This window comes from Lynx rufus, unplaced genomic scaffold, assembly GCF_022079265.1.
Source record: "Lynx rufus isolate CCGP_SWC_20201006 ecotype Redwood Valley unplaced genomic scaffold, mLynRuf1.p SCAF_15, whole genome shotgun sequence".
Classification (NCBI taxonomy): Eukaryota; Metazoa; Chordata; class Mammalia; order Carnivora; family Felidae; genus Lynx; species Lynx rufus.
Window position 1 is genome coordinate 31,970,764 of NW_025814829.1, and position 144,179 is coordinate 32,114,942.

At 47.4% G+C, this 144,179-nt stretch overlaps 1 protein-coding gene and 1 long non-coding RNA gene across 9 annotated transcripts; both read right to left on the minus strand.

Annotated features, from left to right (window-relative positions):
• Positions 1–25,384: 25,384 nt before the first annotated feature.
• On the minus strand, positions 25,385–54,818 carry LOC124510098 (uncharacterized). Of its 8 annotated transcripts, XR_006961621.1 has the most exons (7): positions 54,604–54,818; positions 35,422–35,494; positions 34,025–34,380; positions 31,122–31,508; positions 29,030–29,092; positions 26,478–27,405; positions 26,038–26,225 (listed from the first exon to the last, which is right to left on the minus strand). It is a non-coding gene; the product is annotated as an uncharacterized LOC124510098 (long non-coding RNA). The 8 variants fall into 8 exon arrangements; XR_006961619.1 differs by having other exon boundaries at positions 25,385–26,225; positions 26,478–29,092; XR_006961620.1 differs by having other exon boundaries at positions 25,385–26,225; positions 29,030–31,508.
• Positions 54,819–63,715: 8,897 nt separating this feature from the next.
• On the minus strand, positions 63,716–71,475 carry SLC30A1 (solute carrier family 30 member 1). Its single transcript, XM_047076800.1, has 2 exons — positions 70,240–71,475; positions 63,716–68,584 (listed from the first exon to the last, which is right to left on the minus strand). The coding sequence occupies exons 1-2, from the start codon at positions 70,847–70,849 to the stop codon at positions 67,683–67,685; spliced, it is 1,512 nt and encodes a 503-aa protein (XP_046932756.1). The 5' UTR covers positions 70,850–71,475; the 3' UTR covers positions 63,716–67,682.
• Positions 71,476–144,179: the final 72,704 nt, after the last annotated feature.

Below are 144,179 nucleotides of genomic sequence, written 5' to 3' on the forward strand. Positions count from 1 at the left end.
GCAAGGAGCCCAAGCCCCAGCACATGCTAACTGCATGTTTGTCATACATGTGATTTAAAGATGATAGCTAGAGCGGCACCTGGGTGGCTCAGTCAGTTGAGTGTCCGATTCTTGGTTGCAGCTCAGGTCATGATCTGAGCTGGTCATGGGATGAAGCCCTGCATCAGCCTCTGTGCTGACAGTGCAGAGCCTGCTTGGGATTCTCTCTCTCTTTCTCTACTCCTCCCCCACTTATGTATGCTCTCTTTCTCTCTCTTAAAAACAAATAAACATTTAAGAAAAAAGATTATTATTAGAGCACCCTGAGCCTGATGCCTGTGCTAAGCAAATGTCACAGACCTGTCCCTGGGCTTTCTGGAACCCGAAAGAGCCCCAAGAGATGAATTGTCACAGGCTCAAGGACACACAGGCACCAGGCACAAGCCAGGCAGGAATGGACTGTGAGGAGCTCAGGTGCACATGCCAGGGAAGGTGGGTAAAGCCGGCGGGCCTCTGGAGGGCGGTCTGGGAGCCTGGCCATTCTACTCCCAGATCCAGGCAGGGTCGGCCTAAGAAAGCCAGAGAACCCCTTCCTCTCAACCTGGAAATGTTTTTGGGAGGAGGCCAGGTCATGGAAAATCAATGGGAAGAGGGGGCCTGCCCTGTGGCATTGCATTCGAGAGAACAAAACCTGACGGGGAACAAGCAGATGTGGGCCCTGGGGGTAGGCACCGCGTGAGACTATGGGGGAGGGGTGCCCTGGGGCCTGGGAGAAGGTATGACTGTGCAGGATGAGACAGATTGTCCCATGTGGGCCTGAACATCGCATGTGGATCTTACTGGATTCTGAAGTCCGTTCCCAAGGAAGGACATCAGTGAGTCCGGAGCAATGGTGGCAGCCCGGTGATTAGCTCCCTGCCTGACCACCAGGAGGCTGCAGGGACTGGGTGTGGAGAACAAGGGATGGGGGATTGTCTGGGAGCTCTGACTTCGATGGATGGTGGTGAGACATGACACCCACGGGGAAGCCAGGCTCAGCTCTAGTTGTGTGGATGTGGAAGAGACAGAGATGGGGTGATTGTCGAAGATACAGATCTGGGAGGTTGTCAGGGGCTGGGACCACAAGAGGAGAGCGCCTGGGACGGACCCCCGGGCCCCAGAGGAGGAGGCTGGGAAAGCGCCAGGAGGCCTGGCAACATGTCCTGCCTAAACTCCTACAAAGGAACACAGGGAAACTAATATAAGCATCCCTTGGCCATGTGTCTCCATACTGTTCTGACACCATCCCAGGGCCCTGGCAAAACCCTGGGCTGTATTAAATAGTATGTGAGCATTTAGAAAAGGGAGTGGAGTGGCGCCTGGGTGGCTCAGTCGGTTCAGTGTCCCACTGCGTCTCAGGTCATGATCTCTCATTTCGTAGGTTCGAGCCCGGCGTCGGGTTCTGTGCTGACAACTCAGAGCCTGGAGCCAGCTTCAGATTCTGTGTCTCCCTCTTATTCTCTGCCCCTTCCCACTCGTGCTCTGTCTGTCTCTCTCTCTCTCAAAAATAAATAAACTTAAAGAAATAAGTTTAGAAAAAGGAGTGGAGATCAAGCAGAGTTGGCAGATATTTATTGACAACAGGTCCGGAGAAGCACCCCAGAGAGACGGGGGAAAGGTGGTCAGGGATAGCAGCAACGATGCCTCCAGTGCCCCCAGCGCATCCCCCTGCCCCTCTTCTGCTCTGAGCACAGCTCTGGAGTCCAGTTCTGTTTGAAGTCAGATGTTCCTTTAACTGACAACATCCTAGCTCGAGCTCACAACCGCCTGAGACCGAGGAGGCCCCCTGGGCCCACATACAAGTGAGTCCCCAAACAGGGGGCATTTAGTGTCACTGGGGACAATCTTCAACCTACAGGGGGTTGGAGCTGGCAGATAAATGCTCCAGACTCCCGTCCATCAGGTTGACAGTTCTTGGAAGGCATGACGTTACAATTCCCAAGGGGTCCCCAGGGATCATACCTTGCTGCCCTCGGCAGTGACCTTGCTAACACACCCTAGGCTGGTTTCCTTACTTGCTGTCTCACTCTCTTGTGCCCTCACTCCTGCCTCCTCCATTACCTCCCAAGCCCCAGGATCTGCACCCATGTCCTGGGCTCTGCTTCTAGAAGAGACAGAAGGGAAAAGTCAAGAATGTAGGGGTCGTTTGTGACATTAAATGCCACCAAGAGGTCCAGTAGCATGATGCGCAGGAAACACCATTAGCAACAGGGAGGTGGTGCAGGTCATTGTGGGGACACTGCTGTTGGAGCACAGGGGCAGGACCAGTACCCCTACGGCAGCCACCCCAGCATGTAGACACTTCTTGTCTCTGCAACCCTGAACACTGGGCTCAGCCTCAGTCTCTGGAAATACTTATTCCCTAAACCAGAGTTGACTGAAGGGTTTATGGACAAGCTGAATGGTGGGGGGTGGGGGGTATTACACCCTGCACCGCAAACCCTGTCAACCCCCTTTTGGACACTGACTCTTCTCGGCCAGCACCAACCAGGTCCCTTTTCTGATGCCTGGGGCCCTCTGCCCTGCTGCTTCCTGGACACCTGTCCTCCACATAAGCGGGCTGTCTCTCTTGCCACCACCTCCCTGAGGGCTGGGCTCGCCCATTCGGTGACACTGAGCAGTGAGCCACAGAGAGAGGCTTCAGGTCTGAGTGACCCTGTCCTCCGTGGGGTTCCCACATCAGCAGAGTGTCTCCTCCTCCAGTGGCTTTGTACAGAGAAGACCTGCCAAGGACAACAGAGAGGCTGATCTAGTACAATCTTTCCCCGTAAGTCAGAGCCGATGCCTTACTGTCACACACGGAGGCCCGAGAACAATTCTCTCTGGAAGTCTTTCCCTCAAGGTCTTTTACGATAGACTCATAAATGGCTAGAGCTTACACGAGCCCTCCGGGAACTCCAAGTGTATTGTTTCATTTACCACATCCGGCCTTCACTGCGCGTCCTGGCCCCCATTCATCTCCCCAACAAAGCTTCGCTGAGCAGGTACTTTGTGCCAGCCCCAGGCTCAGTGCTGAGGGTGAAGGTGGAGAAGGCAGGCTCATCTGTGCCCTCGGGAGCTTCCAGCCAGAGAAGGGGAGCAAGGCTGTGTGCCGCTGGGCTGATGGCCTGCAGAGATCCAAGGACACCCCCAGAGAGTAGCCCCTGGCTCTCCAGCTCCCACTCCCTCTCCCACACCGTACTGTCTTGCCCCCGGATTGCTCAACTGAGGGTCCCAAAGCAGCAGGGGCTTAGATGCCCTTTACTCCCACACCTGCTGAGATGAGTTCAGAAAGGTCAAGCAACTTGCTCTCACAGCACAGTGAGTGGGTAACAAAGTCAGGATGATAATCTCTGATCATTTTCTCCAAAACTCCCCTGCCCATTGCTGCCTTTGTGGCATCCACAAATCAGATGGGCATGTACGCCCTAAGCCTTGGTCGTGAGCACCAAACACATCTCATTTTCTCTGTGTTACAAGTATTTTATCTGGAGCGATAAGGAAGTACTGTGTGTGTGTGTGTGTGTGTGTGTGTGTGTGTGTTGTGTAGAATTCCATGTTACTTGCTCTTCTCATAATCCTGGAAGGCTGCTTGGAAAAGGTGCTTCAGCAGTCTTCCACATAGATAGATGTACTTGGTGAGCTGATTAACGAGGGACCCCAGGGACAAGGAGGGGTGGGGGATTGAATCTGAAATCCAGGGCTGGTGAAGAAGTCAGGATGTCAGCTGAGGCTGAGCCCTGTGCTGTGCAAGACCCTGTGCTGGCTGCTAGAAATTGCCCGAAGGTGGCAGCAGGCTCCCCAGAGTTCCTTTCACCTGTGCCCTTGGTTCTCAGAAGATAAAGCAAAAGCTTAATTTAACTTCCTCCTGCCAAACAACCAGTCAGGAAAGAAGAGCAGAGCCATCCAATCAACCACAGACAGGCAACAACACAGAGAGGCTACAAGCCGGTGTTGAGGCCCCAACATGCTTCTCGCTGGGGCAAGGGGCCTCTTTGACTCCTGGGTGGAAGCTGGGTGCCTTGTGCCAGCTGCCTGGGATCTCTGGAAACCTCCTGGGGAGGAAATTGGGAACAGGAATTGAAAAGCCAAGATTCCGAAGCTTGTTCTGACACATACTGGAAGCAATCTAGCTGTCTACCAATGGAGCGGCTACTTACAAATTACGCTGCATCAACCTCCCAGACTTTATCCCGCCGTAAGATGATCATTATGCCAAAATTCGCCTAGAAACAGCAGGGCCCACCGTGGTGGGTGTACTTGTGGATAAAGGCGGGGATAAAGGCCAATTTATTGCACCCAAGAACCCCCTGGTGTTGTGCTGGAATTAATTTAGTAGCCTAGATGAAGAATATGACTTCATATGTGCAGGGAATCTTTCCAAGGTGTTCGAATAATGGTTACGTTGCCCTTTAAAACCAGGGTATAGGGGCACCTGAGTGGTTTAGTAGGTTGAGCATCCGACTTTGGCTCAGGTCATGATCTTGAGGTCCGTGAGTTCGAGCCCTGGCGTCGGGCTCTGGGCTGACAGCTCAGAGCCTGGAGCCTGCTTCAGATTCTGTGTTTCCCTCTTTCTCTCTCCTACCCCACTCATGCTCTGTCTCTCTCTTTTCAAAAATAAATAAACGTTAAAAAAAAATTTAAAAACCTAGAGTATAATATTTTTAAAAAAAAGGACTCTTGAAGGAAAAAAGAAGTTTATTCATTTATTTTCTAGCCAATAGCTTTTCAGTTTCCATTAAGTTCACACTATTTTCTTGACGTATGTGAAACCCAGAGGGAACTGTAGGGCTTCTTTTGAGCTTGCCCATTTCCTCAAAGGGTAAGAGAATTCAGACTCTCTGCCTGTCCTGGTTTTCTTAACAGGCTAAAAACCAACACGCACCTAATAGTTAAATCTGTCAACACAAAAGAGTCCCTTTGGATCTAAAGTTGGAAAAGATCTCTCAGGGAATGTGTAATAATAAACTATTTGGTGCACACTGTACTGGGCGGAAAGTTGTGTAAGACTGTGATTATGGGGCTTGATCAATCTACTTTAGGACTTCACTAAAGAAGGATTAACCACAGAAACCCAACCTCATAGTTCCTTGGAGAGGCATCATGCCCACCAGGGAAAGTAAATTGCAACCATGTTGCATTTGCATAGTGGCCTGTCCATTTGCAGTCAAATGCTCTACCTCTGAGCTGTACCGCTCCCCCACCCCCCCACCAGGCCAGTCTATTTGTAAAACCCTTTGACTTCCTTTGTTTCATTTTCTTAACAAATAACCATCCTCCTCCTCCAGAGCCCAGGGAGGAGGGCAAGGCAGGTTCTTGAGTGTTGGGGCTGTGGAGAATCCTAGCGCTCATTCTCTGAGTTCAGGAAGCCTCAGAAAACATTTGCTTTCTGGTGTCTGGGATGAGTTACCCAGAACCATCCTTGTCCTCGTGGGAGCTTGGCATAGAGGCAGATGGCCTTACGGATGAGGAGGGGCGCTCTTCAAAGACTTACGTCTCTCTAGTTTCAAACCTAGACTCAATACTTGTTTGCTGTGTGATCCTAGCTTTGTGTCCCAACTTTTCTGAGCCTCAGCCATAACTTGGGGGCAATAATACCTTCCTTGGAGAGTCGTAAGGATTAGAGGAGAGGCACCGCTGAGATTAGCCACCTCAATAAGCCAGCAGCTAGTTCCAGGTTTGGGGACCCCGAGTCAGTTTCTCTGTGTTACTGCACTGGCACATTCAGAGGCAGAGCCCATGGCCCCAAACTCCTTTGCTCTCTCTAACAAAAGACACCTCAATAAAGCAGATCTTCCCTCTGTGAGAGGCAGCAGGGCGGTGAACTGGCTCTCCCGGCTGTGAAGAGGGGCCCGGCCAGGGTCTCCTCTTGTCTTGCTAGGAATCATCACCTCTCAGACCAAACCCTGAGGTTCCTGACAGAGTATCCACAGAGAGAGTCTGCTCCCTGGCTGGAGAGATGCTGTTTTCATGGCCCAGGCTGGGCACTCTGTGAGAATGGGGGCAGAGGACGCTGAGACTCACCTCAGGGTTCTCCTGAAACTTGGGGAAACCATCACTCCGGCCCTTGTTCGCTTGTGCAAGCCCAAGTGTCAAGGCCGCATTGGGTAAGACTGGCAGCCATACCTCAGATGCCGTTGGGCACCTTCTCTCCAGTTCTCTCCCTCCTTATCTTCTCATAGTGGCTGCTTCGCACACAGGAGAAAGGGCCTACTCTACCATAGCCAGGCCTCTTCAAGGCCGCTGACACATCAGCCAATCTAAGTCCCACAGCCGCCCCGCGACGGCATTCTTAGTGTCTTCCTGTGCCAGTGATAAGCTGAGGCTCAGGCAGTAATTGTTGAAAGTTTCAGAGTTAAACTGGCGTCCAGTCCCTTTGCATTACACCAGAGGTCGGAGCTGTCACTTGTGGTTCTGGTGATGGCTGCACAGGGTCAGAGGCCCCCTCAGGCTGACGAAACAGGGAAGGAACCTGCTTCTTATGGAGCCTGGACCATGGCTTTTGAGAAATGGAGCCAATGCTAGGCACACCCTTCTCACTCCCATGCACCCTGGCCTAGAGCCCTGCTGTTCACCTATAGGTGCTGTACCTCCTATCCCATATTCCTCCTCAGTCCTCGTTCGCTGGGGCAAACTCCACTACCCCCAGCTCCCTTGTCTGATGGGTGGCGGCAGAGCAGGGTCAACGGCAGTGCTCAGAATTCCCTGCTGGCCCCTGAGACTTCTACCTGTTGATGCAGAAGTCAGGCACCACACCTAAGGGGCTACTTAGAGAGGCTGCTCAGAAAACCCAGCTGCACTCCTCCTGCCCTACCCTTAGTCCCCAGGGCCACCTGAGCCGGTAACCATGGCAACAGGAGTCACCTGCCCTCATTACCTGGCATCATCCTGAACTCAAACATCTCTCTCTCACCAGCCAAATAGACACTGAGGCAGCCAAGCGTTAGGCTCCAGCTGGGAGGCCGGGTTATTCTACCCATCACGTGCAATGCCACTCTGTCCCCAAGGGTTTACTGAGGCCTCATTGCATGAGTGCCCTAGAATAGCTTCCTCCACTTCTTCTAGGGTCCTGAAATTTGGTGGTAATAATTTGTTTGTTTATGATTCACCGTCTTTCCAGGGGTGACTGGGTGGCTCAGTCGGTTAAGCATCCCACTCTTGATCTCAGCTCAGGTCTTGATCTCAGGGTTGTGAGTTCAAGCCGTGCATTATTGCACTTGTGCTGGGCATAAAGCCTACATAAAAAAAAAGTAAAGTCTAATCTGCCTTCTTTCAGAAACTGCCTGATGCACAGAAGCATTCAGAACGTTGGTTAATAAAATTATCTACTTACATATATTTACATACATGCAACACACGATCGAATTAAATTTTTTAAAAATGGATGCTAAGGCCTGGACTGTGATCTTGAAATGCCATTTATCCCCAAAACTAATGAGGGTTTCTTGGAGAAGAGGCTGATTCCAGGTCCAGGCAGGGAAAGTACAAGACAAACCTGGAACTTTTTACGTTGCAAAGCAAGGGAACCATCGCAGACTGCTAGGGTCTACAGATCTGAGGGCAATGCCAAGTCAATGCTGGTTTGAGGAAGGACCCAGCCTTGTTGAGGGGGTGCATGTGGCCAGAGGTTCAGTGATTCACCGGTGATCACAGAGCTAGAAAGTGAATCCAAACCCAGTGTTCTTTCCACCACTCCACACCGCGGCTCACCACACAGGGGCCTGGGAACCATGTTTTGGGAGCAACCTTGAGAACATGAGCACTGTGTTGGGCTGCCTGAGTTCAAGTCGAGCCCTACCACTTGCTAGCTAGATGGTTTTGTGAAAATGATGTAATCTCTCTGTGCCTTAGTGTCCTTGTCATTGTCCCTCACAGCACCTATTTCATAGGGCTGTGTGAGGATTAAACAAAAGAAAATAGAGAAAACAGGTAACTCAGGATCTAGAACATGGGGAGTGCTCAATGAAAGTTGAGCTTTTATTAGCAGGCTGTATGCTGCATTGAGCATGGCTTTCCCTGGGTCCCTGAATGGGGATACTGGGTGGGGAGAGAAATAGGGGTGTTGAGAGAAGGAAAAAGAGAGGATGGAATCGTCAGAACCAGCTGCATTCAACTGTTTGGAGCTTGTCACGAAGGGAATAAAACAGCACCGGCCACGACGCACCCTTACCGCATAGTGCTCTGCTGCTGCAAACACATTGTCAGACGCCGTCTCGTTCTGGCCTCTTAAAAGCCCTGTCCGGTTGCCAAAGAGGAAATGGAAGCTCTGAGAACGTAGGTCCTGCCCAGGTTAGGTAGCAAGATGGGGACTGCAGGTTAGTGACAGGCTGACCACCTGCAGAGGAGCAAGACCTCAGAGGCAGCGGGGCCTGCAGGATGACCTATATCAGTGCTTCTCAATCATGAGTGTGCAGCAAAATCCCCTGGAGGGTCCGTTAGAAACACAGATGGCTGGGTCCACCCCCAGAGTTTCTGATCCCAGAAGTCAGATCCGGAGTTGGTCCAGCCCAATGCCCTCTAACTGTGAGCAGCAGCGACATCTCGTGGCGAGGAGGGGGACGAACCTTGGGTTCCCCGCGAACCTCCGTGCAGGCTGTGCCCAGGGGTCCAGGATGATGCTGGATCAGGGCAGCACCTCCCACATAGAATGGAATCGGCCCAGTCTTGTCTCGGAGCGCGCAGGCGCCTGCGTGCCTCATTTTACCCTAGGGATTGGGAAACCTAATCTTACCTCTCGGAACTTTCAGCTTCATTTCAGAAGGTTTTATCCTCATTTCTGTGAATGGGTTCCTTCCCTGGTCTTTCCACCCCCGCAAAGGCAAGGCCTGCGAACCACTAGCTTAAGGTCTCAGCCACAGATGGGATGGCTCCAGGGTCGGGAGAGGGATTTCTGGGACGGAGCGCCTCACTTAACAATTGCTTTCAGCCCAAAGGAGCATTTTATAATGTAGCTTGACATGAATCCTTGGCAGGATTTTCTGACTGATTAAGGTTGTAGTGATGGCTCCTGAGCAGGTGCTGACCCTTATTTCCTCTACTCCTGTAGTTCCTCACTTGGTAGACTGGGGTGTAGACGCGAGTTGGGCAGGTGTGGGGACAGAAAGCGACAGTGGGCCTGGGTCTACAAGACCTTTGGTTTGCCTCTGAGCTGTGACACCTTGGGCACCTCACCCCAGCATTCTGAACTTGTTCATCCAGCAAATGGGGAAGACGAAATCAGCCATTTAGAGGAAGCGCCCTGCGGGGGGCACGGGGAGGCGGGAGCTGGATGGACAATTGGTAAGAGGAAGCCGCCGTATGGCGCCCCGAGGGGGGCTGGCCGGGAGGAGGGCGCCGAGGAGGGGGCGGTGTGCGAGGAGCAGGAGAGGAAAGAACTTAACGGTTCCATTCCACCTCCTCCGGAGTTCCCTCCACCCCCACCCCAGCCGCGTGCCCGTGACCTCATCCCGCCCGGGCCTCCGCCTCCCGCGGTAAAACGCTTCCGAGTGCGCTTCCGAGGCTCTCACCCCATCTGAGTCCCGTGGAACTTTCGCATCTAGCTGGGAGAAAAAAATTAATAACTTCCAGGTTAACGGGGACGGCTGGGGCTCGGAGGGAGCAGGGTGCTTGCCCCCAGTCCGGATGGCCCCGGGGGTGGGGGGGTGGGGGGAAAGGAGCGCAGGCCGCCCTCCGCAGGTGTGCGGTCACCCTGCGCTGTGCTCGGCCTCGGCCAGCTCCCTGCAGCGCTGACCTCCCCGGGGAGGAGGGCCTCCCCGGCTCACCGCGCGCTCGGCCAGCCAGCCTCCTTTGCTCGTCCCGGCAACGCGCCCCCTGGCCCTTCGCACTGGCCCTGCGGCTCCCAGACGGCAGGGGCGCCCGCCCGGACAGCCCCGGGGGCGTGACCTTGAGTGGGGGAGGTGGTGCCTTCCCACGAAGCCTGAACTCTCTCGCAGCGATGACTGGGTGGGCTGAGCCCTATCCCCCAACACCCCACCCCTACGCTGGACAGGCCCAGTTTCAAAAAGGGGCCTGTGAAGTTATTCAGGGAGCCAAGGTCAGCCTCTTGCCCAGCCCTGTCCAGTGGAACTTTCTGCAGTTATGGAAATGTCCAGTATCTGCGCTGTCCAACCCAGGAGCCGCTGAGCGCTCCAGGTGCTCTGAATGTGCAACCGGGGAATTTTTTGTTTCATTTTTATGGATTTGAATTTAAATACCCACATGTGGCTAGTAGCTCCTTTATCAGCCACCACCCCCCCAATTGTCCTGGAAAAGATCAGACAAGTTAGTGGACAATGAGAAGCATGTAGTTCACATCATTACCCCTCCTCCACCAGATTCAGGGCCTCCTGGCAAAGAAACTGGCACACAAGAACTGGTAGTAGGTTTTGGAGGGGCAGAGGAGCCCCAGCACCTGGAGATGGTCTTCTGTGACATCCACTCCCGAGGTTAAAGTCTTCTTGGGCCCCAGAAGAGTTCCCCCATTCTGCTGTGGGGGCCATAGGGCCACCAGTGGAGATGCAAAAGTGTTCTAGCGTTTCCCACCTCCAAGTCCCAGGAAATCCTACTTTCTCTGATTCCCCCATAGATTTGAAGTCAAGGAGGTCACTTAACATTTTAATCTGGCGCTGCCTGCCAGCAGGTCAAAGATCACTGCCATGTCCATCCAGGTTTCGCTTTAACTGCAGTGGAGGCTCTGATGGGACTGTGCTGGGCAAGCTGATCCTGGGTGCTGTCCCTGCATCGAGTGGTGTGGGGTGAAGGGGGAGAGGAGCTGAGAATGCTGTGGACCCAGGGAGGAGACCTTAACAGGAAGCAGAGAGAGCAGCCCAGACTGTCCCCACAGCCCAGAGCCATTGGGGTGCAAATCAGTCCACAGGGTCCCTGTGCCTTCTCCTGTCAGGCTCTCTGCCCAAGGAGTGGCTGAGAGGGTGCAGGGGGTGACAGGGACAGGCAGTGGGCAGTAGTGCAGTTGTGGGTGCTGAGAGAACACGATTCTGACCCCAGTTGGCCACTGCATACCTATGTGTGGCATATAATTTCTCTGTGCCTCAGTTTCCCCAGCTGTAGATGGCACTCATGGTAACTGTCTGGGCTGCCTTAAAGGGTTGCTGTGGGGTTCAAATCAGATAACAGGTGTTCATTCATTCATTAAATGTTTATTAAGCACTTGCCTGGAACAGGACAATCCGTCTTCTCAGTGGCAGCAGAAAGATCAAGAAGGACCCCTGTGGGAGTGCCTGCCGGTCTTAAACACCAAACACTGGCAATTAATTGCTCAGACGGGCTTGGCACCAGCCTCTCCTGACCTGTGTGAGAGGAGGCCAGCTCAGGGGAGGAGTAGGAGGAGGAGGAAGAATAACACAGGAGGGAGCAGAGAGGAGTGTGCTACAGGGTGGGGGACACAGAAAGAGGGGTGAGGCAGAGGAGGCTGGCTCACCCGGAGGGCCTCATCAGGGCCCTGGAGCTCACCGGCGAGCTGTGACTTCAGACAGTGCCAGGCCCAGTCTCCCGTGGAAGCTGCCGGGAATTGGTGAGCAGGGTATGACTTGGTAGCCCCAAGTCTGCCCGGCCAGCTCAAGGGCCTTGGCACGGTCTTAGGGACTCGCCTCCATCTGCTCTTGCTTCCTCACCCCCACCTCTCTGTTAACTTTCTCCTGTGCCTGCCTTTCCAGGCCTCAGTGATGAGTATTTGGAAATGGTGAAGCTTGCAGAAGGCTCCCCTATGTGGCACCTGCAGGAATCAATCTCATTCCTCATTTGGGGCCCAGGAAAAATGACCTTTGGATCTTTCCCTCCAGCAGAGGTTCTGCCAAGAGAGCCTGTACCAGCCTTGCCTGATGGTACCTTCCAGGCAGATGTGGGGCTGGGCCAGGGTGAGAAGGCAGGGTTCTCTTATCAGGGGCAGGCGCTGTGCCCGGGGCTCCTGGGTGTCCTGGGTAGTGAACCAGGCTGTGTGGCCAAAAGGGGCTGGGACCACGAGGGCAGAAATAATAGAAAGGACAAGGCAAGCAAAGACGGTGTGGGGCAGACCTAGTCCCTGGCACAGAGGTGGCTAGCACACAGTGTCTCTGCCCCAAAGTACAGACTCGATCTTGTCTTGTTACTTTCCTCTCGTCCGGCCAGGAACTTCCCAAACACGTAAATCATGTTTCCTCTTCATCTTACACCCTCAACGTGTTGCATAAGAGGTTTATCCCTGAGAGCTCAATCTGCACTTACAGAGCACCTGCCAGCCCGTGGGCCCTGCTTGCTGGGAGGGAAGCAGGGCACCAGCTACTCCCGGCCATCCTGAGTGGCCCGCTTAGCCAGTCTGGGCCCCAGTCCTACCGGTTATCAAGCTCGGCCTCCTGGGCATACAGTGTTTGGAGAAGCTCAAGGGCAATTTTCCATGCAACTTGGCAAGCATTGCTCTCCACCTCCTCATCAGTTTCTGGGACGTGCATAGACTCAGAATTTCTCTCTCTGGTTGTTCAGAAGAGACTGTTGGCACAGATGGAAGTAGATGCAAGTAGATGGAAGTTCAGCAGCTGGTGTGGGACCTAGCGAGGTCCTGCTGCCCGACCCTCCTCATGTCTCCTCCCCAGATGGTTCCAGCTGGAGGTCAGCCAGTCAGTGCTACGGGTCAAGCACGTACCGTGGGCAGAGCTGGGTGCTCAGGGTGTGCTAGTTGCTTTTTGTTTTGCTTGTCCATCATCCCTTCTCCCTTATTCTGGCAAAGGTGTTCCAGTTCTGAAGCACCCACCTGTAGCCTATAAGATTCCTGCAGGTCCCATCACCAGAAGCTATTGCCTGGCCAGTAAGAGGTTTCACCCCACCCCCACTCTGGCCACAGCTCTTGGCGCAGGGATCAGCATCAAGACTTTTCCTGGGGGAGAACAGTCTCTTCTGGTACAACATAGGAGTCTGGGACTACAGGTGGCATCTTGCCACCATGGGAGGAGAGCCAGGGCAAAGAACAGAGAAAGACCAATCCCTTGAGCTCTGAGAGCCATCATGCCTGGAATTGTCCAGCTATGGAAGCATCTACATTTCTTTTCTTTTCTTTTTTTTTTTTTTTGCCTAAATTAATTTGAGTTGGTTTTCCATCACTTGAAACTAAGAGTGCTGGACGAAATGGGGAGAGGGTGGGGCAGGGGAAGTGAAATGGTTTCTGCTTTCAGAAAGGTCCCAGGCTGAGGGGAAATATGGTTTCCATTCTTGGGTATCTGAACACATGACCTTCCATTTTTTAAACCAGTGTGTGTGTGTGTGTGTGTCAATACATTCAGAAAAGTGCTTATACTTTTTATTTCTTTACCAAGTAATAATACTTAATGGAAAAAAAAAAGAAAGGAAGGAAGGTCACTTGTATCCTACTATTTGCTGTTACTCATTTTCAATGCATTTAAAAATGGCAGTAGGGTCATATTTTACATGTCACTTGAGCCTGTTTTTCTTCACACTTACCAGAACATGGTGATCTTCTTTAGGAAAATACAAAAGAAACTACTAGGATGTAAGTTTCACGGCACAACCAAATTCATGTGTACCTCACTGTCGAACCCCCCCATCCTGTTTCAGAAAGAGGCACAGGAGGCCATCTGTGGACAAAAAGTGGTGATTTTTCTTCATCGTGTCATCTTTGGAGAAAGTCTGAAAAAATGGAGCATTCATTAATTCACTTGTTCAGTGAGCAAATATTTAGGTGCCTCCCATGTGCAAGGCACTGAACAATGTGCTTGAGTTACGACTAGACACGGTCTTTCCTTTCATGGAGCTTATGGAATAGTGAGGAGAAGTCATTCATCAAATACTCACCAAGCTAATGTAAAACATGAGCTGTGACAATTGCTACATGAACGTGACCTAGGAGGGTTCTGACCCACTCAGGAAGGTCTTCCTGACAAAATGGAGTTTGGGCTGGAAATCTCAAGGATGAAAAGGCATTACCCAGGCCAAGGGAGGGAGGAGAGCATTTGATGCAGAGGAACAAGAAAGTACTGTTCCTGCAGAGGAACAGGAAAGCTGGAGAGGCTATGGCGTGGGACTGTGGGAAGTCAGTGTAGCTAGTGTGGAGGAAGGAGGAGCATGTGTCATATGACATGCGAGCGGGTGGCAGAGCCAAGCAGGAGCCAGACGATGTAGGGCTCTGGAAGTCATGTTAATAAATTGTGGCTTTATCTTAAAGATGAAAGGAAGCCACTGAAGTTCCCCCAAGCTAGTGTGTGTGTGCGTGACACATCTAGATCTGTGCTCTGTGAGGGTCATGTGACGGCCTTGTGAGGGATGGTCTAGAATGGGCTCGGGAGCCCTTAGCAGGTAGATGGCTATTGCGGTGGTTAAGATGTGAAAGGTCAGGGTAGCTTACATTAGGGTAACGATGTAGGAAGTAGAGAAAAGGAGAGGGTGGTTAAAGAAGTATTTGGGAGATAAAATCAGCAGAACTCGGTAACCAATTGGATACAGAAGGTGTGAGAAAGAGAGTGTGTGTGGGTTTCTTTCTGGCTTGCTCAACTGGGTAGGTGGAGCCACCAGTCATGGAGCCAGGAACCAGAATGAGAAGATTAAGTGTTCACTCTTAGACACACTGAGCTGGAGGAACCTTTAAGACATTCAGAAAGAGATGTCAAGTAGGCAGTTGGCTGTTTCAGTTAGGAGCTCGGAGATAATATGTGTGAGTCATTTGCAAACTGTGTGCACCGACCCATGAAACAACCAGCTGGTGTGGGTTCTGGTCCCAGCTTCATTGATCAAATCACTGCCTGCCCCTGGGACTCTGTCCTCAGTGTTTTATGGGGCATGGACCAAAGCTCTGTCCAGCTATAAGATTCTCTGAATCTGTGAGCATATGAGGATGAAGCATTGCCCAAACATCCCAGAATCCTCCCTGTCCACCCCCCCCCCCAACAAAACCAGAGAAAGAAGCATCCCAATTTTGGGAGTGTTCCCAGCTCTGTTAGACTGGCCGTTGGGAAGTTCTTGTTGTGACCTTGGCTGCCTCTTCCCTGGTCAGATCGAAGACCGTCCTGAGCACCCTAGATTCCTATTCTTGAGTGGGAAACTGAGGCCCCTCACCATTGTTTGAATGCAAGAGTGAACTGCATAAGCTACTGGTACACAGTCAGGCAGATTCTCTGATGAAGGTTAAGGTCAAAGGTGTGAACTGTGGAACAAGGATGTTTTTCTTGCCACAGACCCTCCAGGGTACTTGCCTCAAGGTTTTCCTCTCCTTCCTTGCCCCCAGACTGGTATCTCCTGAACTCTCTGCTCTCTGCACTCTTTCCAGAAATGTGTTACTGGGCTTCCATGCTGTGTTTGCTTATTTCACAAATGACCCAGTTCCTGATGATGTCCCAGGTTCCGCTGACCTTCCTTGGCCATGGAAACAGTATCTTCCTGGAACAGTGTGCCACCCAACTGTCTCTCCTGGATCCTGACCAAGAGCTAAGAACCATTCATTCAGGGCTCACTATTAATGTCTATTATGTGTGTAGACACTGGAGATACAAAATGAACAAAGCCCAATCCTGGCCTTGGAGAAACCTTCCCTCCAATGGTTTTGAAGTATGATCTGGACTATTTCCCCTTAAACTCATTACCAGCCTCCTCACCATAGGAAATCCTCTTTTCTTCTCCCTCACTCAGCTTTTGAGTTTGTCCCAAAGATCACTGATACCAGTGGTGAACATTTACTGAGGGCTTATTGTGTATGTCTTGATGTCAAGCACTTCACATTCGTCATCCCGTCATCCCGTTTAATCCTGGAAAACAACCTGTGAAGTACGCTCTGGCCCTTCCACTTTACTCGTGATGGCGTGAAAGAGACAAAGTCACTTGCCTGATTTCAAATAGCCCAGCTTTACGCCCAGGTGTAGTCTGACTTGAAAATGCCAGGCTTTCGTTACTCCGCCGGCTTTGTCGGGATGACTGAGCGTTTCTCACCTGAAGACTTGGTGTTAGCCACAAAGTGCCAGTGTGATTCCACCGTAGGCCCCTAGAATGTGGGAGAGAACCTCATTGTATCTCAGCCCTCATCCCCAAACATCTAGAACAGGGCCCTGCAAATATTTGTTGAATCAATTTGAATTAACGAAACACTTTGAAAAGCCTTTCCCCCACACCATCATCCAGCACAGCTTTTTTTTTCTTAAGTTTATTTATTTATTTTGAGAGACACAGAGAGAGAACCAGCGGGGGAGAGGCAGAGAGAAAGGAAGACAGAGGATGCAAAGCAGGCTCGGTGCTGACAGCACAGAGCCCCACACGGGGCTCAAACTCACGAACCGTGAGATAATGACCTGAGCTGAAGTCAGACGCTTAACCGACTGAGCCACCCAGGTGTCCCTCTCCCAACACAGCTTTGACAAGCGCCAGCCTCCGTGTGTGCAATACATTGGTAACATCAGGAGAGCAAATCTCTAGCTGTGGGGTTCAGGGAGCTCTCCAGGCTAAAGACCCAAAGCAGTGGTTTATGAAGCCATTGATAAATGGGTAGGTACTTGCATTTCTCAGATAGGTTTGAATTTCTTCTTTTTACCCAAGGAAACTAGTTCGGTGCCCACACTGTCATTTGCCAGTCACCCGTATTAAAAGTGAAAGGCTTGCAGCAAACAATGAAGCAACTCTTTGAGAAGAAAAGAGTAAATCGAGGGGCGCCTGGGTGGCTCATTCAGTTAAATGTCTGACTTGGCTCAGGTCATGATCTCGCAGTTCATGAGTTCGAGCCCTGCGTTGGACTCTGTGCTGACAGCTCAGAGCCTGGAGCCTGCTTCTGATTCTGTGTGTCTCTCTCTCTGCCCCTCCCCTGCTCACACTCTGTTTCTGTCTCTCAAAAATAAATAAATTTTTTTTTTTAAAAAGAGTAAATCGAAGCAAAGTTCATTACTTTCTAAATTTGCTTTTCTGTTGAGAGCTCTTGGTGTTGGCATATGTCTGTTTTCAGAGACTCCCCAGCCCTTCAGGCCAAAGCCACCTTCCCCTGTCCACACCTCCCTGTGGACCCTCCAGGCCCCTCCAGCCATATCAACCACATCAGACTCTCCCTGGCCTTTGTCCTTAGGGTTTTGTCCTTAGGGTTCCCTCAATGGAATTGAATGTCCTTTCCTTTTTTCCTTGCCTAGGTAAGTTATATTCATCCTTAAAATTCAGGAAATCTTTAGTGGCCCCACCCAGACCCCACCACCACCACCCATGTGTCTCTGTTCAGTATTCCCTATAACACCAGTCCCATAACATACCAGTTTTTCTTGTCTTTACCCCACATTCTACCCACCCAGACACCCTAGCCTCTCCAGCAACCCCAGTCTAGAGCCCGGCCCATGCTAGGTAGCATGAAATAGTATTGTGGTCGATTGCTTTCCTGCTGTGTGCCAGGCTCCTAATCCACATGGTTTCCAAGCCTTGCAACAACCTTGCAGGGTAGGTTTGATGACTCCTACTTCAAAGAAAAGGGAGGGGTGTCTGGGTGGCTCAGATGGTCGAGCATCTCTGACTCTTGACTTCGGCTCAGGTCATGATCTGACAGTTTGTGAGTTTGAGCCCCGTGTAGGGCTCTGCGCTGACAGTTTGTAGCCTGCTTGGGACTCTCTCCTTCTCCCCCTCTCTCTGCCCCTCTCCCAATTTCTCTGTCTAAAATAAATAAACATTAAAACATTTTTGAGAAAAAAATAAAAAAAAGAAAAGGGAGCTGGAGCTCAGAGGAGTTCAGTAACTCGTCAAAGGACACACGTTTGGAGCTGGACGTGAGCTCAGGACTTTAGGACTGAAAAGCCTGTGTCCCTTTCCTGCAAGCTCCCGGCTTCAAGTCACCCCCCAAATCTCTGTCATCTCCAACTCTAAACTCTGTAACTCAAAATAAAATTTGCTTCTCAGCTGTATGGCCTTAGATGAGTCGCTTCACCCCACTTGGTCTCAGTTTTGTCAGGTGTAAAATGGAAGAGGGGTGGGTCACGTGAGCCCCGAGGTGCACAATAGCAGAGCGGTGTCCTGATCGCGCCAGTGAGGACAAGATGGAACTTCACCTGAAGTCAAACAACACCGGAGCGCAACCTAGCTAGAGTCTGCTGGTGTTTCCTAAACTGGGCATGCACAGAGCCTCTGTGAGTGTGGACGGATCCCACACATGCCTTCCAGCCTCTGTGAGCGTGCACATAACCTGGGCATGTTCCAGCCCATGCGTGTGCAAAGAGCGCCTGGGTCCGCCAAACCTGCGGGCATGCCAGGCAGCGAGGTTGTTTCTTTTGTGGAATAAATTGTCTCCTGCCTCTTCTAGGCCGGCCTCCCCTCAGGAGAGATGAACTGAAGCCGTTCCCCGGGAGCTGAGTCAACAGCCAGGAGAGGCTCTCCCCAGATGTGGCTTGACCATCCTGCTTTCTGGGGCCGGAGGAGGCCTCACCAGGGCGCCAAGCCTTCCCCAGCCCTAAGTGCTTTCTCCTGCTGCCCTCCAGCTGCCCTGCTGCCCCCTGTCTGCTCCTCAGCGGGCGGAGACTTGTTTCCAGGAGCTTAGATGCTCCCCCTCCCCACCCCCGAATGGAGTGGGCCTGTCGGCAGCAGTTGCACAGGCCGGGATTATCAGTGAGAAAAGTGCTCTGGAAAGGCTAACAGGGCTACAGGGTGCTAATCGTATGTTCATGATTTAAAAATCAAATAGCTGGCAAGAGAGTGAGCAAAGAAAACTGAGAGCCAGAAAGGAAAAAGTACAAAGAGGTAGGATCTTCACAGCCCAGGGTGGGGATGAATTCCTCCCAGGTTACCTAGAGTCCTGCCCCAGGGCCCTCCGGAACTAACCACCCTGGACCAGTCAGAAGCCAGCTAGGGCTCAGGCACCCCAGGTCCACCCAAAAGCCTGCCCAGGACCCCTGTTCTTGTTTGATCCTGGGCCCAGCCAGCCACTGTGAAGGCACAAGGAAGGGACTCAGGGCCCACTCCCTGCTGGTCCCTCCCTCCTGCCTGGAACCCCCAGGAGTGAATACAGAGGTGGTCTAGGGAGGAGGCTGGAGCAGGGCAGGCTGGTGGGTGTGCAGGACCACAGGGAAAGAAAGGCGTTTGATGTCAAAGCCGGCTTTGCTGCAGGAAACAAAACTTCATAAGGATTGGGGAGGAGACGCCTCATCTGGCTTCCTTCCTTTGGGGCCCTGGTCTAGGAACAAGCCTGGAGCCAGAAAGCTCCTCATCCTGAGACACCCTGCATCCCTGCACCCGGCTTCTCCTAGTAGGGACGCTCCCCTTCTCCCACACACCGTCTCCTAACCCTGGCTTCCCCACCATGGGGGTCCCATCTTCTGCTCAGACTCAGGGCTCCTGACATGGTCCCCACCCCTGCAACCCCTGCCCAGACAGGGATGTGGCCCAGGGGGACCGCAGTCCACTTCTCCCCGTCCAGGGCTTGCAGACCCCAGCACCTCAGAGAAGGAGGGAGGAGAGAGAATGGGGCCCCTGGGAACCTCCCTGTGCTGTGCTCTAGACAGTCCATGAAGAGCATGCAAATGCCCGGCAAAAATAGCATGCAAATCAGTACATCTCCCACCTATTCATCCTCTGTCCCTCCACCCCCACCCCAGGGTCCCACGATCCTTCAGGCCCTGAAGTGGAAGGTTACTTACTCTCCTCACCCAACAGCCTCAGCAACCTTTCTACTGCTTGCTCTCCCCTCACCCCTCCCCTCACCCTCCCTCATCCTCGCCACTCCCCTCCCAGTGCACTGCCTGACATCTGGTAGTTTGTCAAACAAGATGTTTGCTACTTTGGCTGCAGCATCTTCAGGAGGGACTTCTCTGTGGGCTCAGACCCTAAAACAGTGATGGGGACAATGGAAGAGGACAGGCCTGGCCCGGGAATCCATCCCAAGCCTTAGACCCCTTGGCACTTTGCCAGAAAGCCCAAAGACTGTCCAGACAGGAAGGGGTAAGAGTGTTCTCTGCTTCCGGTGGGATGGCCTGGCTGAACCCCTGTTACTATGATCACGACTGCCATTGCGATATTATCATTAAGGTAGGGGCCCCTGGAGCCCAGAGAGTGGGATTCCTGATAAAGAAGCCGAGTGGCATTTAATTGTGACGATCATTTCACAATGGATACACATATCAAAACATCATGTTGTACACCTTAATTATTTACGATTTTTATTTGTCGAAAAACAAAACACAAAACAAAACAGGAAGCAAAAGCCAAGTGGGTATCAGCCTTGAGCTGATAGTCAGCCAAATTTAGAACTTAGCATATGGAGAATTAAATGGAAAGCAATTGCTGAAAGCTACCTACACTGGCTCTTTTAGTGAGCTGCCGTGGGTCCTGCGCCCACAGGGAGCTATCTCAGGCTGCCTTGGAGGGACAGATATGGAGCTCTGCGCCCCGGTTCTCCAAGTGCCTGGCTGCGTGCCTCTGCCCCCATACTTGGTCCACGCCTGACCCCAGCGGTACGTGCTCAGCCAGGCCCTGCCTCGTCCCCAGCCCTTTCCTCGTCCCCAGCCCCTTCCCTGAACTGGAAGGAAGGCCCCCGTACCTACTGCCTTCCCATGCTTGGCCCTGACTCAAGCCAGGCTTGAGACAGCAGCGGGGCAGGGAGGAAGCTTGGCCCACCCGTTAGCCTGACTCGGCCTGGGACAGGAAATGCTTCAGCCAGTTTCAAAGGCTCTGTAGCCAAGGGAAGGAAGCCACTTGAGGTGGGTCCCCAGGACAGACCAAGGCTTTCTAGAAGGTGGAATAAATAAGAATGCCAGGCTTGGAGCCTTGGGGAAAAGGTTGCATGCCCTGTGCCTGGCTAGGCTACAAAGTTCACAGTGACCAGTGAGCAGGACTCAGATCTGCCCCCTAAATGCAGTGCTTATAGAGGACTGAACCTGTGGCTTCCACACCAGCCGCACCTTCTTCATGGCCTGGCCTCCAGGGGTGGGAGACAAGTGGGCCTTAGTGGCCCTCCCCCTGGCATGTCATTCCTACGGCAACAAATAGATGCCCAAACACCAAGTGATGAAATTCTCTCTTCCTTGCAAAGACTTTTGCAACTTAGCTTGGCGTCCACCCCTCCAATTCACATCTAACTCTGGTCCATTCGCTGACCGCCAAGTCCCTTTATCTGTTTGTTCTCAGGAAAGAGAATTCTGAGTCAAAAAGGTGTCTGGATAAAGTCAGGCAGATGGTCTCCCCAGCCCCACACTGGCAGCCTCCTGGATCAGCCCAGGCAGGGGCTCCCTGGGAAACCAACTTCCTCCCCACACCTGACTTCTCCTCGCCCCTTGAGAAGGAGCCCCTGGCGAGCACCCACCCTGTGCCTTTTGCCAACGTTGTATGTGCCTCCTCTGTTAAATCAGCAGACCAGCCAGGAAGCTAAGGCCTGAAAGCTCCAGTATCGCTCTCAAGGCCTCAATGCTGTTAGTAAAGGACAGAACCAGGACAGGAATCCAGGTTTGACTGACTCCTTAGGGACCTTTTACTTCATTCTCCCAAGTGCTCTTAAGTCATAGTGGCAGAAGTGAGCCACCAAGTGAGGACTACCTGACTTATTCTTTCTTTTTGTTTTTTTGTTTTTTTTTTTTTTTGACTCTGGACACTTTATGGGCAACACCATGCCACACTGACTCAGTGGCGACAAGAGGGTCAGTGTCCCTGGAAGGCACCTCTTGAAGTTAATTGGGACAAGCCCATCTTCTGTTCAGCCCTCTACATAATCCTTCCAGGTCTAGTCACTGCTTCCTCTCACAGGAGTCGAAGGTTTTTAGTCCTTCAGCCTCTTCAATGGGGCAACAGACATCAGGGAATATCTTGCCCACCTCTCCCTTCTCCCTGGGACCAGAGTGCTTGACCCATTTCCTTGATGCAGCTATTAAATTCTTGTAGAAGGGAGGAAGTAGGGAGCTGAGTGGAAAATTGGGAAAGAGGGAACAAGACTGCAGACAACCTACTGTGGTAGGTGGATCTCCAGCCATAAATTTATTCCAGAATAAATAGAACCACTCACCTTTTATTTGTAGGCAGATTGGAGATGTCGCCACTAACAGATGTCACCTGGACACCAGCACAATCCACTGGGGCATCACACAGCAGCTCTCAGAACACGTGGACTGTCTCATGGGCTAACTACGGAGAAACCCTACCCAACAGATCCCCACCCAGCCCACTGGCCACCCCCAGCCTCCCACCCCCAGACTCCCTGGCTCCACAAGGAAGCCTTGATTCCCCTAAGGTTCTGGTGAGAGCTTCCCCAGAACATGGAGATCCTGGCTCTAAAATCCTACCCAATCTTTTAGTCCTGTCTTGTGGGAAATGGCCAGGATAGTTAGACGGGAAGAAGGATCCCATTCCTGACCTTAAAAACCCTCCAATCTCTCACATACTGCTGGTGGAAGTATAAATTGGTACAACCTGGAAAACTTGCTGACAAACACACTACAGTTAAACATAAGCCTAGCAGTGCCACCCCTTGTATATAAGCAATAGAGATTAGTGGTTATGCTCACCAAAAACATGCACAGAAATGTCCGTTATATTCTATTTGTAACAGTTCCAAACTGGAAGCAACCCAGATGCCCATCAATAGGAGAACGGATAAATGAACGGGTTATATAATCAATATGTATATAATTTTATATATTTGTTTTATATTACCTACATATATGATTTCTATATATTACATTTGCTATGCAGCATTACATATGCCATACAGCAGTTAAAAAGAGGAAACCACTACATATAGCATCAAGCGCGAACCTCACAGACATTCTGTTGAGCAAAAGAAGCCAGACTCTAACCATATGATTCCATTTCTGTGAAGGTCAGGAATAGGCAAAGTGAAATATAGCAGTAACCTCTTCCCGGGAGCAGGGTGTTTTCTGGGAGAGTGCATGAGGAAGTTCTGGGGTGCTGGAAATGTTCTCTACACGTATCCAGGTTGAGGTTCCCCACGTGTATATATACATCACGTATTTCAAAATCCATCTGGCTGTATACTCAAGCTTTGCCAACTTCATTAGGTAAGTTACACTCACCACCTACCCTTCCTGCTCCCTGCCAAAAAAGAAGGCAACAAAAATTTTAGATGATATTGTTTTGGTTTATTTGGTTTGTGTTTTGTTTCTGATTAATTTCACCGCTGGGAAAAATTAGTGGGCAGGCTCAAGTCTCACTTAAGTCCATCGTATTATAGGTAAATACTATTTCATTGTATATGGCCAGGGAGAGAACAGCTGTTCCCCGTGTCTTAGCTAGGTCCGAGACTGGTTTCCTGTGAGCATGTGAGTGTGTGTGTGTGTGTGTGTGTGTGTCTGCATGTGCATGTGTGTGTCGTATGATGTTCAGTTAGATGATGATCTGCCAGGGGTCAGAGATTGTGTGTGTCAAATTCCCCTTAACACCCGCACCACCCACAGAGATTGATTTCAACAAAATTTATTGTATGTCTACTAGGTGCCATACGCTATGCTGGGGACTGGGGATATAGCAAAGAACAGGAAAAAAAAGTGCCTAGTTTTGGTGATACCAATCAAGATTGGTCGACAGTGGTTATAGGGTGGAGGAAAGATCGTTTTCAGATTCTTTCCAACTTCCTTTGGGATCTGGGGCAGGCCTCACATCCTCCAGCATTTTGCCTTTTCCGATAAAGAACTCCAAGTTGCTCCTCTGCAGGCTGGAAAGAGGGGTGGGGTGTGAGCCAACAGGTCAGAGTACCACAGTTATGCCACCAGTCAAAGCCTGCAAATGACTAATATGGTTTTAGCTAATATGAAGGACCCCCCAGAGCAGTCAGGGACAATCACTAAAGTGTCAGGTCATTAGGAAGGGCAAGCACAGACACACTTTTGTTCCTGGTCCTGCCGCCTCCTCTCTGGGACACTGTGGACAGGTCACTTAATCCTCTGAGCCTTTTTTCTCATTGGTAAAATAGGATGGTCATGTCTACCTCAAAGGGCTATTTGTACGGGTAAAATAAGCTAGATCAGCGCTTCCGTGGCACACAGTCATCGGGAAATATGTAGTAGCTATTGAAATTAATTGGAGAGACAGAATATACACATCCAAACTGAAAACGTTCACTCACCTCCCACTCGAATCTAAAGTATGCCTGTTCCCACTCCTCAGCCTTGCACACAGCTCTTCAAACTCCTACACCCTCTGCCAAATCAGGAAACTTCCCACCTTCAAAACCAGAGACATGCCATCTTCAGCAAGGCTTCCCAAACTCACTTGTTCCTCCGTGGCAAATACCCCTGCTTCAGACCTCATATCTCTGCTGCCAGGAAAGCTGTTCTCATGATTGAACTCCCTTGTTTTTCCATCAGACAAGGAGATGCTTGTGGGCAGGGGCTGTGTCCCCTGATCAGATTAGAGTTCTGACACCAGCCACTATGGAGTCCTTGACTCATGGCCTGCAGAAGCCACACCTGATTCCACCTCAAGGTCTTAGCACGTGCCCCGGCCAGGACCTGGGATGCTTGCTGCTCTGCTCCTTTCTCTCCCTTCTCTCAGCAAGTTGCCAAATGAACTCTTAGATACCCTCCAGGACTCCGCTTAAACACCACTTCCTTCAGGAAACCCTCCTTGACTCCTGGACTGAAATTCCTTATTTTACCCTCTCAAGGCATCCAGTAATTCTCCTTCAGAGCACTGACAGCCAAGAATAATTACATACCAGCAAGACTCCTTTAAATGTTGCAAGTTCAATGAGAACAGGGACATTGTTTTCCCTAGTATAGTCTCAGCACTTACTTAGTTCAGTGTTTGGTGGGTGCATAACAGAAGTGCAATAAACACTCTTTGAATGAATGAGTGAATGAATGAATGAGTGAGTGAGTGAATGAATAAATATAGCCTCTCCTCACCATTCCCAGGTCTTAGCACGCATCTGTCCATACAACACCCTCAGGTGCCAAGGAAAAGGACAGATATAAGGACCGTCATCTGCTTCTAGCTGAGGTATATTTATTTCTTCCTGGGAACTTGTTACCTTTTTTCCCAGTTGAGCCGAGTCTTCAGGTTTTCTGGACAACACTCCCCACCCCCACCCCGTACACACCCTGTGCCACCAACACTGAAGAACACACACATTCCTTAGTCAGAAGAAAAGCTTCCAAAGGGTTTTCCCCAACAGGGGAACGGGGCAGCAGGCTCATACCACGGCAGCGACCACGGGCTAAATATACCCTGCTTTGCATCCTGTGTGCTTGAAAGCACACCTGGTAGGCACGCATCACAGGCTTGGAAGCGTACCTCACCCGTTCACCTGCTCCAGCTCCAAGAAGCTGCCCCCATAGCCCCCACAGCCCCCACTGCTCCCACAGCCCCACTGAAAGAACCTGGCTGGATCCTCTGGTCTACCCCCGCCCCACTTCACCCCCACTACCACCCCCCCACCCCCACCCCTGCCCTACCACCCCCACCCACCCATACCCCCACCACACCTCACTCCACCCCACCCCACGCCAATATTTTGCCTTTGCCCAGTTCTGACATGTGGTTAGACAGGTGCCCACCAAAGCCTTGGGCAGCAGCCAGAATCCCTGGGGCTCTATAGTGCGGATCCCCACCCCAGGGGGCGGGGGCCAGGAAAGCACTGACGCAGGTGGCCTGCAGTCTGGTTACTGTCTGTTCTTCCTGTTGCAACAAATCACTGTATTTCTCTGAGCCTGTTTCCTCAGTGGTAAAATGGGGGTGGGGAGTGACCATACCTGTGCGTCCCCCCCCCCAGGCTTATAGTACAAACCAACCCCAGCTGGGAGAATGGAGAGAAGGCCCTGCAATGGGCTGGCCACCGTACAGAACATTGAGGAAACAAACATGAAGGAGATTGGCCCCTGCCCTCGAAGGGGCCACGTCAGCAGTAAACAAACATTCACATTCCAGCGTGACAGAGGAGTGGGAGGGGTGCCACCAATGGGCCACACAAGAGGAGCAGATGCCAGGGTGATGGACACCTGTGGAGCGTGCAAAAGATCCTCCACCAGGAACTCAGGCCAACCAGATCATAACTCTTGCCCTCTGGCTGTGTGACCTTGGGCAAGTTACTTAGCCTCTCTGTGCCTGCTCTGTGCCTCATAGAGGTGATATGAGGACGAGGATACGTAAATGAACTTTTGTAAATGAACTTACGTAAAGTACTTAGAACAGTTCCAGGGGCAAAGTAGGCACAAAATAAATGTTAGCTGTTATTCTTATTATCTTTAATTCATTCAACCAATATGTACAAGGCTCTGTTTCAGGCACAGGGAACATGTCAGTAAACAGAACAGACTGGAAAAATCTGCTCTCGTGGAGCTTACATTCTGGGAGGGGAGGGAGACCTATTTATTTATTTTTTTTTTTTTTAAATTTTTTTTTTTCAACGTTTATTTTATTTTTGGGACAGAGAGAGACAGAGCATGAACGGGGGAGGGGCAGAGAGAGAGGGAGACACAGAATCGGAAACAGGCTCCAGGCTCTGAGCCATCAGCCCAGAGCCCGACGCGGGGCTCGAACTCACGGACCGCGAGATCGTGACCTGGCTGAAGTCGGACGCTCAACCGACTGCGCCACCCAGGCGCCCCAAGGGAGACCTATTTAATACACAGTAAAACCTTGGCTTTCGAGTAACTTGGTCTGCGAATGTTCTGCAAGACAAACACACATTTCTAATAAATTTTAACTTGATAAACAAGTGATGTCTTGCCATATGAGTAGTATGCGATCACAACAATGATTCTTGAAATTTCCTTTGATATATAAGTGCTTTGGATTACAAGCATGTTTCTGGAGTGACTTATGCTTGCAAACCAATATTTTACTGTATTTGATGAGGGTGCTTTGGAAAAGAAGGAAGGAGAGAAGGGGAATAGAGTTCCAAGCCATGGGGGAGGGTTTCCATTTTAAGCATGGTGGTCAGGGAAGGGCTCACTGGGAAGGGGACATCCACCGGAAGAACCAGGGTACAAGCAGAGTAGCATCAGGGGCCGTCTCCTCTGGTCCTATGAATACATCTTTAGTTGCAAAAGAGAAATGACCAGGAATGTGAGGATTAAATTAGAAACTACAAAACGCCAGGCATACACTGAGCCCAGAATAAATGTCAGCTCCTCCCTTTCCCTTTTGTCCCCAACGACTCCTCTCCAGTCATCAGGGAATTTGAGCTCTCCCAACCAGAGCATGCTTCCTTCTCGAGCCTCTCTCGGCGCCCTTGCCGGGGTCCTTGCAGGCAGGGTGGTCTCAGGTCCCAGGAGCGTGCAGTGGGCTGTGGAGTGTTCTGAAGAAGACTGAGAACCTGAGCCTGGAGGCCGGAGGGCAGCTATCAGCCCCGCAGCCTTCTAGCGGTGGGACCTCGGCCAGGGACAACAATCACAACTGTCACTTATGCCAGGCACTTATTCATTTTATCCTTCCATCAGCCCTGGGGGGCGGACAGGAAAAGTGACCCTTGGGGAGGTTCACCGGGCAAGAAGCAGAGAATCTAGGGCCAGATCCTAGCTGTGGCACTCCAATGTCCCAGCTCTCAGATTTACCAGAAAGAAAGATGAAATCAAAACCAGAACAGTGGATTAAATTTGAGCTTCAGATAATCAAGAAATCGTTTTTTAGTATAAGTCTGTCCCAAATATTGAACCGGACATACTTATAGTAAATTATCACATTGTTCGTGTGAAATTCAAATATAACTGGGTGGCCTGTGTTTTCCCCAGGCTTTCAGCGGATCTATCACATAGGTCTCCCAACATCGGAAGTCACTGCCTCCTGGGGACTTGGAAAGTCTAGAGGATTTAGACGTAAAGGCACCAACCGAGGAGGCCAGCAAAGGTCCTGGCACGCCCCTTGTTTGAAGTGAGCTCTCACTTGAAGGTGGGTTGAGGCTCACCCCATACAGCCAGTAAGCAGGCAGAGGGGCCCCTGTTCTAGCTCCTGAGCTTTAGGAGGCCCGGACATGACTCTTCAATGGCCAAAAAAGACTACAGGGCCAAGAAGTACCCACCCAGAGCCTGTGTCCCCCAGCCGCGCTCTAGCACGAGGACCCCGAAAGTCACTGCCCAATGGGCCCTGAGCCAGCTTGCAGGGCTTGTGAGGATTTCTACCCTGGGCCTTTTGAGGGCCGACCTCATGGCTGGTGGGACACCCCTGATTAGGACTGCCCGATAAAATACAGGGAGCCTAGTTACATTTGAATTTCAGACACACAAGGAATACTGTTTTAATGCAAGTATGTCCCAAACTTGACAACCTTTCCCTGGGCCCAAGGACGCCCATTGCTGTTTGGCGATGTGTCAGTGTGCGGGTGGGGCTGTCTACATAGGCACTGGTGATACTGGTGGCCCCCCAAGATACAGGATGGAACCAGAAATGGGAAGAAAAGGTGGGTGGGCCACCGTCTGGGAACACATTTGTTCTCCTACGCTGAGCCCTGCAAATACCAGCACCTCCCACTTCTCTCTGCTGTCCCCACCCACCTCTGAGCTACCAGCCCTGCCTTCCCCAAAGGGACTGCTCTTGAGTGGGGCACCAGGGAGCTGGCTGGCTCGTCCTCGGTCCAGCCCCCCAGCCTTGGACACCAGCCCCGCAGCCCCTCCGTCCCTACCCTCAAGCCTCTATCTGCCACTATCTCTGCGGCCTCCCCAGTCCTCCCAAGGTTTGCTCTCCCCACAAGGCCCCGAGGGCGTCAGTTGAAGAGATGGGTTGGAGAGATTGGGTAATGGGTGTTCTGGTCTAGACAAGTCTGACCCAGCCAGCCCCACAGGAGGAAGGTCAGAGACTGGCCAGTGGGGAGAGCAGCGGGTCTGGGAGGTGGGGTTGAGGGCTGCTGGGAATTCAGATGCCCTCCTTGACCCATTCTAGAACCCTGCGGAAAATGCTGTTCTCTCCCCTGGAGGAACTTCTCCTCAGGACTGAGGTGAAGAGTGAGGACAATGAACTTCTGCCCCCTGGGCCCCAGGCTGCAGAAAGGCCTCTGCTCTGGACGCCTCCCATATCTGTATCTCGTTCGTACCTCAGTCCTAACACCGAGTATGTGTAGAATGCTTGCATCAGTGCCCGGGACGTGCTAGTGCTCAGCACGCTACTGCTTCTATCATCATCATCACTACTTAAGAATGATACATGACGACATTTTTACGCTCATCTTACTCACTGCATGGTGAATTCCGAAGGACTGGGCAGGCCTGTGTTTCGTTCATTTTAGTGGTCCCGGCGCCTGGCACAGACAAATATGTGTTCAGTAAATGTTAGTCTAGTGAAAACAATGGATAGCGTTTAATTGTTCCCGTTGGCATGTCCCTGACTTTCCCCCAGTGTCTCCGTGCTACGTGCACACAGACCACAATAAACCGTCCCTGGCTTCTATTTTTGCCGTGCCTCCTTTTCACAAGGCCTCAAACCTCTCCAACTCTTCACACCCCCATTGCCTGTCCCCACTCCTAGATGCTTCCACCAGGGTTTTCGCCTCCCCAGTGCTCCCCACTGGGCGCCACCAGCCACTCTGCCAACGGCTTGGAGCGGAGGTGTCAGGGGCCCTGGACTGGGGCGACGGTGGATGGGGTCAGAGTCTTTGAGGGAACATCTTTCGGTTTTATTTGCAGTCCTCTTTCTAGTGCTTGGAGAGTATCAGGCTGGGCTGTCTGTCCCCTCCCCTGATGGGCTGCGGGTCACTTCTCCCCCTAACGTCGGGAGTGCGGTTTCCCACCTCCTTCCCGGGGCGAGTCCTCCTCAGCGGCTGCAGGGACTGGGGAGCGAAACTTCTGTAGGACAGCCCCCCAGCCAGACACGTCTAACCCTGTCTCAGGCCCGTGAGGGACCCTGCTACGGCTAGTCCGAGGAGTCACAGGCACACACACTCAGCCTCACCCCACACACTCACCATCACATACACACCCTCCTGCACACTCTCATACACTCACGACCTCACCCCTCCTGATCGCCTCTACTGTCAGCAGCTCCACAGATAAGCTACAATGTGACCAACCCACAAAACACACGCTGCTGTCGTAAACCCCGTTTAGTATTTAGGAGCCCCAGTTAGCCGGGGACGCGATGTTTTAAAAATCTCTATTTTCATTTTTTTTCAAAATTAGCACTTTTTCAGAATCCCTCTACATCCCCTTCTTCTAGACCTCTGCATCCCTTCTGCTCCCTCTCTCTCGGCCCAGAACTTCTTGCTTGTTGCACCCCATCAACACCCCTAAAGATCCAGAGCTAGGGAGGCCCAGCCCCGCGGAGGGCAGGCTGGGGAGGGACAGAAAGCCTCTGCATGACCCCTGCCTTCTCCGGATACTTTGCTGGGCTTGTGAGCCCGGGGGCCCCAGGGGAGGGCATCAGAGGGCCTCGTGCTCAGGGGCAGGGCTGAGGACACCCTCTGTTCTGGGCATCTGGGCGGCTTGCCGTCTGGCCTCAGCCACCCACACATGCAGTGATCTCTCAGTCCCGGGCTCAGCCTGGGTGCTGCTGGGGGCCTGCACTCTGCCTCCCTCCTTGTCTCTCCTCTCCAGCCCTCTTCCGCTTTCTCCTCATCCCTGCCCAAGCCCCTGCGGGTCCCATTTTGCTCCCCCACCCCACTCCTTCTCTCCCCTGCACCTGTTTCTTCCTCTTTCTCCCTCTCCATCTTGTTGGCTCCTCTGAGTCACTTGCTTCCACACCATCCTCTCCTTAACTGATAGCCGGTGGCCCCTCATCCTCTCCTTAACTGATAGCCGGTGGCCCCTCGCTGTCCCCTTAAGTGCAGGGCCTTTCAGGAATCCCCTTCTGAGAGCTCTGATCAGGCCTCAGGGGACCCGAGGGGCAGGTGGGGGAGGGGTGGATAGCAAAAATAGCTCCTTATCTGAGCCTGAGGGAGGCCAGAGCAGGGGAGGAGCTGAAAGGTTTCCAAGCCCAGTGGAGAGGACAGAGGACCAAGAAACCGGCACCTGTGATAGTGTCTGTGCCTGAAGTGTCTGCAGGGTGCCCCTGGTCTTCCCATGCCAGGATGTGCCACTGGACCTGGCCTCATTGCTCCTACTGTGGGGTTTTGAGAACTGGTGACAGGCACAAAGACACTGAGGCAGGTCTTACAACATCAGGACTGGGGTTGCTTATGCCATTCCCAGTGGCTGCATGCCCGAGGGGAGCTGGGTGCAGTGCTGTGCTGAGGGCCCCCATCAGTTCCTGCTCTGTACCTCCGGGACACCCTTCCCTTCACGTGGACATCTTTTCCCTTCCGCCCACCCAAATCTCCACATCCCAGGGCCTACCCTCTGTGAAGTCCAAGACCGTGGGAAACCCTCCCTTGGCCTTTCTGTCTCTTAATTCCAGCCTGTGCCCAGCGGGCGCTATTTGTTGCCCGTTGTTCCGCGGGGGTCCTCCCGACTGCCGCTCTGCTGCCCGATGACAAGGGCAATGCCTTAGACATTTTTTTCTGAGACACAAATAAGCAGCAGCAGCATTATGGTCATTATGAGTTTATTTCTCTTATCATCATCGTATGGTTGAATTCTCCTCCAGAAAGAAACTCCCTTTGATAAAAGCTTTCAAAATGCCCTTTGCTTCCAGGACACGATTTCATTTCATCTTCACTGCACCCCTCAGGAGTGGACATTGTAGCTCCCATTGAATAGGGGAGGGGAAGGGAGCTCAGGGCCCTGCAAAGACAGCAAGACTGGATTCAGCGCCACCCTGTACAACTGGACCTTCCCTCCTCCCGAAAGCTCTCTCTTCACTTGGCCTCAAGGACACCAGCCTTCCTGGCTCTCCTCTTGCCTTCCTGGTTGCTCCTTCTCTTCTCCTGGGCTTCTCAGAGTCCCCAAGGCCCAGCCCTTTTCCTTTTCTCTGTCCGCACTTATACTCTTCATGACCTCATTCAGGCTCATGGCCACTGTCTAAAGGACGACACCTCCAACACAGTTCTAGTCCAGACCTTTCTCTTGCCTACCTGCCTACCCGACATGCCCAGCTGGAGTGACAGACATCTCAGATGAAGTAGATCTGAGGCTACTCCAGTTCTCCCCAGGCCTGTCTGGAACCTGCACCATGGGGCACATGGGTGGCTCAGTCCGTAAAGCATCAGACTTTGGCTCAGGTCACAATCTCATGGCTTGTGAGTTTGAGCCCCACATGGAGCTCTATGCTGACAGCTGAGAGCCCAGAGCCTGCTTGGGATTCTGTGTCTCCCTCTATCTCTGCCCCTCTCCCACCTGTGCTTTCTCTCTCTCTCAAAAATAAATAAACATTAAAAAAAAGAAGGAAGAAAGAAAGGAAGAAAGAAAGAAAGAAAGAAAGAAAGAAGAAAGAAAGAAAGAAAAAAAACCTGCTCCATTCTGTCCTTCCCGGTTTCAGCCCCTGGAAACTGCAACTTCTCTTGTCAAATACCCGGAGGCTTTCTTTGCTTCCTCTCTTTCTTTCCATCCCCAAATCCAATCTGCAGGCGATCCCACTGGCTCTTCCCTCATCTATACCCAAAATCAACCTCTTCCCCCACCACCACGGTATCTCCCTTGCTCCAAGTTGCCCTCCCCTGTGACCTTCGGGTCCCACCAGGCCCTAGTTGGTCTCTGTTTCCACCTTCTACCTGCCCAGCAGTGGGAGTGTCCTTTACACATAGAAGTCAGATCGCATCACGTCTGTGCTCAGAGCTAGCCTCCATTCTCTGCTCTGGACCCTGCCAATCCCCATCTCTTTCTGCCTCCCTGCCCCACCCCCTTCTCTCTAGCTCTTGCTCTCAAACACAAAAGCCTGCACTTTCCTGCCTCTGCACTTTGACCTGGCTGTTCCCTCTGCCTGGAATACTCTTCCTCTGGAACTACATGGATAACTCCTTCACTTGCCCTGACCACCGTGTTAGGATTGCAGCCAGAAATCAACCTCAGCCCCAGTCACACACACTACTGGTCCCCGTTTTTCTGCTTCACTTAATCGTTATTTCACTGTCTTTAAGATCTAATTTACTTATCTCTTACAGTGATTATGGACTGTCTCCCCATTCCCCACGAGAAGCAACCCGAGGGCAGAGGCGTCAATCTTTTTGGTTTGCTGCTGTATCTCAAGTACCAATAGTGGCGCCTGGCACATAGTAGGCACTCAATAAATATTCCATGACTTAATGAACAGATTATCCCTTTCTCCTCTTTTGCTTGTCTGTGTGCTAGAACTTCTTGAGGCTCCAGCTAAGAAGCTGGCCAGGTGGACATGTTCTATTTTCTTAGCCCAGTAACTTAGGAACAAGGCAGGGGAGGCCTTAGAAAGCCAGGAAGCTGCTAGGACAAGTTTGGCTGGTCCATCAAACAACAACAACTGCTTGGGTTGGGCTGAGCCCAGCCATGACCTGTGCATATGGCGCCTCCCTCATCGCCCTCCCATTCCAAACCCAAGGGGCCCAGCTGAGCCCCGTGTCACCTAGCCTGCAATGTGCCCCACCTACCGCCCTGACCTGTTTTCTCTCATTCACTCCTCCTCACAGCTTCTCCAAACCCCTCCCTGCGGGGGGTTCCACTCCCACATGGACCAAAAGATGCTTGCATGGATCTGGACGCCCTCAGCACTGGGTGCAAGCAACTTAAATACTGCCGCCCCCCACACGTACACCCCCAGGGTGGTTTATACCACAGGAGCTGCTATGGAGGCAGGCTACTTCCATTCAAATGCAAGCGCCACTGCTAACCAGCTTTGTGAGTGTGGACAAGTCTACTGTGCTCCCCAAACCTTAATTTCCTCATCTGTAAAGTAGGACCTGTGGCTGCCTTTGAGGGTTGCTGTCAGAGAATCTATTCACAGAGAATCTAGTGCTGCACCTGGGGCCCAGTGGGTGCTGAATCATGGTTACTGCTCCATGAACTCCCACTTCTTGAGGGCCCACCGTGTGCCAAGCACTGTTAAAGGTGCAGGCGGCCGTCCCGTGCGTGGTGGGGGGGGGAGGGGACAGCGTCCTTCTTAATGGACGGGCGTTGAGATGAAGTGTTGCCGCCCGGAATTGCTACTGGAATTCTGCCTTGGATTGCAAGCAGATAGAAGACACGGTGCGTGTGACTTGGGTCAGGGTGGGGGTGGGGGGTGCCCCAGAAACTGTCCTAACTTCTTGCTGTCTGAGAAAGGAGCAACGTTTATCGGGGAAAAATATCCACTGGTGTTGCAAAAAGACTTGAGGCTCATCTGCAAAACTCACGGAGGGCGAAAGGGTTTGGGGTCAGGCAAGTCTGGCTCAAAGCCCAGTTCCGCAGAAAAAAGGCTGGAAGGATATTCTCTTCTCTGCGTAGGGCTCACTTTCTCTCTCCAGGTCTTTTGTGAGCATGCCGCTGGCAGTGATGTCAAAACAGGCTACCACCACTGCGTCCTCAGCGTCTCTGACATCAGTGGGCAGTGTGGGAGGACGGCGGGTCACCGGCGACCAGCTGCTTATTGAGGCCATCTTCTCCAGAGGTGACATTGTGCTGTATCTGTGCTGGCTGGCACCACACCCCGCACCTCTGTTACACTGCAAAACTTCTGCCTTCCCGGCTGGCTGAGCCAGGTGAGCTGCCCCTGAAAAGAAAGAAAGGAAGGAAAGAAGGAACAAAGAAAGAGAGACCCTTTTTTCTTTCTTCTTTCTTTCTTTCTTTCTTTCTTTCTTTCTTTCTATATATTTTTGAGAGAGAGAGACAGACGGACAGACAGAGCATGAGCAGGGGAGGGGCAGAGAGAGAGAGAGAGGGAGACACAGAATCTGAAGGAGGCTCCAGGCTCTGAGCTGTCAGCACAGAGCCTGATGCGGGGCTCACACTCACTAGCTATGAGATCATGACCTGAGCCGAAGTCAGATGCTTCACCGACTGAGCCACCCAGGAGCCCCACAAATGTCTTTAAAATGAACAAAAGAATGGAAAACAGAGTAGTTGCTGCTGCTGCTGCTATGAACCTCTAGGCAAATTTAGGGAAGCCAAGCTGCCCTTCTGCACCCCTGCTTGGTTTCCAAAACCCTGCTCCTCCCTCTCTCCATTCCCAGGCTCTGCATTTACATCACATATTTAAATATTCACAGTTTGGGGGGCACCTGGGTGGTTCAGTCGGTTGAGCATCTGACTTGGGCTCAGGTCATGATCTTGCAGTTTGTGAGTTCGAGCCCTGCTTGGGGATCTGTGCTCACAGCTCAGAGCCTGGAGCTTGCTTCGGATTCTGTGTCTCCCTCTCTCTGCCCCTTCCCTGCTCATGCTCTGTCTCTCTCTGTCTCTCAAAGATGAATAAACGTTAAAAAAATTTTTTTTAAATATTCACAGTTTTGCCTGAAATAGATGAGAATCATGAAGCTTGCAATGTTTCCCAAGGATTACCAAAATCTCTTAATCCCCTTCTTTCCTGTAATATCCTGTAGGGAAACTGATTTTAACAAATGCATTTTTAAATTGCTCAAACGTTTTCAAACACATGGCTCTAGAGTATCAGGAACAGCTTCCATATTGAGGCATCAATGGTAGTCTTAGTTTGCACCAAATTGTGTGTGCGTGTGTGTGTGTGTGTGTGTGTGTGTGTGTGTGTGTACGTGTCCCCAGGGACCTGTCCCCAGGTGTTTGGCCCCCTGAGCCTCACCTGTAACACCCGCATGACATTCCTCCAGGAGGAATCCACTGAGCACCTTCTATGGCAAGACCTTCTCCAAGCCCTGGACACAGAGGGAGCAAAACAAAGGAGATTTAACCTGTTGTGTGAGAGAAGCCAGACAACTAGTTATGTACCTCAGATCGTTTTCAGCATTTAGAAGAAAAACGAAGCAAAGGAAGAGCACGGTGACCTACCTGCCCCTTGAGCTGCTGTGTGGATCGTACCACGTGTCGGGCCCACGTAGGAGCCTGGTTTCCTTGTCTCGCTCCGTCATCTCCTACAGCACCCCGACCAAGGGGTGGGAACGTCCCACCCACACTCCACATTATGAGGTATTTTTATTTTTTCTCTTTATCAGCAGAAACTCAGGATAGGAATGGCAGTGGGCATGGTGGTGGGCGTGTGAGATACTTTTCTATTTCTTCTCTTTACTGAGCCTACTACGTTCCAGGCAGTTGGCCTGCACAGCCTTTTTAAAATTGGAAACTTTTACATAAACACCCTGAGTTCTGGATCCTCTTGAAAAACTGGGACTCTAGCAGCACTGGGCATGCCTTCCCTTGGGGCAACAAGTAGCCAGTGCCAAGAGGTGGCTAGTTACTTTCGACAGCGTGAACGTTCTCTGGCTCACTAGCCCTTAAAGTCTCTTACACACGGCCAGCTTTGCTCGCCTGACTTATGTGCTCATCATAATGAATACATACAAACTAAGGGAAGAATACTGACAGAAACATATCAGGTTCTGACATTCCTCCCATGGAGAAGAGTCTATGTCCCTCCCCTTGAATTCGGGTGACTCGTGCTTGCTTCAGCCAACAGAGTCCAGTGGAAGTACCGATATGTCAGAGGCTAGAACATAAAAGCCCTTCCGCTCTGTTCACTGGAACTCTGTCTTCCAGAGTCCCAAACTACCATGTAAGAAGTCCAATTGCCCTGGGGCCACCATACTGTAAGGATGTCCAACCCACATACTTCCAAGCCACGTGAAGAGGCCATATATGGGGACTCCAGTTGGCAGTCCCAACTGAGCCCAGCCTTTGAGCCATCCCAGTCCGGGCACCAAACATGTGAGTTAAGATGTGTCCAACATGTGAGTTAAGATGTTTCCAGATGATTCCAGCCCTCAACCAGCCACCTGTTCATGTCTTCCACCCTGAGGCCTCAGACATGTGGACAAGAGACAATTCATCCTCACTGTGCCCTTTCCAAATTCCTGACCATAGTAAAACGATTGTTGTTTATATATTTTGGGGTGGTTTATGATGCAGCAATAGGTAATTGGAACAATGTCCATTAGGAAGGATCAACTGAGCCCAGAGCTGAAGGTAAGTAGGTAAAGAGAGGGGCACTGGAGCAGAACATTTTGAATAGGGGTTTGGGGAAGACAGCAGGTACAAAAGCTCTCTGGTGGGAGGAATCTGGTATATTAAAAAACAATAAAGAAAGCAAGCAAGCAGAAACCCCTCTAGGTATTTCCAGCACTAACTATTTAATACAGGAAGTTAAATGTTTAAAAACAACAAAACGCTAGGGCTGAAAGACAAGTCAGAGAAGCTGCCATAGAATTCAAATTTAATACCAGCTTTCAAGATTCAGGAAGTTTCAAGAAACACAGGAAACCTTCCACAGTGATCTGACTCTATTAGGAAGGCAGGTGATGTGACAGAAAGCACCTACAGGCGGCTACAAATCTTCTATCTATGAACCCAAAGCTCATGTAATTGTCCACTACTGCCCTGCTAGAGACACAGTAATATTTCTGCTTCTCTTCTACTTCCAAGTCTATCATAAGTGCCTCTCATTTGTGGAAACAAACCTAGAAGCTTATTGGCTGAGGATTCTGGGAAATGTGGTTTCTGGGCTTCTGGCTCCAGCAGCACTGGGGAGAGCGCAGAGGGGAAGGGGGACTGAGGTCAATGGGCGATCCAGCACACAAGGCACGACTGACCTCTCCTTCATCTCCTTCATCACTTCTGGTCATCTTGTCTTCCATTTCACTTCAGCTGCTCACCCTGTGATCATGCCCCATAATCTCAATGTCGTGTCTCCTGTCTTCCCAATTCACTCCCTCTGGAACCTGAATTCCAATAATTCTTCTATCTCCTGAGACTTACCCATCCTTCTTTTTCCCTCCATCTCCCCAGTGCCCCTCTCACCCCGATTAGATGATCTAGTCAATCACTGTAGACACTCATTTTAATACCCTCAACTCCCTGCCCCCTCTTCCTTCACTGTATTCTTCTAGAAAAATGCCAGCTTTGGCTAAATCTAGCTCTCCACCTACTTAACACCTGTACCACAACAGCTAAACGTGTCTAGAAAACATCAACGATGGTAACTGACCTTACTGTAAATTCACAGCCAACTGAGGTCAGGTGGACACTTAGGGCTCCCCAGGAATCCTACCTAATTTCTCTTGTTCATTCGCCCTCCCACTCTCTAAGAAGACTTGCCAGAGAACTTTCATATGCTCCCACCACATCTGCCAACTTAAGTCTGTATCCAGATATTACACTTTCCCCCTGTTACTCTGGACACTGTTAGTGCTCCTTGCTGAAGCCAAACCCTCTCCTTAGAAACTAGAGCCCATCCTGTCATCTACCCAAGGACCTTATTCCAACAGTGTCTCTCTCCTTCATCATCACATTTTCACCCTCTATCATGTCACTCCCATTAGCCTACGGACATAATGCTATTTCCCTTATCTTTCAAAAAGTCTTCGGGGTGCCTGGGTGGCTCAGTTGGTTGATTCCAGCTCAGGTCATGATCTCACGGTTAGCAAGTTTGAGCCTCACGTCGGGCTCTGTGCTGACAGCACCGAGCCTGCTTGAGATTCTCTCCCTCTCTCTGCCCCTCCCTGGCTTTGTCTCTCTCTCTCTCTCCTCTCTCAAAATAAATAAATAAATAAATAAATAAATAAATAAAACCTTAAAAACAAAATAGTCCTCTCCTAATTCCATGTCCCATACCAGCTACTGACCCCATTTCTTTACTTCTTTACAGCAAAACTCTTCAAAAGATGTACCTGTACTCAGTGTCTTCAATTCCTATCCTCCATTCTCTCTTGACCCCACTTCCATCAGTCTTTTCCTCTTCTCCACAGAACACATCACCTCAAGGTGACCAATTACTGGCCAACACATTGATTCTCATTGAACTTGAACTGGGTATGAATTGAACATACCCAATTCCCATCTCACTTGGCCCCTCTGGACTTTTTAACTGAGCTGGTCACATGTTCCTTGAAACATTCATTTTCTTTCCCTGGCATCCAGGACCCCACCCTCTCCTGGCTTTTCCTCCTACCTCACTGGCTGCTCCTTCTCTGTGTCCTTTGCTGACTCTTTTTCATCTTCCTGACCCCAAATCATTGAAGTGCCCCAGGGCTCTGTCCTTGGACTGCTTGGTCGTCTTAAGAGCCCATTGAGGTGGGTGGTCCCGAATTTAAATAAGGACAATTCTCAGCCATGCTCATGGTTTTAAACACCTTCTATAGCCGATGACTCTTAAATACACATTTCCAGCTAGATCTGTTTCCTGAATTCCATTCTTGAACATCCAAATGCCTATTTGATACCTTCTGTGGGATGTTTAATATTTATCTCAAATTTAACACGTCCAACACCAAACTCCTGCTCTTACCTGCAAAGCCTGCTCTCCTATAGTCTTCTCATCTCTGTACGTGGTCAATCCATCTTTCCAGTTGTTTGGGCCAAAAGCTTGGAGTCATCTCTGACTCCTCAGTTCCCGTCACACCCAGTCCTGAAAGCCCTGCCAAGCATCTAGATTCTGGCCACCACTCAGCACCTCCACCACAGGGACTGTGTTCAAGCCTCCCTCATCCCTCTTCTGGATTCTGACAAGAGCTTCCTAACTGGTCTCCCCAATCTTGTCCCTTCCCTCCTTCATTTTATTGTCAAAAAAGCAGGCGGGGATCCATTTAAAACCTAAGTCAAAGTCATGCCATTTCTCAGCTCAAAACCTGCCATCTCACTCAGAATAAGAACCAAAGTGCAAATGCCTGGGTTCTTCTTTGATCCCGTCTTCTATCCCCTTCTGTTGCAGCCACACTGTCCTCCTTGTTCTTGAGCATGGAAAGCATGCTCCCACCTCCGGGCCTTTGTATGTGCTGGTCTCTGCCTGGCATGTGCTTGCCTCATATGTCTGGCTTGCCTTCTTTTTAGGCCTTTGTTACAATGACACATTGTAAGTGAGACTTTCCTTGACCATCCTTTTAAAATCCTGGCCATCCTTCCTTCAAGGCCTTTCTTCTCTTTTCTTTTCTTTTTTTTTTTTTTAATGTTTATTTATTTATATGAAATTTATTGTCAAATTGGTTTCCATTCAACACCCAGTGCTCATCCCAACAGGTGCCCTCCTCAATGCCCATCACCCACTTTCCCCTCCCTCCCACCCCCCATCAACCCTCAGTTTATTCTCAGTTTTTAAGAGTCTCTTGTGGTTTGGCTTCCTCCCTCTCTTTTTTTTTCCTTCCCTTCCCCCATGGTCTTCTATTAAGTTTCTCAGGATCCACATAAGAATGAAAACATATGGTATCTGTCTTTCTCTGTGTGACTTATTGCACTTAGCATAACACTCTCCAGTTCCATCCACGTTGCTACAAAAGGCCATATTTCATTCTTTCTCATTGCCAAGTAGTATTCCATTGTGTATATAAACCACAATTTCTTTATCCATTCATCAGTTGATGGACATTTAAGCTCTTCCCATAGTTTGGCTATTGTTGAAATGTTTATTTTTGAGAGAGAGAGATAGCACAAGCAAGGGAGGGATGGGGGGGGGGACACAGAATCTGAAGCAAGCTCCAGGCTCTGAGCTGTCAGCACAGAGCCTGACGTGGGGCTTGAACTCATGAACAGTGAGATCATGACCTGAGCCAAAGTCCAACACTTAACCAACTGAGCCACCCAGGCACCCCTCCTTGATCATCCTTTTGAAGTAGGACCCCCTTTTCCCCTCCCTGTTCTGTTTTTCTCCTTAATGCTTTATTGCCAGCCAACTTGCTATAAATTTTTCCTGACTCTAAAATATAAATGCCACAAAAGCAGGGTATTTATTTGGGTCACGTGAGTATCCTCAATGCATATATCCACGCCTAGCACACAGTAGGTATTCAATACTATTTGTTGCATTAATTGAATGAGTAGGTGTGGAGGTCATGGCTGTTAGGTGGGGCTGAGAGGTGGGCAGGAGCCAGATCAGCAGGGCTTTTAGGTCTTGCTAAAGATCTGGGGGAGGGCTGACATGATCATAGTTGTGCTTGGAAAAGCTCCCCTGGGCTCCAAGAGGGAGAACACTTCCTCTAGAAAGGTGATTCTTGCCTTTGTGGAATTGAGCGTAGGGAGATAGGGGGATTTGCATTTTAGAAGATGCTACTCTAACTTAGAAGGGGCAAGGGGAATGTGGGGCTAAAGAGATCTCTGCATTTGGACAGACGCAATACCACACGGGGCTGTGATTATGGGTAATCAACCCTGTACCTCTGAGTCAGCAGCTCAGTAAAACCCTTTACAAGCAACAGGCCCTCCTGCACTGGGGGGCCTACAAAGGCTCACTGCTCCAGAGATTATCAGAACGTAGTGGATGTGGCATTCTCCCACCTCCCTTGTCACCCCGCATCAACTTCCCTTTTCCTCCTGCACTCAACCTGGAGAGATTTCAGTGGAGATCAAGTCCAAGGACAAGAGGCTAGTGAGCTTCTCAGGCCCCCAGAGAGTAGGGGAGGAACTGTGGGAAGGGACTGGGGCTGAGCAGAAGCAGCCTGCAGACCCTCTCGGGGTGGAGCCCCCCCCGCCCCCCCTTGCCGTGAGGTGTGGCTCTGGGGCAGCCCTCACTCAAATGCTCCCTGTCACCAACACTGCAGTCACCCAAACAGCTGCACTATTTATTCAGCATTTCCCTGGCCTGCTGGGCTCCTCAAACTAAATTTGCCTTCTGCACATTCCTTGAGGGTTTTAATAACCTACCAGTAAGAACAAAAAGTCCGTTTCTACTAACCTAATGTCAGGCCAAGGTGGAAATACCTTTCTAGGGCCCCTCCCTGTCCAGCTCAGCTGGACTCTCATTGCAGAGGGAAGCAAAATTAATTTTGACTTTGCTGCCGAGATGCACCTAATTCCTTCACTTTGCCAAGGAAGGGGGGAGGAAAATCACAGCCAGCAAGGCAGAATGTTCCCTCCCCAGGCGCTCAGGAGTTTGGGATTCTTTCCTACCTTCTCGTGTGCTGGGTTGCAGGATTCTTGCCAGCTGCTGACCTCCCATGTCCTGCTCTAGTGCCTGCCAGGCACATACCACCTAATGAGGCCACAGGGCCTTAGGGAGAGCGCCAGGCTGAGCCTGTGTAGCCAAGTTTGCTTTGTCACTAACCACAGGTCACAGGCCAATCCCGGGTCAGAGGCATCCTGCAAATGCACGGTTGTTGGTGGCAGAGGGGAACCAGAGAGGAGAGAGCTTCCTGAAAGATCACGGGCCAGACTAGAGAATCAGCCCTCGCAGACCAAGAGCAACCCCTCTTCGGGACCCTCTGTCTCCTGCCCCAGCGGTCACAACCATCCACCATTTCCCCTCTCTCCTGCCCCCAGGAAAGTTCCTCTTTCCCTAGTTCTCACTCAGGAAAGTCTAAATACAGTGAACCATAATTGTTGATTGATAGAGTCACCTGTGGGGAGAAAAGTTTCCTTCCCTTTTGGAGGAAGGTGAGACAGAAAACTGACGCTTGAGTGCCTTCTGTCCACTTCCGAATGTTAGCCTGGTATTATGGAAAGTGCCTCAGTATCTGAGCTTAGAACAAGCAGGGCAGGGGTTCAGATCCCAACTTGCCTTGTATAACTGTGTGGCTCTGGGCAAGGTACTTAGCTTCCCGGAGCCTCTGTAACTACTTCTGTAAAACAAGAGTAACAGTACCTTCCTCCCACGGCTTTTGCAAAGACTAACGAACATGCAGCAAACTTAACTCTTAACTCCAACTTGAGTTAATAAATGGAGAAACTGAACTGCTAAGAGGTTGGGTTATATGCCAACAGAGGAAATGTCTTGGGGCTGACACGGGACCCCCAGACTGAGCCTGTTGGGGCAATGGTTCTCTAAGCAGGATGCAGGAATTTGGGGTTTGCCAAGGTCGGTTCTGACTCATGATGACCTTGAGGGCCACCCAGCTTGTACGGCACCTGGACCTGGTCACTAGCCTGTTGAACACCTCTTCCACAACACATTAGTCAACGAGTTTGGGCCTCTTCCCCTGCCCGGTACCATACGTGGATTAAAAAAGGAATGAAAAACAGGCCTTGGCTGGGTGACCAACTCCTCCCCCTTTGCCCAGGCAGGCCTTTCAATGTTAGCACTCAAGTCTCATGTCCCAAGAAACACCTTTTCAGTTCTGGGCAAACCAGGACGGCTGGTCACCCTGGTCCAGGCAACCACCAACAGAAAGCGACACTGACCCAGGTAGCTCTGATGTGGATGCTGATGTTTGTGCTGCTTAAAACTCGTGGGCTGAGTGTCATTTCAAGACGACCAACTGAGCACAAGCTACCACTCTCCCTTTTGGCTCAAGTTCTAAAAATCACAGAAAAAAAAACCGAACTTTTTTTAAACGTCAGTATTTATTGAGGCATCATTTGCATAGAAAAATGACACTTCTCAAAGCGTATAGTTTGCGACTTCTGACAAGTGCGTGCAGGTATGTTATCACCACCACAATCAAGATGTAAAACATTCATGTCCCCCCTCCCCCCCCCCCCCCGCCAAAGTCCTGCGGTGCTCTTTAAGGTCCTCCCCTTCCTCCAACCCTCAGCCACTGGCAACCACAAATCTGATGTTTGTCCTCGCAGCTTGGCTTTTCCAAAATGTCATTTGATGGGAATTAGACAATGTGATAAGACAGTCGGTTGAGCGTCCGACTCTTGATTTTGGCTCAGGTCGTGATCCCAGGGTGGTGGGTTTGAGTCCTGCATCTGGCTCTATGCTGAGCATGGAGGCTGCTTAAGATTCTCTCTCCCTCTGCCCCTTTCCCCTGCTGTCTCTCTCTCTCAAAAATAATATTAATAATAATAAAATTAAAAAATAAAAATGAAATAAATCTATAATCAAACTCAGAAACAAGAAGAGGAAACTCTTCTGGGCCAGAAATTGTGTGGAGTCCCTAAAAGGCAGAAAAGCACACGAGATTATGGAGAAGGTCATTGTTCTCAAAAAGGAAAGGGTGCTACCAAGAGGACCCCACCCTCAGAGGAGGTGGATACTGAAAGCAGCTAAGACATATAGGGGCTTGAACCCCTCTGTACCCTGACCCTCTTCTCTCAGCCAACTCTATCTAGATACATGGTAGCAAAATTTCAGAGCACCAAAGAGAAAATCTTAAATCCTTCCAGAGAGAAAAAAGGATTACCTACAAAGGAAAGAAACTCAGATTGACATGAGCCCTCATCAGCTACATTGGATATAAGACAAGCAATACCTCTATAAATGTTAAGGGGAAATAACAGAAAATTCCATGTCCAGCCAAAGTAGACTCTCTCTAAAACAATTACAGATATATTCCAACAAGAAGAAATATGAATCCATGACGAATGAGTTTCAAAAAGTAGTGAGGTAAGGGGTGCCTAGGTTGCTCAGTTGGTTAAGCCTCTGACTTCGGCTCAGGTCATGATCTCACAGTTTGTGGGTTCGAGCTCCACATCGGGCTCTGTGCTGACAACTCAGAGCCTGGAGCCTGCTTCAGATTCTGTCTCTATCTCTCTTGGCCCCTCCCGCATTCACACTTTGTCTCTCAAAAATAAATAAATATTTTAAAAAAAGTAGTGAGGTGAAATACATGTGTTTATGTGTGTGTACACACCAAAAGTACATGTACATATATATGTGTATTTTGTGTATTTTGTATATATATTTAAGTGTATATAAATGTTTACAGTGAAACAAAAACCAAAATAAAAAAAATTTCTAGAACTAAGTTCTTGATAAGTTTGGTAATTATGCCTGGTAACATGAATAGTTACACTTGGTGATGGTATGGGAAGACATCCCATGTTTATGGATAGGAAGATTTAATATTACTAAATTTGGTTTGATTTCTCCTAAGTCTTCTGTCTTGGCCTACAAGTGGCTATCTCCTTGTTATCTTCTCAAATGGCCTTTTCTCTGTTGAGAACATATTCCTAATGTCTCTTTTTCTTCTTATGAGGACATCTGATCTGTTATATTGATTAAGGACTCACCCTATCAGCCTTATTTCAACTAGATAATTTCTTTGAAGACCCTACCTCCAAACGCAGTCATACAGACTAAGGTCCATACATATGACCTCATTTAACTTAAATTACCTCTTTAAAGTTCCTTTGTCCAGGGGCACCTGGATGGCTCCATTGGCTAAGTGTCCAACTTCAACTCAAGTCATGATCTCATGGTTCATGGGTTTGAGGGTTTGAGTCCCACGTTGGACTCTGTGCTGATAGTGCAGAGCTTGGAGCCTGTTTCACATTGTGTGTCCCTCTCTCTGCCCCTCCCCTACTTGTACTCTCTCTCTCTCTTTCAAAAATAAATAAATAAATAATAAATAATAATAAATAAACAAACATAAAAATATTTATAAAAATAAATAATGCATAAGGGTCCTTTGTCCACATATTTTCACTTTCTGAGGTACTGGGTGTTAGGACTTCAACATATGAAGTGGGGGACCACAATTCAGGCCATAGCATTATTCAGTGGGGAAAGGACAGTCTTTTCCACAAATAGTATTAGGAAAACTGGCTATCCACATGCAAAAGAATGAAATTGGACCCTTTTCTCACATCATATACAAAAATTAACTCAAAATGAATCAAAGAGTTAAATGTGAAAGCCAAAATTAGTAGAGAAGAAAATATAGGGGAAAACCCTCATTACACTGAATTTGGTGATGATTTGTTGGATAGACAGTAAAAGCACAGGCACCAAGAGAAAAAATAGATAACTTGGATTTCATCAAAATTAAAAACTTTTGTGCATCAAAAGACACTTATCAAGAGTAAAAGGCAACCATGAAATGGGAGAAAATCATATATATACAAATTCCTAGAACTCAACAACAAAAATACAAACAAATGAAAAATGACGTTTTTCCAAAAAAGATATGCCAATTCCATTATGCACATGAAAAGATGCTCACTATCACTAGCCACTAGGGAAATGCAAATCAAAATCGCAATGAGATACTGCTTCATATCCGTTAGGATGGACATCATGAAAACAATGGAAAATACCAAGTGTTGGGGATTGTATGGAGAATCTGATATCCTGGAGGACTGCTAGTGAGAATGTAAAATGTTGCAACCACTATGGGAAATATTTTGGTGATTTCCCCAATTTTGGTCATTAAACACGAAATTACCATGATCTTGCAATTTTACTTCTAGGTGTATACACCAAAGTACTGAAATCAGAGACTCAAACATATACTTGCACATCAATATTCATAGCAGCATTATTCACAACAGACAAAAGGTGAAAATGACCCAAATGTTCATGAACAAAGGAGTAGATAAACAAAATGTGGTATATTCATACAATGGAATATTATTTAGCCTTTAAAAAAGTGAAATTCTGATATCTGTTGCAACACAGATGAGTCTGGAAAACATAATGCTAAGTGAGATAAGCCAGACACAAAAGAACATACTATATGATTCCATATATAAGGGACCTAGAATATGTAAATACATGCAGACAAAATATAATAGAGGTTACCAAGATCTGGAGGAAAATGGTGAAGAGGAATTATGGTCTTATGGGTACAGAGTTTTTGTTTGGAATGATGAAAAATATCTGGAAATGGAGAGTAGTGATGGTTGCATAACAACGTGAATGTACTTAATGCTGCTGAATTGCACATTTAAAACGGCTAAATGGTAAAATTTATGGTATATATATTTTATCAAAATAAAGAAATACACTGTAAAAAATATTAGCATAGATGGTTGTGTAGTGGAATGAGAGAGGAGAAAAGTAAAGACGTGCTAAGTTTCCTGTTCAAGGGACTTACTAGAGACAAATTGAACTGTATGGGAATGAAAAGTACAGCATAGGGAATACAGTCAATAATGTGGTGGTAACTCAGGGCGCCCGGGTGGCTCAGTAGGTTAAACAACCGACAACAGCTCAGGTCATGATCTCGCAGTTCCTGAGTTGGAGCCCTATGTTGGGCTCTGTGCTGACAGCTTGGAGCCTGGAGCCTGTTTCAGAGTCTGTGTCTTCCTCTCTCTCTGCCCCTCCCCTGCTCGCACTCTGTCTCTGTCTCTCTCTCTCAAAAATAAACATTAAAATTTTTTTAAAAAATAATGTAATAACTGTATGGTGATGGATGGTAACTACACTTATCACAGTGAGTATTTTGTAATGTATATAATTGTCAAATCACTATGAGGTACACCTGAAACTAATGTAATATTTTATGTCAACTGTATTTCAATTAAAAAGATTGAACTCTAGCCATGGTTAAAAAAAAATATGCTGGGGCGCGTGGGTGGCTCAGTCGATTGAGTGCCCAACTTTGGCTCAGATCATGATCTCACGTTTCGTGAGTTTGAGCCCCGTGTCCAGCTCTGTGCTGACAGCTCAGAGCCTGGAGCCTGCTTCAGATACTGTGTCTCCCTCACTATCTGCCCCTCCCCTGCTCATGCTCTGTCTTTCTCTCTCAAAAATAAATAAACGTTGAAAAAAATATTTTTAAGTATGCTTAATATTATGTGTTAAATATTTAAAGGGACTGAAGTACCTACAAAAATATAAGTAGACGGTAAAACTTTCTAACAAGTAAAGGAAATTAAATGGAACAAAAAGCAGAAAGCAAAAGCAAAACTATAATGTATGGAAATACAAAACATACACAAAATGGCATGCCTAACTGTAAATACATCAGTAGTCTCAATAAATATGAACAGGTTAAATTTGCCCATTAAAAAAAGGAATCTAGAACTGGGTTTTTAGAAAGTATCTAGCCATAGACTTTAAACTAGAGATGCACTTAAAAAAATGACACAGGAAAATGAAAAAATAAAGAAATAGAAGAAGATATATCAAGCAAATATAAAGAGGATGAAAGTAGTTGTAACAACATAAATGTCAGACTACCTAGAATTCAAAGCATTAAAAGTGATAAAAAGAAATGTTTTATATTAATAAAAGGAGCAATCTCTCAAGAAGATATAATGATGATTATTGATATGCTTAAAACACAAGATTGAAATATATAAAGTAAAACTGAAAGTGACAAATATTTGTGATAGTGGGAGAGTTTTACACATTTCTTTCATAAAATGACTAATCAAGCAGACAAAAAGTACAGGTATGGGGAGGGTTTTAATAACACAACTCAATAAATTTCTCTCAACAAACAAATGGAATACACATGAAATTTGCAGAACTTGATAATTTCATGATCACGACCACAAAAGAAATTTCAGCAAATTCTAAAATGTTGACTTCATACAGTCTCATTCAGTAACTATAATAAAATAAATCTGAAACCATACAAAAATATAGCTTCCCCAATTCGACTTACCTTCGGATTAAACAGGAAGTCAAAATAGTGATAACATATAACGTGGAAATGATACAGAATAAGAGTAGTGCATATTGAAATCTTCAAGGATTCAGCCAAACCAGTAGTCAGAACATTTATAATCTTAAATGCACATTAAGTAATTATAAAGTTCAAAAACAAATGAGTTAAACTTAAAAAAAAAAACTAAGCTAATAAAAGAGAAACAAAGTAAACTCAACTGAAATAGAAAAAAGGAATAAAATAAGATTGAAACTAAAAATTAATAATTTAAAAACAAATTTGCACTTGTGTCTAAAACTAAATGATTTATTTGCAAAGCTCAATGTAATGGATATTTTGGCAAATATAACGAAAAAGAAAAAGTAAACTAAACATTAAGAAAAATGAAAGACATATGACTATAGATAGAAAATATATTTTATAATTATGAGGGACAACTCTAGCAGACCTTCAAGAGATGAATATTCCTGATATAACCTCTTCCACAGCTTGGAAAAATGGTGGGAAACCACTCACTCATTTTAAGATGCTAGCTTAACTTTGATTCTTAAACCAAACAGGATATCACAAGAAAAGAAATTTAAAGGCCAATATAACTTATGAGATAGATGCAAAAATCTTTTTTTTTTTTTTTACTTTTTTTTTTTTTCCAACGTTTATTTATTTTTGGGACAGAGAGAGACAGAGCATGAACGGGGGAGGGGCAGAGAGAGAGGGAGACACAGAATCGGAAACAGGCTCCAGGCTCTGAGCCATCAGCCCAGAGCTCGAACTCAACGGACCGCGAGATCGTGACCTGGCTGAAGTCGGACGCTCAACCGACTGCGCCACCCACGCGCCCCGATAGATGCAAAAATCTTAAAGAAAATGTTGGGAAACCAACATTGTGATCAGCATTGTATTAGAAGACCATGTGAGGATTGAACTGAGAACTCAAAGATAGTTCACATACAGAATCTATTAGTATAATTTCCTATATTAATAAAATTAAAGAAGAAAATCAGATGACCACTTCAATAGACAATAAACAATAGCCTTTGATAAATTCAAGTCCATTCATGATTTTTTAACAAACTCCTAGAAAACTAACAAAACTTTATAAACTTGTTAAAAGGCATTAACCAAAATACTTAACAAAGGTAATACATTAACAAAATACTTAACAAAATACTTAACCAAAATACTTAACAAAGTATTAACCAAAATACTTAACCAACATACTTAACAAAAAAGCACATTTTTGCAAAGCACTAAAGCAATCCCACTAAAGTCAGTAAAGACTAAATATTACCTCTGCTTCAACATTTTATTTAATTATTTATTTTTAAAGTTTATTAATTTTGAGAGAGAGAGAAAGAGCATGAGCTGGAGAGGGACAGAGAGAGAGAGAGAGAGAAAGAGAGAATCCCAAGCAGGCTCTGTACCATCAAGAGTGGAGCCCAATGCAGGGCTCGAACTCAGGAACTGTGAGGTCATGACCTGAGCCAAAACCAAGACTCAGACACTTAACCAACTGAGTTACCCAGGTGCCCCACGCTTCAACATTTTATAGGATGTTCTGACCAATGCAATAAATATATAAAATGTATAAATGCTGGAAAAGAAAAATATGCCATTATTAACAGCTAATATAGTCATTTGTCTAAAGAATATAAAAAAATTAATTGACAGACTATTATAACTGCTCACAGAACTTAGCAACATAGCCAAATACAAAATTAGGATATAAACAAAGCAAAACAGAAAACCCACTTCCTTTCATATACACCAGTTACCCCATTAAAAAATGTCATGATAGGGGAGCCTGGGTGGCTCAGTTGGTTAAGCATCCGACTTTGGCTCAGCTCATGATCTCACAGTTCGTGGGTTCAAGCCCTATGTCAGGCTCAATGCTGACAGCTCAGAGCCTGGAGCCTGCTTTGGATTCTGGGTCTCCCTCTCTCTCTGCCCCTCCTCTGCTCATGCTCTGTCTCTCTCGCTCTCTCTTTCAAAAATAAATAAATAAACATTAAAAAAAATTTTTTTAATGTCATGATAGAAGTGCCTGGGGGGGCTCAGTCAGTTAAGCCTCTGACTCTTGATTTGGCTCAAGTCAGGATCTCACAGTGGTGAGGTCCAGCCCCGTGTCAGGGTCCACTCTGAGTGTGGAGACTGCTTGGGATTCTCTCTCTCCCTGTCTCTCTGCCCCCCGGCCCGTTGTCAAAATAAATAAACATTTTAAAAAAAAATGTCATGGTATACATGCCAAAACATTTGAACCTGAATCTAATGAAGACTTTAGCTACCGTTTTTCAGGAAATACTGGGGACATTAAATGACATTGTGAGGAGGCAGACACACACCTTGAACACGGGTAACTCTTCAGGACAAATGATCAGTTTTTTTACTAAATTAATCGCATGAAAAAGTGAAGGGATAATGATGGATACATGTCATTATATATTTGTCCAAACCCATAAAATGTACACCAAGAATGAACCCTAAGGTCAACTATGGACTGTGGGTAATTATGATCTTTCAATATACATTCACTGATGGTAACAAATGTACTCTGGGGTGAGGTGTTGATAATGGGGGAGGCTGTGCCTTGGGGGTGGGGAGTAGATGGGGAATCTGCACATTCCTCTTAACTTGCTGTGAACCTAAAACTTAAAAACTTAAGTCTTTAACGGGGCGCCTGGGTGGCTTAGTCGGTTAAGCGTCCGACTTTGGCTTAAGTCATGATCTCACACTCGGTGACTTTGAGCCCCGCATCAGGCTCTGTGCTGACAGCTTGGACCCTGGAGCCTGCTTTGGATTCTGTGTCTCCCTCTCTCTGCCACTGTGTCTCTCTCTCTTTCAAAAATAAACATTAAAAAAAATTTTTAAAAACACACAAAAAACTTAAGCCTTTAAAGAAAAGTCAAGACCTCAAAAACAAAACCAACACACAAACAAAAAACCCTAGCAATCTGTATTGTGATATGAATAAATAAAAAATATAGAAGCCAAGAATATCACACATAAAATATCTCCTTACCACTCATAAAAAATAAAAATGGTGAGGGAAGACAGAACTCCTACAGGTTAGAAGAAAATCAAGAAACATACCCACCAATCTGTTTAGATCCCAGTTCAAACATGAAAATATATCTTTAAACAATCAAGGAAAATTTAACCTAAACTGGGTATTAGATGACATATGAGACATTTTTCCTAATTTTGTCAGGTATGATTATTATATGTTGTTATGTTTTTTTAAGAAGCCTTGTGAGGTAGGAATATATAAATACTTCTATTTAAATTTTGAACTGATGAGGCTTTAAAAAATAATATATAATAATGAGTAATGTATCTGTGAGTTGCTTTAAAATACTCGATCAAAATTGAATATATATATAATTGAATATGTGTATAATATATATATTTGAACGCTACCCATTTAAAAAAATACATTTTATACCTGAAAATAAATTCCATGTGAATTACATATGTGTATGTATGTGTGAATTATATGCATATATATTAAAATAAAACATTATAACAAATTTTCATTACATGGGGCTTGGACTGTCTACTGAAACTAGATTTAAAAAGCAAAAACTATAAAGAAAAAATGTAATTTGTCTGCTTCAAAAATATAAATGCTTTGTGTACAAAAAGATACCACAAGAATATCAAAATTTAAGAATAAGCAATAGCCTAGGAGAAACAAATAATATCAAGAATATACTTTTTTAAAAAAAGAATATATTTTATTTTATTTATTTATTTTTAATTTTTTTTTGATGTTTATTTGTGAGAGAGAGAGAGGCAGACAGACAGAGTGTGAGCAGGGAGGAGCAGAGAGAGAGGGACACACAGAATCTGAAACAGGCTCCAGGCTCTGAGCTGTCAGCACAGAGCCTGTTGCAGGGCTGAAACTCACGAACTGTGAGATCATGACCTGAGCCGAAGTCAGCCGCTTAACCAACTGAGCCACCCAGGCACCCCCAAAAAGAATATATTTTATTTTATTTTATTTTATTTTATTTTATTTTATTTTTTTCAATATATGAAATTTATTGTCAAATTGGTTTCCATACAACACCCAGTGCTCATCCCAAAAAGAATGTATTTTAAAAACTCTTACAAATTCATGCAAAAGAGATAACCAACCCAAATGAGAAAACTACGGAAAGAATTTGAAAAAGAAATTCACTAAAGAGGAAATATCAGTGGCCAGTAAAGACATGAAAAGACACTCCAATCTACTGGTTTTCAAATGTATGCAAATTAAAGCCAAATTGGAAGTACCACAAAGTTTTGGCAAGAATCTTAGTTTAATAATATGAAAACTTTTCAAGTACTCTCATGCACTGTCAGTAGGAATTCAAATTGGCCCTTTGAAGGGCAATTCAGCAGTATCTAATAAGTTTAAACTGTATATACCCCCCATGACACTTCTTAAAATCAGCCTTCTAGAAAGGCAGATGCATGTGCTTAAGGAAATGCGATTAAAGACAATTCATTGCAGGAGGACCTGGGTGGCTCAGTCAGTTGAGCATCCGACTCTTGGTTCCAGCTCATGATCTCACAGTTTCATGGGTTCAAGCCCTGCGTCGGGCTCTGCACTGGTAGCGTGAGGCCTGCTTGGGATTCTGTCTCTCTCTCTCCCTCTCTCTCTGCCTCTCCCCCACTTGCGCTGTCTCTGTCTCTCTCAAAATAAACTAAAAAAAAAACATGAAGATAATTCATTGCAGCATTGTCTCCAAGAGGGGAAAACTAGACCTCCTTCAATACTCATCAGCAGAAACCTGACCAAATAAACTGATCACTAGCAGAAACTATGCAGTAGCTCCAAATGGAAAAGTAAATCTCTATGAACTGCATCTTGCTGCATAAAGAAGCAAGTTGCAAACTGATTCAGTTGAGAAACAATCTCCACAGAAAATAATCCTGCATAAATTAATAAAGGTATTAATTATATGTTAGTAATATATGCATACACATATATATGAATATGGCTTGAATACCTATGAAAATATAGTACTCATATTAACTTAATACCTGTATATATACACACAATCATAGGTTATCAACACATAGATATGTACATATACACACGTGCACATAGCAAAATGTCTTGAATGACACACACCAAACTGAAGATCATAAGGGGATGGTGATTAGATCAAAGAACAAAACCACAGGATTAGAGCAATAGAAAGTGAAAACCTTTGAGATATTCAAAATCCACTATTTTTTCAAAATCTCCTTGAAAACAGGGAAACGTCCTTGAACCTTGTCAGTATCATTTAAATTGTTTACTAGGAGGATGAATCTGGATATAAATTGTATAATTAAGAATAAGTTTATGTTTGGGATGCCTGGGTGGCTCAGTTGGTTAAGCATCTGACTCTCAGCTCAGGTCATGATCTCATGGTTCTTGCGTTCGAGCCCCATGTCGGGCTCTGTGTGACAGCCTGGAGCCTGGAGCCCACTATGAGTTCTATGTCTCCCTCTCTCTGACCCTCCTCTGCCCCTGCTCACACTCTGTCCGTCTCTCTCTCTCTCTCTCTCTCAAAAATAAATAAATATTAAAAAAAAAAAAAGAAGAAGAAGTTTATTTTTTAAACTTCCAGAGCTGAGTAGATGTCTTTGGCCACACTGATGGGCACCTTAGGACAGAGGGGATGGCAGCTGGAATGCAGATTCTTGTGTCTGGAGGCTTTTAACTGCTGACTAGCACTAACTCAGTGACCTCCACTGCCCCACATGGGTCTTCCCCAAGAAAAGTTAAATCCCAGGCTAGTGACTGCCCCTCTATCCCTACAAACCCTGTATATATGGGGAAAGTAAAACTCTAGGGGAAAGCCTTTGGATCTTGACTCCGTGGAATCCACAGAAGTATCTGATAAAAAGGAGATGATTCTGCAAACACAAAATTACACATGTCAAAATATTAAAAATCTGGATGACAAACCAGACCGTTAGGACATAGTGAATCGACATTCTTAAAACATACATGACATAGATTTTTCTGAAATCGTGATCTCTCTTGCTGTATTCAAACCAGGTTTCCACTCACCAGAATCCATCTGTAAATGAGGAGCCTAAGGAAGGGCACATGGAGAATAACACATTCTAAGGTCAAATGGGAAAGACATCCAACTCCTTCTATAAAAGATGAGGGCAGGGAATCAAAAGTTGATTGAATTCAACCAGCTGATCTGATGTGGCTCCGCCCCTACTCCCAGCCTAGTCCCCCAGTGCATGTTTACTTTGCATATGGAGATCATGCCACCCATTTTTCAGTTGTGATTCTGGATGTACAGGGACCACAATTGTATCAATATTTGGATAAGGATTAGGAATTGGACAGAGTGCTGGAGGGGCTGTTTTGCTAGTTCAGGAATGCTCAAGAGGATGAAAATAATCATACGACCGTTCATTGAAGTTCTACCAATTGCCAGCACTGTGCAAGGCACACTTCCTACATCCCTGCGCTTTAATTCAGTCTCCTAAGACTTCAGCAAGAATGTCCTCATTTTGCAGGTCAATCACTTGCTCAAGGCTACATAACTCATAAATGCCAGAGCGAGCACTTAAACCAATTCTCAGGTTCCAAAGTCCATGTTCTCACTCACCCACCGCATTCAGCAGGTTCTCTTTTTTTCCAGGGAGGCAAAATCAAGCTGGAAGATGTCTACTTTAGGGGTAAAGCATTTGCTCAAAGCTCCAGGAGTCCAGGCAGCAAAGCGACATCAAGGTCAGGCTCGAAGAAATAGCCCCTTCCTTGGTCCTGGGGTGGGGAATCCTCCACACCTGAGAGGCCTTGGGGCTGGAGCTCATCATCCCCAGAGTTGACGTTTAAGCACAGAACCCTGCTGAGTCACCTAGGAAGTCAATGCTATTACACAACAAATCAGACGGCCACTAAGCCAACCCTGTTCCTCAGGGTTGCTTCAGCCCCAGGCTTTAGTGACCCAACCAAGGGGCAGCAACTCCTTAAAGGGAAGTCCAAGTGTTAGAAAAACAGGTTTTGGGGGAAGAAAGCTGATTCTCAGACTGATCAAATAATTCTAGGTGCACAGACCATTCCCCCCCTCCCTAGGGCATGCTTTTATGTCCTCCAAGAGCTGAGCAAACCCCACCTCAGGGTCCTACCCTGCTATTCCCTCTGCCTGGAAGGCTTCTCCCCCGGAAATCTGAGGGGCGTGCTCCTGCACCCCATTTAGGTCTCTACTCAAATCTCTTTTTCATTCTTTCAAGGTTTTCTGGCCTTTATATATAAAATATTGACGACAACACTCCTTCCTTCTGACAGACACACAAACACGCCCATAGCGCTCATCCCTGCTCTATTTTTTTCTCCTTAGAATCTATCATCAGCTAATATAATATACATCGTACTTCTTTATCTTATCTGCTAGACTGTAAACTCCACAAGGGCAGAGATTTGTGTCTGCGCTCGCAGCTACAGGGCCAGCACTCAGAACAGCGTCTGCTGTTTAATAAGCACTCAGTAAATACTTGTTGAATGACTAAATCCATCTGGGTTTTAGAGGAGAACAGAGAAATCCTGGAAAACCCCCACAAGGTGTAAGTGTGGCATTCAGGGAAAAAATCTAGAGCTTTGGAGACCCCTATTTGAAGGTAGGCCCAGACTAGATACTTAATCTAGTGAAGGAAGTAATCTAGATTAAAACTTATTCTCACTAAGCCTCATTTGGTTGTTGGTCAAGGGAGAGTATTTGCCTCGTGGGATCGCAGTGAGGTCTGATAATAATGTCCGAGCATTGATTTAATACCAGGCTCTGTGCCAAGGACTGTACGTGCACTATTCCTTTAATCCCCACAACAATCCCATTAACCCCAAGCAGATCAAAGCGGTGTGCCCAGGGTGATGAAGACAGGAAACGGACAGGTCACAGGACTCCAACCTTCATTTTTGTGTCTCTGAAACCCATGAGCGAACCACCACGTTGGATGCAGAGTGATGCTGGGTGCTGATGGGGAGAAGGTGCCCACACTGTTCCTCAACTTCCCCTCCTGCCTGTGCCCTAGGCACAGTTGTTCCCAACCACCATCCCGGAGGTACTGCTCCTGCTACTGAAAAAGAACCGGGACTGGAGAGCCTGGGTGGCTCAGGTGGTTAAGCAACCAACTTCAGCTCAGGTCATGATCTCACAGCCCATGAGTTCAAGCCACAAGTCTGGTGCTATGCTGACAGCTCAGGGCCTGGACCCTGCTTCAGATTCTGTGTGTGTGTCTCTCTCTCTGCCTCTCTCCTGTTCACACTCTGTCTTGCTCTCTCTCAAAAATAAACATTAAAAAAAAAAAAAAAAAAAGAACCAGGACAGCTGAGAACCCAGGACAACCCACACCTGTGGCCCTACCAGCCTTATGACCTGCTGCAGCCTTTCACATTCAAGTGCATGTACTCTCAGCCCTCCTGCCACCAGGATCTTATTTGGCACTGGGCCCTGGTACTTTGTCACTTTTACGTGGAATAAGTGATTTACAGGAAACAATATTTTTACTTGAAATCAATGTATCACTGAAATCGTTCCATTGCTTAACAAGTGGCATATGTTGTTCAACTGAATTTTTTTTTATTTAAGCAAGAAAAAAAACTTTGTGGACACATATAGTTACATATACACACACATAGTTTTAAAATACAAGTTGAAATATTGCCCTGTGTTCCAGCACCAAAAATAGACAAAAAGGGCTTTCAAAACCTAATTCATACACTTCACAAAATTAGCTCTTTTTTTTTTTTTTTTATACATACAAAATGCTCGTGTTGTGCTTTGAACGATGATGTAAGACAAGTTTCAGATTGCTCTTTGCAAGCCCTTCTCCACAAATCCCACCCTGTGGGCAAGAGCAGTCTTGACTTCCAATAAATGAAAGATCTCTTGGGATGGAATCAGCACCACCTTTTCTCTTTTGTACGTTGGATTTTGTAGGAGTGTGGATACTAGAATGTTCTATAAAATAGTTATTAACGAATGCAACTGAGTGATGCAGGGAAGCAGATACTGAAGCAAATATGCAAAATCATTGTGTGGTTTTTTTTGCTGCTCATTAACTTCTGTTTCAAATGGGTGCTCCTTATGTGACTTGTCACTAAGTTATAATTAAGAGAGGGAAAACACAATTTAAAACTCTTCGGCAGCTAAAGCCCCCACCCCCAGCACTAGTGGTGTTCAGTAAAAAAAAAAAAAAAAAAAAAAAAAAAAAAAAATGTGTTAGCTGCTGACTCAGGAGTTTTCTCACCAGACCTACCCCAACATGCTCGCTGCCTGCACACTCAGAGGTACTCAAACAATCCAGTTAGAAAAAAAAAGTAAAAATTATATTATCCATTGATTTAAAAAGAAGGCAAAGGAGAAGGAGGAGGAGGAGAAGAAGAGAAAGAAGGAGAAGAAGAAGAAGAGGAGGAGGAGGAGGAGGAAGAAAAGGAGGGGGTGGGAGAGAAGGGGAAGAAGAAGGGGAAGGAAAAGGAGAAGGAGGGGGAGGAGGAGAAGAGGAAGGGGAAGAGGAAGGAGGAGGAGAGGAGGAAGAGGAGGAAGAAGAAGAAGCATACAAGTGAATGTTATTACCTCCTTTGGATGTGCTTCCCTAGAACTGCAGGTGGTGGTGCCCGGCTTGCTGGGTCAGAGCAGTGGAAACTCACCAAGGACTCTTTTCTCTGTGCCATACCGCTGCCCCTCACAAGGACTTCTCAGAAAATCCCCACATCTCAGCTAGAAAGATCTCCAAGCTATTGGGTCCAAGCTCTGCCCTTAGCAGAAATCACCACCAGGCTCCCCAGCGAGAGAGGAAGCACCTCACACCCGTTCTCTCCGTGGCCTGTGTGATTGTTGGAATTGTCTTTCTTGTTCTGACCCTCAATTATTTTCCCACCTTCCCTCCTTTCCCCATAGCAGCCTTAGAAGAGATTACAGGTAAACATCACTTTATCTTCCAGATACCCCTGTCTCCTGCAGGTGGTGTTTGTTTTAGGCATCACCAGAAGGGGAAAAAATGTCTAATGATTTTGAAAGATGGAGAGAAATGTGGTGCCAATGAAGAGAACTGGTATAAGCCCAAGAGTTAAGAAAGGGATTAATCAAGGTTTTAAGGGTCACAAATTGGGCTTAGAGAGAGAGAGAAAAAGAAAGAAGAGAAAGAAGGAGGAGAAAAGAGAAGGAAGGAAAGAAGAAGGAAAGTAAGAAATAGGAAGGGAATAAAATAACCGGCTAATATTTCCTGAGCACTTAAAATAAGGAGCAGAAACAGTTCAAAGTGCTTTACTTGTACTAATTCATTTAATCTTAAAACAACCCTCCAAAAGAAATACTATTCTTATAATTTTGCAAATGAGGAAAAGAAGGCAGAAAGTTTAAGTGTCTTAGTGTGGAGTCTGGGATTTGAAAGCAGGCAGTCTGACTCCAGAGCTAAAGGCTTTGCATACTGCTGAATTTGAAGATCCTCGCAGATGAGAGACTGGGCTGATTCTCAGTGGAGTTGATGTCATGGCCAAGAGCACAGACTTTGCCTGAGCCAGAGCTGGGTTCAGTCCTGGTTCCTCCACTCACCAGAAGTCACTCAATTCTCTTATCCTCAGTTTCCCCATCTTTAAAGAGACAATAATAGCCTTTGGTTCATGGGGTGCTTGTAAGGATTACATGGGCTAAAAACATTTAGCACAGTGCCAGAACACAGAATGTGCTAGATACATTTTAGTTTTTGTCCCATGTAATCCTCACAAGGACCTTATAAAGGACGTGTTGTCCCATCTCACAGATGTGAAAAATGAGACTCCAAGAGGTATCCAACCTCCCAAGGTCATGTGCCTAATAAGGGGTTGTGCTGAGGAAGAACAGGAAAAAGAGAATGGAGAGGGGAGGAAGAAGAAAAGAAGGAGTGACCAGGCTCCAAGTGGGACAAAAGAGAGAAATGTAAGGAGAGGAAAATGGCGGCTGCTGTGGTGAATGCCACTCTATAGTTACCTCAGGTGGACTCAGAATGACATCTTTAATTCATACAAGGTTATTTCACTCACCATGTGCTCTCCTTTCATTCAGATTGGGTCTGGTGGTAACACATGAGCAAGTCTGGATGCCCATCAAATCCCTTAAAGAATTATCTATCCCTAAAGCTTGGTATCTCAACATACAAAGTCAGATCATATGTATAGTTAAAGAAAATCCATCACTGTATTTCATATATTCAACCTGAGCATCTCCTTCTTACCTGCAGAGCAATGTTTCATTAACTTACTTATCCAATGTGAATTACTGCATAAGCATAAAACAAAAAGTTATATCACCTTTTATAGTGTCTAGCCCTTTTTTCATAAAATTTAATTACAAGTTAGTAATGTAACTCCAGTGAGAGCAAAATAATACACAAATTTAGTGTGTAAATTATAGTTACACACTAATATACATACACTACCTTTATTTCTTATTGCTGCTATGACAAATTACCACAAACTTAGTGGCTTAAAATAAGATAAATGTATTACCTTATAGTTCTTGAGGTCTTAAGTCCAAAATAGGTCTTATGGAATAGATACAAGTGTCAGCAGATTCATACTCCTTCTGGATGATCTAGGGGAGAATCTGTTTCTTTGCCTTTTCCAGCTGCTAGAGGCCATCTGCATTCCTTGGCTAGTGGCCTCTTCTTCCATTTTCAAAGCCAACAACACAGCATCTTCCAATTTCTCTAACCCCAACCCTACTTCTGTCACCCATATTTCTGTCATCATGTCTTTTAACTCTGATCCTCCTGCCTTCTCCTTTAAAGACCCTTAGGAGTATATTTGGTCCATGTAGAATCCAAGATAACCCCCACCCCCACCCCCATCTCAAGATTTCTAACTTAATTATACTTGTAAAGTACCTTTTCCATGTAAAGTAACATATTCACAAGTTCTGGGGATTAGGACACGAACATCTTTAGGGGATCATTATTCTACCATAATATACTACCTAATTTTTTCAGCTCGATGACTTTTAATAATGTGTAGAAACTCAGGACCCAATGTCTTCATCAATAGATACTGCTGCATCACTATCACTTTCCAGAGGAATCTAAAACTTGATGCAAGAGCCCAGGGCAGGTGCCATTGAAGGTCACTCTTGGTTCAGGCTATAAAAATTCCTGACAAAGTTTGTTCAATATTGTCCTAGATATTTTCACCATTAGAAAAAAAAATAAGTGCAACCATTCTCAGTTTTTCTATTTGAATATTTAAATTTGCACGTTAATAAAAATCACTGATTCTAAACCCTTCTAGGTTGCCAGAAACCCATTTCTACTTTGTATTTCAAAAGAGACAGCCAAGGGCTTCCATGACTAATTCAGATGGCCACATTTGCACTGCTTTCCTGAGCAGAACAATCTTCCCAAACGATCAGAGGAGCTCCTGTCTACCTGGTCCTACCAATGGTTAGAAGTCTTAGAAATCACACCTTTAGACTTTCTATGTGACCATGCAGCATGGAAGCATGGTTCCTGGACTTAAGGATGAAACTAAAATTTGAACAAAACAGGAAGAGTCTATGGTAACAGTCTATGTAAAAGGAGGAGACCAGATGTAGCATTTGGATCATGTGGGAGAGGCTGGAGGAGTTCTCACTGGTTAGCCTTTTATGGTTTCCCATGGGGGCCATTCTGCCTCCCTTGGGGATATTTAAAACAGTTAGGGTGTCTTGATGGGCGGGGGAAGGGGGAACTACCTGCATATGTGAGGAAGGAGGCCAGGGTCTCTAAACTCAGTGCATGGGACACTCCTCTAACTATGATAAATTGTCTCACCAAAATGCTCACAGCATTCCTGTTGAAAAGCAGATGGTTCTCTTCCTGTGTCTCCTCCTCATCATCCATATTTACTTTCTTCAATCACCTCTACTCCTCATTCCCCTAGAGGCCTACTGCTTTCAGCATTAAAGGATATTTAAGCTATAGTTTTTGTATTCTAGCAAAAGCAGTTGATACCTCAAACAATGCTATATGATAACTTAGGTGAAAATGCCACTAGTTTGTAACGATTAGCAGTTGTCCACAAGGCTAGAGTAAAACCAGGAGAGGCTCTGAATTCTAAAAAAGATTGTTATTCCTCTCCCCCATGTAATTAAAAAAAAAAAAAAAAGACACTAAACCATAATGTAAGTAAACCTAACTTAGGTAGGAAAGTTCTTTTTCTTTTTTTTTTTTTTTTTTTAAGTTTATTTTGAGAGAGAGAGAGGGAGAGAGGGAGAGCACATGCAGAGGAGGGGCAGGGGGGGGGGGGAGAGAGAGAATCCCAAGCAGGCTCCACACTGCCAGCACAGAGCCCAACATGGGGCTCGAACCCACGAACTGTGAGATCATGACCTGAGCTGAGTCAGACTGTTTAACTGACTGAGGCACCCAGGCGTCCCTAACTTAGGTAGAAAGGTTCTTCATGTGGTAACTACTATAATTTTTAAAAATAAATAGCAAATGCTTTAAAATTTATTTTCCTCATTTCCTTTGCCTTTCTATTTGGAAAGGCAAATTAGATGAAAATTAAAAAGAACTCTTCATTTTGAATCTACTTATTTAGTTGTTGGTGATTCAAAGTGATGGGAAAGCAAGCTACTTGATGGATTCCTTGCAGAATTCCAGTTCTGGCTCCATCACTTACTAGCTAGAGGACTTTGGGTAAGGTGCTGAATATGTCTGTAAAATGGGAATAATGAAATATGCCTAACGGTTTGAAAGAATTAAATGAAACCATGTGTTGCTTTGTATATTTTCATAAGTGCCCAGAATATTATAGCTATTAATAATATTACTATATTTTCAGTGCTAGGTATATTTTACCTATGAATAGTATTCTTTTGTTCCACTCCCACCATTCCTCAATATTCATTTAACACCTTTGAATTCCTACAGTGTGCCAGTCCCTGTGCTAAATCCTGAGCAAATAAAGATAGGGGCACCTGGGCGGCTCAGTCAATTGAGCTTCGGACTCTTGATTTTGGCTCAGGTCATGATCTCACACTTTGTGGGATCAAGCCCCCTATCAGGCTCTGGGCTGGGTGTGGAACCTGCTTAAGATTCTCTTTCCCTCCACCACTTGTGGACTCTCTCAAATAATAAATAATTATAGATGATAGATGATATAGATAGATGATAAATAGACGACAGCTCTGACCTCATAGTTTGTAATCTAAAAGGTAAACAAGTTTATAAATAAGCAAATGCAACAAACTGCCATAAATTCCTTGATTTACAAGAAAAAAGGGCTCAGGGTGCTTAGGTGGCTGTCAGTTAAGCCTACTCTTGACTTCAGCTGAGGCCATGATCTCATGGTTCATGAGTTTAAGCCCCATATCAGGCTCTGCACTGACAGCACAGAGCCTGCTTGGGATTCTCTCTCCCTCTCTCTGGCCCTCTCCCCCACTCACACTCTTTCTCTCTCAAAATGAATAAACTTAAAAAAAAAAGCTACATAGACTACAGTGGGGGAGCAAAAATTATGGTCAATTCTGAAGACTCAGAAATGTTTACAAAATTCATTAAAAAATGTTGTTCATGACTTTTAGAGTATTTTCATTTAACTCAAAAGCAACAGCTTTCATCCAGATGTGCAATGCATAGTACATGAAATTATGTTGTAGGGAATGTTGGCAAATACTTCTTGAAAGACCATATTGCCTGAGAATTCTTTTCTGAACTCTTAACAGTAAGATGACATTCAGATAAGAAAATAAGTTGGCCAACAGCTATAAGATACTACTGATTATATCTGTGCATTTTGATTTCAGAAATTGAGTTAAGGTATAAACAAAGGATGTGTTTGGAAATCAACTTAAATGTGGTATGCATACGTACATGCGGGCAAGGGTATTTGGGAACTAGTTCATTCTCTTAGCATTGAATAGCTAATGAACTGATTTGACTTCCAGTCTCACACTGTCTACTTGCCATGCCAAAGCTAATCTGTGTCCTTTTCCACCTTCTCATTTTTCCAAATATTGATGGCTTCCTCCATTCCTAGAAACCAAATTCAAACTGGTTCACATGGCACTTCAACCTTTAGCAAGTTCCTACCTCTCGATCCTCAGCCCTCTGTACTATCTCATGCCCTTGTCTCTCAGCCCCCATGTACATGAATCCTTTCCAAAGATCTTCATCCCTTCTTTGGAGTATTACTGTATTTACCAATTCTATTATCTATTGCCACTTATTGCCAATTTGATTTTTTCTTATGCAACTTTTCTCTGCTTATCTCCCAGCCAGAAGCACAAGTTCTTTAAAGAAATTCTTTATATGAGAGACTACATTTATCACAGTCCTGAACTCATATAACCAATGTAGTAATGTACTCTTAGAGTACATTAGGAGTAATGTAGTAATGTACTCTTAGAGTACATTGTAGAGTACATTGTAGAGTACATTGTACTCTAATCCATATTAGTAACTATGCTTACAAATAGCAAGTACCAAAAGAGGCAGGTTAACCTATAATTATATAACATGTGAGCTTAATATTTGTAACAAAAACATTTCACAGCCACTGAATATTTCATGTTAGTGAGCCTTTGCAGTGTTAGCCCTTCAATTTCGGTTGCAATTTTTGCCCACATTTTTTTTTCCTTCCCCATTACCATCCTATAACCTGGTCACTCTGTGCACTAGCAACACTTAAGTTAAGCTGCAATTTCCCTTTAAATACCTTAAGTCTACATAACCCAGCCTAGTATAGGAGGGGAGGCCACATGCACAAAATGATGAAGTAGATATTAAAATTAGTTTATTTTTCTACTTGACATTTAATAAATGAGAAGAAACACAGTAGTCTGTCTCATAAAGAACATTTATAATACATAACAATCCATAAAGCCTCATGGTGAGGTAGGAACAGCTTTGGAAAACAACGCACAGTCATAAAACATACAAAAAGTCAGGTAAAATGTTGCAGCACTAAAGGACATTTGATCTGCATCTGCATTTAATGAGATGATACTTGCATTTAACTGTGCCACATCTGGCCCAAAGGACAGGCTATGGTTGACACAAAACAACACAACATGGAAGTTTCATAAAGAATCACAGAATACATTGATACGCTTCATTGTGCTGTTTCAAGGCAGAACCATAACAGGGCAATTTGTGTCTTTTTATATATAGCCACATAACAATTGTATGTTACATTCCCTTCAGCATCTTTTTGCCCAAGACACTGGACCACAAAATTTTTGGTTTAAAAGTTTAAAGTGAATGACATACAAAAGGCTCCTGTGCCAGTGAAAAGGACCGCTAAATATTCCAGAGCTTGTTAGTACAACAGAATAGCATTGCCACATAATATTGGTAGCGCTACATGAAAATAGTGCTATTACAATTCCCATTTCAGGTGGCCAAACACTGTATTTGACAGTTTTCCACTGAAAAAAACAACAAAAAACCCTCCACCTTCCCAAGAGTTTTAACACTGTTTTAGGACTTAACTGAAACTCTATTAAAATAAATATTTCCGTATTGTAGAATTTTTCTCCATATTTGTGTATGTGTGAACATCTTAAGACAGCAGGTAAATGACATTTATATCATTCAAACGATATCTGCTTATAAACAGTGAAAATCTTCCACTCAATACCGGTTAGCCTACTAAATACTTCACACTAGGTTCCATAGGCCATTTCCCCCCAAACTTTCAAAAATTCAAAATTAACTGGGCATGTTAAACAAGATACAAACATGTTATAACCATAGTCTTCTACCTATTGAGATTTTTCAAGGTGCTCTTGATGGAAATTTTTCCTATTCAAATTACATACCTTAGTTATCCAGACATTGTTTTCTAAAACGCTAAAATTCATACACCAAAGCTTTTGTCCTTTTTTGACTTTTTTAAAAGGTCCTGGTCCATATTTTTACAATGCAGATGCCCTTCAAAAAAAACCTTTAAACAATCATAGAAGCTATAAGGTGACAGTGGAGAATGAAATCACTCTCATCACTAAGGCGGCATTTGGCTTGGAAAAATTTGCGTTGGTTTTAATTCAGGCACATGCAGCACCTCCTTTTCACAAAACCGAGACAACAGACAAGTTTCTAAACACATATTCTAAACACACTGATCTTGCTCAAATATAAAAGAGCCAGCAGGAGAGATGCACCTCCTAAAATTGATGCATTGCTATAAAAAGCATATTTAAATATTGGGTTTAAGTCTCCTAATAATTCAGGGTATTCCCCTCATTTTCTTTCAGGGAGGAATAAGCTATTTTGGAAAAGACACTTAAATCCCACAATATTTAAATATAAAAGCATTTTTTAAAAGATAATGCTAAAAATGGGTTAGAAAGTGCATTGTAAAGAAATAAATAATTCTCTGCTAAAACTCAAAAGGTGAGTCAGTGCCCACTGATTTTGCTATTATGACAAAGTCCTCTGAAAAAAGAATTCTGTGGTACCACTTTGTTACATATAAGCTACTTAAAAATTACGCAAAGTGAAGTAACTGAAATCTAAAGGCTTTTACCTTCAAAGCACTTTTGGGGGAAAAAAAAAAAAAAAAGCCCTTGTTCCATGCCTGTACACCATTAAAACAAAAACAAAAACAAAAACTCAGTTAGCTGATGTCTTATATGTTGTACAACCTTTAAGAAAGACCCAATAGAGCATTTGTAAAGAAAACCCCACTGAATGTATTTTACCAATTATCCTATTGTATGCATTGTTACCAAAATGTTTCTGTAACATAGACTGTTTTAAGATCTTAATGAAATGTTTTGTAGTTTTAAGTGTTAAGTCAGGAATGTACATGATAACAGTACAGTTTCAAGCTTTCTTTCTCATTTACCCAAATAAGGAGATTCCCAAATTTCATGTTTAAAAAACTGTTTTGCAAAATTCAAAGTAACTTCCAGTTTAGGAATTGAATTACACAATTATCAGATAAGAGTATTAAAAGATCAAGATGTATTGCAAATTGGCAGGTTATGGTTTTGGCCCATTATAGCAAATGTGAACTTACAAACGGTGTTCCTAAAATTACCTCATTCTCATTGGAAAAATCGGCTGTTCTTAAATAGGCCCATTGCCCGCAATAGGCTTATACTAGAAAAAAAACACACCATCTACCACAAAAGATCCCTTTAAAAAGTTAACTGCCCAATGCCGATGCCTTCATCTTAAGACCCATTAAACAATGAATTATTTCAAATCCCAAAAGACAGCCACCCCAAAAGTAGTCAGCTATAAAAGTTACTGAAGTAGTCAGGATACCTTATTTCTAGAAAAATAGAGCTATACACGATAACCGACACTCCTATTCATCCTTTTGAGGACAAAACTCTAGTTTCTTCACAAAGCATAGCCCCTCTCTGTCAAGAAAAATATAACTTAACTAGCCTTAAATAATATTTGTGTATGGATTTGAAACCCACAGCAACAATGTCATAGCCAGGAACATCCTGTGTAGATACTGTGGCAATCTTACAAAATAGACCACTATTAGAAGATCCGAGATAGGTCAAGACTGGATGACCTACAGAATCTTAATGATTAATTTTGCCTTCGTTAACTTTGCTTTCTAAGACTTTAGTATCCAAATTGCATTAACCCTTAGATTTCTTTTCTCTCCCCCCTAAGTCAGTGGCTCTGGGCAAAGCACAAGAACTGCTGGTTGTGCTCGAAAAAAGCTGTTTGGATCCATTCATGATTGGTCACCATGAAACGACTAACGTTAAGTTTTTTGTAAATATCTACAACTGAAAAGATTACATGAATAAGCTTGCCATTTAACAGGTAATTATTAGGTTAGCTTTAACAGCCTTAAAAATACTTACTGTATATATTTCGTAAGCCAACTTTCAGCTCAATGTTCTAATGGCAATCTTTCAAAGAAAGTGATGCTGGTGAACATGTCCACATTTTAGACTAACTTTGGTAAAAGAAGATATGAGTTAAGATTCTCCGAATAATTTAGAAATGCAGTCTGAATATTAACTTACCACAATCTATATATTTAATTTGGTGAACCTTCTTCCCTGCTCTTACTCTCATATGCCCTATCATATGTAAACTATAGTTCAACTTGTTAATTATCTCAATTGTTTATTAGAATAATACTCAGCAAGACAGAATCCAGGACAGTAACTGATCTTTAGTATCGTAAATACCCCATGTGAAGAAAAAGGGGAACCTTTCCTAATAATATCCATGAGTCATTCTTAAAAACATGCTGCCATTATGCTACGTAATGATCTCAGAGGGCAAATAAATATTACCCGAAACATCAAAGGAAACGAACCTGTTGATGATTTTCAAAGTTTAGTGATTCTAATTCTAATAAATAAAGTATAACACTGGGGGAAAAGAAAAGCAGAGAAATTCCAGTAACAATTTTAATTTATTTATCCCCCTAATTAATTTTTTACCATGGAAAAACTGGAAATCAAATGTCATTATGTTATATAAGGTTTATACTTACTTTAAACAAAAATGTAACATAGTGTTAAAACTGGCTTTCCAAAATTGTTACAGCATAGCTGTACTCTGCACTAATAATCACAAAGTTGTAATATAGAACTATGTTAAGCAGTCCCATTATGTTCTTACAAAAATAGAATTAAACTGTGTGACCAGACAAGGACTTCAATTACACTACTTGGCAAACTTAGAATTTCAATGGAGTCTTTTTCCTCTTGCAGTTTAAAGCAAAAGTCAAATACCACATCTTTCTCAAGACTCACAAAGATGATTCAGGTTGTTTGTTTGGCATTTTTTTAATCTCTATCACAACAGCAGGGATGCTTTCAGCTTTAGTCCTCTTGGGCTTCTTCTCTAGATTGTCGCTAAGTTCTAAACAGGAAATGCTAACTGTCGGGGCCTTTTCTGCATCCTTTCCAGAAGGGGCTTGTGGCCGGGTCCCACAACATTGCTTCAAAGCACACTGAGTTCTGCAGGCAAGTTCACATGGGACTACACTTGATTTAGAGCCTACACTAGCAAATTCAGGCTGGATGGTAGTAGCGTGAATTCCGTGATTATGAAAAACGTCCTTAATGATTTTGGCCACCTGCATGTATGATGTCGGGTCTTCACATTTTATGTGAGCAGTGGCAATGATTCTGCTTCCAGCCAGTTGCCAAACATGTAATTCATGAACTTCCTCAACTCCTTCAACATCTCGAAGTTCTTTTATCAAATTTTTGATATCAATTTGTTTAGGAACAGTTTGTAGAAGAATAAGAGCAGATTCCTTAAGTAACGGATAAGTTGTGTAAAGAAGTATACAAACCATTACAATGCAAAGAGTTGGATCTAAATATAGCACCCAGCAAGGACCAGCTTCATAAACTGTTGCATGAGTACTATTAATTATTTCTACAAATGCTTTGCAGGGGTCAGGGATACATGGATTCACACAAAACTCCCCTTTAGGACAACCCTTCCAAGAAAAGTAAAAGACCAAGGCATTTACTACTACAATCACTGAACCCAAAGCATCTCCAAAGACATGCAGGAAAACTCCACGCATGTTAAGTTGTCCAGCCTTATTATCATCTTCCAATTCCATATGGTCAGGTTCTCTGATAAGATTCCCATTCACTTGTACTTCCACTGCATCATTTCTGGACTTTTCTGGATCTACAAAGAAAGAAAACTGCTGTATCAAATACATTTAAAGTGTTTACACACACATCCTCATCTAACTCCATCTTAGTCAAGGAGGTGAACATTTTTCATAAAATATGATTTAAAAATGTGCCTAGGGCAGTTTAATATATAAACTGACATACTGGGAATGAGCCAGGGCAAAAATGGCCAGGACTAAATCAAGTTATTAAGAAGACACTACATTTCCCCATCCTCCTAACCACTCTCCTATCTGCCCGCCTCCCCACCAAATTGCATCTTTTCTGTGGGGGTGGGAACATTCCACTATACTTTTCGGCATATACAAACAGAAAATATAAAATTTAATGCGATCCCCCATAAATTAAATGCCACAGTGCCTGATCTGACACACAGCTCTAGTCACTCTTTGTCACTAAGGTGTAGTGGCTAACTTTTAAACTTTTATCGTGAATGTAAACCATAGAGTATCTTGGTGGAGAGGGTTCAGAAACTAAAAAATCAACACAAACCCATCAACAATCATAAACTTCAGGAAAAGCCGCAATAAATGACCACTATCTACCCTACTAGCTCTTAAACCAAATGTATCCATCTTTGAAAGGAATTACTGTATGCACACCAGAGCAGCTTAATTTTCTTTGCAATAACACCTTGAAGAGCATGGGTGAGGGGAAATTCAATCGTTTATTAAACCTTTTCAAACGTACAAGTTGAATGTCATTAACACGACACCCTGCATCTTGAAAACAGCAACAATTGTCTGTGTAGCATCATACTACCAAGCAAATAAATGTAAATGAAAAAAAAAATCGGAAGGAAATACACCAAATTGTCAATGTCTTTGAGCCTGGGTAGTTGGACTTGGGTTGATTTCCTTTTTCCATCGCCTTTCAACATTTTCCAAATTACCTTCAGGAGCAATAATGTTTAGAATGAAAAGCATACAGTAAAAAATAAGATTAATAAGTGGTCATCACTTTTATTTTAGGATGATTTTGAAAAGTCCTCAGTGAAATGTCAAACACGACCAGACAGGTCCTAAACCTAGGATTGTCAGGATTAGGCTTCGATTTTAGACAACTAACTGAAACACACACTGCTGTTCATAAAAGAAACCTCCAACCAGGGTTTTGAGCTCGGCAAAGTCCAAGGCTAGCTGGCTCTGAATACCGTACTGAGAAACTTGCTTAAGGGGCCTAAGAACCGCTTGGGCAGGGCAAGGTTTCAAGTAGCCACCGACCAAGGATGAACTAACTGGGGGTTCTCTCCGTTTCCGAAGAGGGCCAAGAAATTTAATCAGGAAGCGCTTTTGATCCTGTGAAAACCAAAAGCAGGCAGTCTCTTGTAAGGGCAGCCAAGTGCGGCTGTGGACTGCGGCGGGCTGACGGTCACCTCCTGACCCTTTTCCCACTCCCCAAACCACAGTCCCCACCGACACCCCAGCCGCGCCCCCACCCCCACCCCGGCTCCCAGCACCCGGCTGAGAGGGGTCCTATTTCCTCGTGTGCCCCGCGGGTGCGGGACCCGGAGGGCGAGGGGAGGAGGCGGCGCGGCGCCGGCCGGCTCGGGCACCAGGGGGCGTGCGGGCCATCCCGCCCCGGGCCAGCCTAGGGTCCCGGTTTCCCCTGACCCAACCACCTGCGGCGGCCACTCTCTCCTCTCACCTGGCCGGTCCAGTTTCAGCCCGTTGGAGCTGCTGCTATTGGACACTAGGGTGTTGGTCTCCTCCTGCTCGGGCCTCTGCTCGCCTGGGGTCACGCTGTTGTCGCTGCTCCCGGTGCGGTTGCTCTTGCCGCGGGCCCCCTTGGGGTGGCCGTGACCCCCATGCGAGTGGCCGTGGCCGGAATCGTTGCCGAAGCCGCTGTGATGGTGGAAGAGGCAGAGCCCCATCACGTTGACCAGCAGCCCGGCCACGCCGACCCCGAGGACCACCAGCGGCTGCTGCATCTCGTGCGGCTCGATGAAGCGCTCGATGGCCTCCAGCAGGATGGCGAAGCAGAGGCCGGTCAGGAAGATGGCGTTCACCAGAGCCCCCATCACTTCGGCCCGGATCCAGCCGAACGTGTTCTTCTGGGTGGCGTGGGTCCGCCGGGCGAAGCGCTCAGCCACCAGCGCCACCACCAGCGCCAGCACGTCCGACAGCATGTGGAAGGAGTCGGAGAGCATCGCCAGGGACGAGGTCACCCGGCTCACCACCACCTCCAGCACCATGAACATGAAGGTCAGCATCAGCATGCACAGCAGCCGGCCCCGGTTCCGACCCCAGCACCCCATGGCTGCGGCTCAGGGGCCCGCCGAGCGCGGCCCGGCGGCTACACTGGCGGTGGCGGCGAGTCGCCGGCGGCCGGCGACCGGGCGACTGAGGCGGGAGGGCCGCGCGGGTCTCTCGCCGCCCGACCGGGCCGCTGGGGAAACCGCTGACGGGCCTCCGCGGCCGGACGGGGGCGAGCCCGGGGGTCAAGCCGCCGAGCCCCCGCGCCTGCGGGCGTCCCCGGCGGGCCGGCGGCGCGCAGCTCCTCAGGCGTCCGTCCTCGGAGCCGGCGCGGAGGCCCGGCTCAGCCCCAGCAGTCCCCACACCCACAGAGGGGCGGCGGAGGCCGAGGCGGCGGCGGCGGCGGCGGCGGGGAGCTGGGGCTCCCGGAGCCCGGGGACGAAGAGCCGGAGCAGGAGCAGGAGCAGGCGGGCGGCGGGGGCGGGCGACGGGCAGCTCCGCGCTACGAAGGCTCCGAGCATCTGCAGGCTCTCCGCGCAGGTCTTTCCCTTGCTGGTCTCCTCCGCTGTGGCTCGGACCCGGGAGCCGACGCCTGAAGAGCTAAAAAGGCGGCGGCCACGGCAGCTGCACTCGGCCCGGTCTCCGGCGCCTTCTTCGCCCCCCCTCCTTTGCAGACGGTTTACAAAAAAACTTTGCTTTGCACTCGGAACCCCCGTTTTCACACGGACCCGAGCGTGACAAGGCCTCGACGCCCCGCCCACCAGGCCCGGCACGCTTCCCCATTGGCCAGAGCCCCCTCACGACAGCCTCCGCACCCCGCCCATCTGCGCTCGCTATTGGATGGAGGCCCGGAGGGGCGGGAAGGGGCGGTGTCAAAGCGCCAACAGATGGGGGCGGGGCCTTTCCCTCCGGGAGCCGGGCGTGGGCCGGGGGCCGCGGCCGGGTGCAGCGGCGGGCGTCGTGGGGGAGGGTTGGGGGCGCGGGCCGCGTGCAGCTGGGGGTGGGGGAGAGGGGGAGGGGCAGGGCAGGCGGGGTCCCCCAGCACGGCGGGGCCGCTCCTCCGGCCCTGCGGGTCCTCGCAGCACCCCTCACGCCTACTAGGGCCGGGAAGCAAACAGACTTTGATCCTCCGAGCTGAGTCCACGTGGTGAGGCAGGAGGGAAGGGAGGCTGGGGAGACAAGTTGACCTAAGTAAAGCCATTTTGGTATTTAGGCTGACCCTTAACCTAAAAGTCAGCAGGTCATAAAAAGTCACAAGATCCCACTCATGGAAGACCACAAGACCGGACTCCCTCTGGCAGTAAAAGTCATAGAGGCTGGACATTCTTAAAATTGCTCCCTGTGGGTAATTCCACAACCCTAAGACAACAGAGAAACTAACCGCTCGGTGTAAATGATAAACTTGAAGTTTAGGAATAAGCCCCCTCCCGTACGTTAGCTGATTTTGAAAAACTTATAAAACCTTTCTTTAGAGGCGGAGGGGGGTCCTCTTCCTCACCTGAGAGGAGAGACGGCTGCTTTGTCCGGAGAGTAGCTCCCTTCTCACTTCTATGCTTGATACACCTTTGTCCCTTTCTCTAAATGGCTTGCCCTCTAATTTTTTCTCCGCAAAGCCAAGACCCCGCCTGGCGGGTGGCCTGAGACCCTCCCTCTGGGCTTCCACCTGCCTGCATCCAGTAGAAGAGACCAGAGACCGCGCCCGCTGTGTGACAGACTGCATCCAGGGAGGGGCCGAGAGGGGGAGCCCGTGGGTACGGGACTCCCGGGTTGGGGTGGGGGTCCTGTCAACGAACCGGGATGAGGCCGCATCCGTAAAGGAGTGCTGCATGAACTTGGGACTGCTCAACACCGAGCTGAGGAGTTAGACCTTAGGAGCAGTCTCGCAAGCGGCGAGAACTGAGTCTTTGTAAATATATCAGTAAATATTTACACCTATCACCACCATCCCTAGGAGACCTTGTGTAAAGGCAGATATTTCTGTCACTGATTATCTAAGGACAGTTTAGGCTACAGACTTCAAGCAGGGGCAACCTGGGTTCTGGTCCTGGCTTTGTCACTAGCCAGCTGTGTGACTTTAGAAGAGTCCACTAATCTCTCTAGACCTGTTTCTTCAAACATAAAGGATTGGGCAAGAGGATCTCTTCAGATTCTTTCTGACTCTAAAATTCTAAGGCTCTATGATTGAACAAACATTTTATTTATGGACTACAAATAGCCAAACGCTGTGTTGGTTGCTATGGGGAAGGGGAGGGGCGGTTGAGAATAAGGAAGAATGCGCTTCGTCCGGTGGAGGTAAAATATAAACGTATAAAATGTTTAAATTACATGAAATACTCAATAACTTGTACCAACATGAATTTCGAGTGCAAACATATGCATTGAGTGGAGATTAGTTCATCTGGAAGTGAAGAGTTCCCGATCCTAAAGTAGAGGGGTGGCTGGAATCAGGTAACCTAAGCCAGACCCCTGAAAGGCCTCACCACAGCCCCTGAACAGGAGGAAGAACCCCCACTGTTTTGGACAAAACAAGACAAAGGCAAAGCTAGCCAGTGCCTCAGGATCTATACATAAGGCTAGTTTGGAGCCTTGTTATTTTGCATTAAAAAAATATATTTCTATTTTCCCCCCATTTGTATGTGGTGTGTTTCTCATTTCCCCATCCACACTACAGAGCTGGATCCTCATCTATTTCTGTTCTGCAGTAACAGAAAAGAATGGAGAAAAGTTTCCAAGACATTATAAAGGAAGAATTGATAGGATTTGATGATTAATTGGGAGGGTGAAAACTAAGGAGGAGAATTTAACAAAGGTAGTTCAAATGTTTTAACCTGACAGGGAAAATCCTGCGCTAAGCAGGTGAAGTTGGGAGGGAAGGGAGCTGATTTTAAGGGGAAAATACTGAGGCTGTTTTTAATGTGCTAAATTTGCAATGAAATCTGGATGGTGGCAGTGGTAAGGAGTGGGGAGATGAGCCTTGGCACTTCATAATCTCCCCTCCTTTGGTATGGACAATGGACATTTATCTGATCCTGTTGTGTAAACACAGCTTCAAATCTCCTTCCAACCAGCACCTCCTATAGAGAAATTAGGGAGCCCCTTTTGGGTCAAGACATCCTGTGGAAATGGTTGGAATACCATTTTGCCGCCTCTTGGGAGCTGCTGTGTCCCTTTATTTAAAAAATAGATTTATCCAAATGTGAGAATTTAATGCCCAAAGAGGAACCAGTAAGGAGATGTAGAAGGCAGCAGCACTCAGCAAACAGGACAGCCATCCCTTCAGTACCTAAGCAGACAGAATTGGAAGATGTTTAGACCCATATAAAAACAGGCTCTTAGGTTCAGTTCAACCCGATAGTCACTCATGAGAACCCATCTGGTGCAGACTTTTCTTTCTCTTGTAAGCCATTTCACAATGTGCTTTATCCTCACATACAAAGGCGGGGAGGGATGGGGAGGGAGCTACATTTTCCAGGGTGTAAAAAGTTGTAATCATGCACTCCACAAAGAGTAATCCCACTTACCTGACCGCAAAACATTTCAGTCAAATAAACTTTTCTTCCCCCTAGCGCTGTGTAGTCAAAGTACTTTGGTAGCTAGACTGATACTTATCCTTTTTCAGCTGATAGCCCTTGCACAGTGTTAACACAGCCACAAGTGGGTTAAAAATAAAAGAAAGCCATGGAATTACTCACCAACAACCCTGGAGGTTGTGGCCCCTAGTTGAATAAAATGGTTTGGCTTTTTCTTCCTAAATCTTGAGAACTCTCCTGATAATTTGCTTAGTATCCAAACTGACTAAACTCAGCATACTTTAAAGATGAGAGAATAATGCTCCTTTTGGAAAGAGACTGCCAATTTGAGTGAAAAATCAAATGTGTAACACAAACTGCAATCTCAAAGCCCTCTAAAGACCTCATCCTGCTCTCAATGCCAAGCTCCTCCAACCTGCAAATTATCAATCCAAAATGTAGCTTGGTTGCAAAGGATTCTTGCAAAAAAAAAAAAACAAAAAAAACACAAAAAAAACAACCACCCTGCTAAATACTAACACACCTCTGAATCTGGCTTATCAAAAATCATGACTGCAAGCATGGAAAAGAAGAAAACCATGTGAAAACCAGATTACATTTGACTTTAGTTAACAGTAAATCACATCTAATGTTCAATCTTAAAGCAAAAATGATGGGGGAAATGGATCTGTTTGGTTTTTTGTTTGTTTTGGAACGTACGTGATTAATTATTACAAATACACGGTAAAATCTCTAGCAACAACACGAGGGCCAGGGTTTGAATTTTTAGCGGCTCCCCGAGGGAACAGGCAGTAGAAAAAAGAATAAACAAGTAACAATGCAAGAATAAAGCCCAGAAACATCACAAAAGGGCTCAGAGGTATAAGGGAAACCATATGAAAGAAAGGGTCAGAGCAGGAAACCCTATGAGGAAGCAAAGGGGAAACAGGAACAGCTAGACTAGAATGTACATTGAGAAGCCCAGGACAATCGCTGAGCTTTTTGTACTTGGATAAGCTAAAGAATGGCAGGTAAGAGTGAATAGCAAGGGAAAGAAAACTGGATCAAAGTTTCTGGGAGACTGAAAACTGGATCAAAGTTCTCCAGTCATGCCTGGAAATTAAATCTAGAAATAAAGGCAGTGACACCTATATGGAAAGCCTCATTAAAGACATTTGTGAATGTCTTATTATGCCAGAAAATGTTGAAGGCTCAGGTAGTCAGTGTTAAGGTATAGATGGAATATACCCATTCTCTTTAGCCTTTCTACGCTAGGGGCTGGAGATTGAAATTAAAGTACAAAGAACAGAAGTTAAAAAAAATTTTTTTTTAACTTAAAGACATTTTTCTATGACTCTCTCCATTACTTGTCTATGAAGATGATGCTGACCAGTGGGGCATCTTGAAAGGATCACATGCCTTATGAGTTTTAGAAAGGTCAAGGAACTGGTCCTTAAAAGTTACTGTGTGATTAGGCCTTACTTTCTACATCTTTTCAGTGAGTGGTTGAAAGAGATGGCCTCTTCACGGGAGTTAGGAAATGAGTTAAGGGGGATGCTGAAGCCTGGCTGACACTCTCAGATGGGCCCTTTCAGGTTACCTGGTATTTAGCACCGCCAAGAATCCAGGACTGAATTTTCAACTTGCATATTCAGACACTGCATTTTTATCATTTCACCTACAGGGGACTGATTCGCATGGATTCAAAATGGACTAATTTGCTGGGTGGACCTCTGGTCTGTTCACTTTCTCTGTCTAGAGGGGAGAGCCCATTGCACACAGGCTGCCTCCCTGTTGGTGGACAGAGACTTTCAGAAGCAAGGCTGCCCCGGGAGGAGGGAACTAGACCGGCAGTTGGATATTCTGTGGAGGGGAGCAGTTCCTCTCTCTCTCCTAGGCTGTAAAATCTCCTGCCTGCCTCTGCACACACACTCTGCCCTCCTGCCCCTTAGTTATACTCTTCTTTGCTGCCAGAGTGATCTTTTCAAAACCCAGGTCTGGTCATTGCAAAATACTCCTCTTCCTCCTCCTCCTCCTCCTCCTCCTCCTCCTCCTCCTCCTCCTCCTCCACAGTGCAATCCTTCAGAGGCCTCCAGGTGTTCTGAGAAGAACCAAGCTCAAATGCATGGCGCTGGGTATGGTCAGTCCCTGGATGTCCTCCCCAGCCTCAAGCCATCACTCCACCTAACAGGACTGGCCTTTCTGACCACCATGCTCCCTCCTGCAAAAAGACTTGTGCATGCACTGTTCCCTCTGACTGGGACACTCTTCCATCCCCTTTTCCCCACGTTAGTTGTTTCTCATCCATCAGCTCTCAGTTTAGGGGCCATTTCCTCAGGGAGGTCTTCTCTAACCCCTATGACCAGGTCAAGTCTCTCTAGTGCAAGTTCTCTTGGCTCCTTGGCCTGAGGTTTTATAGCACAGAACAATGACACCGTTAACGTTTATCCACGTGAGTATTTCATTAGATTGTGAGCTCCGTGTGGTCAAGGGCGATGTGTGCTTTTGCTCACCATTGTGTCCCTAGCCAGCCTGGCTCAGTAAATGTTTGTTGAATGAATGAATGTTAACAAATTACCTTTGTCCAGCTTAGTAATTCATACATTCAGTCAACAGAACCTGACCATTGAACAATAGTGGTTCTCCATCTACACTTGAACATGACGATCAGAGGAACTTTTCCTGCTGGACAATGTAGGAAACACCATGACACTTTCTTATTAATTAGCTCACCTTTTCCTCTTTTTTAAAAATGCTTATTTATTTTGAGAAAGAGAGAGTGCACACAAGCAGAGGAGGGGCAGAGAGAGATGAAGACACAGAATCCCAAGCAGGCTCCGTGCTGTCAGTGCAGAGCCCAATGTGGGACTCAATTCCACAAACCGTGAGCTCATGACCTGAGCAGGAATCAAGAGTCCGATGCTTAACCCACTGAGCCACCCAGGCACCCAAGCTTACGTTTGTCTTTACATCAGACAGGCTTTGGCTGTGATATTATCTCACACAAGATGCAATTAATTGGATGAAACTGGGACTCGGCCTTGAAATCTGCCATATGATAACATTCTAGGTTCTCACAGCTTTCAGAGTGCTTCAACATTCCTCACTTAACATGCATAACAAGGCTATGAAGTTTGCCGACTGGATCTTACAGATTATGGACTGAGATTCCAAGACATGAAGAAATTTGCTCAAGGTCCCGTGGCTTGTGAGGCCCTAATCTAATCTCACCAAGAACATGTTTATTTTTAACTTCATACCCAAATTCATGAGTAACAAACCCAATACGAGGCTCAGAACCTAACATGCACTAACCATTAAATTCTATCATTCATCTCAGTTCTAAAAGTTTCTGGTTCTGTGATTTTCTTATTAATTTGTAATTACTATAAGGACCAAGGGGAGGTGGCCTACTTGTGAGTGACACGTACCTCTTTAACAGGTCACTCCAAAGTCTGATTCTCTAGTGATGTGTTCCAAAATTGGGTCTGTTCACACATAATTCTATAGAATGAATTAGTTAATCCCAATTCTTCCTTTTAGTTTCTGTAACCATTCAGATATCTTCCAAAGGACTAACATTAGTGAAAAACTGAGCCCTTCCCTGAGGTGCCTTGTTAAAATGCAGGTTCTGATTCAGTAGGGGTTGTGGTGGAGACTGAGATCCCGCATTTCCAAAAGCTCTTGCAGGACTCCAATGTTGGTGGCCTCCAGACCACACTTTGGGGACAAAGGCATTAGAAAAAAAATTTTTTTTTACCCTGGAAGAATATTACATGGAGTTAGGAGTTAAGATATCCTCCTCAAACTTAAAAATGTTTTCATTTTACTTTTTAATTTTATATTCACCTGCCATACTGGCATTTTATTTTGTAATGAATGGTATTCTGTATCAAAAACTTTTTAATGAACCAAATGTCTTGTCCTTGTAGGAAAGCATTCCTTAAAATTAATCGAACTCCAGGTGTGAATAAGCATTTAAGTTTTTGCTTTCACTCTTGCAGAAAGAAAAATAATGAGCTTACAGTTTTTGGAAACATTTCATTATTCTGACTAGCATTAATGGCTTCTGAAGTCTAAATAACAGGTTGGGCTGAGGACTCAGAGTATGACTGGGGGTCTCTCGTACTCAAACCTTTTATTATCCAATAGGAAATGCCTTTTTCATCAGACGTTACTGATCACATATCAGAAGGAGATGAAAAGACTAAAAATGAGTAAGGGGTGTTTAATATTCAGGTTGTACAGGAGCAGCAATAGTCACTAAGAAGAACAGATGAGAAGTAAGACTAGAGATATTTCCCTCTGCCTGTCTGCTGATTCTGGAGAAAGAAAGCAAAGGTCTAGCTTCATGGCAGCCGCATCGATGACCATTCCCATGAGTCCTTGTTATTGACTTTATTTATGCTTTAAGTTGGCTTCAAGGCTTATTCCATCATAAGGTCAGAGTTGAGCATCTCTTAACCTCAAGAGAGACATCCTTCAGTCCCCAAAGTGCCATTGTCTTAAAAGGGACCACCATCAAAATCACAGGGATTGCATTTCTAGGCGCTGCTCAGGTGCCTTCAAATTTGAGAGCAATTCTTTAATGGAAAAACCAGTGTGGGCTAAAATGGGGCAAATGGAAATGGTCTGATCTCTCAGTTGCCTCCTGGAATGGCATCTAGGAAGATGGAAAAGCTAAGTCTAATGGAAAAGGGAGTCTGGCTCCACATGCTGGGATGAAAAGAAGGATGAGCTGTTTCTGTGGCCAGCTCTCCAGTCTAGGCCTACATATCTCTCATAGCAATTACGTGAGCACTTCTAATAGGTCTCCCACTCCCACCCTCCTCCAGTCTACTTAATGCAGTGCTTTTTGATCAATATCCCCACACATCAATGCTCAAAACCTGCAGTGGCTGCCCATTACCCACAGAATAAGGCACAACATTTTATCTAGGTGTAATTGAAGGCATTCTGCATGTGACTTTAACTTGTTTATCCAAACTTGTCTCTCACTCCTCCTCGACACAAGCCCACGATTCAAGCCAAATTATTTTAAGTAATGGCTCCAAGTTACCTAATGGCTCCAAGCTTCCATTTCCTCAATGTGGACCAAAATAATAACTTATCTTACTGGGTTATTGTGAATTAGGTTAGTTAATACATATAATATGCTTAGAACAAGGCCTGAAACATGGAAAGAGCCTGTAATGGGTTGGATGGTGCCCCCCCTGCCCCCCACCAGAAGATATGCCCATGTCCTAATTCCTAGAAACTACAAATGTTACTTTATTTGGAAAAGGGGTCATTTGAAGATGTAAGTAAGGATCTTGAGATGAAAAGATCATCTCTAATAAGAGACACGGGGTAACTAGACAGAAGAGAAGGTCATGTGAGGGTAGAGACAGGTTGCCAAGGAGTGCCAACAGCCAGCAGATGCTGGAAGAGGCAAGAAAAGGAATCTCCCCTAGAGCACAGTTTTGCCAACACCTTGGTTTCAGACTTCTGCCTTCATACGTGTGAAAGAATAAATTTCTGTCGTGTTAAGCCACTATATTTGTGATTATTTATTATGGTAGCCACAGGAAACTCATACGGGGCCCATATTTTAGCCATTATTATCATCAATTAATCCCCAAATGTGCCTTTCCTTTTTCCTCTCAGCATCATGTTTTATCTCACTGTTCTCTTTGTCCAGCACAGTACCTTGCAATTAGAAAACAGAATAAATATCTATTGAAAGAAAGAAAAAGGGGAGGAAGGAGGGAGGAAGGAAGGGGGAAGGGAAGGAAGGAAGGAAGGAAGGAAGGAAGGAAGGAAGGAAGGAAGGGAGGAAGGGAAGAAGGGAGGGAGGGAGGGAAGGAGGAAGAGAGGAAGGACATACCGCTACCACTTACCTGGTGTTACATGCCCACAGTAGCTTTTCTCGATGGTCTTATTCCATCAACTCTAGCACAGTGCCAAGAACAACCATTTGATACTTGTCACCTGCTGTCCTGTGGTGTAACTTTGTGTGTCTCTCTCTTCCCAAAGCTTCTTGAGAACAGGGATTATTTCCTTTATCTTTCTATACCCTCAGGGCCTAGCAAATAGTAAGTAACTCAAATCTGCGGCCATAATAATAATCCCACCATCAAAAGCTGCCCACTAATTTGCTAATTTGTCACTCGTTCTAGAGTTCCCGCATGCCCTAGCATTTATCATATCCTTGTCAATGCTAGCAGTTTGCTCCTTGTGTCAACTGCCTTTCCCAACTGGCACAGAACCTTCTAGTTCCAACATATTTCAAGGAGCAGCAAGTGGTAGATGAGCTTGAACAGGTTAATTATTCTGCTGGGTAGACTTGTGCTGAATATAGGCCCATGCCTCCATGCCTGAAAAGTTCTTCCTTACACATACAGAGATGGTTTCCTGATGTTTCTCACAGTGGAATTACTCTGTTATTTGTTCACTTGTGAGTCTGTTTGCTGTGTGACCCACATAATTCCCTGTTTGGGTTGGTGAACCCCTAAACTGCAGGGAATCAGCTTAGCCTTAAGCTTCTCCCATCTGATGACAATTATTCTCATGACTCAATGCATGTCATTCTTTTTTTTCCCTCCACATAGTCCAAAAACGCAGAGACTGACCACCACTTGTTAATGTGATATCAGATTGGCTTAAAAAAAAAAAGTCTCCTTATTTGGACATATTTTCAAACTTAGAAAAAGTTTCAAGGGACCCCCATATACTCTTTACCTAGATTCACCTTTTGTTGACATTTTATCCCATGTGCTTTAGAATTTGCCTTCTTTCTGTCTTTCTCTCTCTTGAACCATGAGATGGTAAATTACATACATCAGGATCCTTCCCCTCTAAATATTGTGTGCATTGCCTAAAAACAGGAATTTTCTCAACATAACCACAGTACATTTACCAACTTCACAAATTGACATTGGTACTGTCCAAATTCCAATGCTGTCAGTTGATCTAACAATGTCTTTTATGGCATTGTCCACATCTCCCCCCACCCCCATCTTATGTCGAGCGTAACGTCCCTGCAGTTTGTCGAGCATTTGGTTTTCTTTTTCACCTTAGCTTCCTTTAATCTGGAACATTTTTACAGCCTTTCCTTGTTTCTCATCATGTTTACATTTTTTAAGAATTCAGTTTCCCTGGCCTTTTTTTTTTTAAAGAACATTTTCATATTGCATTTGTCTGATGTTTTGTTTATACATTCTTGGCTGGAATATTGCAGATTAACACTTTGTCCTTCTAAGGGTATCACAGCTAGAGGCACACAATGTCCATCTACCCTTATTGGTAATGTAAATTTTTCTCATGCATCAAGGTATTGTTCAATTTTCTCTACTGTATAATTAATTTTTCCCGTCCCTTGAACTAATGAAGCAGTCTTTGGAGAAATACTTTAAGTCCAAGCAAATGTCTTGCTCATTAACATTTCTCCCTTAGATTTAGCATACATTGATGGTTCCTGCCTGATTCTATCTTTACTCTGATGATTGCCAAATGATGATTTTCCAGCTCCAGCAATCCCTCTGCGTTTACCAGTTAATCCTTCGTATTCTAGTTCTCTATTATCTATCTATCTATCTATCTATCATCTATCTATCATCAGTAAGGGGACTCATGAATCCTATTTTAACAGTGGCTTATAATTCATCACTATACTTAATTTTGGTGCTGAATTTGTCCCAGATTTACTCAGTGGGAACCCTCCTCAACCTGGCTCCTAAGTCAGATAGATATTTTTAAAAGGTTTCTGGTGGTGCCTGGGCAGCTCAGTTGGTTGAGCATCCGATTTTGGCTCAGGTCATGATCTTGCGGTTCATGGGTTCAAGCCCCGTGTCGGACTCTGTGCTGACAGCTCAGAGCCTGGAGCCTGCTTCGGATTCTGTGTCTCCCTCTCTCTCTGCACCTCTCCCGCTCATGCTCTGCCTCTCTGTCTCTCAAAAATGAATAAACATTAAAAATAAATAAAGTTCCTGGATTTTGATTAGAAGATAAAATACAAGATTTTAATAGTCATTCTATGCACCTTAGCACAATAGGAGAGCATGTCGTGCAGTGGTAAAGGGTTTGGAATTGAGATAGATCTGCTGTCTATTCTGGCTTTCCTATCTATAGGCAATGTTTCTTGGGTAGATTACTTACCCTCCCTATGCCTCGGTTTCCTCATGATAGTGTGATAATATTAGAACTTACTTCACAGGGCTGTTGTGAGAATGTACGCGAGCTGCTTAGTAGAGTAACTAACACTTGATATACATGTGTTAGTGCCATTACTTAATTTCTCCATATGACAGCTCATGCAGGTTCTGGGTTGTCTCAAGGACTACCGCTGCTTCCTATTGCTAACAGAAACCATCCACAAGCCACTGCAAATTCATATCTATTAAAAAAATTTTTTAGGGACGCCTGGGTGGCTCAGTTGGTTGAGCGTCCGACTTCGGCTCAGGTCATGATCTCACGGTTTGTGGGTTCAAGCCCTGCGTCGGGCTCTGTGCTGACAGCTCAGAGCCTGGAGCCTGCTTTAGATTCTGTGTCTCCCTCTCTCTCTCTGCCCCTCCCCTGCTCACACTCTGTCTCTGTCTCTCTCAAAAATAAATAAACATTAAAAACAATTAAAATCTTTTTAGTTTATTTTTTGAGAGAGAGCAGGGGGAGGGGGGCAGAGAAAAAGAGAGAGAGAGAGAGAGAGAGAGAGAGACTCCCAACCATGAGAGACTCCCAACCATGAGATCATGACTGGAGCTGAAATCAAGAGTCAGACACTCAACTGACTGAGCCACCCAGGCACCCCTCATATCTATTTTAAAATACATTTCAAATAATTGAATTGTTGACCATTGTGGGTCTCCAAGAATCCAGAGATAATTTAGCCCTGCTTTCCTTTGGTTGAAGATGTAGAGTCTGAGACCCTGAGAGGTTCGTTGGCTGGTTCCAGGTCACCCAGAAGAGTGGAAGAGCAAAGAGGGCTGCCCAGTCTCCAACGATGCGCTCTGAATGTCATTCTCTATCTCTACGGTGATCAAGCGCAGTGCTCATTTGATTTCTTTTCCCAGTCTAAGGGGTATTATTCAAAGCATCAGTGGGAAAGCATCTCATTTTCGGCATGACTCATCCTTGTTCCAAGATTACCATGCTCCACTTTCATTCTTTGCCTCCCACTCAGTTTCACATCCAGCCAGAGTCCTGAGAGTTGTGCCCTCTCCATCCCCCCACCCCACCCTGCTCTCTCCCCTCCCCCACTGTGCTTTTACCTCCTGGCCCAGCCTGCCCCACCATCCTCAGATTCCACTGGTCACTTTTATTGGACTCTGGTTTAAGAAAGGCATGTCTTCCTGAAATACCGCTCTGATCTATGTTGAAAATAGAATAAAGAAATATACTTAAGTTGCAGCAGATGTACAGAGACAAGTGTTTGTCCATATGCTTCCGACATTCCAGTAAGGTCCAAGCATTATAGCAAAAAGCATGTATTTCTGGACATATATATTTTATTTCAACCTCCTCCAAAAAGCATTAGGGATTCTTCTGATGTGTTGGGACGTTGTTGAACAAAATAGAAGGGAATACATGTGCTGCTGGCTAAGGCTTGGGGGGATCTTTTTATTACGCCAAGATTTTCAGTTTTGTGCTGTTTTTTCAAACACGCTCTGACCTGTATAATTTGATCTTTGCTTACATTAAAATGCTAGTAAAGTACTGAAATATTTACAGATAGAATGATATGATGTCTGAGATTTGCCTCAAAAATAATCCAGGATGTGGGAAAAAATGGATGAGGGGAAAGGTGAAGCAAGATTGGCTATAGATTGATAAAGTCTGAGGCACAACAATGAGTACCTAGTGTTTCTGCACCTTTTTATATGATTGAAGTGATCTATAATTAGTAGTTTTAAAATTCATTTGAATTCTCACAATTTGCTTCCCCTCCCCGCCTCCCCCACCCTCCCCATTTCTGTTTGTTTGTTTGTTTGTTTGTTGCTCTGCTTCTTCCAAATCTGTCATTTCTTGAAAAGCCAGCTCAAGCTATACACTCTTTAATAAAAGCTTCCCGATTACTTTTATCCACAAAAACACCAACACTTCTTAGCACCTAAATGTGTGTTGCCTTGCATGAGTCTGAGTTAGTCTTGCAGCCTGACCGGTCTGGACACTTGTTAAGGGCAGAGACCAAACTTCCATTTTGGGGTAAACCCCAAACAGCCTGGTCTAAAGCTGGGCTCAGTCAGTGCTTCCTAATGGATGCACATGCTTGCTGGTAGATTGGAAGAGACTGGTGAAAAGTGTTCTGAAGGGTGCCACTGTAAAGAACAGGCTATGTATTTGCCATCATTTTTTCTTTAAAGCTCTTCTGCAAGGTTCGAGATATCTCATTTTACCTTTAGGAAGAAGTGTCTTAAGAGAAATTCTTCTCCCAATTGAAGCATTTCATGTTAGGGCCTCATTCAAGAACAAGCAATGCAAATGCCAGTGGATAGTTTACCCCCAAAAGAGACTTAATGAAATAAAACCCGATACGTGGAATTAATCTCAGAACTCTGCATCTCCTCCCACTGCAATAATTGAAGGAGGCAGTAGGGTGGGAAAATATCAGGAAGAAAATTTCAGTTGTTAGCTTTCAAAATTTTGCCTGGGGAGCCACATAAGAACCATCTCATTTTAGGCTTGTCCCTGCTGGTTTAATGCAGGGCCAGAGCCAAATTCAAAGGGAGTCTCATTGAGCTGCATGTGCTTATTAGTTCCTTCTCACACTGGTCTTTCAAAATGCTTAGAACTAGTGCTTTTTCAGACGAGGGGAAGAACCACTAGAAAGTTGGAAAGAGTCCAAGGAAAGTTTCTCCATCTTTCTCCTCCCATTGGGAAGCACAGGGAAATCATCCCTGTGGTGAAGCCTTCTCCCATCTGTTAGTCCTCCTGGAAAGGAGGACTCCACAGCAGCCCTCTGGATCAGAGTTTACTTCAAGAATAACCCTGCAGAAGCAGAAACAACCCTCCCATCAACCCAACCTGAAAGCCTTCACCCCGCAGTTGCCTGTGGTCATGGATGCTTTTGTTCAATATCTTCTGCATTTGCATCCCAATGATTTGTCTCTCAGCCTTCTCTTCTCCGGGGAAAATAATCCCTGGAGAGGATGGATTAGGGAAGTACAATTGTCTGGCATTCAGGCAGAGTAAAAAAGAGCCAAAGATACAGAATAGTCTTCCTTTGCCTGCTGGAGTTCCCCACAGAGCCTCTCCAAGTGGGTCTTTCAAGACTTCCCCTGAGCTGACTCTTCAACAGAACAAGGGAGGCCTCACAGTAGAGAAACGCTTTTCTCTCCATTAAACACAGCTTGGGAAGGTAGAAAGAGTAACAGCAAGAGAGAGAGTTTGTTGAGACTTAAGGAAGAGCTTCAGGAACCAAGAGGTTGGAGGCATTGCGAAGCCTTTGCCCCCAGACAATCGTTAGTCTTGGACGGTTTCATTGTTCACCCACAGCGGAGCAAGTGAACCAAATGACCTCTTGAAATCCCTTCCAGCTATAGTGTCCTTTGATTCTAGAAACCCAGCGCGTGTTCCTTCTGCTCTGGTTGTACTCTGAACTCCATGCGAGTGACCTTGGCTGGGCTTTAATCACTCAGTCTTTAGATTTCTTCAACAGTAAAACACAGCTGGTTATAATGGGTGACAAGTCCCACTGTCCAGGAGGCAGTATGACTTGTAGTTGCCAGATTTCTGTTAACCAAGGTGGCACTTTTGAGCTGGTTGATAATGGCACCTGGCTAAGCTCCTACGGACAGGCTCAGTGTAGAGAGAGGTTGGGTGAGTGTTTCCCAGAGTATCCAAAGAATGTTTTCCTCCAAGAGTAATGCATTTTGGTGTTCTTTTGGGTGTGCTAGGAATAAGGGGGACTTCTGTTTCCGAAAGAGAGCTCCGAAGCAGCTTATATTCCTTTTCCCCAACACCCTGAAATGCCTTCTAACTACAGGATGAGTGTAACATAAACATGATGCTGGGTATGTACTACCTCTCAACAAATACTTCTTTCTCGATTGACGTTGTGGGGTTCATCTCCTGCATTCATTGAAAATGCCTATAATCCAATGCTGGAGCTTTGGGAGGAAAGAGTAGAAAGGATGGCAGCAGAGAGGCCCCTCTGGGAAGCTATAGCATAAATGGTGATTTCTTCTGCAACAGAGGCTTTGGGCTGACCATGACTTTGAGTGCCAGGTTTTGTAAACAAGCAACCACAACCACAAACCACAGGGCATTAAGAGTAAATGCGCAGCAAACAGAGGGAGACATGTGTCACGCATTTCCCTATCTTGTCTACTACAGTAGAATACAAAGGGCGAGTGGCCTTGTCTTTGAAAATGAAAGACAGATATGTCTGGCAGCTGTTACCCAAATGGCAGTTTTGTCTGTTTGGCAGTGGTATAAATCACTGAGCAGTGTTCCCAAGCATAGACTGGAGCCACACTCCATTCTTCAAGGTGGGCACTGGGGTAACAGGGTAACTAGCCGTTTGAGTAAGGATACCTCCTTCTTTGTGCTTGTACTTGTGTAGTGAAAAGAACACTGGATCAGAGTCAGGAAACCTGAGTGCTAACCCTGGTTCTTTGACAGGTGGTTGTTGTCCACCTGAGACAAATTGCTGTCTCTCTCTGGGTCTCAGTTCCCCATCTGCTAATTTAGGGATTAATCGGTGATTATTCAGATGCTGGGACCCCACCCTAGACCTTTCGAAGCAACCTCCAGAAGCGGGGCCTGGACGAGTGAAGGCGGCAAAAGCTCTCCTAGAGATTCTGGTGTGTATGCCAAAAGAAGAACTACCGGATTGAGAGGTTGCTGAATTCTATGATTCTCCAAGATTGAGAGGAAAGACAAAAAATTCAGTAGGCAGCTCCATAAAGTCGATAGTTTGTCATTTGGCTGAATGTAGGGCACTCAATCTCAAAGTGTGGCTGGGGGCTCACTTCTCATTTGTGCAGTTTCTACAGGTAGGGTTTGGGCTTGGTTCTGAAAGTTTATGCTGTATAATGAGAATCCAGTGTTCTCAAGCCTTGAATACATTAAAAAATAATTAGTATAATTCTATAATTACCAGACATGACCTCACTGGGTTACCCTTATTCTAATGGAATCTGCTGAGGATGCTTAATTTTGCCTTCTGGAGATGTGATCTATAGCCTCAAAAATTCTCTCAGAGGGACTTCTGAGAGAGCTGTCCAGCTGACCTACACTCCCAGCCCTTCTTATTCTGAGCACTTTTCCCTAGAAGGCCTTACACACATCTGTGGGTTGAGAATGGTAATGAGGTAAAGGTATCATCTGGCCAGTGAACCCAGGAGGGCCCAGACCCTGGCCTCTGGCCAGCAACTCCTTTCCATGAGATTTCTCTAAGGAAACCCGTTGTCAGAGAGAACAATGGCTGATAACAAAGACTGTTTCCGGGACACGTGCCCTGACCCCCAAAATGGAACCCATGGTTTAGGCAGAACCCCTTTGACATAGGCACGAGGCAGCATTTCTTCCTTTATCTTTTTCCTATAAGTCACCCCCAAGTCAATCTCACTGTGTCCAAAGGAGAGGAAAGGCCATCCAACAAGAAGAGAGCACAAGCAGCAAGATGGACACCAGGGCAAAAAAGGCATCTGTATCACTACCAACAGCAGGGCTGGTCCAGACTGCCCACCTCGGGCCTCCCAGGTGCAGCCTCTTTGGCTTGAGAGACAGTAGAAGAGTCCAAAGAAAGAACACCAGAGACAGCCAAAGAGAAGGCAGACGCTACTTCTCCAGCAGGAGAGAAGATAAAAATGATGGCCTACATTTTGCTTCGTGGCAACTGGGAAAGTTCTTGGGAAGAAACTTGAGCATTCCCAAGGACGACTCTCTGGGATTGAGTTCCCACCAAGTGTACCTCTCCTGTTAAGGGTAGAGATTGTGCCATTCTCCCCTGTATTCCCAGGATGAGCATACTTGATGGCATACGTTGTGGGTCCTAGGTGTTGTTATAGATTGAATACCTTATCCCCCTCAAAATTCATGTATTGGAGCCCTACCCCCACAATGTGATGATATTTGGAGATGGGGGCTCTGAGGGGTCATTAGGGTTACCTGAGATCACAAGGATGAGGCTTTTATGATGGGATTAGTGCCCTTATAAGAAGAGACACCAAAGAGCTTGCTTTCTGTCTCAGCATGCACACAGAAGACACGTGAGCACAAGATAGTAGCACCGGGAAGCCAAGAGGCCTCAGAATGAAACTTACCTTGCTGGCACCTTGATCTCGGACTTCCAGCCTCCCGATTTGTGAGAAATACATTTCTGTTGTTTAAGCCCCCCAGTCTGTGGTATTCTGTTATGGCGGCCTGAGCTGACGAAGACAGCGCTCAATACATTATGTGGAATGATCGAAAGATTGAACAAATGAATACGATTTTGCTTTGCATGGAGTGATAGTAGGATGTATCTAATACCACATCATCCGAGATGCAAAGGAGGTTCAACTCAAACAGTCCTAAGCAAAAACGGACCATGTATTGGTTCATGTAACCGAAAAATACAAAAAGTAATCTTTGAGCACAGCTGGATTGAAAAGCACCAACACTGTCTTCAGAAATGTTTCTCTCGCCATCCCTCTGCTCTGCTTTGTTGTGTTGATTTCGAACTCAGCAGCATTTCTCCAAGTTGAGTTTTGACCACTTTGGCAACACCAGTTAACAGAGAGCATTGCTTTTTCAATAGATGTAACCAAAGTTCTGCCGTTGGCTCTCTTGGGACAAACTTGGGACACATGTGCCTCCTGAATGCCCTCCTGGCCGGAGAGATGCAAGGTGTGGACAGGTTATGTGCTCCTCCACAGGGGTTGTGGGGTCAGCCTCACAGAAACCTCATGGCCTCAGGATGGGGAGGAAGGGCTCCCTAAGGGCAAGCCAGGCCCCCTTACCTGGATAAAGAGACTAGGTACTGCTCGGGCAAAGCACACACAGAAACAGCACGTGTCCAGCAGGTAGTACGTGACTCTCATGGATTAATATGAGCTGCAAAACCATAAAGTAAGGTTTTGTTTGTATACTGCTGGTAAGGTTAATTTTGAAGTTAATTATTCTGCTTTAATTGAAATAATTAGAAATGAGAAAATGAAAATACACTTGAGCAATTTTTTTTTAAGTTTTATTTATTTATCTTAAGAGGGAGGGAGAGAGAGAGAGCATAAGCAGGGCAAGGGCAAAGAGAGAAGGAGAGAGAATCCCAAGCAGGCTCCCTGCTGTCAGCAATGGAGCCTGACACACTGTCAGCATGGAACCAGACACAGGGCTCAAACTCATGAACCATGAGATCATGACCTGAGCCAAATCAGAAGCTGGACACTCAACCGACTGAGCAACCCAGGCCCACCCTAAAATAAGCTTGGGTTTTAATCAGTACGCTTGAATCTAGTTCTAAAGCCTTATCCAGTAACATCCTTCTATTTTTCCTCTGCTTTTGTAAGTAATGCTCATTATAATTCTTTGCAGAAAATACAGCAAAGTATGAGGAGGAAAATAAGAACCCCCTAAAATCCTAAATATATTTACTAAAGTTTTTTCTATAATCTCCCAAGCTGTTTATTTCATATATATGCTATATATTGTGCGACCTATTTTACAGAATGTATTTTAAGGAATATGCTTGAATGTTAAATATAGTTTCATGTTTATAGCTATCTAAATCATTGTTTTTAATAACTGCATAATATGACATTGACTTAACAAATTGATGGGCATTAAGATTGTTTCCAGTTTTTCCCTATTATAAACAATGCTCCCATGGGCATTCTTAACTATACAGCTCGACACACTTGTGAGGGTATTTCTCTATGACAAACTCCAGAAGCGAACTTTCTGTGACAAAAGGTAGAGGTCATTTTAACTATGGCAGATCAAAATTGGCTGTTTTTGTCTTTTGCCCATTTTTAAATTCTCTCATTGATTTACACAAGTTCTTTACATATTAAGGATATTATCTTAGGTTGAGTTCTCCAGAAATAGACTCTGAGACAGATTCCCATGCAGGAGATTACTGGGGAGAGCCCATGGGATGAGTAGCTAAGAAGGAGGGACAAAAAGGAGGATTAGGAAGAAGGCTTCACTCAGCTACTTCCATTGGGGAGCTCTGGAGCTAGGATGACCCTTCATTGTTCTGCCTTGAGGAAAGAGGGTGACAAGTGACAAGTGACAAGTCACTGAGGGTTGTGCCCAGGGAGTGAGGATGACCAGGAAAAGTGACTCTTTTCAGCTGTGGAGTTGAGGAGAAGAGCCTAGCTCTGAGACACCAATATACGTGACCTGACAGCTGGGGACTGACCTCAATACTGGAGGCGGGCTCTGGTCAGCACTTCCCAGCATCCACTACAGATATCTTCAACCATCACATGTGTTGTACGTGTTTTCTCCGCTTTGTCATTTGTCTACTGACTTGTCTATAATTATTCTTTGTTGTACTGAGTTTTTAAGAGGTTTTATATAATCAAATCAAATTTTTTTTTCTTTCTGGTTTCTGATTTTTGCATCATCCTTAAAAAGTCCTTCCTTACAGGGTGCCTGGGTGGCTCAGTCGGTTAAGCGTCTGAATTAGGCTCAGGTCATGATCTTGCACTTTGGAGTCATGTCACCAGAAAAGCATAGGTGATCCTGGGAACCACCACTATTGTTCTCAAGGGTCGTCCACTGTCTAGAATCTCCTCATTCCGGCACATAGTTCGGGGTAAATCATGGGGTAAATGCATCCCATTAGGGAACTGGAATCTCCAGTCTTGTGTTGGAGACAAGATTGCATTTTAGGCATTAGGAACATACACCGTGCAACTTCCTTCAGTAGTTACTTCCAATATGTATCAATCCTCACCATCTGCACCATCTAACCAAAAACTTGTTTTAAACACATTTTAAACACATTTCCTCTTAGCCTTTCCTTGAAATGACACTAGCAAAGTCTTGCAAAACTAGAACTACTTGTTCGCAGCCAGCCCAGAGCAGGGTGCTTTCATCAGGGTAGGTGATTCCAATTATGTTGTTTATCCACTTAGACACACGGAGTCTCAACCACCTCAGGGACTTCCTTTTAATTTGTTTGTCTCCCTTTGTTAATTGGATAAGCTAAGTGAAATGAGGTGTCTCTTATGGAGGTGCCTGCAAAGAGGGAGTCACTGCAAATTTACCAGTGTGGTATTGTCCCTGGTTTGCCAATAGTGAGATGGTACAGAAAAGAATCCCGTCTTCTCTTTTACACTGTCCAGCTGCTACTCTGTGCCCTACGTCAGGAGAGAATCCGTTTCCTTTAAAGGCTCCCAAGGTGCTCTGGCTCCCGAGCTTTTTTTTTTTTTTTAATTTTTTTTTAAATGTTTATTTATTTTTGACACAGAGAGAGACAGAGCATGAACGAGGGAGGAATCTGTAACAGAATCTGTAACAGGCTCCAGGCTCGGAGCGGTCAGCACAGAGCCGACACGGGGCTCGAACTCACGGACCGCGAGATCATGACCTGAGCTAAAGTTGGCCGCTTAACCAACTGAGCCACCCAGGCACCCCATCCGAGCTTTTTAATCCACCCGATAGTTTTTGGCCTATGATAGTGATCCATCCATAGGATGGTTTCCAAGTAGGACATTTATTCAGTCACCTATGCTTTCATTCAATCCGAACTGAACTGAACACCTGCTTTGTGTTGGAAGTAAGACAGTACTTGTCATTCAGGTTTGTGTTTTATGATTGGTTAGAAATTATGCTTTGGAGGGGTGCCTGTGTGGCTCAGTCAGTTGAGCATTAGACTTCGGATCAGGTCATGATCTCCTGGTTCATGAGTTCGAACTCCACATTAAGCCTGCTTCGGATCCTCTGTCCCCCACTGTATGCCCCTCCCCCGCTTTCTCTCTCTCTCTCTCTCTCTCTCTCTCTCTCTCAAAAATAAATATACTTAAAAAAAAAAAAGAAATTACACTTTGGAGATTATGAATGAAGGCTCTGCCCTCAAGCCAGTGATGAATCCAGATTTTATGGGGACTACAGCTAACACAGTTTGGGGGCCTCTTTAAGAAAAAGAACACAAAATTATGACACAGAATTAGGCACTGGGCCATGCCAGGGGCCATGTAAGTGCAGGACCCCGAAACCTCAGCTCACTGGTTCTGTGGAGTTTCCCCTTCTGAGCCAGGCACACCCAGTTTAAACCCCAGGGGTGCGACCTTGGGCAGGAGACTGAACTGCTCTCTGCTCATGCTGTCAGCTACAAAATTAGAAAAATAGCAAGATGATAAAATACACCTCATAATGGTACGGGGCCAGCTCCAAAGATGAGGACGAAAACATTTAGCCCCATGTCTGGCCCATGATAGGTGCACAGTAAATGTTAGCTATTATTAGGAATGTCATTATCATTATAAGCCTTCACCCAGGAGGACTGCATAACCACAGAACTGAACTTCCAGAGTAGGATCTAGGAAGGAGAAAGAGAATGAAGTCCAAGTCCACACATTTGTGTTAGCCTTGCTTGCATATGGTAGATACATGATATGACCGTAAGGCTCAGCCCCACGGTGCTTGCAGCACGTAGCATAAATGGCGGATGGCAGGCATCCCGCCTGCTGCATCCAATGTATCCTTGCCCCAGGAGCTGATTCATTCTGAGGTCATGAAGCATTTATCTTCAAAAACAGTATATTAATATCTGATTGTGCAATTAAGCCAGACCTGTCTAGTTTTGCTTTCCTTGAGTGAAATATGTTCATTCAGCATAAGTGAGGATAAATACAGACAAGTTTTTTTTTTTTTCAACACACGAGGAGCGGATGGGTGATAATAAAACAAGAAAGGCCATTTGGAAGCGATTAAATTACATCCTTTGTATTTGCACAGCACATTCCTCTGATTCTGATGCCATGATATCCCTATAAAGTAGGTAAATATATACTTCCATGTTGCCAGTTTACAGATTTATAACTTGGCACTCTAACCATATTTTCCTTTTTTTTTCTTTTTAAGGTCAAACACTCCCCCTCCCCCAAGTAATTAAATATTCTCTCTCTCTCTCTTTTTTTTTTTTTAATGTTTATTCACTTTTGAGAGAGAGAGAGACAGAACATAAGTGGGGCAGGGGCAGAGACAGGGGGAAACACAGAACTCATAGCAGGCAGGCTCCAGGTGTCATGCTGTCAGTACAGAGCCCAAAGCAGAGCTAGAACCCACAAACCATAAGATCATGACCTGAGTGGAAGTCGGACACCCAACCGACTGAGCCACACACGCGCCCCTAAATATTCTCTTTCTTAATGCCTGTCATGGGCATCAACCCTGAGAGTCAGTTTCTCACCTAAGTCTCCCTCTCAGAGGTGAGGACAGGGCAATTGGAAAAGAAATTGATAGGGGTGCCTGGGTGGCTCAGTCAGTTAAGTGACCGACTCTTGGTTTCGGCTCAGGTCATGATCTCACAGTTTGTGAGTTTGAGCCCCACATTGGGCTCCACACTATCAGTGTGGAGCCTGCTTGGGATTCTCTCTCTCTCTCTGTCTCTTTCTGTCCCTTCCCCACTTGTTCATTCTGTCTCTCTTGAAATAAATAAACTTAAAAAAGAGAAAAAGAAATTGATGAACAAGTTATCAGACAAGATCACTGCTACTTCTTCCCTTTGAAATTTTCTTTTTGAGATCTTAGTGGATTTTGAAGCCTGACATATCTGAAAGTCTGATAAACCAAATACAATTATGCTTCAGTTAACTAGGATCAATGGTAGCTCCAAGGGGGTGGTTAGGAAGAGGCAGTGATTTAATTACCCCATAATTTCCAATAGCTGCCTCTAACCATGCCAAATAGCCATACAGTCTGAGCAGAAACAGCGTGCTTGCTGTGCAAACATGATTTCAAGACAAGCTTCCAGCCTCCCTTCCTAACAGATTGCTGGCCCGTAAGCCCCTCCTGTGAAGAAACTCTGACTAGCAAAGCAGACTAGAATGTTCTGGCAACAAAAGTTAATTGGATTATCCAAAAGGTTAACCAGAAAAACTTACTGTTTCAAACTCTGTAGTAAAAAATCATTCTGAAGATGTATCCATTCAGTTCCTGCCCTCATAGATAAAATGACCCTAATGTAAACTTTCATGAAACAGGGCCAAGTCTTAGAGCCCAGCCCAATGGCTGATGCAGAGGAGGCATTCAATAAATATTTGGTAAAATAATTAACTAATGAGGTAGGGACTGGAACAAAGACAGTGTTGGGCTAGCTCACCAATTTTTTTCTAGCCTTGTCTTTATCTGTGTAACTGACGTGAAGCATGAACATGATACTTGAACATGATACAAATATATGATTTTCAAAAAAAGTCCCACTGCTTGGATTCTATAAGCTTTCAAAGCATCCCTGATTATTTAGGTTCTTTTAAAGGCATCATTCTTTTAGAAGAGACACTGTTCTGTAGAAATATTTACACTCAAGTAACCTCCAAAGATGTCTCAGGTGCTTGAAGAAGACTATAGACGTGAGTGAGAAGAAGTGGGTACACTATCCACTTCATCCCTTCATCAAGTATTTCTTGAGCATCTTCCAACCTCTGAAAACTCATTGGTGAGCAGAACAGACATGGCCTCTGCCCCACAGAGCTACAAATGAATAAAATATGGACATAATTACAGCTCGAAATTAGATTCCAATAGGGACACAAGGGGGCGAGGGGTTAACTTAGTTTGGGGGGATTGTAAAGTTCTCTTTCAGGAATGACATTTAAGTGAGACTTGATACAAGAATAGGAATTAGGCAGCAAATATAGAGACTATTCCCTACAGAGGGACCAGCCTATGAGAAGAGCAGGAGGGAGAAAGAAACCTAGTGCACTCTGGGAACTTTACAAAGCACAGAGAGAAAAATTCAAGGTGAGGCAGGGCCAGCACATGCGGGCCTTGTGGGCCACGTGTGTGTGTGGAGGGAGGTATTGCCTCTGGTGCTTCCGATCCCCTTTCTTCCTCCCCAACACAACCCTAAGCAAGTTCCTGGCAGCCTCAGGTGGAGCAGCCATGTTTGGCCAGGGGCTTCAGGGGACTCTGATCCCACCCCCAGCTTAAGGAGTGGCTCCTCACTGGTCTAAGCCAATCAGGAAATGGCATTTATCTGGTGAGTCTTACTGGGCTAGAGATGTGCACGTGATCTAAAGTGGCCTAATCAGATTGCAGAGAGAAGCTTAGAGTCCTTGACTGGGAAATGTTTCACTCTCTTCCACCATTCTGGTAACTCAGCCAAAGGAGGAGTCAACTTTTAGATGAAGCCAGTGCCCAGTGCAGCAGAACAGAGAAGTAGACATAAATGTGGGTTTTAAGTAACCTGACTGAGCTGCTGAATCAGCCAACTCCAAAGCCTGCCCGAAGTCACCCGTATTTCCCTGTTGGTTAAGTCCTTGAATTGCCTTGGATTCTTTGGACATTCCATCCCAGTTCCCCTAACTCTCTGATAAATCACTATATCTCTGCTGGGTCCCCTTACACCTAATAATCTATAAATCTCTGCAAGGTTCCACTCTTCCTCTCTGGAAGCTCTCACCCTCTGCCATGGCTTCCTCCTTTAGTTGAGGATCTGCTTACCAGTTGTTGGCATTTCCTTGTGACATGTCTTCTAAGTGATGGTCCAGCTTGGATACCTCCAATAAATTCACTGGTAATGCAAATAAGTTCCAAAATGATATAGCCTCTCTTCAGAATGAGCAGCTACTCTCGATTTCCTGACTTCGGAAATAGTTGCTTACAATGTGTATGAAGAATCCAGAGGGTGTCTTGCAGCTCCCAAGAACAGGAAGTACATGCAGAAAGCAGACAGTCGTCAGGGATCCAGGCGGCTGCTCCCAGGCTCACTCTCGGACGCTATATCTGCATCTGCTTTGATCTTCTCTGTATTACAGACTGGCTTCCTCTGCTCCTTGGACCATGTGGAAGAATAAGGCCAATAGCAGGCATCACTCTCTCAGTTCTTCTGGTAAGTTGAGGAAGAGTGCTAATTGACCCATCTTGGGTCAGTCAGGTGCCCCTAGACAGGGGTTGTGTTTAGCACAGTGCCCTCACAATAACCATGGAGGGATGGTGGGGACCGGGTAGTTCCCAGAAGGAGGGAAGGGTCCATTCCCAGAAGTGGGAGGAGTGCCAGGCTGCCGACACAATGGGGCACTGGGACAGCCACCTTTCCTGTGAGTGAGGGGATAGCTTTGGAGAAAGTGGTTAAGGAGTGAGGCAGACACTCCAAATTTTCATCGAGGTCACAGACCTTGGGGTCATTTTTTACTCCTCCCTCTACCACCATCCACCTACTTCCTTACTGTCAAATAAGGCACAGATTCTTATTACTTCTTCTTTCAAGATTCTTCCTAGTTGCCCCTCTCTTCCCTTTCTCACTTGGTTCCCTAGTTTCAATCCTCACTGCCCAACCTCCTGTATTCGCCAATAACCCCACTGGTTTGCCAGACTTTCCCCTCCTCCTATCCACTGTACAGCCGGACTTATCTTCCTGAAATACTGCCTGAAGAGGTTATATCCAAGATTTAAAAGTCTCCCATGTCACCTTGCTGCCTAGAGAACATAGTCTAGTCCCCTTGGCTGGCTATTGCTAATTGCCTTCTCAGCACCTGTGACCTCCAAGGTCTTTCCATGCAGTCTCCCAGCCATGTGCCTATGGTGTGATTTCACCCACCTCAGTGTCAAGAGTGGTGCTTGGATGGCTTAAGCCCACCGATGCTGACCCATCACCCTGGCCCTAGTGACTATTTCAGGAAAAGCCACTGAGCTAGGTCCACACCAGCTAGCACATTGTCCGGGCCAGTGTCATTGGCTCGGGAATGGTATGTGAGCCCAGATGACCCACCAGAGCAAACCGCAGGACTTCTGCTGGTCAGGCTGGGGCACAGAGGCTCTTTCTCCTCCTGGACCCGAATAGAGAAGCCAATAGCCTAGGGGCTGCTACCAGGCATCTTCATTTCCAAGAATAGCTGAAAGCAGGGCAACTTGCCTAAAAACAATTTTTTGAAAGCCAATTAGCTGCGAGCCAGTTTTTGAATCAAATTAAAAATATATGCATTTTCATTGACTGTTTTAAAAAAGAATGTTTCTTCAATTATGTTTTTGGCACATTGGTCATTTGGCAGGTTGACTTAAACAAAGCCAGGACGGTGGGTTTAGGATGATGCCGCCTTCAGAAGAAGAGTGGAAGGCATAAATGCAACGTCCTTGCCGTGGCCTTTAAACTCTGGTTGGACTTCGGCTGAAGCCTGTTGCACCTGCTGCCTTTTCCCAGTCTTTTTCCCAGTCTTTTTCCCTTAGAGTTTAAGTTGGGCTTGGGCAGATTTTCTGGTAAGTGCAACTGACATCCTAACTGATAGAACAAGGTATCTTTCTGAATATTTCCAAATTCTGATCTAATCATTAGATCCAGTCTCCTCACATTTCTTCATGCTTTTCCAGCGTCATGCCTGTCCTCTGGACGCTCCTTCCTCCAGCCCCTCTGCCCCTTTGATGTCCTCCTGGCCCCCCAGACAGAAACCTCTGTTCTCTCCTCAGGTGGATACAGCTCCCATGGTCCCTTCCATCTCCAAATTACAGTCCCACTCTCTCAGTCCCAAGAGTCACATTGACTTAAGTTCCTTCAGAAGGTCATTAGGAACCGAGACAGCTCCCAGTGTTGCTCCCTCTCATCTCTCCTCAAGAGCCTCCTGGTTGCCTCCTCATGCTCTTTTCCACTCCGTGTCTGCTGAGGGCCCGTCTCTGAGGACGGGCAGCCTCTTGGTCACTGTTGTTTCCTAGCAACGTCAGGGTACGCATACCCCCCCATGTCCTCACTTCAACCTCAGGGTGGCCTTTCAGCTTCTGTTCCCTCAGCGTGTGTTTCCTTTTCTCCATGGGCCCAATCCAGATTTCCCAGAGAGGATCTGATTGGAATAAGTAAACTTTATTCACCAAGCCACGCCGGGTCCCTGGCTGGCCTATGGTTGGCCCATTACTGGGCCAAGTTTTCACCCTTGGTACAAACATCTGTGGACAGGTGGTGGGTGGGTTGTGTAGTCTTCATTGGGCTGTCCCTTCCATAGGGTTGAGGGAGGCGAGACCCAGCAACCTAGAAATGGACTGTGGGCACAGCTTGGTCAGGAAGCTGTACCACCCATTTGGCAATCAATCATATGCCCCATTTGTGTGCTGCTGTACTGAGTAATTCAAAGTATTATTTATTATCTAAATTTGCATGTGTTTGTTTCGTATCCATTTAACTAGATTATAAATGTCCGTAACAGTAGAAATGATGGTCCTAAATGTCTGTAATAAAGTGATAACAATAGTTATAGTTATTAACAGCTGCCAATGTATTAGTTATATCTAGTTATACATAGTAACTATTTGCTATATAGTTATCAATAGTATAGATAACAATAGTTAAAGTAATAGTTACTGAGCATTGACCATGTACTAGGTACAGTTCTAACTGCTTTGTTAAAAAAAAAAAAAAGACCCTCAGCATAAGCCTCACCTATCATTATCCCCATTTACAGATGAGGAAGCTGAAGCCACATCACACATCCAGTCAGAGGGCTCTGATTGAAACCAGCCAGTTTGATTCCAGAATCTGTCCTCTTAGCACATGGCTCCCCTTCAGCCAGTGCTCGCTACATGTTTATTGTAATTGTGGATACCGTGCCGAAAGGGAAAAATACCATCTCTTTGTGTTGGGTTAGTTCTCAGTCGTCTGTTTGTTCCAGGAAGACTTACTTTTTTTGGCCGAAAGCCTCTTTTTCACAGTCAGCAAAGTAATGCCAGAGAAATATTCACGGAGCAAAACACAATCCATTTTCGAACCAAAAACTCCCTCTTGGCTCAAAGCAAGTTCATTAGCCAGATGCCCCTCCCTTCCCCCATGGTTCCCTGGCACCGCTTTGCAGAAATCTGGATCCAGGGGCCGTGTGCAAGGTGGCTTCTGTCGGCATGAGCAATTGCTAGACAGACATGCGGGCGGGAGCGCCAGCCAGGAAATCATTTTAGCTGTTTCCATCTTCCCTTCGAACCGAGTTCAGGGGGTTAGAGGAGGAGTGCCCCAGCCCGGATTCCCCTTGAATGATGGTGAAGTATCCTGGACTGGGGGCTGGGCTATTCTCACCCCAGCAGTTAATCTGTTGACCCTTACTACCCTCAGGGCCCCAGTGACACTCTCCTGACAGAGGTGACTGTGCCTCCCTGCCAGGGCTAGTGAAGCAACAGGCTACCTGAGGGCTCTGGGAATGTCCCTAACCTCCTGAGCGGAAAGCTTAGGTTTGCCCACTTTAAAGCTGGAGAAGAGAAGGCAGAAAATGTTTGGGACCATGCAGGTCTGGCTGGTTGTTGGGTGTGGAGTTGGGGGGAGCACCCACATCCTCTGCCTAGGTCTCTCTCTCTCTCTCTGCCTCTCTTCCCAACCCCCATCCCAATAGGCCAAGCCTCCTCTGTTCATTACCCAGACCCCCTTCGCATCACTGTCATTCCTGCAGAGTCCTCGTGGCCCGGGAGCCTCTGAATCCTGACTGGAATGTAGGGGCAATAGAGGAAAAGGGAAGAACTGGGGGCCAGAGCGTGGATGGAAGAGGGAGCAGATTCGGCTGACAGGGCCTGGTAGCAGAGGCATGTCTCAGGCCCAGAAAAGTGACACATGAAACTCTGCTTTTCCCATGTAGCAGTGGCCCTGCCAGCGAGGTCGGGTGGGAGGGGACACGGGAAGCCTTTCTAACAAAAGAGAGGGGAGAAGGAAAGAGGGAGAGAACCCCCACTCTTTCCCCTTTGTCCCTTGTTACCCCCACCGGTCCACCCACTGACTCCCTTAGCCATTCCTCTCTTTCACCCTATACAGAGCCACACTTTCCAAATAGGTGCATAATATTAACCAGGAAGCTCAGGTCCAGAAGAGACCTTAGAATGCCTCTTGTCTAGCACTATCTTTTTATAGTTGAGGAAACTGAGGTCCAGAGAGGGGTCATGTCTTGATCAAGGTCACATAAGCAGTAGATGAAAAAAACAGTGCTCTGTGCTACATGAGGCTGCCTCTTACCCACGCCCCCATACAGAAGAGACTGTGTGGGCTAGCTCCCCAGTACTGTCCAAGAACCTGGCCCACTCATTATCTCTTTAGGTCTGCTCAGGGGACCTCAGTTTGTCCTGTCCTGGCTTCTATTCCCCCCAGTCACGGTTCTTTCCTTCAGTGGACGATGCCCCCAGAGCGGGTTGTTCTGTGTGGGGCTATGGTCATGGAGGCAGAGGCCAGCAGCATGTCTGCATATGGTCTGAGAGCCTTCTCTGCTCTGTGGCCTGTCTGCTGAGCTGGGTTCGACTGCACCCTGGAGTGGGCAGAATCCCAGGGACCCCGGAACCTCTTCCCACACAAACCCAGCCATACTGACTGGCACGGCTGCTTTCCACCGTTGGGGATTTCTGCCCTCTGCCGGGCCATGGGCCTCGGGACATATTCCAGGATTTGTGCTGCGTCCTTCTTCTCACTTGTTACAGCTTCCCGCGTAAAGGCTGTGTGGGGACCCTGCTAGGGCCCTTTAGGAACACTAAAGAAAGAGCTCCCCACACCTTGCTCTCTGACCAAAGTTAACAGGCCTCCATTTTGAAACCCCAACAAATTTAGAAGTGACAGAAGGGAAGCTCCAGAACCTTCTGGGCACTACTCAGTGCCCAGAACTGTTCCTTCTCAGTCTCTGTGAGGGCAGCGGTGGGTGGGGAGGAGAATGAGGGGTAGGGCATCAGTGCTTGCATTTAAACTGTCTTAGGAAAAGTCAGGATGAGTGTCCCAGGAAAAGGCTATTAATAGGCCTCCTTCCACATGCTCAGCTTTCCGGGGCTGGAGCTGTGTGAGAATGAGTCAGCAGATGGAAAGGCTAATGGTGAACCTGGAAAAGCAGAACTCTCTCTCCAGCAGGGGATGTAGAGGCCGTGAGGCTGCACTTTTCTCTAACCTCTGGCCTAATACCATGCGGCCCTCCTTTGGTTATGCGATCTGTTCAGCTGGCACGTTACTGATGTCGGTTCCCATCCTGAAACCAAAACCGAAATCAGCAAAAACATCCAGAAAGTCCTTCCCCTCACTTCCCCTCCCTCGCTTTCTCTTTGCTGACTAGGCCAGTGGCCGGGGAGGAGGGCCCATCCCCTGCGATGCCGAGGGCTTCCTAGGCAGTATCGTGCCCCTCTCTGTCCTGTCTACCTGCTGGCTCACTTTGGGATGCGCTCCCAATGTAGATTAGACACAGGCGCTGTGGCAGGCCACTTTACATGTGTCACCTCACCCTCGCGTGACCCCAGGAGGACAATACATTGCTATCTCGCTTTCGCAGATGAAGAATCAAAGCTGAGTGAGATTAAGCTATTTGCCCAGGGAGCCACAGCCAGTGTCATTTATCAGGTGTTTGTCCCCCCGCCAGGGTCTTGTGCAGTTTCTTCAAGCTAGGTAAAGATCCTCCTTTTACAGGTGAGGAAACCGGGGCTTAGAGGGACTGAGGCAACCCAGGAAGTAGCAACTTGGGTCTTCCCGACTCCCAAACAGGCGGTCCCTCCGGGCCACACAGCGGGCAGGGACTCCGGCTATAGCTCTGCCTTTAAATCCACCGCACCCGCTGCCTCTCAGGGAAGGTCTCCTGCCTCATATCCCGACCAAGCACCTATCAGCGTGGGGGTGCCGGTATCAGTACTGGCAGACCTTCCCTTATCACAAATGGTACCTTTGCACCTCTGTCCTCATAAAAGGGGGGCACCACGCAGGGCCGATCCAAGGCGGCGCTTCAGGAAAGTGAAAGTTAGGAGATGGTCTAAAGGGGACACTTTCTTGCAATGGAGCCCATGGTGATGTAAGCAGAGCTCACCGTCAGCCCTAGGCTTGGATGAAGTAGCTGTAAAGGGAACAGAGGTGAATCAACCTGCCAATTTTTGTCATAACAGAAAGAAGTTGTGTGGTTTGTGGTTGATTAATTTAGATGTAGGAATATTCAACTCTCAGGAAAGTTGTCTACAGAGTGGGTAGTGAGGGGACAAAGGAGGGCTCTCAATGGGTGTTTCACATCTGATTTCTACGAATAATGAGGGAATCTAGGATGTTTTCAATACCAGGCTTAACAGTAGAATAAGTCGGTGCGTCCTGGACCCATTTCCCTAACCACCCTACCCCAAATAGTCCTTCCCCTCCCTATCTTCACTTCATTCTTCCATAGCCCTTTGCTAATTATGTATTAACCTGTTTATTTACTTTCTATCTAAGCCCTCCCGTAAGAATATAAGCTCCACAGAACAAGGACTCTGTCTTCCTCAGAGGCTAGAACACATAAGAAGCCCTCAGTAAAGGTGTGTTGAAGGAACAAATGAGTGAGTGAATGAATATACCTCCAGGGCTCACTTAACCACATACCCTCTGTGTCAGTTTCTCCTGGGAGTGGGTGTCAGAGTCCTCTGAACCTGACCTCCCCACAGCTTCAGCCAGATGTAGAGGCTCCTTGGACTCTACACTTTGTGGGAAGGAGTCTGGGGGGGGTGCTGAGGCTTACAAAGAGCCCCCCTGTATGAATCCCGAAACAGACAAAGAAGGAGACACAGTTCCTACCCTATTCCAAAGGGACCCTCTTTCTTGAGAGGTTTCCCCACCAGAATGTGGAAAGTCTCAAGCCAGTTGTGGAGAGCCCACTACAGATGAAAGTGCCCACTCCAGATGATTATGGGCCATCCAGCTACATACCCTCAGCCTTCACGCCCCTCCCCCCGCAAATCCTGTTTTGTTCATCAATTCCCAGAGCCATAGCTAAGCTGCACGTACACAGGGGACAGATGCCGACAAGTGTTCTCTCTGTTCCCAGGCCACATGGATAACAAGACACTTGGTGTGCTCAGATGAAAGGGGGCTCTCCCTGCAAAAGGCTGTGTTGCACAATTCCACTGAGCTCCCTGGAATGGGAAGCTGGTCCCTCTCAACTCGTGATTACCACTGTGGAGATTAAAGGCTTCCTGTCAGAGAGAGCAGTCCCCCTGAGCCAAACAACACGGACGGCTGGCCGGCAGCCATCTTGTGAGGGCTGCTCTTGGCAGCCAGGGCTGGAGTGACTGGCTCCCTCCTGGGCCAACCTGCCTGAGGCAAAGTCAAGGTGCCCAGGCCAAAACGGTCCCTCGGTTAGCACCTTGCCACTCCTGAGCACTTTCTAGGCCTCCTCAGCTGCAATGTGCACCACCTTGGCGAGGGCAGCTGCCCTGGCTTGTCTGATGGCAACAGGCTGAAGGTCGTCACTCGCTCACCTTTCCCAAGCACCCTGAGAATTTCTGATATGTGTTCGAGGGGGTAAGAAGAATATACTGGGAAAACCAGTTCGGGGGAGTATGAGGGGTGGGGGAGGTCACTCCTCCCTGAGCCTGCCGTGTTTACTCCACCAGGAGGCCTGACCCAGTCAGACCCTGGTCTCCCCATCTAGTGCCCCCAAACTGGCTAAGGATCAAAAACATCTGGAGCGCTTGGTAAGAAAGCAGACCTCAGGTCCCCAACTGTGAGTTCTGGCTCATAATCTGAGGTAGGGCCTGCAAATCTGAGTTTTTACAAAGCCACCAGACAGTTCTGATGCCACTGGCCCTGAGTGCCCTTGAATGGGGGCAGGTGGCAAGGGTCACTGGGTGAGCAGTCTGGAAACGGTAATTTGGCCTCAGCTCGGTCAGGTGACTTTGGGGAAAGTCACATCACTTCTCTGAGCCTCAGTTTCCTTGTCAGTAAAGTGCAGAGCTTGAACAATTTGTTCCCATCCTCAGAGGGTGGCTCAAGTGACCAGGGCAGTGGGCTCAATTCTCAAGGGGGCCACACAGTGCCCCTCTGACTTAAGGCAACTTCCTACCCACTGATTGGTGTGCCTGTTGGAGCCAAGCTCCTGACACAGGCTCAAAGGCCATGTCCAGTATCCTCACGGTGGATGAGAACATCTTCATCCACAGAGACAGGAGACACCCATGCCCACAGTGAGACGTGTGCACCTGGGGTCGGCTGTGTGAAGTCCCCCAGAGGCCCACCCGCAGTGACCACACAGTGTGCTTATGTGTACTTGCAGGCACACGCACACTCATGGGATGGGGTCAAGGGAGGAAGACAAAGGCGGGAAGCTGTCAGTCCATTTAACTAGGGAATTGGGGACAGCCCTACGGAGCCCAGCGCTAGACCTAGAAACTTGATCTCTCCATCCCAACAAGTGCTGATCCAGGAGAGCATCATGATCACGGCAAAGGGTCCCTTGTAGGGAGTGTAGGGCCTGGCGGGCTGGGGAGCCTCCTTACACACTCACGCCCATCACATACACACCCCATTCACACACACCGCACATGCACAATACACATTCATGTACCCACAGGCCCATGCCCTCACACACTAGTTCACTTGCTATCATGCACACACATCCCATACACTGACACATGTTCACACTCACACACACCCTTTCATATACACCACACACTTAAGCACATTCACTCAGACTCAGCACAGGGCGAGTGTCTAGAGCCTCAGCAGGACCTTGTCCCTCGCTGTTTCCAAAAGCATGGAGGAAGTAGGGCTCTGCCCCCCCACCCCCGCCCCTGGGGCTCAGGCCGTGTTGGAGACCACTGCGGTCTCCAGTGTGGTCAGGGCCGCGTGGGATGGCTGAGAGGGAGAGGCGGAGCTAGAGAAGGGGAAAAGCTGACTTCTTAGGGGGGGTATGAAAACGTGCAAATGGAAAGAACTCCCAACTCACTGCGCTTTTCTTGAAGACAGCTCTCTTTCTCTTTCCAGTATAAGGACTAAGGGTTAGGGTCTTTGGGGAGCAACCTCCTCATGTCCCCTGCGGTCCTTGCTGCCCACACACCTAACCATGAGCCAGGTGGAACACTCTCCAGCCTGATGAGCCAGAGACCCAGATTCTCCAGGTGTTTTGCAAACAGACCCCACTAAGCTTTTCAACCAGCCCCGGGGAACCTGCCCACCTGCCCTCCTGGGGTCTTCCAAGAGCCTTCCATTAAGGGCTTTGTAATCTTTGTTACAGCTGGACCTCTGCGACCTGGCGTCCAGGCACAGATCTCTACCCTGGGCCACTCATCCACCCCAGCACCCGACCTTCTTCCTGGCATGCCCCTTGGTCCAGGCCACGCTGTTCACAGGCTCAACAGCCTTGGTCCTACAAGCAGAACCTCTTTTTCTTACTCTGCTCCTCGATGTTCACAGGGCTGGAGTCCTAGCCTTGAATGCCCCCATATCTGGGCCTGCACACTCTCCTGTCCTCCCATTGTCCCTGCCTGCCTGTGATCTTGCCAAGAGCTGCCCTGAGACTTGGGAGGGGAGCTTCTGCTCAGCAGGCTCACTTGGCCCTCAGATTCCTCCCAGCAGTCGGTGGTTTCCTGCAGCCCTTTCATATATCCTGGAGGAAGAAGGCCCCTCTTCTGGACTCCTGGCCTGAGCTCCCAGCCTCACAGAACTCGGAGCCCGCACTCCAGCCCAGCTCCACTGCACATGAGCGTGGAGAGAAGACTGATAGCTTCTCAGAGAAGCCATCCCCACTACCTGGGGAGCAAAGGGCAGAGCCAATGCTCTGACAGGGGAGGGCAGGAAAATGGGGAATTCCAATGTCACTTGTCATTGGCCGCTGACTGCGCAGCTGAGTTTGGCTTTGTGACCACACCTGGCAGAATGCCCCAGGAAGCCTGGGCCGCCTCCTCTGGGCTGACCACAGCCCCAGCTCAGAACCGGCATCTCGAGGTCCAGGCTCTGGACCTGATGTTAACACGTGTTTTTGTTTCTTTAAGGCGGAAGCTCATTAGAAGCAACTCCTTGCACCCTGGAGCCTCCCTTCACCCACCCTCCTCCTTCCTCACTCCCTGGGCCTGGCCGGCTGGCCCGTGTTGTTAACGGTTGTTAATGAGACTCGGCATTTCTCCACTCTCTTTGATCCAGGTTTTAATGAGCACAACCCACCCCAGCCGGCGCCTGGGCCCGGAGAGTCCGCCCCTCCCCCAGGGTGGGTGCAGGAGGAAGGAGGCTGCGGGAGGTGTCGTCTCTGCTCCGGGTCTCAGACTCTCAGTGGGATTCCATGAACTCTGGGAGTGGGTGATGCATCCCTGCGTCCTTAGGGTGAAGAAGCTAGGCAGGTCCCCATCATGCTGGGCGGTGCCACTCATTCATTCCCTCACACACTCATTCATTCAGCCAACACCACCTACCTATTGAACACGTCCCTAAGGAGGTGTGGAGGCAGTGTGGAGGCAGGCCCAGGAGCAGAGGTTAAATTCGATGACACAGAGTTGGTGCAGGCCGGGCGGGTAGAGTCATGCTGCTCACTCCTAGAAAAATGTCAGATGCTTTAGTCTCCTAGACGGTGAACTCCCGGAACCTGTAAGAAGGGCACCGTATCTTTTTTGTTACATTTCTGGGGCCTAGCACTAAGTCCAATACGTAATGTTTCCTGAGAAAAGGATTTATGGCTGAATGAATGAATGCAGGAACAAATGAACTGAGCTCCTGGACCCATGGTCCACTGTCATCTGGAAGGGGGGGTGACTCTGGGGAAGCAGGAAGAGGAAGGGAAGCAGCCGAGAGCACCTGATAACTGCGTTCCTGCCCCTGCCTCCTCATGATGATGGTTTCGGAACTGCGGGTTCTCAGGCGGTAGGAGGCAGAAGGTTGATGCTCGGAAACAGCAGGCAAAAGTGACAGTCTGTAGCTGCTGGAGAGAGAGGAGGAGACGGTGGCTCTGTTTATTCAGAAAGTGAGTGGGTACGTGAGCAGGGCGGCTGTGGGCTTGGAGTTACTCTGACTTTCATGCCTTTGCCAAACCTTCCAGAGGAACGCCATTTGGTTCTGCTCTCTCCCATCCTTCCAGAAGCCCCGGCACATCTCAACAGCATCTGTGTGTGTGTGTGTGTGTGTGTGTGTGTGTGTAAATATATCAATAGTAACAAAACTCAAGTCTGTTTCATTCAACCAAGGTGTATCAGACTTTTACGGAAGGACCTCCTTGGGATCAATATATACAATGTGAGCCCCTGATCAGTCTAGTGAGGCTGGCAGACAAGAGACCAAAATGTGACGTACAGTGTGGAAGATACAAACACGGGATGGTCCAATGCTCAGGGGATCTGATCTATCATGACAGGGTCTATTGCAAAATGCAGAGCTCCATGAGGACAGGCACTTACCATCGTTCCCAACCCTAGGCACACAGCCTCGTGCAGAGACACAGAAGAGGGGCTAGGTGCTAGGAACTGGAACAAATGAATGGTGAATTTGTGAGCTGATTTCAAAGAACAGAAAAACCAGGAAGTAGAAAAGCCAAGATAAGAAACCAGAACAACTGGCCCCAAAGGAGATGGAACCAATTCAAGGAACTCTAAGATAACTCTAATTTATAACTTCAGAGTGGTCTGAGAAGACACAGATCTCATCTATAAACCCAAAATAGGTTGGTGTGGAAAAGGAACAATTAAAGAGGACGAAAGGGCCTTGGAAATTAAAACCATGATTGTGACGATAAAATATTGCATAGAAGGGCTAAAAGAAAAAGGTGAACCAATCTTCCAGGATATAAGCCAAAAAGAAATCGAGACAGAGAATCAATCTTAGCATCCCAACATCCAAGAATGAAAATAAAGAGGAAGAAACTATCAAAGAACCAAGAGAAGAAAGTTTCCCCAAAATGAAAATAGATTCAAACCTTCCAGGTTGAAGGGGCCCACCCATAGCATACAGGGTGGATGGGTGGGAAAAACAAGCCACATCCGTAGATACACCTTCATGAAATTACCTGGGGATGTCATATGCAAATATAAATGATATTTAGCCACAGGCCTTTAAGGAACTCTCACCTGCCATATCTCTAATGGTGAGCAGGGCCCTGAACACTTCCAGCCCAGTCTACCTGAGGGCAGGAGCGTTCTTCTGTAGACATCATCCTTCCCTTGGCTTGCTTTTTCTTTTATTTTTCTTTGTTAATTTTTTAATGTTTATTTATTTTTGACAGAGAGGGAGAGATAGAGCGTGAGTGGGGGAGGGGCAGAGAGAGAGAGGGAGACACAGAATCTGAATCTGAAGCAGGCTCCAGACTCCGAGCTGTCGGCACAGAGCCCGACACAGGGCTCGAACTCACGGACCACGAGATCACGACCTGAGCCGAAGTCGGACGCTCAACTGACTGAGCCACCCAGGCGCCCCTTGGCTTGCTTTTTCTAAGGGCAATCAAAGCAAATAGTCTACAGCTTACTGATATATTTATATTCCTATGATTGTTTGACGTGCAGCTCTCCCCCGCCCCCCACACTAAGTAACTTTATATGATCTTTCTCTGAGGAGTTTAAAAGCATGGACTCTGGAGCCACTCTGTCTGCATTTGAATTCCACCTCTGCCTTTTACTAGCTTGGGCGAATTACTTAACCTCTCTCTGCCTCAGTTTTTTCATCTATAAAATGGGAACGAAAACAGAACCTACCTCAGAGGGCTGCTGTGAAGATTCAATCATTACTATGTCTAAAATGGCTCAAGGGGTGCCTGGGTGGCTCAGTTGGTTAAGCATCCGACTTCGGCTCAGGTCATGATCTCGAGGTCCGTGTGTTCGAGCCTTGTGTCGGGCTCTGTGCTGAGAGCTCGGAGCCTGGAGCCTGCTTCAGATTCTGTGTCTCCTTCTCTCTCTCCCTCTCCCCCACTTGTGCTCTGTCTCTATCAAAAATTAATAAATGTAAAAAAAAATTAAAATGGCTCTAACAGCACCTGTTTTAAGAGCCAACAGTAGGCAAGTGCCCACTACTATTATTTAAAAGCAGGAAGGTAACCAATGGAAGAACTGCAAAGTATCATCAAAATAACCCTGTGGAGGGTGGGAGTGGCAGGGGGTGGAAGGCGCTAGAGGTGAGCTAGATCCCTAGTCCCATCAGTGGACACTGGGGATGCTAGACTAATACATGCCCATTTAAGCTCACCCTTTGGAGCTATGGAACTAAAACCAGAAGCTATTGCATCCTCTGGGGGTTTCCTCTGGGGGTAAGACCAGGGGTGATGGGTAGTTTCTCCTTGTAGGCCCCCTGTGCTGTTTGATTGTCCCATACATATATATTACTTTTACACTTGAAAACAAGTAGTCTTATGGTTTTAAGCAAGTTGCTAGGGCCAGTGGTGTGATGGAGCAGGCCCTGAGAGCCAACTGTGCGTCCATGGGCCATGGCGGAGGTATTGACATCACAGGAATCAGCAAATGCTGCAAGCCAGAGCTTTCTACTCAGAGTTGGTTTATCAGCACAACGCCAGATAAGCCAGCTATCCCTGTGGTAACTTTTAACTCTTTGGATACCTCCTGCTTACCCCTCCAAAGGTCAGAAGCATGGTGAGCCCTTCTCATGGTCTCCGTCCATCCTGAGATGTAAGTGGAAGGAAAACATTACCCTTCTGCTCTTCAGGGCGTCTCTGGTCTGCCCGATATTGCAGTCCAGCCAACGTGTTATCCAAGTGACAGACCCTCCTGGCATGGTAACAGGGCTGTGGCCCCTGTGTACCAGTTATGCATTTATCCAAATACATTCATTGAATATCTGTCATGTGCCAGGCACGAGGCCTGGTTTACCCTAGTCCCAACTACAAGCTGTTTAGGGCTGCCTCCTCCTTCATTGATAGAGCAGGGGCTCTAGAAACTTGGTGGCTGTTAAAAATCGCAAGTCCTTTTAGAATAGTGGCTTTCAGACCTAAAGGGGCATCAGAACTACCTGGGGGACTTGTTACACACAGATGCCGAGGATGGAAGTTTCTGATTCAGTGGAAATCGTTGATGGCCGGAAAATTGGCATTTCTAACGAGTTCTCAGGTACTGGGAAGCCGATGGTTTCAGAATTACTACCCTAGAGATTCCAGCCAGACAGTGATTCTCCAGGGGAGGAATGAACAAGGAGAGAAGGTTTGCATTTTCACCCTTGAGATGATTTACCTAAAGTCTCCTGGCTCAGTTACCGTCCTTAGCCAGTGAAAGGGTTTGGCTAAGACCAGTTCTTAGTGTGGAAGCAAACATACTTGTGAAAATGCACACACATCTGCATTTACTTACAGGCAATTCCAGATTTCAGTGGCACAGACCATCCCTCCAGGTCTTTAATGCTGTGGTTAAGTTTGTGAGGTCTGCAATTTTGAAGCCCCCACTTCAGACCTGGCTCTGCCGCTTGCCATTTGGACCCTGGGCAAATTACCCTGTCTTTCCGGGCTGCCATTTCAACTGTGCATTGGGGCTAATGATAGTATGGAGCCTACAGCATCGTTCTGGGGCACATGCTAAATGGAACGATGCGTGAGAAGTACTCAGTGCCCAGTACTTGCCTAACACTTGGAGGCCATTATCAGCCTTGACAGAAATAATGCCACCGTTGTTACTGATTTGTGTTTGTAACTAAATACTTGTATTAGAGGTGGTTTCCCGTTGGAGGGTGGAGGGTATTTGTTTTTAGTGTGCACTCTGTGTCCCTCATCACACTAGCATTTGAGGGCTGGGACCGTCACCTTTCTTTCTTCTTCTGTATCTTTTAACAGTGCTCTGTTCCCAGGGGGTTCTCAATCCGGTGCACGAGACGGAATGACAGAGCGCTCCGAGAACTCAGTTGTTCCAGCTCCATGGTGGAAATGCAGAAGGAGTTATGAATTCCAGGGGAGGTCTCTGGCTAAGAAAGTTTCCTTTCTCTGAAATAAGTATTAAACAAGAGAGAGAGAGAGAAGAGAAAATTAGTTTTTATGTGTATGTGTGCTTTTTTTTTTTCTACTGCCTACTTCCGCCCATCACATATACTATCAGAAAAGGTTTAAAAGGTATGTATTGTAAATTCCATGTGGCCAAGGGCTATGTCTGTTCCATGTGCCACTGTCTCTCCAATGCCAAACACAGTAGTGGCATATAGTAAGTGTTTGCTGAATATTGACTCAAGGGAAGAGGCTGGATACAGAAGCTTGTGAAAAAAGAAATTGTGAATACTTGAAACTGGATTTCTCTAGCTCGTGGTGAGGTGGTCCTGAGAGAAAGGGCTAGAGCAGCAGCTAAGGGCAGCTGCCATTTGCTGCCAGGTGGTCTAATCCTAAGCGAAGCGGGGACCTACCCAATAAAATCATCATGGCTGCCAACGGCCCAAGGCCCTGTGGTTCTTAAACAGCCTGATCGTTCCTCCTTCCTTCAAATGCTGTTTCTGTCTTTGCTCCTGCTGGTTCCTGGAGCTAGAGTTGCCACTTTTAGCAAATCGAACTTCAGGACGTCCAGTTAAATGTAAATTTTGAATAAATAACAAACACCTTTTTAAATATAAGTGTGTCTCATGAAATATTTGGGACATGCGCTAAAATTTTTTTACTGTTTATTTAAGTTTAACCTGGATGTTCTATATATTTATTGGCAATCCTCCCTGGGCCCAGAGTGCCTTCCTTGGCTTGTCCCCTTGGGGAATGTCTCATCCTTGAAGGCCTAGCCCAGATGTCACTTCTTAGAAGCTTCCTCTGATGCTCAACTCCACCCCAGGCAGAATTCAGTATTCTCGTGCCACGGGCCATCTGACACCTGACGTACAGGTTGGCGTTGTCCCTCCTCTGCCCCCCACTGTGTCCCCTGCTCATGGGGAAGCCTGTCATCTAACACCCCCGGCACCTGGGATGCCCAGATCATAGAAGGACAGGTGTTGAGCAAAGGGATGGGAAGAAGGCAGAAACACAGAAAGAGGATAAAGAAAAGAGAACAAGTCTCTGACTTTGTAGACATGATATGCCTCTGACTGGCTACCACATTAGAACTTTATTCCGTTACCCAATTTTTTGCTGATTCTCCGAGTGGTAAAAACGGTTTACTAAAAGCCAACAGCAACTTTCCTTCCTAACCACTCAGGTCATCATTCAAGATTGTCCCTACTGGCATTCTCTACCCTACAGATGATCTGAATCCCCCAACTGACTTGGCTCTACAGAAGCACACTCAACGGGGGCAGTAAGGAGGGCCAAGGGCATAGCTCTTAAGTGATTTTGTCGTAAGAGAATTGGGGCCAATAATGGAGCACCTGAGGAGTGGGGCAGCAGGCACCAGGTCTTACTGGCCTTTCCCAGGCTTCAGGGGTTCCTGGGATGTGTTCCTACAGAGAGCTGGGGCTGCAGGCACCCTCCCTTCCCCACCCTGCCTCTCTCGTGAGTCATCGCCTCCAGAAACAGAACAAGACAACTGGTATCTCTGCCGTGGGGCCCCTGGGTGGGGACACTGCTGCCTTATCTCCACAGGCCTTGTGCCACTTACTGCATCCACAACAAATGGCCAAGAAGCCACTTGGTAACCACGCAACCTTCCTTCCCCACGAGGCAACTCCTAGAAGGAGCTGCAGCCAGACTTCCCAACCAGAGGCAGGCCACAGGGCCCGCTCAATGCCTGGCCAACTTCCCTGAGGTTGCCCTTCTCAGCTTCTGGAAGGACTGCAGAGCCTGAGGGAGTCTCCAGAAGAGGGGCCCAGTCAGAGAACTGACTGCAAGGCCCACTCCCACCCCTACTCCCCACCCCCGCATGCCCAGGTCCCTGTACCTCCTCCACCTTGTACAGTATTGACTTTGGTCCATGGCTAGCAGCGTTCTGCATATACCCCCCTGAGGCTGAGAATCCAGAGCAAAGCCCTTCCAGACTCGTCATCTCAGCTCCGGGAGCTTTAACGGCAGGAGTTGCTGAGTTTGGACCCAGCGGAGGATGGTGCTAAAAGGAAAGCCTTCCAGAAGCAGTAGGGAGTCAGGGAGAGAGACACAATGATCTCACTGGCCCAGAGCCAGAGAAATCCCATGAACGCGTTTGGGGGAGGGACCTGGCTGGGCTGGGCAGGAGGGAGAGTGAAGAGAGGAGGGAGGGAGGAGAGGTGGGTGATGTAATTACATACCTAACTTCCCCAGCAGTGCCAAGGGTGTGAGGCTGTGCTTTGGGAGCTCCTATAATTATATCACCAATAGAAATAATAATAATAATAATAATAATTCCCTTCTGCATGTTGCCACTAGAGCAGGCTATTCAAAGGGTGAAAACAAAACAAAACAAAAAGGTGAAAAGAAAGAAAGCAGTGCACTTTATTCTAGACCAGCTGTCACACTCCCAGATAGTTATTCCCAGGCCCGTTCAGGTCCAGTGGTTTTTGGTTTTCCTTCCCCTCACTCGGCAGAGACGACAGGAAGACAGGAGGTTATCTGACTTCAGCTGTCAGCAGCACGGCCCGAGCACTCACTATCAGAATCCAGAGGGGGGGAGGCTGGCCTCAGTAGAGGGATGTGTAAGCCTCGAGCCCTCCACACCCTCCTGGGTGGCCCCCGGACCACAGCTGGCTGGGCTCATGGCCACTGTCTGGGGCTCCATGAACTTGGAGACCCCGGCCTCCCCTGCACCCCACCCAACCCCTGACAGTTTGTAGCCACTGAGAAGAGAAACAGAGGAGGCTAAGGAGAGAAGGAGAGGGAGAGCTGAGGCTATCAGATCCTTGCCCTGATGCATTAGTGACCATCGCCCTGGGGGCTGGAGCAGGAGGTGGCCATGGAACCTGGGCCCTGCTGCTGCTCATGAGGTCAAGAGACTCACAATTGTAAAATGGAAATCAGTGTCCCCTTACCCTTGGTCCATCTCTCATGGCCATGGCTCCGTGTTCCTGAAATGCCACCACTGGGAAGGGACAGGATGGACTACTAGGACAGAGATGATGCCTGCACCTCACGTCTTGGGGTGACAGCAATAAAAACTCCAGTATTGAAACACGAAACATATGCCTGGCACTGAGCCCTTCGCTACGTGAGCTCATTCATCTTTACAACCTATAACATAAGTGCTACTATTAGACCCACTTGACAATGAAGACAGTGAGGCTTAGTGCGGTAACAGCTTGCCCAAAGACCCACAGCCAGCAGGAACCCAGAGCTGACTGGCTGAGTCTCCTCCCCGCCCCCCCCCCCCGCAGTGTCTCTACTGTGTCCCTTTCTGGGGACCCTCAAGGGTGCAGATTCATTCTCAAAGCACTTGCATGATGGCCCCAGGGCTAGCAGCAGAGGGGAGAGACGCCACTGGCCAGAGGTAGAATCCATATTCCGCTTCTGAGCCGTGTGATACTAGGGAATTACCTAAACCGCTGTCTGGTTTCCTCTCTTGGCAAGCTAGCACGGTGATGTTATGTGCCTTAGAGGTGAAGTGCGTGTGAGGAGCTAATGAGTAACATCCAGCTCCAGGTACGGGCTGTCGATGTGACTCTTCAGCAAGGAATTCTACTGCTCAGCCTCAGTTTCCCTGTGTGAAAATGAGAAGGACGATTCCATTGCCTCTACCTCTTCAGGCTCATCCCTTACCTCTGTACTCCCCCGGGCTGAGGAGATGGGGAAGATAGCCTTGTGAAGACCCCTGGGGTTCCCTGGCTGAGCTCGTTGTAGATTTTGACTTCGGCCTTGAGAGGCGTGAGCACTGGGGGCACAGGCCTGCGGCCACAGGAGGGCAGAGCCATAGTTTATAGCTTTGTTTTATGGGAAGAAGCAGCATTACCCAGTCCCTGGAGACGGTCCAGTGACCTAATAGCCGGGGAATGGACCCTAGGAACATTTTTGCTTCAGGGGGAAAGCATAACGGGAGGTTTTCCGTACGGACCTACCGCAGAGGCAAACAGTGGTGCCCAAATGCTTGCCTCTAGGACCCACCCTCTCCCAAGCTCCACGCATCTCCCCACCTCCCTCCCCGCCACGCCAGGTCTTGGCCAGTAGGGCTGCTGGCAAGCCGCGCATCCGACCCCACATACCTTTGAGGGGCAGATGTGGGAGCACTGTTCATGGTAGCCACCCTGCCATCCCCAGGCAGCCCTGGGCTGCAGGAGCCCACAGAATGAGGCAGGGCCCACCAGACAGGGGTGGGAAGGCTGCAGGCAGGGGGTGAGTGGGGAGGAGCCGCTCCAGGCTGCCTCAGAGTCAAAGCCATAGTCCTTCCGGCACCCCACCCCCACTGCACGCCGGTCAGTAGAGAGAGTGGCAGGCTGCTTACCAGCTCTCCTGCTCCTTCTCCCATGGAATTGTCCTCAGCGAGGGTCGAGCCACACGCCCCCATGTACCTTCTGGCTCAGGATCCTTGCCACAACCCTGCATGGGAGGCAACCAGCCAAGAGGAGGGTCTGGAAGCCAGGGGAAGGGGAAGCCAAGTGACCTCAGCAGGCTGGCATGGTGTGGCCCTCGCCAGAATGAGGCCGGAGGGTGCTGGCCTTACTTATGGCTCCCATGGCTATAGGCCCGCGTGTCGGTATGGGATGTGGCCTGGTGCCAGCCAGGGAGGGAGATAGAGTGTGGCAGCCTTCCAGGATTCCCCTTTTGGGGAGTGAGGCCCATCTTGTTCCTCGGTCCCCAAAGGCCCTGAAGCTGGGGTACCAGGAGGTCTGAAGCAAGCAGAGGGCTCAGCATGGGATGAAATAGGGCTGGCAAGGGCTCTGTCCTGGGTACTCAGAGGCAGCCGAGACGAGTAACAGAGTTTTAAGAGCTCTGTAGTCCAACACAGCTGTAGGAATGTTAGGAAAGAAGTGAGCGGAGTTTTGCGCACAGCCTTCATGTCTCATCTGCCTCTCATAAGCCTGATCAAGATCAGTCATCAACCCTCAGAAAACCTCCTCAGACCAGGAAGGACATGCCCACCCCATGCCCACCTCCACCTTAGCCGTGATGTTAATTCCAAAGTCCTCTGTGGTACGATACAAATGTGCTCAGTGTCCAAAGGCCTGAATTTGAATTATTGACTTAATGATTTCTTTGCTGTGTATCTTTGGGAAAGTTGCCTAAGCATTCTGGGCCTTAGTTCGCTCCCCTGTAGAGAGAGAACAATGGCCACTGCACAGAGTTGTTACAGAAATGAAGTGAAAAAATGCTCCTGAAGCCCTCCAAACATACAGGAAGCGTGTTTGCTCCCTTCTTCCTGCCGCAATGCCGACAGTAGATACAGCCACAGAATTTGCACACGCGTACATGTCTTTTATTATGTCATTGAGTAAGCTCCTGGTGACCTTAAGTCCTATTTGAGGCAATAGGCAGTGCCGACCAAACCACTCATCCCCCACTTCTACTCTCTGCTTCAGCCTGGACTCAGTTCGTCATCTGGCCTCGTGAAAACAAAGAGGAATCCCGAGACCCCATCCAAGCACTCAGCCACTGTGATCCTGGCAGGGCCTCCCCCACCAGCCTGGCAGTCAATACCCCCTACGTGGGTGGAAGTGCGTTTGGGGGGGGGGCGTTACTGAAAAGAGAGAGGGGAGCCTTGAATTTCCACTAGAGGCCAACAGCCCACACCCTGAGCAAAGTCAAGGTAGTGAGGAGGAGGGTGGTGAGTTTGGAAAGAACATAGAAGATCAGTGACCTCAGAAGGGAGCCCAGGTTTGGGCTTAGAAGTCTACGGGTCCACAGAGATGAGTCAGAGCCTCAAAATTCAGGCCAAGAAAACAGAGCTCCCTTATTATAAGAGAGGGAGGGGTCGCTGAATGTTTCTGAGCAGAGAAAGTACATGATAATCATTGGAACAATCATCATGAGAGCAGCTAATGTGTAGCGAGTGCTCACTGTGCTCTGGCCCTATGCCGAGCCCTCTGATGCATCGTCCCAGTTAACCCTCGAAATAGCCCTTATGAAACCGAGATTACCACCTTCATTTTACACATGAGGAAACAAGGATTCAGAGAAGTTAAGAACTTCTGCTCAAAGACACATCGTGAAGAATTGGCAGAGCCAGGATGTGAACCCCAACTGTCTCTCTCATTAGCTTACGGCTGTGAGCAGGAAGACTTCCTTAGGGGAACATCCAGGGTGAAAGGCGAGGGCCCAAGAGGTATGGGGGAAACACTGATCCAACTGTGTGACCGACTGGGCAGGAACTGGGAATAACTCCAAGGCATTGAGCACTTAGCTCAGCGCCTGCTACGTACCTACAAAGGCTTTCATACATGTTTACTGAATAAATGAATCAATGAGCCAATGGATTAGCAATGTCTGGCGTAGTAGCTCTAGAGAATCAGAAATGAGTTTCAACTGGGGTCTAGGGGACTTCATAACCTAACGGAGAACAGGGGGCTTGTTCATGAGGGGGACTGGCACTTTGGAGAGAGGTCATCCCTGGAGAGAGAGACAGGAGTGAGTCTCTGCATAGAAGAGAGTCATTAGAATGGGTGAAATCCCTGAGGCAGAGAGATAGACGGGTTTATGAGCAAGAAAGGAACTTTGGGGATTTCCCATGGTTAGGTGGACTGGCGGGGGGTTAGGGAGAGAACAAGAGAAGGAGAGGGCAAAGAAAGGAGAAGACCCTGGTTATTACACTTGATAAAAAAAAAGAACGGTTTGGGAACAAAAGAGGCCTTCTAAAACTCCCACCTCCTCATTTCCCAGAAGAAATTGCCTCCCCTCCCATATTGGAGATGAAGTGTTGGGGCTCCCAGCTACTATACCAGAGCCCACGCCTCTCTCCTCCCCAAGCACGGGGCTCCAGAGGTTCTTCTCCCCTCCTCTATATCATTATTTCCCCCTCTCTGCAGGATCACACTCTTGTCTTAAAAATTTTTTTTTGGTTTAAACCCCTCTTGATCCCACTTCCCCATCCAGCTACCACCATATCTTTTCCCCATTACAGCAGAACTCCTTCCCGAGGGAAGCAAAAAGGCCTAAATAAAGACTTGTACACAAATGTCCAAGGTAGCATCACTCATAATAGCTCAAAGCTGGGATCAATCTGAATGTCCACCCACAGAGGAGCAGGTGAACAAATGTGGTATAGACACACAGCGGAATATTACTCAGCCATAAAAAGGAATGAAGTACCAACACATGTGGCAACATGGCCGCACCTTGAAAACATATGCCAAGTGAAGAAAACCAGGCACCAAAGAAGACCACATATTGTGCGATTCCACTTATATGAACTGTCCAGAATAGGAACACCCATAGAGACAGAAAGTAGGTCAGTGGTTGCCTGTGGAAGAATGGATTAGGAGTTGACTGCTAGAGGCTAAGAGATTTGGGGGAGGAGGGCCCTGAAATGTTTTAAAATTAGATTATGATGATGGTTGCATAATTTTGTGAAGATATCAAAAACCACTGAGCTGTACACGTTAAATGGGTGAATTGTATGCTCTGAGAAGTATATCTAACCAAAGCTGTAATAAGGAAAAAATCTCCTCACTTATTGTCTGCACTCACTGTCTTCAGAATTTCTCCCATTCTCCCTTGACCCCAATCTGGTTAGGCTTTTGCCCACTCCTGGCATGAAACTGCTGTTGTTAGGGTCACCAGAAACTTCCATGTAGCCCAATGCAGTGATCGTTTCTTTTTTCCTTTTTTTAATTTTTTTAATGTTTTTATTTATTTTTGACAGAGAGAGAGAGAGAGAGAGAGACAGAGCATGAGTGGGGAGGGGCAGAGAGAGAGGGAGACACAGAATCCAAAGCAGGCTCCAGGCTCCGAGCTGTCAGCACAGAGCCCGACGCAGGGCTCGAACTCACAGACCACGAGATCACAACCTGAGCCGAAGTCGGACGCTCAACCGACTGAGCCACCCAGGCACCCCAAGAACTTTAAAACACCATCTCTAACACGGATGATCTTAGAATCGCCCTGAACACACCAGCTTGACAACCCAACTGTACATCTAAGGAGCATCTCCAAATGACATGTTCAAGGGGGTGGAGAAATCAGCACCCTCATCGCCTGCTGGTGGGAACGTAAGATTGTGCAGCTGCCGTGGAGAACAGTGTGGCCATTCCTCAAAATAGAGTGACCACTTGACCCAGCAATTCTACTCCTAGGCACCTGCCCGAGAGAAATGAAAACATACGTGCCCACAAAAACTTGTCCATGAATGTGTTATCAAAAATATAGTATCAAAATTCATGAGTTATTTACCTTTTAAAATCAATTTGAGTAAAATCAAGGCCATGCATAAAATAGCACTACCTGTCTTGCATTCCCATAATGCGTATGCAACCGGGGCTGGTTTCTCTCCTCGGGGCTGGGACTTGCTCATGACTGTGTGTTTGCTTTGGGAGGTGAGATCCACTGACAAAAATAGCAAAGGAGATGGGGGCCTGAGAAAAGACGCCTGGATTGGCTCTCAGTTCTGCTTCCATCTAGGGGTGCCTGAGTGGCTCAGGTTGCCTGACTTCGGCTGAGGTCACGATCTGGCGGCCCAGTCAGTGAGTTCAAGCCCCGCATCGGGCTCTCTGTTGTCAGCGCAGAGCTCACTTAGGATCCTCTGTCCCTGCCCCTCCCCAACTCGTGCGCTCTCTCTCAGAAATAAATAATAAAACGTTAAAAAAAAATTCTGCTTTCATCTAGAGGTACTCTGTCTCCCTCATTAGAGCAGAACTTGCTCTCAGAGATCCCGAGGGAAGGGGCGTACCTCTCTGATCAGATTGGAAGTTTCTCTGGGGTAAAGAACGATGTCTTGGCATCATGCTGGGAGTGTGCTAAGGACAGAACTACAAACCTTCTTCCTCAGGATTCACCTCTCCCTCCCCACCCCCCACCCCTGCCCCCGCCGCACTGTGGTTCCCTCCACAGGGCCAACAGCACCGCTTCCCCTTCCAGGGGTTACGGAAGAGCTGATGGCCACAAAAAGATGCTGCCAGTGGAGACTTGTGCCAGCATAGGTATTAGCAGCCAAGGTGCTCCCGGGCCACGCCCAGCGTGGTGGGGATTGTGGGTTTTGCCATCCTAAGCTGAGCCTTCTGTGGTTTCCCCCAAGAAACCACAGGCTGCGTAGCCATCCTGAGATTTTCCCCTCCTGCTGCGTGGTCTCTGATCCGAAGGGGCGTCCCCTGAAAGCCCTCTATCCCTCCCTGGCAGGCAGGCAGGTGGAACCACGTGTCCGGGCCTCCAAAAAAGACGATGAGGGTCGGCCGCCTTCACGGGGTTGGGAGCCGAGGAGCAGGCCCATCCCTGCAGCTGGGCGGGCAGGAAGATCTCTGCTGGCGTCTCACTCGGCCCAGCCTGACAGCTCCTCTCTCTCCACTGGGGGAAAGCAGCCAAGGCCACAGGCCTGCGCCTTGCTGGAGAACACCCAGGGCTGGCAGCATGCTTGCTAAGCTCTGGCTGTTCCCCTCACTTCCCTCTTGAGAAGTTTCCAGGGGAAACTGTATCTGGGGGACAGGCTCCCCAGACTGTGTGGACATCACACAAAAATGGCTTATTTTCTCAGCCATTTGATTTTTTAAAATTTTTTACAAGCATTTATTTTTGAGAGAGAGAGAGAGAGTGTGAGTGGAGGAGGGGCAGAGAGAGAGGGAGACCCAGAAACTGAAGCAGGGAGCTGTCAGCACAGAGCCCGACACGGGGCTCAAACCCACGAACCGTGAGGTCCTGACCTGAGCCGAAGTCAGATGCTTAACTGACTGAGCCACCGATGGGCCCCTCAGACATTGTAGAGCTCGTGTTTCAGTTCCACCACTTCCTGTGTGTGACCTTGGCTTTGCCAGTGTCCACTGTCATCTGCGAATTGGGGATAACAATATCTACTTGCAATGATGAACTAAGATGATGCCTATCAGCAGCTCTTAGCTATGCCTCGTACACGGTAGACACTCCCTCAATGTTATTATTATTGTTGCTGTTGCTCTCCCTTCCTGCTGTGCTTCTAGAAGCTTCTGGCGGACGGGCTACAACACAGGCATGGGACCTGTACAAACACAGGGTATGTTTGAGGCCTGCTTTAGCAGAGGAGAGAAGAATGAGGCCCAGGGCCACCCTCTCAGGGCCTCACAAGGTCAGAGCTGTCAACTGGAAGAGGCCTCGCTGTTATCCAGTCGCACAACCCTCCTCGTAGGCGTCACCATATTTATCGGATCTGTTCAGGTAAGGGTGAGAGTTAGCCTGTATCTGCCCTGCACCTTCCAGTAAGACCTACCACCTCTCATGAGACCCAGGGGATGCAGGCCTACTGGAAACCCACACTCCCGCCTTGGAAAGATGAAGAGCTGGGTCTACGTTCATTTTTTTCGAGGCAATCAAGGATTTGAAATGACTTATTTTATTTGATACCGTGTCAGGCTGTAGCTCGGTGGTTTAGAGCAATGCTAAGCAACAGAACTTTCTGTGATGATGGAATGTCTTATGTGCACTGCCCAGGATGGAAACCACTAGCCACGGACGTTTGTTGAGCACTTGAGTTGTGAACGGTGTGACCAAGGAACGGAGTTTTAAATTTTACTTCATTGTAATCAATTAAAAAATATATTTTTTGAACGTTTATTTACTTTTGAGGGACAGAGAGTGACAGAGCACGAGACGGGGAGGGGCAGAGCGAGAGGGAGACGGAGAATCTGAAGCAGACTCCAGGCTCTGAGCTGTCAGTCAGTACAGGGCCCGACGCGGGGCTCGAACCCACAGACCGCGAAATCGTGACCTGAGCCAAAGTCGGATGCTCCGCCGACTGAGCCACCCAGGCGCCCCAACTGTAATTCATTTAAATATAAGTGACCATGTGGACCCAGTGGCTATGGTAGTGGACAGCACAGGTTTAGAGCACAGGCTCAGAGCTGTGCAGACCTGTGGCAGGCTGAGCATGACATTTACCTTTCTTGAACTTCTTTTCTCTCTTCTGTGTGATGGGGATCCTGACAGCATCTGGCTCAGACGAGTGATTTGAGGATTAAGAAAGTAAATGTATGTAAAGCACTTAGCACAGTAAGCACTCAATGAACACCAGCTATTATCATTACTCTTTAGAGACCACTATGAAGTCTCTAAGCTTCAGAGGCCTTAGTCACTCGGTCATCAAATACTTAAACACTTACAATGTGCCAGGCACACTTCTAGGCGCTGGAGATGCAAAACTGAGTCTTAAAGATCCTGCCTTCATGAGGAAGCAGACAGGTAATCAGGGCTGCTGTGTGGGAACAGTGGTAGCTCGGGTGGTGTAGGGTCCCAGAGACCTCCCAAATAGTCGAAGGTGGGAGAAGGAGGTCAGGAAGGCTTCCTGGAGTAGGCAGTGTTGCTTCCTCTGCACTTACTAACCCAACTTGCTCTCATAGCTCCAAAACCCACTACCACTTGACCTTGTCTCTGTAACTTTTTGTTTTAGTTTCATTTCCTGCTGTAACAATTTACCACAAACTTAGTGGCTTAAAACAACACATTATTATCTCGCAGCTCTGAAGAGCAGAAGTCTGAAATGGCTTTCACTGGGCTAAAATCAAGGGGTCAACAGGGCTACATCCTTCTGGAGGCTCTAGGGGAGAATCTGTTTCCTTATCTTTTTCAGCTTCTTAGAAGCCGCCTTCGTTCCTGGGCTCATGGCCGTGCTTTCAGGCTCAAAGCCATAGCATCTTTAAATCTCTTCTCTCTGTTTCTCTCTGCCTGTCACCGTCTCTCACAATCTCTCCTGCCTCTCTCTTATAAAGACCGTTGGCGTTACATTAAAACCACCTGGAAAACCCAGGATAATCTACGCTCTCAGGATCCTTAATTTATTCTCACCGGCAGAATCGCCACGCAGAGTAACACATTTACACATTTACAGATTCTAGAGTTTAGGACACGGAGGGACCTCGTTTTTGTCTATTTGTTTGTTTAATGACTTTAGTGACATACAGAGCATACAGTCCACCTGCTTAAAGTGCATAATCCAGGGGTGCCTCAGTGGCTCAGTCAGGTAAGCATCCAACTCTTGATCTTGGCTCAGGACATGATCCCACAGTTGGTGGGATTGAGCCCTGTGTTGGGCTCAGTGATGACAGTACAGAGCCTGCTTGGGATTCTCTCTCTCCCTCTCCCTCTCTCTCTGCCCCTCCCCCGCTCATGTTCTCTCTCTCTCTCTCTCTCCCTCTCAAAATAAATAAACTTAAAAAAAATAAGGTGCACAATCCAATGGTTTTTTAGTATATTCACACAGTTGTACAACCATTGTCACCAAGAATTTTGGGACACTTCATCACCTCAAGAAGAAACTTCATACCCTTTAGCTCTCACCCCCCCATCTTCCCCCACCCCCACCCTCTGCCCTAAGCAACCATTAATCTTACTTTCTGTCTCTATAGGTTTCCCTATTCCGGACATTTCATATCAGCAGTATTCATGCAGTATGTGGTCTTTCGTGTCTAACTTTCACTTACCATAATGGTTTCAAGGTTTATCCATGTTGTAGCAGGTGTCAGTATGCTATTCCTTTTTACTTGCCGAGTACTATTCCACTGTATGGATATACTACATTTTGTTTATCCATTCATCCATCGATGGGCATTTGGGTTGCTTCTACCTTTGGCTATTATGACTAATACTGCTATAAACAATTATATGCAGGTTTCTGTGTGGACCTCTGTTTTCACTTCTCTTGGATCTACATCTAAGAGTGGAATTGCTGGGTGGGGTATGGACCTCTGCGTGGGGCATTGTTCTGTCTACCACACTCTTACTTCAAAATCTTGAAAGACTTGTAACAGAAGCCAGCCTGTGAACTCATTTACTTGGGTCAGAAGCCTAATTACTGTGGCACAGGAGACAAATTCACAAGCCACCCAGCTGCACCTCATTTTCCCCTAGGAAATCCATCCCTGAGATGGATCTTTCCACAAACCTCTCCTCCTCCTGGAGCTGGTCTGAGTGAGCTCCTATTTTGTCCATAAGACACCAGTCACATCACAAGGTGGTTTTGAGGATTTGGTGAAGCCTCAGTGAGGAAACTCCTATGACAGGGGTGCAGTACTTTAGGCCTGAAGGTGGGAGGGAGGCCCAGGTTAAGCTCAAGTTCTGTCAAGCGGATCCAAGCACGGAAAACCCACCAGGCTTCTGGCAGCGTGAGACCCAGCAGAATGGGTGCAGGAGGCGCTGGGGTCGTCAGCAGAAGCCAGGAGCAGCTCAGGGGAGATCCCTGGAGGGGACAGCGGTGGAAGGAGGGGCTGGTGGCCAACTGTGCAGAGCGGGCTTATGGGGGACATCCCTCTGGCACTTTCAGGGATGGTCATGGGAACTTTACAGAGGGCCAGGGGAGCGGCCAGCGGGAGGGCAGGGGCTAGGGTGACAGAGGATTTATAGCGCAGTGCCCTACCTACCAAGCAGCTTTTCGGCCCCCTCTCATTTGGATTTCCCACCAAAGAGAGCAGAGTGCATGACAGACCACCAGAGGGGACACACGGCATCTCTGCTTGGCCAAGGCTCGCTGCTCGGACAGCGCCTTCATTCCTGCTCCCTCTGGGCAGCTTACAACCAAAGACTCTCTCCAGGAGCCACACCGTGAATTAAGGGCTTGAATTCAAAAGCGTTAATATTTTTTTTTTTTGCAAGAAGGACAAAGGTTGGATCCAACTGGCCTGCCTGGTCAAGCGACAGGGTAGGGGACAGCAGAGGCTGGGGCCAGGAGGGAGAATTATCTGGGTATCAGCAGCCAAAGAACTCTATTCATGGGGCGGGCCACCAGGGAGAGGGAAGGACACAGATGCACGGCAGGAGGAGGGAGATGAACGCAGGAGGCTGGGGGTGGGTAGTGGGAGGACATTAGAAAGGGGGGAAGGGGGGTGTCTGAGGAGGAGGGAGTGGAAGGTGGGAGGTGGCTTGTGGAGGGCACGGGAGGAGAGGCAGGGTGGGGCGGTCGTTCGCAGCCACGTCGTTCATTCATTCACCCCTATAACAAACACATAGCGAGCATGTGCTGTGTGGAGGACAGTGGGCAGGCTCTGGACACCAAGGTGACCGAGATGGCCTCCCTGCCCTCAGAGCCAGGGCTCCATTAAATCCCCTGCACCCCCAGAAGGTGGGCAGCTTGCGCTCCTGGCTCCTTTTTCCCACCAACACGTGCCTTCTTGCCTCCAGGGGAGTCCTCTTCCTTGGGGACCAATAAATGGAGAATTGTTTTACTGAGAAGCTATCTGCGCCCAACTTCTTCAGTGTCCATGTCTGCTCCTACAGGCAGCTTCGAAAGCAGGGCAAAAGAGAGGAGCACCGAGCACAGAGCACGGCCTCGTGAGCTGACACGTGTCCCTCGAATCCTTGTCTCCCCTCATGGGGTTCTGCTCTCCTCCTGGAGGTCCCCACTCTCCCCACCCCAAAATGCCTAGGTCCACAGACTGGCAAGCAGAGGGAGGGAACCCTCCGAGACCTAGGGACACGGCAGGAGACTGAGTCTGGGGGTTGCAGGCAAAGGCAGCATTGACTACTGGAAAAGCAGGGAGAGTTCCAGGCACCAAGACAGGTCCTCGATTCAAATCCGTTCAGTGCCACTCATGAGTCATGTGACCCTGCATCTGTAGACCCTCTGAGCCTCAGTGACTTGGCTTCAGACGAGGCCAGCATCCCCCGGGATAGTTGTAGATGCTTCAGCGGGACAATGTATGTGAGTGTGACCAGCCCCAGGGTCAGAGTCCACCTGCACAGGAGGAGAATCTGGGGAAGGGAGCTCATCTCCTCCCTGACAGACGTACACAATCAGCCGCTGCCACAGGCATTCGGGCGGCTGGGCTTCCAAACTAGTCTAAAGGGCAGACCTGGCTGTTTGTAAGAGGGATTACCACCCCGCCCTAAGGCTGCTGAACTTCGCACAGAAGATGGGTTAATATTTTCCCTCCAGGAATCTTAAATCTGCATAGCCCTTCTCAGTTTCACTACTAACCCACGGAGTGGATGGAAAAAGCATCAAACCCATTTTACGGATGAGGAAACAGAGACCCAGAGAAGTTAGATTTTCCCAAGGTCGCTTAACTGGGAAAGACCCCTGAGCTGCCAGTGGGTTCAGAACATTTCTACCATATGGTGCCACCACCCAGAGGGGACCCCCAGGCTCCAACCAGCTTCGTCCATAGTCAATGCAGATGGGCACACGTGAGAGCCCTGGGCAGGCTCACATTTGGTTCCCCTTCTCTAAATATACACAGCATGTACTTAGCCGAAGTTTAAGAAAGCCTCATTTTTCCTTCCAATAAAAGTCTGTCTTTTAAGGTCAAAAGAAGGGATTTGTGACATACACTAGCTGTAACCAAACATTTTAACCTAATTGGGTTTGTCTTTCTTTTCAATTTTTCCATCACTGGCAGCACTGGTGACTCACACTCACTGGGACAGAAGTAACGAGCATAGATACAGTTACAGAATCTTCAAAACATGCTTTAACATTTTTTCCCGGCATTCATGTCAGCAAAATATTTCCCATTTATCTGTGGCGCTGCTCATTTTCATTTTCTTCTGCAGTTGTGCAACCAGACCACTTCCAGGGAGATACGTTAGTTAGGTGGCATGTGGGCTCCAAGAAACCCCAAACTCGTTTCAATAATGAAGAAGTCATCGCTCACGGATCTGTTTGTCCGGATGTCGGCAGGCTTCAGGATGAGCTGGGTCCAGATGCTAAGCTCCATTTCCTGAAATGCCTTTTGCTGTGTCTTCCTCCAAGCCTTGACTTCATGCTCGAGCTGGTTCATCTCATACGAGTAAAATGGCTGCAGTGAGTGCCAGAAGGTGGAAACAGTCCAAGTGTCCGCCAACAGATAAACGGATAAAAAACACGGATACGTACGTAACAGCGGAATACTATTCAGCCTTATAAAAGAAGGAAATTCTGACACGTGCTATAACGCAGATGAGTCTTGAAGACGTTACGAGCGAAACAATCCAGTCACAAAAGGACAAATACTGCATGATTCCACTCACATGAGGTGCCTACAAGTAGGAAAATTCAGGGATAAAAAATAGAGTGGTGGTTGTTAAGGGCTAGGGTTGGGGGGGGTGGGGGGTGGGGGAGGGGTTGTTTAATGGACATAGAGGTTCAGCTTGGGAAGGTGATAAAAGCTCTGGAGATGGACGGTGGTGACAGATGCACTACAGCGTGAATGTACTTAACGTCACTGAGCTGCATACAAAAAAGTGGTTCAGATGTTAAATTTTATGTTAGATGTATTTTATCACACTTAAAAAAATGAGCTACAGTGGCCTCAGGAGTCCCACCACTCTATTTTTTATTTATTTATTTTTTCAACGTTTATTTATTTATTTTTGGGACAGAGAGAGACAGAGCATGAACGGGGGAGGGGCAGAGAGAGAGGGAGACACAGAATCGGAAACAGGCTCCAGGCTCTGAGCCATCAGCCCAGAGCCTGACGCGGGGCTCGAACTCACGGACTGCGAGATCATGACCTGGCTGAAGTCAGACGTTTAACCGACTGCGCCACCCAGGCGCCCCAGGAGTCCCACCACTCTAAAGAGAGGGGCACTCTTTTAAAGGAAAGGATGCTTCTTTTTCAGATGCCTCTAACAAATCAGCCCTCTCTTTAAGCTCACATTCTCTGAGTCCTAAGACTGTGGCCAAGAAAAATGCGCTGCACTTACTGTCTTAGGCCTAGTTCCCGATCCAGTCACTGTGACAAAAGGCTTGGGGTTATCTTCAGACCAGTGGGGCCAGCCTCCCCGGTAGGGGCAGAGTCCACTTCCCCTGAACCAAATGAGGGAGGGACTGTCGGGGAGGGAGGAGGTGAGTGGGGTCATCTGAAAGGGTGGACACAGAAAGGGAAGGGAAAATGGAGGCTGGTGGGTGTGACAGAGACTGTTGACCATCTTCCAACATTCATTCTCCCTTTCTCCTGGACATGTGACCAGACTACATTTCCCAGCATCCTTTGCTGTCATGTGTGGCTCAGGGCTAAGTACTGGTCAGTGGAATGTGAACAGAAGGTCTTGTTTTACATCCAGACCAAAGCCTCAAGGGAGCAGGCCTGACTCTTCCATGTTTTTTGTTTTTGTTTTTGTTTTACTTTGTCCCACAGCTTCAACTATGAAGAGGAGGACAGTTTCTGGGGGAAGGCAAAAAAACTCAAAGGAAGGAATCTGGGTCTCTACATCATTGCCCTAAAAACTAGGACCATTCACATCACCATTGTTTCATGCAACAGAAAAAATTTTCCATCATTTTTAAGGTGCAGTACAAGTGGACAAATTGTAGTTCACTGCCTGTTTTTATAAATAAAGTTTTATTGGGACATAGCCATGCTCATTTATTTGCATATTGTCCAGGGGCTGCTTTCACCCTGCAATGGGAGAGTTGAGTAGTTGCGACAGAGACTGTACGATCCACAACACCTAAAACATTGACTCTTTGAGACTTTAATATTTATTCAGTTAACTTGAGAGAAAGAGAGTGCATGCACACAGGAGAAGGGCAGAGAGAGAGAGAGGGAAAGCGGGAATCTCAAGCAGGCTCTGCACTGTCAGTGCTCCATCCTGCAAGCCGTGAGATCGTGACCTGAGCCTAAATCAAGAGTCAGACGCTCAGCTGACTGAGCCACCCAGGCGCCCTGCTCTTTGACCCTTTAGAGAAAAAGTTTGCTGACCCCTGTCCTGCGTCACTATTGGATGTCTTTGCTACAGCAGCGTAGCCTTCCCTCAGCTGATGCAGCACACGACCAACACTGCGGGAGATCCCTGAGAGCGTCATGAATTCAGATGATAAATTATTACCAGTAAGACGCACCTCCCTGTGGTACTGCCCACTTCGGGTGACAGTCAGTCTTGGGGGTGGTGATCTAAGGAACATTGCACCAGGCGGCAGTGAGAAAATCTCAATACAGATCAGTAGGCCTGGGACAAATATGCATTTTACTCCACCAAGGTAACTTTGACTTCTTTGGCAGAAGCTGGACCAACTTTCACATTACGATTATGAGAAAAGGTATATGCAGAAATCTGGGTTAATTGGCCCCATACTTACTTCAGTGCTGTTTTCAGCGCCCAGAAAGTGGCCCATCTGACCTAGCACTTAATATGCTTCTGGACACTGTTTTGGATGCTTCTTTCAGGCTGGTTTCTGCTGCCCCAGCCCTGGCTATGACTTACCAGGGGTCTGGAGCCCCAGAGCAGAGACATCTGCTGGTCCTCAGTGTTTCTCACAAGAGAAGCCTGTATGGTCTCCTTTGGGGGCAATCCTGACCCATCAGTACGACGAGACTCCATGAGTCTGAGAGTTGTCCCCGAGGGAAAGTGTCCCCATAGTGATGAGGGCTTGAAGGGTCGGGGTGAGGTATGAACTCAGAGGTGAGGGAGGGAAATTTCTTAGGCCAACACTAGCCAACAGCTCAAGGGTGAAGTCCAAGAGCCATGGAGTCAGATGTGCGATTCAAATCTCAGCCTTAGCATTTGCTAACCATGGGGATTTAGGCGAATCACTTAACTTTTCTCTGCTTTAAGTTGGGCTGGTCATACCTCCCTCACAGCGCTGTTACAAGCTTTACATGACATCTTGCTCAACAAATGTAGCTCTTGGCTCCAGAGTTATATACCTCTGATCACTGCTAGCTTTAAAGTCTGCATGCGATACTTTAAACATGTGAGTACCAGGAACTCTGTGTAAAGCAAGCCTGCCAGAGGTAATGCCTGTCTGTTCCTGACTGTATCAGGATTGCTGGTATTTATTCCCCAATGAGGGGCAGAGCACGGCAGAGGGGGGGAGGAGTGAGAAGGGAGGGAGAGCACTGCCCTGAGGCTTCTTTCCACTAAAAGTTACTGGAGAGAATGGAAGTTCGCCAGACCTAGAAAAGTAATCTTGGGGCCTGATCTGCACTTGAACCTTGGACGCTTGAAATGGTTTACCGTCCTAACCAAGAGTACTGATCTAGCCCAACTAAGCTCTTGAGGAGTACGCAAAGTTGCTCAGAAGGACCTGGCCAAATCTTTCTTACCCTTGAGGCTCTATTTCAGCATCACTCCATAGGGAGGTCTGGGCTGGGAGAGACCCCCGAGCCTGCCCACATGTCACCTTGCTCCCATTATAAACTCATCACACATCTATTTTTGCAACTTGTTCGACAAATATTTATTGAGTGCCTGCCCACTGGACTCCCTGAGTGAGGGCAAGGTCTTGCCACCACCAGCTCCCTGGTGCCTGCACCTGGCCTGGTCCGTGGGTCTTCTGAGCATTCATGACTGTTGTCCAGTGAATGACTGAGGCCCCCAAAGCTTTGCGATTCTAAAGTATAATCATAGCGAACGTGAATTCAGTGTTGTCTGTGTTCCAGGAATGGCGTAGTGCTGTCTGTCTATTTATTTAACAACTCTGTGAAACAGAGATTCCCATCCCACTTCTCCAGGCGAGGAAATGGAAGCTCCCAGCTCTCACCCTGCCTGACCTCACCCAGCTTGTGGCTGAGATCTGTGTGGTTCAGCAGCATTCGCTAACCACCCACTGCTGACCAGCTCGACGCTAACCATACTGCCCCTCACTGGGTGAAGACATACATATTATTTCAAATCTTTGATTTGAATATCAAAGATTTCATATCGTATACCCAGACGATGGAGACCTCATGAGGTCCCCTGTGGGGGACAACCTGCCCCCTTGGGGGCCCTACAAGTTGGACCTGTGGGGCTTCACTCACCTCCCTTCTGACAAGGCAGAGGTGAGCTCAGGCCTACAAGCATTGCAGGACATGCAAGGTCCACACGCCAGCAGTCAGCTGGCTGCAGCCCCTCCCAGACGCCCAGGTGAGGCTCTGCGCTGTGACTGCCTGGGAAACAGGAATGCTAAGAACACCAAAAACTGACCTCCTTTCTCTGCAAGTCAGAAGTTAGCGCTAAAAGAAAAAAGGCCCCAGTTTTGGCCTCTGTGGGGTAGGGGGTGGGGGATGGGAGGTAGGGGGAGAGGATGGAATCAGAAATCCCAGAGGTGCAAAGGGAGAGGCCTCCTTCTGCCTTCACCAGCTCTGGTGACCGGAGAGCCAGGGAGAGCACTGGGGCAGAACAGGGCCGGCCCTTCATCAGCACAACTCTCAAAAGTAAAAGCCGAGTTGAGGATCACCTGGGTTTTTACTTATCTTCGCAGAGGGAGTCAGGGACCACCAAGCAGGGCAGAGGGATGAGAGCTCAGTTGAGTTCTAGAACTTTCGTAAGCTCATCCTTGCTATTTTGGTGATTGCTCGTCTTCTTTCCCAGAGGAAAAGCACCCCAGGGAAGCGGGGGCTGTGAGCCTGTGTTGGAGGTGAAGGCGGGAATCCACCTTCCACTCCTCAGCCAGAGAGGGGAGGGACGGCTTTCCCCGTAGAGAGGATGCTCAGCAGGGTCCCTGGGACTTGATCAAGGAAGGTGGGCAGGGGTACCTGGGGGGCCTGTGTCCTCAGAAGAGGCCTGGAGTGCTGCAGTGACAGCTCAGAGCAGGAGGCTGGGGTTCCATAATGACTAGAGCCCAGGACAGTGGAGACAGCCTGGCTCAGGAAACTCACAGATTTCTCTGTGTGAATCCCTCCACCTCCAGCTAGCAATTCACTAGCGGTATGACTTTCCTCTGTCTCCACTGGGCGTATCTGAGCCTCAGTTGCCTCATCTGTAAAATGGGATAATCCAGTAATTGTGATGAGCTACCTGATGCATACAGCCACCCCGGGGTCTGATGGAGAGTACAGGCTCCATAAATGCTAGTTGCCCTGTGGCCTCCCTACCACACTGTCCCCTGGGCTGCAAGGCTGTCCTCACTCTCTCAGTCCAGGCCCCTCTTAAACCAAACCAGGGTAAGGTCTGCAGCCCGCAGTGCAAGCAGAGATGTGCTTGTGGGAATTTCCCTGCTGCACATGCACCTGATCTGTGAGCTTGCTCTCCTGGGCGGAGGCTGAAGTCCGTGGACGCAATGACCCAGAAAGCATGGATTATGCCAAGGCTTGGCACCCGGGTGTCCATTCCCCAGCACCCTCAGGCAGCCTGAGAGGCTATCCTGGTGAGATGCCCCCACAGTCATTGCTCAAGGCCTTGGCATTATGTGGGCACATAATGTGAGCCCAGCTTCTCTCCTGCCCAGAATGTGCCAGCCTCCCAGGATTCCTGCTAGTCCCGCCTGCCCCCGGTCTCAGCCAGCTTCCACCTGGACAGGCTGTGCTCTCAACTCCTGTGCCTCCTCGTGCCCAGAGGGGACGGCTGCCGAAGGGATCGTGGATAGCTTGGGAAGGAGCTGCCCCAACAGGCCGATGTGGTGAGAGCCCTTGGTCTCTCCTGGGCTCACACCACCCCAAGCCTGGCATCCAGCCCCAAGCTGGCCGCCGGCCTGCTTCTCGCGTCTCATTTGCTTATCACTGTTTGTTTTGGAGGCTTCTGGGAAGCGAGTCTCCACCTGAGGGAAATCTTTGGCTCTGGGGACTGGTGACACCTGAGACTTTGAACTCTCAAGGAAGCCCGGCACACAGTTGGCCACCTCAGGCCGGGGCGGGGGCAAACTACTTTAGCGCATGGCCTTCCAGTGGGCTCCCCTCGTGCCTCTCCACAGCAGCCAACTCTGAAAGAAGACGAACTCTCCCAAGACAGAGGTCATGGACGGGACCTGCTCTAATTGGCTGCCGCCTGGGCATCAGCCCTATGTGGTCTCCTGCTCCAGCTCAAAAGAGAAATTATAAGCATTTTGTATTTCTCCCATAATTTGTCTGCATTTGTTTTACTATAAAAGTAATGACTAAAGGTGCTTGGCTGGCTCAGTCGGTGGAGTGTGCAACTCTCGATCTCGGGGTTATGAGTTCGAGTCCCACGTTGGATGTAGAGATTACTTAAAAATAAAATCTTAAAAAAAAAAAAAAGTAACAACTAGAGGAAGATTTTTCGAGTAAGTTGTGAACACATTCTTGTCATGACCAATTAGCAGAAACCCCAAACATACCCCAGTTTGAGAGGCAAGGATAGAAAAGTATTTTTTGTAAAATCTCTGCTCAATAACTTTTAAAAGCACGAACTATCTGGCAGTGCCAACTTATTTTAAAATTGTAAAATAGATGTTAAAAACCCCTATGAAATTTGGTAGAATCATAAAAGAAGCAGGTTTGATATAATGAATTTACAAAAAATAAAGAAAAAAACCTCAAGTAATTCCCACCACCAAGAGATCACCATTTTAGTGCATATTTTGGTGTTAGAGATATCATACTATATATACTACTTTGGGTCATGGTTAGCACTCTAGTCTAAGCATTTCCCCAAATCGGTAAATTAATGTTTATTGAGATGATTTACATTTTTAATGTTTATTTATTTTTGAGAGAGAGAGAGAGAGAGAGCACGAGCAGGGGAGGGGCATAAAGAGAGGGAGAGAGAGAATCCCAAGAAGGCTCCATGCTGTTAGCACAGAACCCAACATAGGGCTCGATCTCACAAACCACAAGATCATGACCTGAGCCAAAATCAAGAGTCCGATGCTTAACCGACCAAGCCACCAGGTGCCCCGATTTTAAATTTTTAATGGCCACATAGCAGACCATTATATGGTTCAACAGGAAGGCGTTTTGTCTTTCTTTAACCATTCCCTTTTTGACATTTAGGTTGTTCCTACTTTTTGTTCTTATAAAAAAATGTTTCGTAACCACCTTAGCACATTAATCTGAGAACATACTTGGAATAAACCTCCCCTAAGTGAAACTTCTGGGTCAGGGTAAGAACATTCTAAGGCTCTTGGCATACCCCACCTTTGCTGGCTTCTCCCCCTGCTTCCACAGAAAACATTCCTACCTCGAGATCAGGTATTTGCTTGAACTTTCAGTAATGCTATGATTTTGTCATCATACGTTGGGATTACACCCCATCTGGATTCATCATAACACCAATAGGAATACTAGCTAATAGTTGTCAGGTAGGTACTATGAGTCACACACAAGGCTAAGAACTTTACACTCATTACCTCATGTGACCCCTCATTATGCTACAAGGCAAGAACTTTATTTCCTCCTTGTTATAAAGAAGCAGATTTTGGATTTACCTTGGTACATGGGGATGAGGTAGGGATCTAGTTTTCTTTTCCCATGGTATTCTAACATCATTTACTAAACAACTTCATGTTTCCCCCACTTCATGTTTCTCTACACCTACTGGTTTTCCTTTAGACACGGGGTCTGTTCCTGGGCTTCCTTTACTTTTCCGTTGAGCTTCCTGTCCTTGTTCCATTCCTCCCTGTTTTGTTTTTTAAGTTTACTTATTTATTTATTTTTAATTTTTTTTTTTTAGTGTTTATTTTTGAGACAGAGAGAGACAGCATGAGTGGGGGAGGGGCAGAGAGAGAGGGAGACACAGAATCCGAAGCAGGCTCCAGGCTCTGTCAGCACAGAGCCCGATGTGGGGCTCGAACCCACGAACCTCAAGATCATGACCTGAGCCAAAGTCGGATGCTCAACCTACTGAGCCACCCAGGCGCCCCTAAGTTTGTTTATTTTTGAGAGAGGCAGAGACAGCGCAAGTGAGGGAGGGACAGAGAGAGAATCCCAAGCAGGCTTCACGCTGTTAGCACAGGGCCCAAACCCACAAAACTGCAAGATCATGACCTGAGCTGAAATCAAGAGTCGGACGTTCAACCTATGGAGCCACCCAGGTGCCCCCATTCCTCCCTGCTCTTATCACTGAAGCTTTCTAATGTATTTTATTTCTTTTTTGATTAAATTTTTAATTTTAATTTCAGTATACTTCACATGCAGGGTTACATTAATTTCAGGTATGCAATAATGCATTTTAATATCTGGGAGTGCAGACCTACCCTGTTCTTTTCTTCCCAGAGATTTTATGACTCTACTCATACATTTATTCTTCTAGCTGAATTGTTCCACGCAAATGCCTTTTGTCAGATTTTATAAAAACAAACCCCAGATATTTTTATTAGAATTGCATCAAGCTTACCAATTTGGGAAAATGGCATTTTGCAGTGTTGAGTTCTCAATGTGATGTTTTACCATGTAATTAATGCCCCTTAGAGTAGTTTGGGAAAATTTTTGTGAGTACCATGCATTTCCTGTACACTTTACTCCTTGGCATTGCTGTTGTAAGTGGGATCTTTTGCATACAGATCTCTGGGCCTCGTGTCTGTTGCCTGGACAGCCTCACATTCAAGGGCAGCAAACACCTGAGGGCAGCAAAGTCCCCAGACTGTCTCAGCTCCTGGACATGAACCTGTCCAGCAAACCCCAGAACTTGGCAAGAGCGGGCCCTTTCAGGTGGGGACAGCTACAGGCTAGGGTACAGAGGGGCTTTGGCTGCTTACTTGAAAGCAGTGATTCGCATTGTTTAGGGTCAGTGTCTGGTGAAAAAAACTATGGATGTACAGAAAATGCCCTCAATGCTGCTAACACTTCCAGAGGATTCAGGGACAGCTCCAAACACACCTAAGGACGGTAACGGCATTAAAATGACGGTCCAGCTACAGACTCCTCCAGGCGGGTGGTGCCACGGACAGAAGTCCTCAAGTCTGTGTGACCCTAGGTGAGTCACTTCTCTGTCTGAATCTTTATTTTCTCCGGGACAAAAATATCTGCCCAATCCAGTGATAGCATCATTCACAGGTCAACAGAGGTGGTGTTTGTGAAAGTACTTTGAAATATGCAGCTCAGTAACACAAAGGTAAGAGACCATTAATTCCAGGGAAGGGAATATGATGAGTCCCGGCTCTGACTCGTGGTGAAGCCATCTTGGTTTCTTAGAGAGCATTATCGGCTCCTGTGCCACCATTGCCCCCCCCCCCCATGAACTTGGCCTTCGCCTTCGCCCTCAGGAAAGGCTGATAAAGGCCTTCGCGGATTTCTTCTTCTGAGGTTACTAGACTGTTATGCTGACCCAGCTAAAACCATGATTAAGTGGCTGGATGTTGGAAAAGAGCGTCGGGGCTCGTGGTTCACAGATATCAGTTTCTGGGTTGTTATAAAAATTAATAATTAATCCTTTCCTGCATACTGGAGGAGAACAGCCAGGAGCCTTAGCGAAGCCTTGCACAGAGTGACTGAGAACAGGACAGGCTGACAGGGTCCCAGTGAGTCCTGGCTCTGTGTGACCACAGGCTGGCCCTCCTCTCTGACCTCCAGGGGTCCTCACTATAGCATGAGGGGCTATACTCCCATGAAAGTGAATCTGCCGCTGAAAACATTCTACAAAATGTAATAATAAATCCAAATCCCTTACAAGAGATTTTAAAGGTCTTCCGAGTTGTCTTCCTGCTCCCAGCAGCTGATGCCACCTGACTTCATGCCCCCACTTGAACTTCAGGCTGTAGACATACCAGCCTGTGTGTGTGTGTGTGTGTGTGTGTGTGTGTGTGTGTGTGGTAGGGGTGGGGGCATGTCACCTGGGGAACGTCTTTCTAAATATAAATGAACGGCTGCTCCCTTCTTCCCAGGATAAATCTGAATGGGAGAAGGGATATGCTACGTCAGTCTTGCATCCACCCACATCCGTATCCGAGACTCTGGGGCAGAGGGCAGAATAAGCCATATGAGGCATGGATGTCTTTCTGACTTCCCAGTTCCTGGCTCAGTGGCTGGCATACAAGAGGAATTTAAGAAAAGACTCTTGGACAAATGAACAAGGCCTTCTGCCATGGTTTGTTTAAACCTTCTCACACCCTTCCTCTGCCCCCTCTCTGCCAATTCGGGGTCTCCTCTCCTTCTGACTTCTGCTCAAAATTCACCTTCCCAGGATGCCTCCAATGGAACCCTCACCCCTCTCCAGTTTTGCAGACTCAGCCCTGTGTCTCTGTGTCTCTGCTGGTCCTGCTAGGAAGCTGCCAGTGTATGTGCTCTCGTAAATGGCCATACGGGTTATTTAGCGCACAGCATTACAGATTATCTTTGTTTCGCCTGCTACAATAACACATGCACGTGCTCTGCCCACATGCGCAAAACTGTGGCTTCTGTTTCATGCAAGGAATCTAATATTGTTGCAATATTAGTAGGTAGGCTGCAATATTGGTAGGGGGAGAGAGAGAAACATTCAATAGGCTAATTGATTGACTGGTTTGGATGGATATTCAGTGAATTCAAAGTTCAAAATTTCACCCTTCCCAGTTCCCTAGCAATGTGGCGACTGGTCCTCATGCCATTGCTGAGGGTAGTAGGGGGGACAGATCTTTAGCTGACCCTCGCATGGCTCTCTGTTTTAGGCGGCCCTCCGCCTCCCCCAAAAGCGAGCATGGCTCCCCCTAGCCTCCAACTAGTTCCACTACCAGAGTTCTAAGTGGGGACTGGGGCACAAAGGACCCTCTGCTTTTGCCTTTGCCCTCAGTCTGTTCAGCATGCCTCCTCTCACTCAGGGACTTCATCCTGGAGCAGGAAGGCCGGTGCACATGAGACTGACCACTCATGTCTCAGATGTTGGCCCTTCTTTGTCCCATAATTCCCTGGCCCAGGAAGGAGGGGGCTCTTCCCACTGAAGCCCCGCTGTCCCTCTCACCTGGGCTACTAGAGAGTGGTCCGTGGACAGCAGCATCAGTATCACCTGGGAGCTTGCTAGAACTGTAGATTTGCAAGCCCCGCCCTGGACCTACCGAATGGGAAGCTGCGTCTTAACAAGATGCCCAGGTGATTCACATGCACATCAAAGTGTGAGGAGCAGAACCGCTCATGTCACATTCTGGGTGCTTTTCTGTCCTTGCCTGATGTCGGGCTCTATAATCTGGTCCTCTCGCCCTGGGTCTTGATATTCCTGGGACCTCAGCAAATTGAGGAATTCTTGCTCTCTCTTACCGAAGCCCAACTTCCAGATGCTGCGGGCTTAGAAATCTTGCCTCTGTGCCTTGGACGTCACAAGCTGAATGGTGACTTTTTCTTGTCTCTCAGTGTACTTACTATAACGATCCTCATCCCCTGCAAGGTATGTTCCTCAGAAGTAGGGGTGGGGAAAATAAAGAGGCAAAGATACAGAACTGTGAAGAGAAAAACACACCGGTGTATTTCCAAAACGACTCTCCCAGTTCCAATAGCTCTTGCTGACTTGTGCGTGGGAGATGCCAGCAGTCTGTGCAGAGGGAGGGAGACAGCACTCGGGCCTTGGTGTTGCAGGTGCTGCAGACATGTCACCTGGGGGGGCGCCCCTTGCACCATCGTGTCCTCTTTGTAAGGGTGGAAAGGAGAGCTGCTCTCACCGTAGCGTTCCACACCTCCTGGGCAAGCAGACACCTGCCTTTATCCTAGGGGCCTAGAGGGGTAACTAAGCACTTCCCCCTCTTTGCTTTGGCTGCTGGGAAGCTGGAAGTCAAATTTGTGGCCCAACAACGGGAAGTGTGTAGTTATGGATGACCCTCATGTGTGACTCATTCCTGCCTCCATTCTTCCTCCTTACTTTTAATACCTGCATTTTATTAAAACCCATCTTTTCTCATAAGCCACTTTAAATCCTTTCTGAAGCCAGGAGGAGAAAATTCACAGGCAGCTACAGCTCTACGTACTTGACCACAACCTGCCCCGCCTCATCTTCACCAGGATCACAGACTCTTTTCTCCGGATGGGAAAACTGAAGCTCTGAGAGGATCAAGACACAAGCGGAAGGCAGGGCAGGGCTGACTGCCTACGTCAGGTGTCTTGGCTCTCTGCGTTCGGAGTTTGGCCCCCAGCAGGAAGCCCTTGGACATAGTTCTCTGTGCACGTGGCAGGCGGGCCAACACTGTGCGGAGAGGGAGCAGACGAGAGATGAGTGCTAGATTTGTACTGGGCCCTAGAACTCTCCACCAGGCATTATGGGGATTTGCCCAGCGGCCCATGCTGTTCGTGCCACATCCACTATTTCCCCCAGTTAATTGACCATGAAGGTTCTTGAGGGCAGAGCTGTGGTCACACAGAGCCAGGACTCACTGGGATGGTTTGGGAACAAAACCATGCTCCTGCTCTCAGTCACTCTGTGCAAGGCTTCGCTAAGGCTCCTGGCTGTTCTCCTCCAGTATGCAGGAAAGGATTAATTATTAATTATTAATTTTTATAACAACCCAGAAACTGATATCTGTGATCCTGTGCGTGGAGCAGGCGAGCGGCTTTGTGGGCGTGTATGTGTTCCATGGCGTGTGCCTACCCTGCCCACAGGGCCCTCAGTTTGTGAGGCAGGGGCTGTGTCCCCCACACTGCAGGCACTCCGGGCAAGCTGGTGCCCTCAAAGACTCAAAGTAAGCCTGCCCTCCTAGGGCGAATTTGAGACGAATGCAGAAGGTGACACGAGGCAGCTATTTAAGAACGAAGAGAATTTATATGTGCCAACAAGAAAAAATGATTTTTAATTGAAAAAAAGCAAATGGAAAAGCAGTATGTGTATTAAGATCCAACTTGTGTGTTTTATAATTTTTTTTAACGTTTATTTTTTGGGACAGAGAGAGACAGAGCATGAACGGGGGAGGGGCAGAGAGAGAGGGAGACACAGAATCGGAAACAGGCTCCAGGCTCTGAGCCATCAGCCCAGAGCCCGACGCGGGGCTCGAACCCACGGACCGCGAGATCGTGACCTGAGCTGAAGTCGGACGCTTAACCGACTGAGCCACCCAGACCCCGCAATTTGTGTGTTTTAAAAACACGTATTCACTGGGGCGCCTGGGTGGCGCAGTCGGTTAAGCGTCCGACTTCAGCCAGGTCACGATCTCGCGGTCCGTGGGTTCGAGCCCCGCGTCGGGCTCTGGGCTGATGGCTCAGAGCCTGGAGCCTGTTTCCGATTCTGTGTCTCCCTCTCTCTCTGCCCCTCCCCCGTTCATGCTCTGTCTCTCTCTGTCCCAAAAAATAAATAAACGTTGAAAAAAAAATTAAAAACACGTATTCAGGTTGCCTGGGTGGCTTAAATGGTCGAGCATCCGACTCTTGATTGCGGCTCAGGTGTCATGATCTCACGGGTTCATGAGTTCGAGCCCCTCATCGGGCTCTGCACTGACAGTGCGGAGCCCGCTTGGGACTCTCTCTCTCTCCCTCTCTCTCTGCCCTTCCCCTGCTCACACATGCACTCTCTCTCTTTCTCTCTCTCAAAATAAATGGATACACTTCCAAAAAAATGACTAAAATGATAAATTAAAAAAAATACACATATTCAGATACATACCTGTAGACATACACACACACCACAGACCCTCATACACAGAGACGTTCCACCTCAATGCCACACACACACACACACACACACACACAGGAGGTCTAGAAGGAAACACCAAACACCAAATTGTTAACAGCTACTTCTGGAAAGAAAGAGAGAAAGTAAGGTTTGGGGTGATGGAGTTTTTACTGCTTAAATTTACTGCTTACACAGACTTTCATACCGTGAGAATTTTTACACTGATGTTATCACTTCATAATTTAAGGGAAGACTGATTTTTTTTTTCAACGTAAAGAATAAAGTCAGCCACGGTGAGCATTTCCTATGAATGTGCAACTAGGATTACGGAACACCTCGTTGCATCAAAAGGGCCAGTGTGTTGCTTCAGAGAAAGTCTGAGCGGGTGGGAGGAGGGGATATTGGCTTCCTGGCTGGGTGGTCGTAGGGGGTCAAGAGATGGGCAGCCTTGGATGTCCTTGGATGTCAAGCAACTCTGCTTGAGCTGCTGTGGTTGTGGCAGGAGACATGCAAGAGGGAGCCTCGGGGAGATAAGCAAGGCTGCCCCTACTGGTCCCTCTGAATGTGCTGGGGAACCCAACCTTCTAGATGTAGGAGGCTCTGAGGCAGCTGCCCTGGGCTCCTCCATGGGGGTGGGGCAGGGGCGAAGTGAGCCAGGGTTTGGGGGAAGGCTGGCCTCACGCACCCAGACTCTGTGAGCTGGTCATCAGCGCCCACGTCAGTGTGGGAGGGCTGCTTTCATTCAACCACCTAGTCACAATGAGCAATAATTCCCTCTTGTTGGGACTTATGAGTTCTCCTCACTCGTTTTTATTTTATTTTATTTAATCACCTTATTTTTTTTAATACATGAAATTTATTGTCAAATTGGTTTCCATACAACACCCAGTGCTCATCCCAAAAGATGCCCTCTTCAATACCCATCACCTCCCCTCCCCTCCCCCCCCACCCCCCATCAACCCTCAGTTTGTTCTCAGTTTTTAAGAGGCTCTTATGTCCTCATTCATTTTTAAACAGCTGCCTTGTGTCATAAGTTCTCCTCATTTGTGTTTAAACAGCTGCCTTGTGTCACCTTTTACATTCGCCCTCAGTTTGTTGCAGGGGGCAGACTTACCTCAAGTCTTTGAGGGAACCAGCTTGCCTAGAGGAATGAGCTTTGTCCCGGAAGGAGGAGGGTCACGGGGAAACATAAAACACCTCAGGGGAGGACAGTCCTGAATGCAATGGTTCTGCAGAGGAAGCTGGGCAGTGCAAGTGTACTGGGGCATCTAGGCTGCGTTTTTGAGGCAATGGAGAGCCATAAGGTGAGAATGGAAGTTGCTGGGGAAAGGGGGTAAGGCAACTCATCTAATGCCATTTGGCATGGGGTCCTACTGGGGTGACTTGAAAACCACATCTCAGCCTCCCTCCCCCAACACTAACGCATCTGTCCTAAGCGCACAGATCTGGAAGCCCACTGGACCCTAACCAGGCCAGCTCCACTCCCACCCTTCCTCGGTCATGAAAATGACTTGGAGAAAGCCACGGATTACGATCATCCACCCATCATCATGGGAAATTAGATGGTTTGGGAACAAAACCAACTTTTTGCTGTCTTGCGCAGGCAGGCAGTGGAGGATTACAGTCAAGAGCATGAGCTTTGGAGTCAAAAACATAAGTTCAGGGGCGCCTGGGTGGCGCAGTCGGTTAAGCGTCCGACTTCAGCCAGGTCACGATCTCGCGGTCCGTGAGTTCGAGCCCCGCGTCAGGCTCTGGGCTGATGGCTCGGAGCCTGGAGCCTGTTTCCGATTCTGTGTCTCCCTCTCTCTCTGCCCCTCCCCCGTTCATGCTCTGTCTCTCTCTGTCCCAAAAATAAATAAACGTTGAAAAAAAAAAAATTAAAAAAAAAAAAACATAAGTTCAGAAACTAGCTGTGGCTCTTCCCCTCTGTGATCTCTGAGCTTCAGTTTCCTCATGTGAAGTGTGACGCTCATGGTGCCTATTTCTCATGTGGTGTTGTGAGGACTGGACGCAATGATAGGAATAAAACATTTAACCAGCGCCTGCCGGGTAATCTCTCAGTAACAACCAATTGCAAAGGCTGGGACTTCTGGTCTAACAGGACCATGGCGCCACCTTGTGGTTATATCTCAGAACTGCTACTTAATCTCCCTCCAATCCAATGACCCTTTTTTCCAAAGCGTGTTGAGCAGGCTGGGCTTGGTAAAATTTATCACTTAAGTATGTAAAGTCTGTAATGGTGAGTATGGGATTGGTGTCCAGCAAAATATCTTGGAAGGGTCTTAGAAAGAGATGCTGGCGAAACATCACTTGGGAGGACTCCCTGCTCCCTGCCACCAGAGATGCCCCTTCTAATCTACCACCATCGCCCAAATACCCCTAGATGTTCCCAGCTGTAGAGGTGAACAGGAAGCAAGGTTTTATTAGCTTTAGAGAGGGAGCGGGGACACATCAGCCGGTTAAAACATCTGTGCTTAATTTCCGAGTGTCCACCTATTTTCAAGTTCTGTCCTGTTGCAGTTCCCTCTTGTGCTCACCTCTCCACCCCCACCCCCAGGTGTCCTTGCCTTCTCCCCCCACCTCCCTCAAACCTCACCTTTCCTTTTCTCCTCCAGCTCCCCCTAAACCCTAACCTACCACAACCTCCCCCTTTCCTTGAAAGGAATCTCCACGAGGGCAAGGACTTCAGTATTTCTTCATTGCTGTATCTCCAGCACCTTAAACAGTGCCGGCTCATGGCAGGTGCCCCACAGTTATTGACTGAAGGAAGGAAAGCGGATGAAGGTGGAGTCTGAGGAGGGGAAAACTAGTCACTGATTTCAAAATGGAAAGATTTTTCTTTCCTCAGGTAGGAAAGGAGTTTCCTGAAGAAAGGGCTGTTTTCATGAGTGTGACCAGTGCAGACACACAGGCCCCACATGTAGCACGACCCGGTTTGCAGAAGGGCCCGGCACCTGGGGTTTGAAGCTCTGTGCTTGCAGTGCTTAATAACTGCGTCTTTGAATGGATGTTTTGTAAGTTGGGTCTGATGGGACAATAGCACATATGTGGGGGCTCAGAGCCTCAGTTCACGCAAGGTCCTGCCTCCTGCTTCCAGCTCCCCCACCCCTTGGTGCACCAGGCCCCATCCGGCTTCCCCTTCCTGCCTGTGCCCCATGACCACTGCCACACTCAGATCCCAGAAAGGGTGTGCACACGGGCAAGGAAAAGGTCAGGATTGGGGGCCTGTGCCCTGAGGATCTCAGGGCAGGGTATGGCAGCAGCTGCCCCCCATGCCTTTCTCTCCTCCTGGGCTGGCACCCCAAGGCATGGCTGGTGGGCAACTGGCTGGAGGCCTTGACAGGGGCAATCCAGGAACCCTTATGCAGGTACAAAGAAAATCCCGGCTTGGAGGTGCAAAGATCCTTGGGAGTGACCTGTCTGCCGTATGCTGGGGCAGTGGCTTGAGGGGGAGATGCCTGGCTGGACTGTAGGTAGGTCCAGAGGCTGGAGGGACAAGGAACTTGGCAAGCACCGGCCAGGGGTCCCCAGATGCCAGTGACAGGAATCTGTGTCTCTTATGCTCAGCTTGGGGCACCCTCCTGGATGAGCCACAGAATACAAATTACAGGTCAGTGATTCCACACATATGCAGGATGTGCTATTTGCATTTAAAACTGCCATGGCACAATATAAAAGAGGAGTATGAAAATTCACAATAGTTTAAAATTTTTTCTTAAAACATTAAGTAGCAAATAACACAATAAACAGAGAGACCTTGGAAGAGAGGACAAGTCTTTTCCTGTACTTTTAATGGTACTTGTTTCCTGCTTTTTGAACAAAGAGCCCTACATTTCTATTTCGCACTGGGCCCTACAAATTATACTTAACATGTTTATCAAAGTGGTCCTGCTGGGATTGATCTGTGGGGATACCACAAAGTCATGGATATCAGTTTCTGATTGTTTCGATAATATCATTTGTCTTTGATGGCACTGCATTATCAACTGTGTGATAAACCTGCAATAAAGTAGCCAACAATACAGGAGCGGTTTCTTCCCATGTATTATTAACCCTTCATAATTTGGTCTTATTTCATCAAGCCGAAAAGATTAGCATCGCTAGGAAAACATCACATGCAAAACGTGGCAGGCACAGCAAACACTGCTAAT

Bases quoted from the DNA above. Each gene is read 5' to 3' on its own strand.
- SLC30A1 (XM_047076800.1), bottom strand. From the start codon at position 70,849: ATGGGGTGCTGGGGTCGGAACCGGGGCCGGCTGCTGTGCATGCTGATG. The intron at 68,585-70,239 runs GTGAGAGGAGAG...CTTTCTTTGTAG, and splicing joins GCTGAAACTGGACCGGCCAG to ATCCAGAAAAGTCCAGAAAT.